General features: G+C 44.1%; 1 protein-coding gene across 6 annotated transcripts; it reads left to right on the top strand.

Annotated features, from left to right (window-relative positions):
* Positions 1–58833: 58833 nt before the first annotated feature.
* LOC141126955 (phosphatidylinositol-3,5-bisphosphate 3-phosphatase MTMR2-like) lies at positions 58834–136739 on the top strand. 6 transcript variants are annotated; one of them, XM_073613038.1, is made up of 16 exons: positions 58835–58998; positions 63337–63432; positions 65742–65944; positions 69265–69330; positions 78720–78814; positions 86412–86522; positions 86614–86715; positions 91630–91713; positions 94571–94720; positions 97451–97639; positions 102934–103119; positions 108672–108878; positions 111356–111448; positions 113925–114038; positions 120005–120181; positions 125722–136739. In XM_073613038.1, the coding sequence occupies exons 4-16, from the start codon at positions 69273–69275 to the stop codon at positions 125869–125871; spliced, it is 1716 nt and encodes a 571-aa protein (XP_073469139.1). In that variant the 5' UTR covers positions 58835–58998; positions 63337–63432; positions 65742–65944; positions 69265–69272; the 3' UTR covers positions 125872–136739. The 6 variants fall into 6 exon arrangements, with proteins under 6 accessions (XP_073469141.1, XP_073469139.1, XP_073469138.1 ...); XM_073613037.1 differs by having other exon boundaries at positions 65721–65944; XM_073613040.1 differs by lacking the exon at positions 63337–63432 and having other exon boundaries at positions 58834–58998; positions 65742–65913.
* The last annotated feature ends 1301 nt before the right edge of the window (positions 136740–138040 follow it).

Raw genomic sequence — 138040 nt, 5'->3', positions numbered from 1 at the left:
GGGTCGTTATCATGTTGGAATACTGCCCTGCGGCCCAGTCTCTGAAGGGAGGGGATCATGCTCTGCTTCAGTATGTCACAGTAAATGTTGGCATTCATGGTTCCCTCAGTGAACTGTAGCTCCCCAGTGCTGGCAGCACTCATGCAGCCCCAGACCATGACACTCCCACCACCATGATCGACTGCAGGTAAGACACACTTGTCTTTGTACTCCTGACCTGGTTGTCGCCACACACGCTTGACACCATCTGAACCAAATAAGTTTATCTTGGTCTCATCAGACCAGAGGACATGGTTCCAGTAATCCATGTCCTTAGTCTTGTCTTCAGCAGACTGTTTGCAGGCTTTCTTGTGCATCATCTTTAGAAGAGGCTTCCTTCTGGGACGACAACCATGCAGACCAATTTCATGCAGTGTGCGATGTATGGTCTGAGCACTGACAGGCTGACCCCCCACCTCTTCAACCTCTGCACCAATGCTGGCAGCACTCATACGTCTATTTCCCAAAGACAACCTCTGGATATGACGCTGACCTCTTTGGTCCACAATGGCGAGGCCTGTTCTGAGTGGAACCTGTCCTGTTAAACCGCTGTATGGGCTTGGCCACGGAGCTGCAGCTCAGTTTCAGGGTCTTGGCAATCTTCTTAAAGTCTAGGCCAGTGATGGCGAACCTTGGCACCCCAGATGTTTTGTAACTACATTTCCCATGATGCTCATGCACTCTGCAGTGTAGTTGAGCATAATTGGAAATGTAATTCCAAAACATCTGGGGTGCCATGGTTCGCCATCATTATGTAAAGCAACAATTCTTTTTTCCGATCCTCAGAGAGTTCTTTGCCATGAGGTGCCATGTTGAACTTCCAGTGACCAGTATGAGAGAGTGAGAGCGATAACACCAAATTTAACACACCTGCTCCCCATTCACACCTGAGACCTTGTAACACTAAAGAGTCATATGACACCGGGGAGGGAAAGTGGCTAATTGGGCCCAATTTGGACATTTACTTAGGGGTGTACTCACTTTTGTTGCCATCAGTTTAGACATTAATGGCTGTGTGTTGAGTTATTTTGAAGGGACAACAAATTTATACTGTTATACAAGCTGTACACTCAACACTTTACATTGTAGCAAAGTGTCATTTCTTCAGTGTTGTCACATGAAAAGATATAATTATTGACAAAAATGGGAGGGGTGTACTCACTTTTGTGAGGTACTGTGTGAATAGGGAACATAGAGAACAATTGTGTACTCTGTGTTTTTGTGTTAAGCCTGGGATGATCAATGAAGATCAGCACAGCACAACACATCTGGTGTTAATGAGCCCTCAAAGTGAAAAGGAGAAAATTCACCTAAATATCCTTAAAGTGATATTAAAGTCTGTTTGTTTTGTTTTTTACATTTCAAAATAACAAACATGTTATACTTACCTGCTCTGTGGAATGGATTTGCAGAGAGCAGCCCAGATCCTCCTCTTCTCAGGTCCCTCTTCTGTGCCCCGGGTCCCTCCCTCCTGCCGAGTGCCCTCACAGCAAACAGCTTGCTATGGGGACACCGGAGCTGAGCCACTGGTCTGTGTGTCCATTCAGACACAGAGCCACTGTTCGGCTTCGCCCCCCTCTCTCTCCTCTTTGGCTCACTGACTTTGATTGGCAGCAGTGGAAACCAATGGTGCCGGGTTGCTGTCTCAGCCAATGAGGAGGGGGACTCCCGGGCAGCTGAGTCTCCCCTGCAACATTGCTCGATCAAGATGAACCTGAGGTAAGTATTAGAGAGGTTGCTGCACACAGAAGGTTTTTTATCGTAATGCATTAAGATAAAAAAAAACCTCACTTTACAACGATTTTAATCCTAAGGGCTTGTTCAGACAAACTGCACAGAAAAGCACTGCTGTCTGCAGACATGTGAGGGTGTCATTAATTCCTTATGGCACTTCATGCATCTAGCAAAACGCAGATGCGTGTGCAGCCACCAGAAAGAAAAGTACCTTCAGTACTGTGGGGTTTGTGTGTTGAAGTTGTGGTGCAATTTTAAAATTTGTGCCTGCTGTACTCTCTTTGTGTTTGCCAGCCAATTGAAATTGGTGATCTGCTAAAAATACACAAAAAGATGCAAACTTGGATGCACCTATACAGTATATGGTATGAATCATGAGCCCTAAAATAGAATACATTGGGGTTGATTTACTAAACCCTGGAGAGTGCAAAATCTGGTGCAGCTCTGCATAGCAGCCAATCAGCTTCCAGGATTTATTATCAAAGCTTAATTGAACAAGCTGAAGTTAGAAGCTGATTGGCTACCATGTACAGCTGCACCAGATTCTGAGTGATACAGTTTAAATCTCCCCCATTGTGTGCAAATTTTGCTAAATATAGTAAGGAATGCATTACACATTAGTTTGTAGATGTTCAGATGTCACAATTTATCATGTCTTTACATGGTGCTCACTAATTCTAGCTGCCCTCACCTTTGCAGCTATCAGATGTTTGCACAAAACACATTTCCTTTAGACCCCTTTCACACTGAAAGCGCCAGCCGCTAGCGGTAAAGCGCTGCTTGTTTTAGCGGCGCTGTAGCACTGTTTAAGTGGCACATTTGCACCGCTTTTCGGCTGTTAGTGGGGTGCTTTTAACCCCAAAGAACGGGTTAAAAATGACAGTGTTCTCAGTCCGGGGATGTCTGGTCACCCTAACTTTAAGATTCAAACAAGGAAGACGCCGCTCCAGGCGAGCAGTCACTACAGTCCGAATGCGCTGGGTGCAAGCCACAGCCCGCCACCGATGATCAATAGAAAGAAATGAACGACTGCACACCACAGGAACGTTCAAACCAGAAGAAGCACTGAGGTCAGTGTGAAACGTACGCGTCACCTCCTGGGTTCGGACACTCTGTCTTTGTTGGCTGTTTATTGCTATTGTTTGGAATAAAATCATTGGAACATTCCTGTGGTGTGCAGCCGTTCTTTTCTTCCCACCCTAACTTTACGCCTCGTACACACCACTAGTTTTTTTTTTTTTTTTTTTTTTTTCAACCCGTTCGGGAACAAAAAAAAAAAAGACTGACAGCTCAGATTGGAGCCGCTGTACTAACAATCCAATGTTTGTACAGAGTTCTCCCCTGCTGAGCTATTGTACTCTGACAGGGGGACGGCCTTGAGAGCGCTGATCAGGAGCCGGTCAACACTTTTTTTTTTTTTTTTGGTCATGAGCCTTCAACAGAAGCTGACCCGTCTGCGACGCACACGGTCCAAATGTCGGCCAATGCCGCCCGTGTGTGTACTAGGCTTTAGATTAGCACCTTTGACCCCCCACCCAGCACAACAGTGCTCACTGGTCTTCTCCTTCAACTACTCTGGGCTTGAGTCACCAGGCGTTCTTATCAAATGAAGCTGCATGCATATCAGCTGAAAGGCCAATGTTGGACTGGAAACCCGTCAGAATACAATAGCTCAGCGGGGAGATCGCTGTACTAACATCGGATTGATGAAGCTGATGATAGAGTGCAGAAACAAAGGGGAGGATGTGCAAAGAAAGTGCATGGAGGAGTACACAAAGTGAATGGAGGGATACAAAGAGCAGAGGGAAGTGGAGCACAGAAAGGAGATGGAGAAGTACTCCATGAGATTTGAGGAGTGCAGAAAGAAGATCTCTTAGAGGACAGAAGGGAGTAGAAGATGAGGGAAGGGGGCTTAATTCTGGAACACACGGCAAATTATTTATCGTTCAACCCAGGGGAGCCGTGACCTGGTTCCAGCTTGTTGCAAGTCCATCCCCACCATCAGAGGCTCTGGTGAAGAAACAGGCTGGGGCTTAGACACCGCACCCTGGGGAACCCTGAGTTGGCAATCTACAAGGGCACACTACCACTGAAATCTGACATTCTGATCTAGAGTTGAGCAGTGGGGGGAAGTGAGGCAACAGCATCTAATGAGGGGGGTAGGAGGATACATTTTTGCTGATTTCCCCCATTACTTACCCCTATCAGATGCTTCTACTTCCCAATCCTTAGCTCCCTTTAAATAATTTTGTCCCTACCTCCCTCCCTCTGAAGCTAGGGCATGTTCTGGAGGAGGACACAAAGAATAAGGAGGAGGAACACAGAAAGAAGATGGAGGAGTACTCAGCGATAATAGAGAAGTGCAGAAAAATAAGAGGAGGTGGTGCAGAGAACGTGCATGGAGGAGAACACAAAGTGGATGGAGGAGTACATAAAGCAGAGAGAGGTTCAGCACAGAAAGGAGATGGACAAGTACTCCAAGAGGATTGAGGCATGCAGAAAGAAGTTCTGACCATCTTATCTAGAGTTGAGCCGTGGGGGGGGGGGGGGGGGGCAGCAGCATCTGCTGAGGGGGTTAGGAGAGCGGGGGGGAGTGGGCAGGAGAGGATACAATTTTGCTGTTTTCCCCATTCCTTACCCATATCAGATGCTTCTACCCCTCAATCCTGCAGTCTCTGATCATCTCCTGTACTATGTCTGCAGTCTCTGATCATCTCCTGTACTATGTCTGCAGTCTCTGATCATCTCCTGTACTATGTCTGCAGTCTCTGATTATCTCCTTTACTATGTCTGCAGTCTCTGATCATCTCCTGTACTATATCTGCAGTCTCTGATCATCTCCTGTACTATGTCTGCAGTCTCTGATCATCTCCTGTACTATGTCTGCAGTCTCTGATCATCTCCTGTACTATGTCTGGGGGCTCTTTCTAACAGACTCTCTAACAGATGCCCTCTCTGTGTGCATCAGAGATACTCCCCTCCAGGTCTCATTAGTGTGCTCTCTTCCTGTATTTTCTTTATTAAAAGATCACAGGAGGATCCCAGGGTAACAAAGACTTCTTAGGGGAGCATCTCTGTGTTTGAGTCGTTGCCATAGAAAACATTTGTAAAGGAGAGGAGTTGGTAAGATGACCACGCCCATGTAGGGCCGCCAGAAATATTTCTGCACCCAGGCGCCGGTGACCCTAGGATCGGCCCTGAGCGCTATAGTGAATACCGTTTTAGCGCTAATTAGCACCAATTTGCGGTTATAGCGCTAATTAGCGGCGCTATAGTAAATGACCCCCTATGTGCGGTGGAAAACTAACACTGCACATCACCCTGAATGTACCATCCCCACTGTGAAACATGGTGGCCGTAGCATCATGTTGTGGGGATGCTTTTCTTCAGCAGGGACAGGGAAGCTGGTCAGAGTTGATGGGAAGATGGATGGAGCCAAATACAGGGCAATCTTAGAAGAAAACCTGTTATGCCTTGTACACACGGTCGGATTTTCCGACGGAAAATGCGTGATAGGACCTTGTTGTCGGAAATTCCGACCGCGTGTAGGCTCCATCACACATTTTCCATCGGATTTTCCGACACACAAAGTTTGAGAGCAGGCTATAAAATTTTCCGACAACAAAATCCGTTGTCGGAATTTCCGATCGTGTGTACACAAATCCGACGCACAAAGTGCCATGCATGCTCAGAATAAATAAAGAGATGAAAGCTATTGGCTACTGCCCCGTTTATAGTCCCAACGTACGTGTTTTACGTCACCGCGTTCAGAATGATCGGATTTTCCGACAACTTTGTGTGACCGTGTGTATGCAAGACAAGTTTGAGCCAACATCCGTCGGAAAAAATCCATGGATTTTGATGTCGGAATGTCCGATCAATGTCCGGCCGTGTGTACGGGGCATTAGAGTCAGCAAAAGACTTGAGACTGGGGCGGAGGTTCACCTTCCAGCAGGACAACACCCCTAAACATACAGCCAGAGCTACAATGGAATGGTTTCGATCAAAGCATATTCATGTGTTAGAATGACCCAGTCAAAGTCCAGACCTAAATACAATTGAGAATCTGTGGCAAGACTTGAAAATTGCTGTTCACAGATGCTCTCCATCCAATCTGACAGAGCTTGAGCTATTTTGCAAAGAAGAATGTGCAAAAATGTCACTCTCTAGATGTGCAAAGCTGGTAGAGACATCCCCAAAAAGACTTGCAGCTGTATTTCAGCCAAATGGTGGTTCTACAAAATATTGACTTGAGGGGGGGGGGGCTGAATACAAATGCACGCCGTACTTTTCACATATTTATTTGTAAAAAAAAAAATTGAAAACCGTTTATCATTTTCTTTCCACTTCACAATTATGTGCCACTTTGTGTTGGCCTAACACATAAAATCCCAATAAAATATATTTACGTTTTTGGTTGTAACACGACAAAATGTGGGGTATGAATACTTTTTCAAGGCTCTGTAGGTGTGAATAGAGCCTGTGAGTCTTATGCACAGAATGCAGGGGACAGGAGTGTATAATGCATATTAGAAGTCATGAGTACAAAACAAAAAGAGTGTAGGAGTCAGGAGTGTGTAATGCACAGTGTAGGGCTAAGAAGAGTGCAAAATTCCCAATACTCTTCCCCACTTTACCCTTTCTTCAAAAAGCTCCACTCCCTCTCCTGCTAAAAAAAAATCCAGCATTATTCTTTATGCTCACCCTCCACCCCCCACCAGCAAATGTCAAGTCCCCCCTCCACTATCCCCTAAATCCCCAGTCCCAACACAATCCCCCCTTCTTCCACATCCCAGCGCTTATCCTCACCCCCTCCTATTACAAATCATCTTCTTCCCCTACCAGCACAAATCCTCCTTCCCACCAATACCGCCGACAGGGGGTACCACCAGGCCTCCTGTAGGGGGCCCCAGCACTCATGGGATCCGGAAAGCAGGGGGACAAACAGTATGGTGGGGCAGGGGATAATTACAGAGGAGACAAACTGGAAGGGAGAGAGAGACGCCAGAGAGACGCCAGGTAGCCGCTGGTGCAGTCGTTTTTCCTAAATTTCATGTTTAAAAACAATCTGTACTGCACTCACATATGTCAGTTTCCCACGGCTCTGTATCCTTATATCGGCTTCCTCCAGTGATTCAGCGATCAGAGCAGCGTGGATCGGAAGAATGCTGACAGCGGACTTCACAGACTGTGATATGCCGACCACTCTAACGTATGTGAGTGCAGTACAGATTGTTTTTAAACATTTAATTAAAGGAAAACTCCTGCACCAGCAGCTACCTGGCACCTCTCTTTCACTTCCAGTTTGTCTCCTCTGTAATTGTCCCCTGCCCCGCAAAACAATCCCCCTGCTGTCCGGGTCTCTCTGTGTGCTGGGGCCCCCTACAGGAGGCCAGGTGGTACCCCCTGTCGGCAGCACTGGTGTCCGGGTCTCAGGAAGAGGGAAACCTGGACACAGCATTTAAATCCCAAACTGTCCCAGTCAAAACCGGACAGGTGGCAACCCTATGTGGTGTATAACAAAAATGTTCAGGAAGCTACTGATGGATGGCACAGGGGCCCCCTGAGACTTCACTATGTGTCCACTGCACAGTGGCAGCCCGTCCATAGGGGGAGCACAGGCGCCGCCCCCCACCCAGCGGGCCACCACTGGGGCACAGTGAGGCTGCATTTGATGGGGCACAGTGAGGCTGCATATGATGGGCACAGTAGCTGTATTTGATGGGGCACAGTGGCAGCATTTGATGGCACAGTGGGAGCATTTGATATGGCACAATGGCTGCGTTTGATGGGCACAATGGCTGCGTTCGATGGCACAGTGGCTGTGTTTTTCATGGTACAGTGGCGGCAATTGATGGGCACAGTGGCAGCAATTGATGGGCACAGTGGCTGCGTTTGATGGGCACAGTGGCTGCGTTTGATGGGCACAGTGGCGGCAATTGATGGGCACAGTGGCTGCATTTGATGGCACAGTGGCGGCAATTGATGGGCACAGTGGCTGCGTTTGATGGGCACAGTGGCTGCGTTTGATGGCACAGTGGTGGCAATTGATGGGCACAGTGGCTGCGTTTGATGGGCACAGTGGCTGCGTTTGATGGCACAGTAGTGGCAATTGATGGGCACAGTGGCTGCGTTTGATGGCACAGTGGCTGTGATTGATGGTACGGTGAGGCTGCAATTGATGAGTTTTTTTTCAGAATTTTTCAGTTTGTTTGCTTCCTCCCAAAAATTTTGAGCACCAGCCGCCACTGCATAGGACAGTACAGATTTACCCAAACATTAAAACACATGATACGGGGCAGCGAGGGGGTGAACCTTTCCACTGGACAATAAAAGTTGGTGGAGTGTGGAGGGTGCAGCAAGGCAATGGGGTGCAGGCAAAGAGCCTGATGATTACACTGAGACATTGCAAGCTGGGTACTCCTATTGCATCATGGGGTTGACTTGACCTATAATGGAAATCAGGTGTAAATATTGAAGGTAGTAGAAAAAATTATTTTATTTTTAGTTGTACAGAAATTAAAATGCAAGAAAAGTGGCTGCACTTCTGTCCAAACTCTCCTGCGTCAGCTGTGATTATTTTCAGAATTACGTTTGTTTTAATATAATGAAATCAGAGCCAAGTACATTTGGAAGAAGACCTCGGATTACTAATGATGTTTATATACAGATTTAAAATATGCTCAGAATTGCCTACAAAAAAAAAGTACACGGCAGTCTTTAGAAGTTTCTCCAAGCAGGAACCAATTCTAATACAACTGGCACTACGTTTACCCTTTATCCTAATTTTATCAGCCTGTATTAACTATTTCAAAACCAGGCCAATTCTAACAATTCAGTCATATATGTAAAAATCAGCAAATGTTTGCTAGAAAATGTACCTAACACCCCCTAACATTAGATATTTTGTATGCCCTGGAGAATAAAATGGTTGTTTGTTCAATTTTTTTATGCCACATGATCTTGTGCAGCTGTTTATCAAATGCAAAAAAACACTTTAATGAATCTTAGTGCGCACAAAACACAATATAATCCCCAATCTTTTGGTAAATTGTGAAAGATGATGTTATGCCGATTAAATGGATACCAAACATACCGTAACAGGTCATCACCCTTTCAAGCCTGCAGTATCAGTCTCCCAGGTTTACACTCTGTATTCAGGTGTTGGCAGAGATAGAGTACATCTCGCTACAAAATACCTCTATGATTAAGCCTAAGGTGGGTGAAACATGTCAGAAGGGCATGACTGATGGGCTGGAATCTGAGCTGAAGCCGGTCTTATATTTAACTTACATTGGAGTTCAATGCAGTGTGCAGCGGTATCTGCATGTCATAGTACCTGTATTTTACCTTAATGCATAGCAGGCCCGGACTTGGACAAAAAATAGGCCTGGGCAATTTAGACTGAGCAGCCCATTTTTTTTTCTTAACCAAATTACAAATAAAGACAATTACCTATTTCTCTGTCTTTTAGTTATATTTAGCCCTCTATCTCTCTCTCTCCCACAGGGAAGCCATCAGGGGGGGACAGCCCATACACATGTAGGGGGCCCAGACGTCTCAGGGGCCCTGACGCCCAGGCCCCAACCAACAAGACCAAGGTAATGCTGCTGTAGTAACTAGAAATTGCTAAAGCAGGGCGCTGCAGAGTGAGCTGATGCAGATCACTTAGTTCAGGCTGCAGGGGGAAGTGGAGTGATATCATTTGCACTCTGCCTCACCCTGTAGACCGGATGCTGGTTTGGGTGCCACGCCAGTCGCAGCTCAGCCTTGTGGAAGAGCTGCGCTGAGTGTAACCTGCAGGACTGCTCAGTGCTCACTGTGGACTGGTCTGGAGACAAGTTGTTTGACATAAAATATGGGACAATCAGCGCAAACAAATAAAATGTAGGTAAATGCAAGCTGAACACTTTAAGTAATCACATATGCCTAAAACGTATAATGAAAAAATGGGGTAAGTGCAGCGCAATCAATTAGCTGCTTCACCCAAATATACAAAATTGTGCTTACCAGAATCTGTGGACCTCTGTGGAACAGAAAGTCATACTCACATGTGTCCCCGCAGGGATGATGGTAATTCCTGGTGTCGTCTCCAGTATCCTCAATGGAGCCTAATGAAAAGCCCTCAACCATCATGGCCACCGTCAGGCCTAAGGAGGAGTGCATGTTCCGCAAACGCGTCGCCTGCTACTGACCAACTCGTCCCACCGGAAGTGAGTCATCGACCGGCATCCCGGGCTTCTGAGAACCAGGAATCGTCGGCATCCACCGGCGTTACCCGTCCATGGTTCCCACATCTTTGCTTCTGACGGACTCACGGCTGGACATCCTGTTGGACTCTCCTATGGATTCCCCCCGGAGGGCTTACTTTGGTGAAATGCTTACCTGTCACATATTTTTGTGAGTACCATACATTCTGTGTTATAATAAATTGTATCTTATACTGCACTTAGAGTGGTGCTTTCTCCTCTAATAAATCAGCCATCCAGCAGGGAAATGCCAAAGAAATGGACGTCCTGGTCAGCAAAGATGAATGTGGGAGGAATGAAGACTGTTCCAATACATGTATGAGAATAAGGACACGATCTAAGTGCACTCCATAAATTTATTTAAAAAGTCACTGTACAAAGTAGAAATGAGGCGCTCACAAGCGCAAACTGTAAAAACTGAATGGGCAGAGACACGATTACTAATGAGATGCACATCAGGCAGGGTATGGCAGAGGGTGATGTCCGTGTGGAAGCTCCTCCCCCCGTACGTGGTGTTACGTCCTAAATGTGAGTTTGACCTTCTGTTCCACAGAGGTCCACAGATTCTGGTAAGCGCAATTTTGTATATTTGGGTGAAGCTGAATGGGACCGATTACATTATTGGAGCCATTACATCATTCTTTTGTCACAAAGATATCTGACAGTTTTACCTCTTGGATATACATTGGTCTTTTTAATATGTTTTAGTTTTCACATTATTGATTGCTCTGCAGTTAACCCATTTTTTTCATTATAAGTTGTTTGACATCACAATGGTAAATGTAAGATGTTGGCCTGTGCTGTGACTGTCTCTTTGCTGAATATATGGATTGGATTGCTCTCCAATCCTTTCTTTCCCTTTCCTCTCTCTCTCTCTCTCTCTCTCTCTCTCTCTCTCTCTCTCTCTCTCTTTTAGTCCATTACTTCTTCTCAACCCTTTTATTTATTCTCTCTTTTCCCCATTTTCTCACTCCTTCTCTCCTCTCTTTTTCTTTTTGTCACTTTTTTTCTGTTTGTTTCTCTCTCTCCTCTGTTTCACTTTCCTATTACTCTCTTGTTCTTTTTCTTTCTCTCTCTCTTTCTTTGTTTCTCTCTTCTTCCCCCTCTCTCTCATGTATTCTATCTTTTTTTTCTCCCTCTCACACTCTATCCCTCTTTTTTTGCTCTCTCTCACTCTTTTTTCTCTGTTCTCCTTTCTTTCCATTTTATCTCTCTCTATCCCTATTTTTTGTTTTTCCATCTCTCCTTCTATCCTTATCTGTTGTCTCTATCCGTCTTTCTTGTTCTTTCTATTTTTCCTCCAAAAGTTTTGACACAAGAATGACACAAATATTCATTTTCACAAAGTCTGTTGCCTCAGTTTTTAGGATGTCAATTTGCATATACTCCAGAATGTTATGGAGAGTGATCAGATTAATTGTAAAGTCCCTCATTGCCAAGAAAATGAACTCAATCCCATAAAAAACAATTCCACTGCATTTGTGAAGAAGGCTTCAGGGCGCCCAAGAAAGTCCAGCAAGCGCCGGGACCGTCTCCTACAGTTGATTCAGCTGCAGGATCGGTGCACCACCAGTGCAGAGCTTACCAGTGGTGTCTCTAACTTTCATATTTAGGGGGGGGGGGCACATGGGGGGACAAAGACAAAAGTAAGGGGGCCAAACATAAAACGCAAATTTATATATATATATATATATATATATATATATATATATATATACACACATTTAAAAAAAAATACATTCAAGAATAGAATGCACTCCCAGCAGGAATCACAGGAGGCCATGATGGGCAAGGTAGATGAGGTCAGGTGTATGGGGGGGGGGGGGATAGATCCTGTGGGGGGGTGTCTGTCTGGGTCTCTCACCTTGCTCGGCAGACTCAGAGCTCAGCACTGTCAGCAGGACAGGACGGGTCCTCCTCTCTCTTCCACCTTCTCCTTCCTCCTTGCATTGCTGCTTCCTCCAGTCGTGGCTCGTGGGGGTCAGTCACAGTCAGTGATGTTGCTCCTGGCTAGGGTCTCCACTCCACTCCACAGTACTCTTTACTGCAGCCACCAGGCGCGCCCAGACCAGCCACGTGATGTGGTGTGGTGTCCAGGCAGTATCCGATCGCGGCGATGGGAGTTGTAGCACGCAGGCTCAGGCAGGCTGCGCTGCTCTCCACTCCTTAGACTGACTCCACCGGGAGCAGGGAGCTTGAGCACGCAGCCACTGTCATGCCGCGGACTACACTACAACTCCCATAAACAACAGCGGCGGACAGCGACTGTCATGCGACGTCACCTGGGCTAATAGTTAGCCCCGCTTACTGGCTCAGAGACTGACAGTCATACTAATGAGTCATTCAAGCGGGCGGACTGTCTGCACTCGGACAGCCGCGGCGCCGGCCGGCGACTATTCGGTTATTATGGTAACTGACATTCAGACAGTACTTAACTTGGGGGGGCACACAGTAAAATTGGGGGGTTGTGGCCCCCTCAGGCCCCACCCTGGTGACGCCCATGCCATTGGGAGTCTTGTTTACATTCTGGCTTTTCTCTTCACACATGCATTTCATATTTCGGAGCGTGTCTCTGTACGATATCACCAGGTAACTATTTCTGATTTTCTCTCCATCACATAGACTGCACATTTTTTTGTTTCCTCTCACTCTTTTCCCCTCAGGGTATTGCATGATTTTCATGCGATTTTTTTTTTTTTTTTTTTTTACTTTTTTATTCTTTTTCTTATGATTTAGTTCATTTTCACGGACCTTCTTGCACTTAATTTTCCTATTTAGTTTATTCAATACTCATCACTCACCTTTATAATTCTATTTATTTTATTTTATTTTTATTTATTTCATGCCCCAGTTTGGTTTTTGTGATCACACATGCTTACTCACACATCAAAGCCTGATGCATATCCGTCCCTTGGAGGGTTGCCTGTTGGGCATGCTGTGGCTTAACATACCATCTCAGCTCCCGGAGGAGATGTTCCCCATCTGGGGATATTCGTGACCCTCAATACCGTACCAATTGTACATGGATGCCCTGTAAATATCATATAGGGTGTTTTACCCCTCATTTCTTTTTAGATTTTTCACACCTGTGATAATATTAGACCAACTAGAAATGCACAATATATAAGGTGGGGGCGGAGCCAGTGAGCGGCATGTGAGGAGCCTGAGAACGGAGCTCCGTCAGCAGACAGCAGATCCTGCAGTGATCCTGGGCTAAAGACACCCGCTTTCCTCTCAGGAGTGTGGGGGATGAGTTTGGGGACACCCCGGGAGTCTCCGGGGATGGTGAAGTACGGCCCCCCCCTGGCCGAAATCGACCGAATGGCTGGCGAAATATGTCTGGGGCTCTCAAAATGGCGCCGGCACACAGGAGGAGGAGGACGAATGGCCGCCACTTCACAGGCCTGAGGATCCTCTAAAGCAGGCGTCTCCTCAGCAGGACAGGGTGAGTCCTAAACCCCAGCGGGCTGATGTGCTGAGGAAGGGGAGTTCCTTAGACAGGCTGAGAGACTGTAGGGCCAGTGCTGACAGAACTGTGGAGGGGGGGGAGAGGAGCCATCCCTAGCACAGATCATGGATGCCATACAGGGATGTCAGAGCAAGTTAATAAACCACTTTGAGGAGCTGAAGGTAGAATTCTCCTTCATGAAGCATGACATGCAAAAACTAAGAGAGAAGGCACAGATCACAGATCGCCGCCTTACTTCATTGGAAGATGTATTCAGACCCTTAGATACTGCAGCACAAGTGACTAAGAAGACATTGTCTAAACATACATTAAAGATGGCTGATATGGAAGATCGTATGAGAAGGAATAATATTAGGCTGGTGGGGTTCCCGGAAGGGGTGGAAGGGAGGCATCCTGAAGAATTCCTTGAGAAGTGGTTGCTGGAACATATGCCTCCTAACACCTTTATAAGTATGTTTGCCATTGAAAGGGCACACCGCATTCCAGGACGGGCACCTCCGAAGGGAGCCCCACTAGATCAATGATTGCAAAAGTACTGCACTTCCGTGATCGGGAAAATATTCTGAGGGGAGCCCAAACGGGACCTGATTTAACCACTTGCCGCCCGCCATATAGCAGAATGACGTCGGCAAAGTGGTTTCAATATCCTGACTGGACGTCATATGACGTCCTCAGGATATTGATCCGCTGTGCGCCCCCGGGGGCGCGCATCGCGGCGATCGTTGTTGCGGGGTGTCAGTCTGACACCCCGCAACACCGATCTAGGTAAAGAGTCTCTGACGGAGACTCTTTACCACGTGATCAGCCGTGTCCAATCACGGCTGATCACGATGTAAATAGGAAGAGCCTGTGATCGGCTTTTCCTCACTCGTGTCTGACAGACGCGAGTAGAGGAGCGCCGAACGGCTGCTCTCCTGACAGGGGGGGTCTGTGCTGATTGTTTATCAGCACAGCCCCCCCTCGGATCCTACCCAGGACCACCAGGAAAGCCGCCCAGGACCGCCAGGGAAGCCGCCCAGGACCACCAGGGAAACCAGCCACACTGGACCACCAGGTATGCCCCCTAGACCCCCAGGGAAATACTGATCTGTACAAAGGCAGCTGCCAATCAATGCCAGGCAGCTGCCAATCAGTGCCCACTCTCATGCCTACCACTGCCAGTGCCACCAGGGATGCCCATCAGTGCCGCGTATCAGTGCCCATCAGTGCCGCGTATCAGTGCCCATCAGTGCCACGTATCAGTGCCCATCAGTGCCGCCTATCAGTGCCCAGCAGTGCCGCCTATCAGTGCCTATCAGTGCCACCCATAAGAACCCATCTGTGCAGCCTTTCAGTGCCCATAAGTGTCTCCAAACAGTGCCCATCAGTGCCACCCAGTGCCACCCATAAGTGCCCATCAGTGCCGCCTATCAATGCCCATCAGTGCTGCATATCAGTGCCACCCATCAGTGCCGCCTACCAGTGCCCATCAGTGCCGCATATCAGTGCCCATCGTCAGTGCCTGTCAGTGCCCGCTCATTGGTGCCACCTCATCGCTGCTGCCTTATCAGTGCCCGTCAGTGCCGCCTTATCAGTGCCCATCAGTGAAAGAGAAAACTTACTTATTTACAACATTTTTAAACAAAAGCAAAACTTTTATTTTTTTCAGAATTTTCGGTCTTTTTTTATCTGTTTCGCAAAAAATAAAAACCGCAGAGGTGATCAAATACCACCAAAAGAAAGCTCTATTTGTGGGAACAAAATGATAAAAATTTAGTTTGGGTACAGTGTTGGATGACCGCACAATTGTCATTCAAACTGCGACAGTGCTGAAAGCTGAAAATTGGTCTGGGCAGGAAGGTGTATAAGTGCCCTGTATTGAAGTGGTTAATGATCGACGGATGCCGTATATCAATATATCCTGATTTTTCTGCAACTACCCAGAAGCAGAGGGCCTCCTTTCATCCTGTAAAGAAGAGATTGAGGGACCTTAGCCTGATTTACAGCATGCTCTACCCTGCCAAATTGAGGGTGGTGGATAATGGGAAAGCATATTTCTTTAATAACCCTACTGAGGCCTCGGAGTGGTTGGATACACGTGGTCGCCAACGAAATAGAGTTTCTTCCAGCCGGCCATGAGTGAGTCTTATGGAGACACCACAGGATTGGGGGGCCCACAGAAGAAATGTCAGAACTTTTGATTTGGTTTTTTCCTTTTTTTTAATTTTTTTTTTTTTTGCTTGTTTCCTCTGAGACCAATAGGGGTGCAACGGATCGTCACCGATCCGTGATCCGAACGGGCCAGGCTGTTCGGATCGGCACACCTGCGATCCGTGGTGTGCTCCGCGGCCTCGGGTTTTAGGAAAGGCCGCGGCTTCGGCCTAGCTCTGGAGCCGCAGCCATCTTGGTATACCCGGCGGCGCTCAGCTGCGTGCCCTCAACTCATGGGTCCGGCGGCTGGCTTGGCGGCTTCTCTTAACACTAAGGTAAGACTAACAGCACTGTAATGTATACAGTGGGGGGTCTGTGGATATTACATTGAGGACATGTGGACTAGCTATATTACAGTGGGGGACATGTGGCTATATTACAGTGGGGGACATGTGGCTATATTACAGTGGGGGACATGTGGCTATATTACAGTGGGGGACATGTGGCTATATTACAGTGGGGGACATGTGGCTGTATTACAGTGGGGGACATGTGGCTGTATTACAGTGGGGGACATGTGGCTATATTACAGTGGGGGACATGTGGCTGTATTACAGTGGGGGACATGTGGCTGTATTACAGTGGGGGACATGTGGCTGTATTACAGTGGGGGACATGTGGACTGGCTATATTACAGTGGGGGACATGTGGCTGTATCACAGTGGGGGACATGTGGCTGTATTACAGTGGGGGACATGTGGCTATATTACAGTGGGGGACGTTAAATGTGAAAATCAGAGGTGTTCTGTCACATTAGCAACCATGTAAGGTCAGCAGGTTTGCTGTTGCTTTTAAAATCTAACATCTAAACAGTCTGTCTGATCTACAAATACTGTATTTATGCATATAAGCTCGTTTTTGTGTTGAAAATAGCTTTTAAATCTAAAACTCCGGTGGTTGTAACAAGATTTGTGTGTTTTTTTTTTTTTTTTTGTTTTTTTTTTTGCTGATCCGAAAATGATCCGATCCGTGACTCTGATCCGAGGATCGATCTGATCCGTGAGTTTTTTGATCCGTTGCACCCCTAGAGACCAATCTACAATGATGTTCTGGTTTCTCCTACAAACCGTTTTGCATACATTGGAGGAAGGCGAAGTGCATTTGCAGTAGTTTGAGATAAAAAAAAAAAATGTTTTTTTTGGTTTGTTTGTTCCATGCCTTATTTTCTCAGGGATGACATTGTGATGAGTTGTGCTTGATAATGCACAGTTATGGAAGATGCACTTACTTTGGCACGGATATACCAGTTTGATGATCCTCCCATGGGACACACAACCTGGGGAACTGAACGATTTTTTGTTTTATTTAATTTTCTACCATTATCTCTTAGTATTATTTTTTTTTTTGCTGATATTGGGACTGTTTATGTCAATTGCCAGCAATATATGCTAAGTCTGCAAGATGCTCTAGGCACTACATTTACCTATTATTGAACTTTGTCTATTGCTTTTACCTCTTTGTACAATAACAGGTGAACAGTTATTGAAATATACGGTTAGAGCCGGCCGCCCTTTTGGCGACTGGTCTCATGTGACAGTTTTTTGAGTCGCACCTCTGTTACCTACTCAAATTCAGGTTATGGGAATAAAGTGCTTGGCAAGTTGGGGCTGGGTGCGGGGAGGGGGGTGGGGTAAGTTGGGATGTTCTTTGGGGCAAGGGTTTTATGTTAGTGTACGGATGGGATTGTCTTTGGCTCTTTGGTTTTTGAGTATATTAAAAAATACAAACCTCACCTGATACTCCTCCAAGAGACTCATCTGCAGGGCTCCAGGCTTCTTTCCTTAAAACGGGCTCACATTGCTGGGGCTTATCATTCCAGCTATTCCTCGTATGCGAGGGGAGTCTCTACTTTGGTCACCAAGGCCATGCCCATATCCATTCAAACAGTACGAACAGATGTTAAAGGGTGGTATGTTATACTTGTTTTGAAAGTGATGAATAGGACATTAACATTCGTGAATCTGTATGTTCCTCCTCCCTTTGCGCTAACTCATCTGGATGATATGATGAAGGATACATATGAGGTAGCGGAGGGGAGGTATCTTCATATTGGGGGATTTTAATTCAGTCTCTGATTCAGTGTTGGACAGGTTGGGAGGGACGGTTGGAGCACCTGCCCCCTTGGCGGGGTGGATGTCTGCTCATGGTTTCAGAGATGTCTGGCATTTTCACCATCCTGATACTAGGGAATACTCCTGCTACTCGGAAACGCACAAGACGCTCTCCAGAATAGACGCTATCCTAACCGAGGGGGAGGGAATGACATTAGTTCAGAAGGTGTCTTACCTACCCAGAGCTCTCTCTGATCACTCCCCTATGCTGCTGGAGCTTAATCCGGGAACGAGGCCTGGGTTGCGACTCTGGCGGATGGAGGCTAGCTGGCTTCAGGAAGAATATGTTACAATTAAGTGCACAGAGGCTATGAAACATTACTGGGCTGACAATGCCGGTTCCGGGTCCTTTCTGCTTCAATGGGAAGCCTTTAAAGCCACGTTGAGGGGGGTGTTCATGGCGGAAGTAAAGGGATTTAAGAAACAGTTAGCTTCCACATTGCAGCATAAGGAAACAGAAGTATCTCTGGCGGAGGCAGAATATGTTAAGGATCCCACTGAGGATAGGCTGCTGACATTGCGGATGGCAACAAGGGAGTACAAGACAGCACTAACAGACCATACTACGAAGCTTGGCCTGGCTCAACGTAGGCGTCTGTTTGAATGTGGCGACAAGAATGGCAGATTGCTGGCATACTTGGCGAGGCCGGATTACGTTCTGGTCCATATCAAATCGGTTTTTGATGACTGTAAGCTGGAGGTCTATGACTCGGCGGATATTTTGAATACTTTTGTCATTTTTTATAAAGAATTATATAAGTCTTGTGCTCCGCTGGGGTCAGAAGCAGTGGAAACCTATGTAGCCGACATTGATCTCCCTAGATTGGCGGAGGATGACAGCACCGCTTTGGAGGCTGGCATTATGGTAGAGGAGGTGGAGGAGGCGATTGCCTCCTTCCCCCCTAGAAAATCCCCTGGGTTAGATGGTTTTCCATCAGAGTGGTATTGCACCTTTCGCTATGGATTAGCTCCCCGCTTGCTTAGAGTGTTTAATGCGGCCAGGGCGGACGGTGGGTTGCCCCCTTCTATAAGGGAAGCTTTGGTGGTCCTGATACCTAAGTGGGGGGAAGGATCCTCGGGAATGTGACTCTTACCGCCTGATCTCGCTGATGAATGTTGATACAAAGATATTGGCCAAAATAATTGCAGGTAGGCTGCAGTCAGTCATCCCTTAACTGGTGGATGCAGACCAAACAGTATTTATCCAGGGTAGGTGCACTCAAATGAATATCAGGAGGCTTTTTCTGAATCTTCAGACTGTTCGTGACAACTCCGGGATACAAAGAAGGCCTTGACTCGGTAGAGTGGCCGTATTTGTTTCAGTTGCTGAAGTCCTATGGCTTTGGCCCGGTATTCATTTCCTGGGTGCGGTTGCTGTATGCAGATCCACTGATCAGAATACGGGTCAATGGCATTATATCAGATCCCTTTCCTATATTTCGGGGCACCAGGCAGGGGTGCCCACTTTCACCCCTCCTGTTTGCCCTGGCTATAGAGCCTTTAGCGGTACAGCTGAGGTCTAGTTCACAGTTGACTGGTTTGAGGATAGGGGAATTCGAGGAGCGAGTGTCACTCTATGCAGATGACATGTTGCTCTATCTGCAGGACCCTGGACCCTCGCTCCTGGAGGCTTTCCGACTCATACAGAAGTTTGGAGATTACTCTGGATTCCATATAAATTGGAAAAAATCTTCCCTTTTCTCTATTGATGAGGGGGTGGATGTCCCACTGGGGTCCCCCATTCCACTGTCTACATCTTTTAGATATTTGGGAATTGAGATTCAACTTCCCATTTCTAAGTTCCTAGAGGCCAATTTGTCGCCGATTGTGGGGAAGTTTCGGGAAAAAGTTCAAAGGTGGCAGAATTTGCCGATCACCTTGATGGGAAGGATAAATCTGTTTAAGATGATTTTCCTGCCAAAGTTTCTATATATCCTCTCAAACTCCCCGGTTTTTGTGACATTGCAGGTCTTTTGTAGGTTTCTTGTGGGGATCCAAAGCTCCCAGGGTCTCTTTAACGATCTTGAAACTACCAGTTACGTTGGGAGGGCTCGCCCTTCCGCATTTGCGCTCCTATTTTTTGGCACAGCTCTCTTTTTTGCACTGGCGGCTGTCTCCACAGACACCCAATGCCACTATCTTGTTGGAGGCCGCAATTGCCACTTCACAGGAGACCCTTCAGAATGTGTTATATAGAAGGGGGATTCCGGGGGAGGAAGGTGGGTTCGGTAATGGCGTTAAAGTGGAAGGTTTTTCACCTGTGTTCTCAACGACGGGGGGATGACCCCTTGTGGCTATCTCCTAACAGTCCTTTATGGTACAACCGCTCATTGGGGGAGTTTATGAAACTTTCTGATGGTCCAAAGACATGGGCAAAATATGGTATTAAATATCTACATCAAATTTGCAGGGATGGCCGTTTGTGTATGTTTACCCAGTTGCGTGAGCAATTTGGAGTGCCGAGGTCTTGGCTCTTCCGATATGCAAAACTGAGGCATGCAGCATACATTCAGTTTGGAGGGTCAGAGATTCGGGTACAGAACACAGACCTAGAAAGGGTTCTGATTGACCCGGATGTATCAAAAAGGATCTCCAGATATTACGGGGCGGTGGGCCCGGGGCAGGTAACTTTGACCTCTAGAGCTAGGGGGAGATGGGAGATGATTGTCCCGGAGTTGTCGGAGGAACTGTGGCAGGAGGTATTGGACACATTTTTGGTGTCTGTTATTTCCTCCACGGACAGAATGATTCAGTATCGATATCTGCACCAACAGTATTATACACAGACCAGATTACATCGAATGCATGGGAGGGATTCTGCTACTTGCCATAAATGTGGGAAAAAGGAGGGCACTTTTGTGGGAATGTATAAAGGTGAGACCGCTATGGTCTCAGGTCACTGAATTTATATCAGATAAGTTTGCTTTACCAAATATTTGCTCTCCTATGCGGCGTTTGCTTGGGATTTTTGATCAAGAGGAGTTAAATGCCCACACTAAATTGTTCCTAAGGATCCTGTACTTTGGTGTAAAAAAGCTCATAGCAAGGAGATGGATACATGAGGAACAATTGACGCTGGGGATGTGGATTAAAATAATAAACGCAGATTTGATGATGTATAAAATGACTTACGAGGCTAGGGGGGCTACCAAGAAGTTTAGGAAGGTTTGGTTCCGGTGAATAGACTCTGAGAATACTCTGGATGAGGGAGAGCCCTAGTCTGTTGCATGAGTGGTAAATAAAACTCTGGAGAGCTAGATATTGATTGCTTTGCTTCTTTCTCCTAGATGGGCCAGGTATGTTAGTTTTGAGACTGGGCAGTAATACTGAAATGTTGACATCCCAGGGGAAGAGGGTGGGAGGGGAGGGGGGTTGGGAGGTTTACTGTTATTTGTTTTTTTTGTTTTTTTAAATGCACGTGTATGCTAACATGAGAAAGAATCGATGATGGGAATGGCATATTCTAAGCCTGCAATATGATTGTTATGTTTATGGAATTTGTATACTGATGGAACATATGTAATATGTGTAATATGTGCGGTATGTATACTTTTGTTGTGCATAATAAAAAACTTTTTCAAAAAAAAAAAAGAAATGAACAATATATCATTACAGAGATATCTTGCACGTGTACACGCTTGCTCCTGATGAGTGACATCAAGTCACGAAACGCGTTGAGCTAACAGATGTCATGTTCAAATCGCATACTTCATCCTACCACGTCATTGTGGACTCTGTTCATGCATTATGTATTTGACTATATTCCAATCATGTGCTATCCAATTTGGGCTTTTCTATATGTATTATGTGCCATCCATTTTTTGGATTATTTATGTATTATGTATTGCTGTATGAAATAAAGTCTTTCATTTAATATCTTACTCCATACAGGTATTTAATTATATGTGTAGTATATCAATTTTCTATCGAATATGAATTATGAGACAAATGTCCAATTCCTTTACATATATTATAGATATGTCAATTATAATGCCACACAACATTTGACACTCCGCGTACTTCTTTTAAAGTCCCGCCCCCCTGTTCTATTTTGTACATTAAGATAAAAAACCTTCTGCCTTTACAACCCCTTTATGCATGGTAGCTCATAGTAAAAAAAATACAAAATTCCCTGGCACACTTACCAGCTAGCCAGCAAAATAAAACAAGTCTAAACTGTTTCAACAATTTGTATTAGGTTTACATTGTATGTATATTTGCAAATATATGTAAAGCCACACTGCCACGTCAAGGCCCCTCTGCAAAGTGCAGTCCCTAACTCTACTCTAATGTCATTTCCAAATTGAGACATTTATAGCAATAAATACATTTAGCAGCTAAACTAGTGCAAAAATGTTGATACAACAGAGGTTTTTGTTGCATATATTTGCAAACATATGTGAACGTACACAGCTTTCCCACAGCAGAGCGCGTGGATCTACTTTATGGCTTGTACTTGATCACAGTGAGACCTCGCATAATCTATTCTAAGCCTTGGGTGCTTGTAGTGATACAACGGATGGTGTTAATAAAGTTTGGAAAGTCACTAGCACTTGAAAGGATTATTTTTACCATTTATTGTGAGAGTAACGTTATAATATTCCAGTCAATATATTATTGCTGGTTTGCACACATCTAGTGCCAAATGGCAAAAAGAAAAAAAAATACTGGCCTCCAACCTCCCCTTATAGCCAGTCAACACATGCCTAAAAAAAGTACCGTCCTCCAACCTCCCCCTATAGCTGGCCCATTAAGTGCTTGAAAAAAAGTACCAACCTCTAACCTCTCCTTTTAGCTGGTCCAACACACATCTGAAAAAAACACTAGCCTCCGACCTCCCCTTATACTGGCCTCCAACCTCCCCTTATAGCCAGTCCAACATACGCCTAAAAAAAGTACTGTCCTCCAACCTCCCCCTATAGCTGGCCCATTAAATGCTTTAAAAAAAGTACCAACCTCTAACCTCTCCTTTTAGCTGGTCCAACACACATCTGAAAAAAACACTAGCCTCCGACCTCCCCTTATACTGGCCTCCAACCTCCCCTTATAGCCAGTCCAACACACGCCTAAAAAAAGTACTGTCCTCCAACCTCTCCCTATAGCTGGTCCAAAACACGCCTGCAAAAAATATTACCTGTCTCCAACCTTCCTAGTTTAGCTGATCCAACACACGTTTGAAAAGAAAAAACTGGCCTTCGGCCTCCCCTATAGGTTGGTACTTTTTTTCAAGCATTTAATGGGCCAGCTATAGGGGGAGGTTGGAGGACAGCAGAGGCGGCTCTCTAATTAGGCGAAACAGGCGGTAGCCTCAGGCCTCACAGTCACAGGGGCCTCGCACAGATTGCTAGTTTACCTAATTATAGAGCCGCCTCTTCCAGCAGCAGAGATCTCCGCCATCACACAGTCCCGAGTCCCCTCGCTCTGCTACAGGGAGAGATACAGGCTGCGAGTGAGACGTGTGATCGGAGCTCACGTACATCTCCGGATCACAGACAGGGAGAGCCGCTCAGTAGAGCCTGCTCTGACAGATCTCCCCCCTCCCCCTGCTGCCAGCACAGCCAGACAGAAGAGGAGAGAGAGCTTCTGCTCCTCCTCCTCCCGCCCTCTCCTCCTGTGTCTGCCCCGCCCACTCTCCTCGGCAGTGTTCTCTGTTCTGCCTCAGAGAAGGGGATGTGTGGGCAAGAAGATTCAAGCTGAAGCCCAGCAAACAGAAAAGGACAAGGGGAGTCTGATCCATCTATCCAGTCCCTCCTGCCTCCCAGTGAGTACACTGATGTAGGGGATGCTCTTCCTTCCCTTCCTCCTCCACCCCCTAGCTTTCTTTCTATCTTTCCATTCTTTCTCTTTCTCCTTCCTTCCTTCTTTCTTTCTTTTTTTTCCTTTCATCTCTCCTTTCTTCTTTCTTTCCTTCCTTCTTTCTCCATCCCCCTCTCTTTCTTTTCTTTCTTTTCTTTCTTTTTTCCTTTCATCTCTCCTTTCTTCTTTCTTTCCTTCCTTCTTTCTCCATCCCCCTCTCTTTCTTTTCTTTCTTTTCTCTTTCTTTTTTTCCTTTCATCTCTCCTTTCTTCTTTCTTTCCTTCCTTCTTTCTCCATCCCCCTCTCTTTCTTTTCTTCCTTCTTTCTCCACCCCCTCTCTTTCTTTTCTTTTTCTCTTTCTTTTCTTCCTTCCTTCTTTCTCCATCCCCCTCTCTTTCTTTTCTTTCTTTTCTCTTTCTTTTCTTCCTTACTTCTTTCTCCATCCACCTCTCTTTCTTTTCTTTCTTTTCTCTTTCTTTTCTTCCTTCCTTCTTTCTCCACCCCCCTCTCTTTCTTTTCTTCCTTCCTTCCTTTCCAGAGAAAACAGAATAAGTGTAGCACTAAAACAATCTTAAATGTCCAATATAGAGACAATGTAGTCCAAGAGATGGTGAAAACATCTTAAGTGAGACTTAGAAGAAAGTCCTCCATGTTTATAAGACGCATAATAACTGATAGTCCATAGAAATTACGTGACTTTTTGTGAGGAACAAATCAATAAGTGCGTGACATCTGGAGTGAAGACAAAAGAAGCACACAACCGACAATAAGAAGGCTTACCGGATCTATTGGACCCAAAGAGACATACGCCCAATTGGTTCAAACAGGTTTGGGTGGTGGGTGGTTGTAGGTAATCCAGAGGGGTTTGTGAAGATGGAGGTCCTGGAATGAACCGTGGACTGGTGTGTCCCTCAGGATGATGTTAGGAAGCAGATGGTAATAGTATAAGGTGGAGAGGAAAAAAGGAAGGCCACATAGTGTAAATCCATAAAACAAGTATCAAATTTATTAAAAATGAGAGATACACTCACATGTAAATCTTTCAAAATCAGCGCTGTAAATGTGTGGCGGCAGTGGGGTCCTACCCGATGCGTTTCGTCCTCTTAGACGTTGACCCCCCAGACAACGTCTAAGAGGACGAAACGAGGACTTGTTTTATGGATTTACACTATGTGGCCTTCCTTTTTTCCTCTCCACCTTATACTATTACCATCTGTTTCCTAACATCATCCTGAGGGACACACCAGTCCACGGTTCATTCCAGGATCTCCATCTTCACAAACCCCTCTGGATTACCTACAACCACCCACCACCCAAGCCTGTTTTGACCCAATTGGGCGTATGTCTCTTTGGGTCCAATAGTAAGCCTTTTTATTGTCGGTGGTGGTGTGCTTCTTTTGTCTTCACTCCAGATGTCACACACTTATTGATTTGTTCCTCACATAAAGTCACGTAATTTCTATGGACTATCAGTTATTATGCGTCTTATAAACATGGAGGACTTTCTTCTAAGTCTCACTTAAGATGTTTTCACCATCTCTTGGACTACATTGTCTCTATGTTGGACATTTAAGATTGTTTTAGCGCTACACTTATTCTGTTTTCTTTCCATATGCATATATCCTATTGGCCGTGTTAGCTGTTTATTCGTTTTGTTTTTCTAGGCAGCGCAGAATTATTTGGCATATTTCCTTCCTTTCCATTCTTTTTGTCTTTCTTTCTCCATCCCCCTCTCTTTCTTTTCTTCCTTTATTCCTTTCCATTCTTTTTCTCTTTCTTTCTTTCTCCATCCCCCTTTCTTTCTTTTCTTCCTTCCTTCATTACCATTCTTTTTGTCGTTCTTTATTTCTCCATCCCCTTCTCTTTCTTTCCTTCTTTCTTTCTTTCTTGTCTTTGCAAAATCAGCGCTGTAAATGTGTGGCGGCAGTGGGGTCCTACATGACGTGTTTCGTCCTCTTAGACGTTGGCCCCCCAGACGACGTCTAAGAGGATGAAACGCGTCGGATAGGACCCCACTGCCGCCACACATTTACAGCGCTGATTTCCTTTCTTCCTTTCTTCCTATAAAAATCTACGTTGGAGCTGATGGCACCTATGGTCTTTGTATTTCTCCCCATCTGCTGCTGGTGAAAGAGAACCCATAATAAAGCTCTTGGTCCTCTTCTGATACTTCAGCATCCAGTTCTTCTTCGTTTTCCTCAATCATCAGCTCTGTGATCTGGTCCTGTGAAGAGAAGAAACATTATTACTGAAGAATATGTACAATGATAGCCTTTCTATTTGAAATGGCTATGCACACTCAGGTGCTGGGAGAATATAGAAGGACCAATGTGTGGTTTATATACTTACTGTCTCCATGTCGAATGGTGGGCTTACTTTCCCAGCCTTCAGTTTCTCCCAGTCTACGCCGCTAAAAAATGGGTGGCTTTGTAGATCTTTAACATGCATCTCTCTTGCGTTTGGACATTTGCATAGAAGCTGTAATAATATAAAAAAAAAACAAAGGTTAACATTGGTACAAAGGCAATAACTATGCCATTCTTCTTTAATAAATATTAATAAAATAGACATTTTCTGGCTGGCTACAGATGGTGTTTACTTACTTTGTCCGCTATGAGGTCCTTGAGATCTGTGTTGAAATCCTCAGGGAAACTTGGAAAATCGTTGCAGATTGAGTCTTTGAGCACCTGATCGATGTCTGAGTCAGTGCCCAAGTCGGTGGCCCAGTCGCTGTCCGAGTCGTTGTCTGAACTGGTCTCTGAGCAGGTGTCTGAAACGGTATCTGAGTTGGAGTAGGCGAATGGATATTTTCCAGTCGCCATCTCATAGACCATAACTCCCAGGGAGAAATAGTCAGCAGCAAATCCGTGTGGCATTTTCAAATGGACCTGTAGAAATATCAAAAAAGAGTAGAATAGTCATTACTGGTTGCTTTACTGACAAGAAGAAGGGAAAAGCAAAATGATCCAATACTCACTTCTGGTGCCATGTAGAACGGAGTGCCGACATAGGACGTCAGGGCCTGGGAGGAATGCACATCCGTTTCTGATACGCCAAAATCAGCGATTCTGACATGTCCACTGCTATCCAGCAGAATGTTTTCTGGTTTGATATCCTGATGTACAATTCCCTGGTTATGAAAGGACTGCAGGCCACAAATGATCTCGGCGGTGAGGAATCTAATGGAGAGATAGAAAAGGTTTATTTATTTATTTCAGGTACTTATATAGCGCCGTCAATTTACGCAGGGCTTTACATATATATTATACATTCACATCAGTCCCTATACCCTCAAGGAGCTTACAATCTAAGGTCCCTAACTCACATTCATACCTATACTAGGGCCAATTTAGACAGAATCCAATTAACCTACCAGCATGTCTTTGGAGTGTGGGAGGAAACCGGAGTACCCGGAGGAAACCCACGCAGACACAGGGAGAACATGCAAACTCCAGGCAGGTAGTGTCGTGGTCAGGATTCGAACCAGCGACCCTTCTTACTGCTAGGTTGATATAAAGCATTTTTTTTATGGTAACTTAAGCCAGAAAATAGGAAATCATTGATTCTAACGATCCAATTATCAGGCATAGTCATGCATACTTGCAATAACTAAATTGTGTTGAAAGAAAATATTATGATACTGGCCAGTGGCAGCTGGTGGTCACCACCCCCCCGGCGGGAGATGGATGGGAAGGCGGCGATCCCCCACACGTGGGAGATGGATATGCAGGTGGAGATCCCCCCCACAGTAGGCAGACGGGAAGGTGGTGATCAACCTCCCCCTCCGTGGTAGACGGATGGGAAGGAGGTGATCAGAGGCCTCCTTACCTTAGGAGGCAGATGAGGAGGATTCAGGGTAGGGCTGCTGTTCCTCGCTCCGGGGCCATTGTTTCTCCTCCCGGGCCGAACAGGAAGTGGGTCCTAAGACCCCCTATATGTATATAAAGAAGTAGGTGCCCTATATCTATACTATCCCTAAAAAGTAAATCACACTACTCTTTAGTGTGCTGAGTGTAGATGACAAAGTGAGAAAAATGTGTATAGGTGTATATCAAGGCGAAAATCAAGCTACTGTAGGTATTCAAAAAAACGCATCATAAACAAAACTCTATAGATGCAGTGTGCAATCAACATAAATAAAAAATTAAGTGTACCACACCTATTTGTGCACTGCAAGTGCAAATTAGTTCAAGTGTAAACCAATGTAATATGATAATGAACCTTGAATTATATATAGTGAAAACTTCAAAGTCCTTAAATGATTAAAACGTGCTAATGCTAAGTGTCCTTGTATGCAATATTCCAAAAGTGACTTGTGCAGATATCCAAAGTGACTGGTGCATACACTTTATCACAACTCCTGTGCAGAAAGTGAGGTGACACTCGTGCTCCCCTTCGGGTCCACGCTAACCAGATCTCTGCACCCCTGCAGGGTAAAGCACATGTAGTCAGGTCTGTTTTTGGTCTCGATATCCTGGTGGTCACATCCTCCGTGGTGTGTCAGAACGTGGGATATCCACATATGGACAATAAGAACAGGCACTCATATTGTGAATCCGAATGGGTAAATGTATTTAAAACGAATGCTAAAAACAGTGCATTCCATATGCTCAGTTAAAAATGTATGGGACCTATGGACTTGGTCCCATACATTTTTAACTGAGCATATGGAGTGCTCTGTTTTAAGCACTTGCAGTGCACCAATAGGTGTGGTACATATTAGTCATTGGGATTTTTTTGCACTTTATTTTTTATTTCTATTTATGTTGCTTGCACACTGCATCTATAGAATTTGGTTTATGATGCGGTTTTTTGAAGATCTATCTTGATTTTTGCCTTGATGCACCTATACACATTTTTTTTACTTTGTCATCTACACTCAGCACACTAAAGAGTAGTTTGATTCACTTTTTTAGGTCGGTTTAGATATAGGGCAGCGCCAACTACGTCTTTATATACATACTACTACATACTTCACTTTGTGGGGTTTTTTAGGGGAGGCAGCAGCCCTTTTCTCTCCTAAGCGCAGAATCTTAACCAATTATATACTCCTAAGACCCCCTGGCCAATTGGGTCTCAGGACCAGCTTCCTGATTGGCCAGGTGGAGAATCAGGAAGACAATAGCGAATATTCATTTGCTATTGTCACACAAATGGGTGGGCTCAGGGCGCAGTGCTCTGGACCCCGAGCCCACCCTTTTTGAAGCCAATTAGAGCCTCGGGCTCTAATCAGGTGCTTAAAAAATAAATAAATAAAAACCCACATTGAAATCCATGCGTCCGGCGCCCTGCATGTAAATTAGGGGCTGAGCACATGGATTGGGGGGATGGCGCCCTGCACCCCGTATGGATGGACCGCCACTGATAATGGCAGAATTTAGCACGATACATAGAAGTGTTTTATAGGGATATTTGACATCGCTGTAAATATTTAACAAATATGCTTTGTGAAATCTCATGAATTTTTTTTTTTTTACGATAGTAAAAGTGTTCAGATATGATTGAATGAAATTGTACAGTCTTTCCTAAAGTGTATGTAAGGCCTAAACAGAAAGCATTAAAAAAGCTTCCACGTTCCATCCAAAACTACAAAAAAAGTTTTACATTTACAAACTAACTTTATTGTCCGGAATCAGTCTCACTAGATGCTTGCTATATGTCTGGTGCCTGGGACGTCTGCTCAGTGTGTGATTGTACATGTATGGACAGAGCTTTGGTAGGACAGATGTACTGAAAATCAGACCTTCCTGCCACAATCTCGTATCTAAGACAAGCCTACACTTTAATGTCATCTATGTACAGTACTATGTTCTACCTCCATCCCTATTATGATGGTACACTATTGTCTTATCTATCTCATATCTAGAACAAGGCTACACATTGATGTGCTCTATATACAGCACTATGTTATACCCCCATTCCTATTATTTTAGTACCCCACTGCCTTACCTTATCATCTCAATAGTTAATGGTGCCCTTTTCTTTAAGAAGTTCTCCAGGTCTCCACCACTCAGGTATTCCATGACGAAGAATAAGAGATCCTGTGCAGAGGAAAGAAAGATCCAGGTTATAGAAATGATTCGCTATTTTAATCACTATGCAGCTTTGGGTAGATTGTGAGAAAGGTAGGTGTCACAGTTGTATTCTGAGAGGATAACCATTTAACAACAACCTCTTTCACAAAATAAATATAAGGTAGTCACTTACCTTTGTCTGGAAGGTACCGTATGCACGAACGCAGAATGGACTGGTACAAACTTCCTTCAGTATGCGGCTCTCCTTGAGGACTTCTTCGTAGTCTTCCCTGTTCTTAATCAGGATTTTGACAGCCAGCGGTTCATCAGTGGAGGTGTGTGATGCCAAAACCACCTGGAGGAAACAGAAGGAGAGAAATTATAGCTGACAATTAGAGATATTCATTGCCATTTAATACTTTATTTATGGGTCCACAATAATGGTAGAATTATTATAATGGCATTTTTATCATCACAGGGTCTACAATGGTGAAACAGCTGAAATTATGGGACATTCTCTCACTCCTGGCTGGAGATAAGTCAATGAAGAATCCACCAAGAAAGGTGAGATCGTCTCATTTCACTACAACTCATTCCTTCGTGAAGAAGTTGTTCTTGAAACTAAGTTTCAACACCCTGATTCCTTCTCTATGCTTAATTAAACATTGAGATGAAATCAGCTAAATACACTACAGATGCATCAAAACAAAATATGTTTAATATAAGTCTTACAATTTGTTTTAATTAAAAAGCAGCAGCAGCAACCTGAATGGAATAGAAAAGCCTGCCCCCTGTCCCCCTAAAGCAGTGACCTCTCTACAGAACTTTGGCACGTCTTTCTAAAGCAGAACCCAGAGCTCTCCAATCCGCTTGGAATGTGAGCTTTGATGATTGGAGAGCTCTAGCGCTGACTCATCAGGGGCCATGCTGAACCACTGTAGAGAGACCACTGCTTTCCAAGAGGCTCTGCTCTGTAAAATGCTGGCAAACAACAGGCTTTTATACTTAGCTGCTAAAGAAAAAAATAACTATAAACACATTTTATGTTAATGCACCTGGAATGGAATTATTTGAATAAAATGAAAGGTTTATTTTGGGCTTAAAAAGTGTATGTCCAGCTCTGCAACAGCCACACAGACAGAAATAAAAATATATTTTCTTTAGTAGAGTAGAGGGAGGGGATAGCTGTCTGTGTCCTTGTTGCAGATTTTCCATCACTTCCAGCCTGGTGAAACCATTGTCAGCAGGTCAGGAAGTGAGGGGAAATCCTTTCACACTATATCTGAACATTTTAAATCAGAGAAAATATCTGACCACTTACCTTTCCATAACTCCCCTTTCCGAGAAGGCTAAATAATCTGAAGCCATCCAATGACATTGGTATTATCTCCTTAGTGCTATGGCACTGACTGTCACTTTTTGTTGGCGTCTCAATGTGAATATCACTTTTAGGTGGAGCCTCAATGTGAACTTCACATGTTGGTGGAGTCTCCATGTGGACTTCACATGTTGGTGGAGTCTCAACGTGGACTTCACATGTTGGTGGAGTCTCAGCGTGGACTTCACATGTTGGTGGAGTCTCAGCGTGGACTTCACATGTTGGTGGAGTCTCAGCGTGGACTTCACATGTTGGTGGAGTCTCAACGTGGACTTCACATGTTGGTGGAGTCTCAGCGTGGACTTCACATGTTGGTGGAGTCTCAGCGTGGACTTCACATGTTGGTGGAGTCTCAGCGTGGACTTCACATGTTGGTGGAGTCTCAGCGTGGACTTCACATGTTGGTGGAGTCTCAGCGTGGTCTTCACATGTTGGTGGAGTCTCAGCGTGGTCTTCACATGTTGGTGGAGTCTCAGCGTGGTCTTCACATGTTGGTGGAGTCTCAGCGTGGTCTTCACATGTTGGTGGAGTCTCAGCGTGGTCTTCACATGTTGGTGGAGTCTCAGCGTGGACTTCACATGTTGGTCTTTGTATTTCTCCCCATCTGCTGCTGGTGAAAGAGAATCCACAATAAAGCTCCTGGTCCTCTTCTGATACTTCAGCATCCAGTTCTTCGTTTTCCTCAATCGTCAGCTCTGTGATCTGGTTCTGTGAAGAGAAGAAACATTATTACTGAAGAATATGTACAATGATAGCCTTTCTATTTGAAATGGTTATGCACACTCAGGTGCTGGGAGAATATAGAAGGACCAATGTGTGGTTTGTATACTTACTGTCTCCATGACGAATGGTGGGCTTACTTCCCCAGCCTTCAGTTTCACCCAGTCTACGCCGCTAAAAAATGGGTGGCTTTGTAGATCCTTAACATGCATCTCTCTTACGTTTGGACATTTGCATAGAAGCTGTAATAATATAAAAAAAACAAAGGTTAACATTGGTACAAAGGCAATAACTATGCCATTCTTCTTTAATAAATATTAATAAAATAGACATTTTCTGGCTGGCTACAGATGATGTTTACTTACTTTGTCCGCTATGAGGTCCTTGAGATCTGTGTTGAAATCCTCAGGGAAACTTGGAAAATCGTTGCAGATTGAGTCTTTGAGCACCTGATCGATGTCTGAGTCAGTGCCCAAGTCGGTGGCCCAGTCGCTGTCCGAGTCGTTGTCTGAACCGGTCTCTGAGCTGGTGTCCGAAACGGTGTCTGAGTTGGAGTAGGCGAATGGATATTTTCCAGTCGCCATCTCATAGACCATAACTCCCAGGGAGAAATAGTCAGCAGCAAATCCGTGTGGCATTTCCAAATGGACCTGTAGAAATATCAAAAAAGAGTAGAATAGTCATTACTGGTTGCTTTACTGACAAGAAGAAGGGAATAGCAAAATGATCCAATACTCACTTCTGGTGCCATGTAGAATGGAGTGCCGACATAGGACGTCAGGGCCTGGGAGGAATGCACATCCGTTTCTGACACGCCAAAATCAGCGATTCTAACATGTCCACTGCTTTCCAGCAGAATGTTTTCTGGTTTGATATCCCGATGTACAATTCCCTGGTTATGAAAGGACTGCAGGCCACAAATGATCTCGGCGGTGAGGAATCTAATGGAGAGATAGAAAAGGTTGATATAAAGCATTATTTTTATGGTAACTTAAGCCAGAAAATAGGAAATCATTGATTCTAACGATCCAATTATCAGGCATAGTCATGCATACTTGCAATAACTAAATTGTGTTGAAAGAAAATATTATGATACTGGCCAGTGGCGGCTGGTGGTCAAAATTTTGAAGGGGGCAGCAAACCAACACCACCATCCCCCCTCCCCGGCGGGAGATGGATAGGAAGGCGGCGATCCCCCACACGTGGGAGACGGATATGCAGGTGGAGATCCCCCCACAGTAGGCGGACGGGAAGACGGCGATCAACCTCCCCCTCCACGGGAGACAGATGGGAAGGAGGTGATCAGAGGCCTCATTACCTTAGGAGGCAGATGAGGAGGATTCGGGGTAGGGCTGCTGTTCCTCGCTCCGGGGCCATTGTTTCTCCTCCCGGGCCAAACAGGAAGTGGGTCCTAAGACCCCCGTATGTATATAAAGAAGTAGGTGGCGCTGCCCTATACCTATACCGTCCCTAAAAAGTGAATCACACTACTCTTTAGTGTGCTGAGTGTGGATGACAAAGTGAGAAAAATGTGTATAGGTGTATATCAAGGCGAAAATCAAGCTAGGTCTTCAAAAAAACGCATCATAAACAAAACTCTATAGATGCAGTGTGCAATCAACATAAATAAAAATAATAAAAAAATAAAGCGTACCACACCTATTTGTGCACTGCAAGTGCAAATTAGTTCAAGTGTAAATCAATGTAATATGATAATGAACCTTGAATTATATATAGTGAAAACTTAAAAGTCCTTAAATTAGTAAAACGTGCTAGTGCAAAGTGTCCTTGTATGCAATATTCCAAAAGTGACTTGTGCAGATATCCAAAGTGACTGGTGCATACACTTTATCACAACTCCTGTGCAGAAAGTGAGGTGACACTCGTGCTCCCCTTCAGGTCCACGCTAACCAGATCTCTGCACCCCTGCAGGGGTAAAGCACATGTAGTCAGGTCTGTCTTTGGTCTCGATATCGTGGTGTTCAAAGTGGTCACATCCTCTGTGGTGTGTCAGAACATGGGATATCCACATATGGACAATAAGAACAGGCACTCATAGTGTGAATCCGAATGGGTAAATGTATTTAAAACGAATGCTAAAAACAGTGCATTCCATATGCTCAGTTAAAAATGTATGGGACCTATGGACTTGGTCCCATACATTTTTAACTGAGCATATGGAGTGCTCTGTTTTAAGCACTTGCAGTGCACCAATAGGTGTGGTACATATTAGTCATTGGGATTTTTTGCACTTTATTTTTTATTTCTATTTATGTTGATTGCACACTGCATCTACAGAATTTGGTTTATGATGCGGTTTTTTGAAGATCTATCTTGATTTTTCGCCTTGATGCACCTATACACATTTTTTTTACTTTGCCATCTACACTCAGCACACTAAAGAGTGTGATTCACTTTTTTGGGTCGGTTTAGATATAGGGCAGGGCCACCTACCTCTTTATATACATATAAAGGGGAGGCAGCAGCCCTTTTCACTCCAAAGCGCAGAATCTTAACAAATTATATACTCCTAAGACCCCCTGGCCAATTGGGTCTCAGGACCAGCTTCCTGATTGGCCAGGAGGAGAATCAGGAAGATAATAGCGAATATTAATTTGCTATTGTCATACAACTGGGTGGGCTCAGGGTGCAGTGCTCTGGACCCCGAGCCCACCCTTTTTGAAGCCAATTAGAGCCTCGGGCTCTAATCAGGTGCTTAAAAAAAACAAAAAACCCCACATTAAAATCCATGCGTCCGGCGCCCTGCATGTAAATTAGGGGTTGAGCGCATGGATTGGGGGGACGGCGCCCTGTGCCCTGTATGGATGGACCGCCACTGGTAATGGCAGAATTTAGCACGATACATAGAAGTGTTTTATAGGGATATTTGACATCGCTGATAAATATTTAACAAATATGCTTTGTGAAATCTCATGAATTTTTTTTTTTATGATAGTAAAAGTGTTCAGATATGATTGAATGAAATTGTACAGTCTTTCCTAAAGTGTATGTAAGGCCTAAACAAAAAGCATTAAAAAAGCTTCCACGTTCCATCCAAAACTACAAAAAAAGTTTTACATTTACAAACTAACTTTATTGTCTGGAATCAGTCTCACTAGATGCTTGCTATGATATGTCTGGTGCCTGGGACGTCTGCTGAGTGTGTGATTGTACATGTATGGACAGAGCTTTGGTAGGACAGATGTACTGAAAATCAGACCTTCCTGCCACAATCTCGTATCTAAGACAAGCCTACACTTTAATGTCATCTATGTACAGTACTATGTTCTACCTCCATCCCTATTATGATGGTACACTATTGTCTTATCTATCTCATATCTAGAACAAGGCTACACATTGATGTGCTCTATATACAGCACTATGTTATACCCCCATTCCTATTATTTTAGTACCCCACTGCCTTACCTTATCATCTCAATAGTTAATGGTGCCCTTTTCTTTAAGAAGTTCTCCAGGTCTCCACCACTCAGGTATTCCATGACGAAGAATAAGAGATCCTGTGCAGAGGAAAGAAAGATCCAGGTTATAGAAATGATTCGCTATTTTAATCACTATGCAGCTTTGGGTAGATTGTGAGAAAGGTAGGTGTCACAGTTGTATTCTGAGAGGATAACCATTTAACAACAACCTCTTTCACAAAATAAATATAAGGTAGTCACTTACCTTTGTCTGGAAGGTACCGTATGCACGAACGCAGAATGGACTGGTACAAACTTCCTTCAGTATGCGGCTCTCCTTGAGGACTTCTTCGTAGTCTTCCCTGTTCTTAATCAGGATTTTGACAGCCAGCGGTTCATCAGTGGAGGTGTGTGATGCCAAAACCACCTGGAGGAAACAGAAGGAGAGAAATTATAGCTGACAATTAGAGATATTCATTGCCATTTAATACTTTATTTATGGGTCCACAATAATGGTAGAATTATTATAATGGCATTTTTATCATCACAGGGTCTACAATGGTGAAACAGCTGAAATTATGGGACATTCTCTCACTCCTGGCTGGAGATAAGTCAATGAAGAATCCACCAAGAAAGGTGAGATCGTCTCATTTCACTACAACTCATTCCTTCGTGAAGAAGTTGTTCTTGAAACTAAGTTTCACCACCCTGATTCCTTCTCTACGTCTAATTAAACATTGAGATGAAATCAGCTAAATACACTACAGATGCATCAAAACAAAATATGTTTAATATAAGTCTTACAATTTGTTTTAATTAAAAAGCAGCAGCAGCAACCTGGATAGAATAGAAAGCCTGCCCCCTGTCCCCCTGAAGCAGTGATCTCTCTACAGAACTTTGGCACGTCTTTCTGAAGCAGAACCCAGAGCTCTCCAATCCGCTTGGAATGTGAGCTTTGATGATTGGAGAGCTCTAGCGCTGACTCATCAGGGGCTATGCTGAACCACTGTAGAGAGACCACTGCTTTCCAAGAGGCTCTGCTCTGTAAAATGCTGGCAAACAACAGGCTTTTATACTTAGCCGCTAAAGAAAAAAATAACTATAAACACATTTTATGTTAATGCACCTGGAATGGAATTATCTGAATAAAATGAAAGGTTTATTTTGGGCTTTAAAGTGTATGCCCAGCTCTGCAACAGCCACACAGACAGAAATAAAAATATTTTCTTTAGTAGAGTAGAGGGAGGCGATAGCTGTCTGTGTCCTTGTTGCAGTTTTCCATCACTTCCAGCCTGGTGAAATCATTGTCAGCAGGTCAGGAAGTGAGGGGAAATCCTTTCACACTATATCTGAACATTTTAAACCAGAGAAAATATCTGACCACTTACCTTTCCATAACTCCCCTTTCCGAGAAGGCTAAAGAATCTGAAGCCATCCAATGACATTGGGATTATCTCCTTAGTGCTGGGGCACTGACTGTCACTTTTTGTTGGCGTCTCAATGTGAATATCACTTTTAGGTGGAGCCTCAATGTGAACTTCACATGTTGGTGGAGTCTCCATGTGGACTTCACATGTTGGTGGAGTCTCCATGTGGACTTCACATGGTGGAGTCTCCATGTGGACTTCACATGTTGGTGGAGTCTCAACGTGGACATCACATGTTGGTGGAGTCTCAGCGTGGACTTCACTTGTTGGTGGAGTCTCAGCGTGGACTTCACTTGGTGGAGTCTCAGCGTGGACTTCACATGTTGGTGGAGTCTCAGCGTGGACTTCACATGTTGGTGGAGTCTCAGCATGGACTTCACATGTTGGTGGAGTTTCAACGTGGACTTCACGTGGTGGAGCCTCAATGTGGACTTCACATGTTGGTGGAGCCTCAATGTGGACTTCACATGTTGGTGGAGTCTCAACGTGGACTTCACATGTTGGTGGAGTCTCAGCGTGGACTTCACATGTTGGTGGAGTCTCAGCGTGGACTTCACATGTTGGTGGAGTCTCAGCGTGGACTTCACATGTTGGTGGAGTCTCAGCGTGGACTTCACATGTTGGTGGAGTCTCAATGTGAACTTCACATGTTGGTGGAGTCTCCATGTGGACTTCACATGGTGGAGTCTCCATGTGGACTTCACATGTTGGTGGAGTCTCAATGTGGACTTCACATGTTGGTGGAGTCTCAACGTGGACTTCACATGTTGGTGGAGTCTCAGCATGGACTTCACACGTTGGTGGAGTCTCAGCGTGGACTTCACTTGTTGGTGGAGTCTCAGCATGGACTTCACATGTTGGTGGAGTCTCAGCGTGGACTTCACATGTTGGTGGAGCCTCAACGTGGTCTTCACATGTTGGTGGAGTCTCAATGTGGACTTCACTTGTTGGTGGCATCTCGATGTGGATTTCACGTTGGGTCTCGCTCACTAAGGCAGGCCTGCCGTGTGAGCTGCATCTGCGGTAAATACCGCGTACATCTGCAATAAAAAAAAATTGGATTTAAAACCTTCATCTACATTTGATACAGTTTTCTTTGTAGAACATACAATTATAGGAAGTAAAGGTCAAAACTCAATTGCCAGGGACAATTAATAAACCCACCATGACAGGGACTACTATTTTTCTTCTTCTTATAAAAATGCCGGTTGGCAAGTATCCCGGCCCACTAGATGTTATACTTTCTACAAGTCAGTGAGTCAAGAAGCCGCCAACAAGTATTTTGAGTGATGTGATAATTTAGAGTTAAATTAGAAGGCAGGTCACAAATGAAGTTGCGAAGCTGCATCAGGAAGTAGTTGTGTCACCTGCCTGGCTGTGCATTGTGGCAGGGGTTGGTAAATCATCGGACCAGCTATGAAAAATGACAAATGTGTTTTAAAAGAAAAGGAAAGGCTTTGTTAACTGATAATATTGCTCAGAAAGTGTGCATGTTATCCCTAAGATCAGACAGGAGATGGGTCACAGTAACTGTTTAAATACAGTGTGATGTGGAGTTTGGCTTCAATGTGTTGGTGTATCTAAATCTGAAAGTATATCTAACACTCCCCTCCCCCTAGACTGACAGTGCTGCTGTCTGCTGTGCCCCTGTGCTCCTTTTATCAGACTGGAGGCACTCTAGTACAGGAGATATATTACTGGCCAGATCACCATGTAAAAACAGTAGGAAGAAGGCTAAAAAAACGAATGCAGCTGCATTACATCACATTATTGGTTATGGGTGTAATACCGCTTTAATTATTTTTAAACATTGCATTGTATGTGGGGTTTCTTTCATGTCCAAGTTGCATGTTACTGGTGGCTGGTTGGCACCACCATCTTGTTGGTTGGCACTGAGGTCTTCAGCCCACCCCGTAGTAAGGGGCATGCAATGCTTGTTAAAAAATAAAGAGAGAGGTGGGGGTGAGTGGAGGGATTGAGACTTGGCTCCCTGTATACAGCTCTGATCGATGATACCCGGGACTCCAATGACACCCAACATCAGGAATTGAGTGTAATTCTCAGTGCCATATCAGACTGTCATCAGTGAGGATATAGAAATCATGGAAGACACAAATATCCACCAATGAGAGTCCAGTTACTGAGCCACCTAACTGACACCCCCCCTCCCCCACTGACAGTGACTGTTGATGTTCCGTGGTAGAGGCTTTCATTGTTAGAAATGAACAGAGACATCATTCTACAGTCCAAGGAGACCGGAGAGCTGCTAACAGTTCTAAACCTGTCCAAATGAAAAGGGCATGCTCTCATTGACTTCTATGTTTAAAAAAAGTGTTAAAAAGCTTAATATTTTAAAAAGTATAAATAGTAGAAAAAAAGTTGAAGAAGTCCCATGATAAGATGAAAGCGCTGAACATTTTAAAAGTTGAATGGTTTTAATAGCTGAAAGTATGCAGAAGTTACGCAGAGCCAAAAAACATACGGAATAAAATTAAAATGAAAAAAATGAATAAATAAAAACAAATAACAATAGTGGGACTGCTGAAGCAGTCCCACTAATGATCAGTAAGCTGCAATATAATACATTTTTGGATTTGCGTTTAATACTCATTTAAATGGATAGATTTCATCCTTTTTGTTTGAAAAAGTGGCAGTTTATTGTTAGCTGAGGCCACTGAGATTTGAAAAATAACTGCCACTTGTGCTCCAGCTTGGTGCAGTGCGCCTAATATGTGTTCATTTATAATCAGAGATTTGTGTATATAGGGGGGACTCTAATCCAGGTATAAAGCGCTGATCCCAGTATGTGTATAGGAATGACAGCACCCTTATATTATATATACACTATTGATCATTATGATTTCCTGATGGGTCTTCTGTTGCTTTTTCAACCACCATTTTGGGTTTGAAAAACCTTCTGATGTTGCGCCCAGCTGCCCTAATACCCCGCAAAATGCTGCTACCAATACCCCTTTGCCGGGCAGCTACATTGGGCTGTGTATCATGTTGTAAAGCAGGCTGGAGATCCTCGGGGGAGGAATTCCTTTTCTGCTCTGTAGATTCCTCTTTTATGACCAGAGGATGTATCTTATTTTGCTTACGAAATCACTTCATTATAATCTAATATTAAACGCTACAAATCGCAAGAGCTTCACAACTCGCTTCCTCTTTGTTCAAGAGTCAGTAGAGTTTTTTTAGGCGTTTTTCAGGCGCTTTAGCGTTAAAAAAAAGCGCCTGTAAAGCGCCTGAAAAGAAGCCTCATCTGCAATCGCAATGTGAAAGCCCGAGTGCTTTCACACTGAGACCCCTTTCACACTAGGGCATTTTTCAGGCACTTTAGCGTTAAAAAAAAGTGCCTGTAATGCTCCTGAAAGAAGCCTCATCTGCAATCCCAATGTGAAAGCCCGAGTGCTTTCACACTGGGGCGCTGCGCTGGCAGGGCATCAAAAAAAGTCCTGCAAGCAGCTTCTTTGCAGCGCTTTCCTGTTTTTGCCACCGGGCTGGGTGTGCCGATGGCCCGAGCCCTTTCACACTGCCAGCGCCCGAAATACGCCTGAAAAACGCCCCAGTGTGAAAAGGGTCTCAAGCGGCGCTTTACCAGCGTTTTTCGGGCGCTGGCAGTGTGAAAGGGCTCGGGCTTTCACATTGGGATTGCAGATGAGGCTTCTTTCAGGAGCTTTACAGGCTCTTTTTTTAATGCTAAAGCGCCTGAAAAACGCCCCAGTGTGAAAGGGGTCATGTAGTGCAGCTGGTGACATCACAGGGAAAAATGGTCGCCTAGCAACTGACCACCCAGGTGCAGCTGCACTGAGTGATGGTCACCTAGCAACTGACCACCCAGGTGCAGCTGCACTGAGTGATGGTCACCTAGCAACTGACCACCCAGGTGCAGCTGCCCTCTTTCAAGCGCAATTGTTTGGAAAATACACACTTTACTGAATTTAAAAAAAAAACTAAACAATAAAGTTAGCCCAATTTTTATGTATATTGTGAAAGATGATGTTGCGCAGAGTAAATAGATAGACAGAGCCATAGAGAACCTGCTGATCATCATAATGACCATGAGCACACAATGGGGAGTGTGGGGACTGAGCCTCGGCCTGTGTGATGTGTGATATATCAGTGTGGAGGGGGATTGCTTGTCTGTGGACCAGCGTCGGGATTACTCTCAGTGTCTCCTTCAGGCTGCAGCACGTCCCTTACTGAGGGAAGGGAGCCGCATTACAATTGAATCCATCCGCCGAGGAAAGCATACAGTGAGTACAAAGTCCCCTCACTGATACAGAGCAGGGATTGTATGCTTCCACCCGAAAATGGAGAAAAAGTCCCTCTTCTGCTCGCACCTCCTGGGCCCCCGTCAAGAAACACTGTACCCATTTGAAATTTTTACATTTCTTTCACACAAATAGCGCTTTCTTTTGGTGGTATTTAATCCACATTGCCCAACATTACCCAGCATGCACCTCCAGATCTCGCACATGCTCAGAGCAGCACGAGCAGTGTAATAGGTTGTAGGTTGGGTTTCCATAGCAACGGCAGTGTCAGAGGTCACCCCTTAGCTATGGAAACCTCTCCTCCCCCTCCAGAGACCAGGAAGTTTATCTACATTTACAAAGATTATAAATCTAGAAATATAAAAAGCTCCTGCAAAAGGTAATTACTTTTTTAAAAGATAATATTTGTAAATGGTATCCCTTGTTTTGTGCAGATTTTATATGTAAGACAGGGAGCCCACCTTGACATTGCTCCCGCTGAAACCAGGACTAAAGAGAAGGCAGTAACCCACACGAAGCTTATATATATATATATATATATATATATATATATATATATATATATATATATATAAAATCTCTTGTTATGTGTGTGTATATATCGTGGCAAAATCGCAGCAAAAAAGAGAGGGGGAATTGCCTTAATGGGGGTACATACAGCAATAAAAATTGACAGGGGCTCTAATTCCTTTCCACTCAATCCAAAACTAAAAAAAAAAAAAGTGTTGCCTTTAGTTATAATTTAATAAAAAAAAAAATCTGCAGATTGGTGTTTACAAGACACAACACAGCAACTCTAATGTGGACCAGGCTTGTCTTCTTCCCACCCCACCATGTGATTTACTCCCCACACTGCTTGTTCCAATGCATGTCTATCTAGGATCATGTATGCCAATCACTGTGCCCTGTCCATGGCCATCCCTATACATATATACACATGGGAATGTCACCTGTCATCAATGGGGAAAAGTAGAAAATGAATCTATCAATATTTACAGTACTCACCATTCCAATCCTTGATCTCCTGGGTTGGGCCATAGACTTTATAGCCGAGACCAAAGCATCCAGCTGCGGCTCTAAAGCAGCCGCGCATAAAATCTCGTGCCCGCTTCATTTTTGCGGGCTTCTTCATTGGGGTATCTGCAAGCTGTTCAATGATACCTCCTTCCATAGGTGGTCTTCCAGTGGTCTGTTTATCGTTGGTGTTAATATGATAAACAGCTTTTTTACACTGAAAAAATTTCATTCTGAAGAATAATCCAAGCACGCTCTAAGCGCGGGAGAATGAAATTAAAATACAATAGAATCAAACGAAATCAGTAGAATGAAATCGCAAGCAAAAGGTCGCCAGAAACAAAACAGCACGTCTGCACCGTTCAGCAATCACTCTGGGACTGGCAGGATCCTGCTGAGAGCTGTGTTATATGTTGGCAGTTGATGACATCATCATCCCTGGCACTGAGCCAAGACTAACTGACGTTCTATTTTTAGATCTCTGGCACTGAGCCAGGAATAACTGACGTTTCTCCTGGTGTGGTAGCTTTGTGAATTCAGCCTCTAGGCTCAGTATACAGATCTCACATACCAAATGATTATTTTTTTAAATTAAAGTGACAGCTATTTTGTTCGATATTTAAAATTTACAGTCCCATTTTTCTCTGTTAAAAAAAAAATTTACAGTCCCATGGCTTAAATAAAGATCTTTATTCCTATGTTAGCACTGTGCATTGAGTCTTATCACTTCATATAAAAGCTTTCCTGTAGGTCAGATATTTTAATTTCTGTCCTGCTTTTATTTATTTAATTTTTTAAAATCATCTTTTAACCCTTTCATGCCTAAACCTTTTTCTGACATTTGTTGTTTACACGTTAAAATCAGTATTCTTTGCTAAAAACTTACTTAGAACCCTCAAACATTATATATATTTTTTAAACAAAGACTCTGGAGAATAAAATGGTGGTAGTTGCAATATTTCATGTCACATGGTATTTGCGCAGCCCTCTTTCAAGCGCAATTGTTTGGAAAATAATACACTTTACTGAATTTAAAAAAAAAACTAAATAATAAAGTTAGCCCAATTTTTTTTTCATATATTGTGAAAGAAGATGTTGCGCAGAGTAAATAGATACCTAACATGTCATGCTTTAAAATTGCATGCACTCGTGGAATGGCGACAAACTACGGTACTTAAACATCTCCATAGGCGATGTTTTAAAAAAATGTAACAGTTACCTGTTTAGAGTTACAGAGGAGGTCTTTTGCTAGAATTATTGCTCTTGCTCTCTCACATGTGTGATTTTACAACTGTTTACATTTGTGGGCATGACCTATGTATGCGTTTTCTTTGGCACATGAGCCCGCGTGGATGAGGGCGCTTTAAAAAAAATTACATTTTCTTTTTTTTTTTTTCTTTTTTTTTTTTCTTTTACACTGTCCCTTAAAAAAAAATTCTGATCACTATTATCGCTGTCACAAGGGATCTAAACATCCCTTGTGACAGTAATAGGCAGTGACAGGTACTCTTTATGAAGGGATCTGGGGTCTAAAAGACTCCAAATCTTTCTCTGCAATTCGCTGTTTTTAAATAATCAGTTTTTTTTTTAAATTGGCGCCGTTGGCTGCAGAGTAAATTGGAAGTGACGTTGTGACATTGCTTCCGGGTTACTACCCTGTTTCCCCGAAAATAAGACCTAGCATGATTGTCGGTGATGACTGTAATATAAGCCCTACCCCCCAAATAAGCTCTAGTTAGAGTCCTTGTAGGTCTGATTTTCAGGGTAGGGCTTACTTTTGGGGAAACAGGGTAGGGCTTATTTGGGGGGGTAGGGCTTATATTGCAGCCATCACTGACAATCACGCTAGGTCTTATTTTCGGGGAAACAGGGTATATCGGAGACCCCATCAAAGCCAATTCCGGCTTTGTTCGGGTCTCCGGCCAGCTGGTGGACGCGCCTGCTAGTCGCTCGGGTCTCCCGGTGGGACGGGAGACACGGGCAGAGCGGTGGAATGCAGTGGCCGGGGGGAACGCCCCCTCCCACTGCTTGTGATAAAGGCCAAAAGGCTATTTAGCTGCATCAGTTGTTATCACAATTTATCATTATTACCCAAAATAAATTGTTTTTTTTCCTAATCCTTCCAGTAGTTCTTTAGTAGTCTCAAAACCCCGCCTCCCGACATCAGTCTGAGCTCTTTTTGAACTCTGTTAGCAGTCTAGGCCTACATTCGCACTGCGAAAACTAAACAATAAAGTTAGCCCAATTTTTATGTATATTGTGAAAGATGATGTTGCGCAGAGTAAATAGATAGAGCCATAGAGAACCTGCTGATCATCATAATGACCATGAGCACACAATGGGGAGTGTGGGGACTGAGCCCCGGCCTGTGTGATGTGTGATATATCAGTGTGGAGGGGGATTGCTTGTCTGTGGACCAACGTCGGGATTACTCTCAGTGTCTCCTTCAGGCTGCAGCACGTCCCTTACTGAGGGAAGGGAGCCGCATTACAATTGAATCCATCCGCCGAGGAAAGCATACAATGAGCACAAAGTCCCCTCACTGATACAGAGCAGGGATTGTATGCTTCCACCCAAAAATGGAGAAAAAGTTCCTCTTCTGCTCGCACCTCCTGGGCCCCTCTATTAACCTGATGGGCCCAGGAAGGTACTATATACTTTGCCAATCAAGTAGGTGCAGGTTAATAAAGTTCTTTAGCTAATTTGTTTGTTTTTTAGCTAGAAATCTGCTCCCCCCCCCCCCCCCCGGTGGCTGGGCCCGGTACAACAGGGCTGGCTGTACTGCCCTATCAGCGGCCCAGAGTCCCGCTGCTTGTGATAAAGGCCGAAAGGCTTTTTAGCTGCATCAGTTGTTATCACAATTTATCATTATTACCCAAAATAAATTGTTTTTTTTCTAATCCTTCCAGTAGTTCTTTAGTAGTCTCAAAACCCCGCCTCCTGACATCAGTCTGAGCTCTTTTTGAACTCTGTTAGCAGTCTAGGCCTACATTCACACTGCTCTGTAGCAACATTGTGTTTGTGCCACATTTCCAGTGCTTTTTTTGTTTGACTGCATTTATGAAAAATGGACATGTAACTCATGAAATGCACCAAAAATGCAAACGCAGTGCATTTTTAGTGCTTTTTTGCAGCAGTTTTCATTCAATTCAGTGGGAAGCTGCGGTTTTGAAAGCTGCACCAAAGATGCAGCATGCAGGACTTTTCAAAATGCACCGCACCCAGTGGTGTGAAGAGTCCCAAAGGGTTTAAAAGGAACCATTTTTATTGCGTTTTTCTTGCAAGGCAGAAATGCAGGAAATTTCATCAGTGTGAAAGGGCCCTAAACTTCAAACAAACCTGCAATAATTAACCAACAGTGTCTGTAATATGACACTATCAGAGCTGCAGACAGGAAAGGCTGATGATTTAATGTTGTATAAATAATTTTTCAATTTACAATTGCGCGGTCAAGAAACACTGTACCCATTTGTAATTTTTATATTTTTTTCACACAAATAGCGCTTTCTTTTGGTGGTATTTAATCCACATTGCCCAACATGGTGCACCTTGGACAGAGTCCTAGTGATAGATCAATCACCTTTTACCTCTATATCATGTCTGGTTTCAACATGACAGTAGATCCTTGCAATTTTTTTCTAGCGCCCACTGGGAGTGGTCACACCATCCCTTGTTATGGTAGCAGCTGTAGGTGGTGCCTGGGAGGTAACCACACTATTTCCACCTTCTCTGGTTGAAGGTTATCTTTCCAGCATTGAGCTTAAAGCGGAGTTCCGCCTGCAAATAAAACATTAAAAGTCAGCAGGTACAAATACTGCAGCTGCTGACTTTTAAAATAAGGACACCTATCTGTCCAGGGCGCCCGCAATGTCCTCACCCGAATCCGACCCGTCCCTCGGCTCTGGGTGGAGGCACCGGCATCTTAAGTAAGGGAATCAGGAAGTGAAGCCTTGCGGCTTCACAGCCTGTTTCCCTACTGTGCATACGCGAGTCGCTCTGCATGTTCTGACTGGTCCCTGTGTGTCTCCCAGGAGACAGCGGGTGGGACGGAGGAGGGGCCAGACATGGCGTAGATCGCAGCGGATTCTGCTGCGATCTTTCACTGGAATTGGGAACAAATACCTGTATTAGACAGGTATCTGCTCCCCCCCGAAGGGGTGCCAAATGTGACACCGGAGGGGTGGGGAGGAATGTACAAGGCTCTCTGGGGAGGATGGGCCCCTATGTACAAGGCCTGGGCCATCTTAATAGCATCATGGGCCCCTGGGCAAATGAATGCTCTGGGGCCACTACAATGGAGACATGGCAGGTAAACAGACATCAAGTAGGTAGGAGGCAGACAAGCGGAGCTTCCCCTTTTGGGTGGAGCTCCGCATTAACTACATGAACAATCATTCTGTACAGCAAAGAAACAGTGGGGAAATACTACATACATAAAGTAACAAAGCTGTCCTGTACATATAATATATCTGCTAAATTGATGCCTCCCCAGCACTATGGCCCCTCTACACCCTAAATATTCCCCCTGCACTCTGACCCCTCTACACCCCAGATATCCCCCCAGCATTGTGACCCCTCTACACCCCAGATATCCCCCACCACTGTGACCCCTCTACACCACAGAAATCCCCCCCCCACTCTTCTCTGGCCCCTCTACACCCCAGATATCCCCTCAACACTGTGACCCCTCTACACCCCAGATATCCCCCCACCACTGTGACCCCTCTACACCACAGAAACCCCCCCCCACTCTCTGACCCCTCTACACCCCAGATATCCCCTCAACACTGTGACCCCTCTACACCCCAGATATCCCCCCAACACTGTGACCCCTCTACACCACAGAACCCCCCCAACTCTCTGACCCCTCTACACCCCAGATATCCCCCTAGCACTCTGACCCCTCTACACCCCAGATATCCCCCTAGCATTCTGACCCCTCTACATCCCAGATATCCCCCTAGCACTCTGACCCCTCTACACCCCAGATATCCCCCCAGCACTGTGACCCCTCTACACCCCAGAAATCCCCCCCCCCACTCTCTGACCCCTCTACACCCCAGATATCCCCCCAGCACTCTGACCCCTTTTTACACCCCAGATATCCCCCCAACACTGTGACCACTCTACACCACAGATATCCCCCCAACACTCTGACCCCTCTAAATCCCAGATAACTCCCCAGCACTCTGACCCCTCTATATCCCAGAAATCCCCCCAGCACTCTGACCCCTCTACACCCCAGATATCCCCCCAGCACTCTGACCCCTCTACACCCCAGATATCCCCCCAGCACTCTGACCCCTCTACACACCAGATATCCCCCCCCCCCAGCACTCTGACCCCTCTACACCCTAGATATTTGCCCAGCACTGTTACCATATACCATAAGATACCCCTTGTATTGTGACCCCACTACATCCCTGATTCCCCCTACACTGTGGCCTCTCTACATCCCTGATACCTCTAGCACTATATCCACCCAAGCTACCCCAAACACTGCTACCCCCTATACACCCCAGATCCGCCCTCAGCATTTTTTTCCCCCATACACCCTTGATATCCCCCAGCACCATTATTCCATCCATGTAGTACCCCCTTTTCCAGTGGAGATACAGTGCATGTAAACTGTTGGCTATGTGCCAACCTCCAGCACTGGACTCACCTATGCCAATCAAGCAGGCAGAAGGAGGGGCGGAGGAGGGAGCATCCCTCCGGGCATTCCAAGCCCTTCGGTGAAAACAGTGCTGGACAGCTGGGCTCCCCATGACACCATCCACAATGCTACTTTGGCAGGTGGGCTCTCAGGGCTGCTGACTCAGCAGCTCCCACTCCAGCTTCTACCCCGCGGCCTCCAAGTCCCGAGCATTCAAGCTGCATGGGGTGGGGTCAGAGCATCACTGGCGCTCCGGCCCTGCTGGCTGTGAAATAATAGGTATCGTTTTGCACAGCACAGTGCACCGTTGCCAGCCTGCCCCCCCAGGTATCCATCACTCTCAGTGCCATCATGGGGCCCCCAATTTTGGGGCAGCGTGGGCTCAAGGACCAGCTGCTTTGGGGAAAGTGCAGGGGCCTCTATGCAGCTGGGGCCCCTGGGCAGTGCCCAGGTCTGCCCACTTAAAACAGCCCTGTACAAGGCTCTCTGGGGAGGACAGGTCCCTATGTACCGGACTCTCTGGGGAGGACAGGTCCCTATGTACAGGACTCTCTGGGAGGACAAGACCATATGTACAAGACTCTCTGGGAGGACAAGTCCATATGTACAAAGCTTTCTAGGGAGGACAAGTTCCTTATATACAGGACTCTCTGGGGGGGCAGGTCCCTATGTACAGGACTCTCTCAGTGGGCAGGTCCTTATGTACAGGATTTATACAGGACAGGTCCCTATTTACAAGGCTTTCTGGGGAGGACAGATTCCTGTGTACAAGGCTTTCTGGGGAGGACAGGCCCCTATGTACAGCCATGGCCAAAAGTTTTGAGAATGACACAAATATTAATTTTCACAAAGTCTGCTGTTTCAGTGTTTTTAGATCTTTTTGTTAGATCTTACTATGGTATACTAAGGTATAATTACAAGCATTTCATAATGGATTTTTTTGACAATTACATTAAGTTTATGCAAAGAGTCAATGTTTGCAGTGTTGACCCTTCTTTTTCAAGACCTCTGCAATTCTTCCTGGCATGCGGTCAATCAACTTCTGGGCCACATCCTGACTGATGGCAGCCCATTCTTGTATAATCAACGCTTGGAGTTTGTCACAATTTATGGGGGTTTTTTGTTCACCCGCCTCTTGAGGATTGACCACAAGTTCTCAATGGGATTAAGGGGATTACGTTTCCTGGCCATGGACCCAAAATTTTGATGTTTTGTTCCCTAGGCCACTTAGTTATCACTTTTGCCTTATGGCAAGGACAAGGTTTTTTCTGGATGCCCCAAACAATCGGAAACGGGATTCATCAGAGAAAATGACTTTACTCCAGTCCTCAGCAGTCCAATCCCTGTACCTTTTGCAGAATATCAGTCTGTCCTCCCTGTTTTTCCTGGAGAGAAGTGGCTTCTTTGCTGCCCTCCTTGATATCAGGCCATCCTCCAAAAGTCTTCTCCTCACTCTGCGTGCAGATGTACTCACACCTGCCTGCTGCCATTCCTGAGCAAGCTCTGCACTGGTGGTTCCCCCGATCCGGCAGCTGAATCAACTGTAAGAGACGGTCCTGGTGCTTACTGGACTTTTTTGGGTGGCCTGAAGCCTTTGCAAATGCAGTGTAATTTTTTTTTTTTTTTTACGGGATTAAGTTCATTTTCATGGCAAAGAGGGACTTTGCAATTAATTGCAATTTATCTGATCGCTCTTTATAACATTCTGGAGCATATTCAAATTGCATCATAAAAAAACTGAGGCAGCAGACTTTGTGAAAATTACTATTTGTGTCATTCTCAAAATGTTTGGCCATGGTTGTACAAGGCTCAATAGGGAGGACATGTCCCTATATACAAGGCTCTCTGGGGAGGACATGTCCCTATGTACAGGACTCTCTGAAGAGGACAGGTCCCTATGTACAGGACTCTCTGGGAAGAACATGTCCCTATATACAAGGCTGTCTGGGGAGGACAGGTCCCTATGTACAGGACTCTCCGGGCAGGACATGTCCCTATGTACAATGCTGTCTGGGGAGGACAGGTCCCTATGTACAGCACTCTCTGGGGTGGACATGTCCCTATGTACAAGGTTCTCTGGGGAGGACAGGTCCCTATGTACAAGGCTCTCTGGGGAGGACAGGTCCCTATGAACAAGGCTTTCTGGAGAGGACAGGTCCCTATGTACAGGGCCCTCTGGGGAGGAAAGGTCCCTATGTACAGGACTCTCTGGGGAGGACAGGTCTCTATGTACAGGGCCCTCTGGGGAGGACCGGTCTCTATGTACAGGACTCTCTGGGGAGGAAAGGTCCCTATGTACAGGACTCTCTGGGGAGGACAGGTCTCTATGTACAGGGCCCTCTGGGAAGGATCGGTCCCTATGTACAGGACTCTCTGGGGAGGACCGGTCCCTATGTACAGGACTCTCTGGGGAGGAAAGGTCCCTATGTACAAGACTCTCTAAGGAGGACAGGTTCCTATGTACAAGGCCCTCTGGGGAGGAAAGGTCCCTATGTACAGGACTCTCTAGGGAGGACAGGTTCCTATGTACAGGGCCCTCTGGGGAGGAAAGGTCCCTATGTATGAATGTATTTAATACAGTTGCCTTCTCCCTGTCAGTTGTTACCAACTTCCCATGATCATCTTTTATGGGGCCAATATGTTCTGACCTTACCATTTTACCATTAATATATTTAAAAAACTTTTGGTGATTTGTTTTACTCTCCTCCACAATGTGTGTTTTTATCATCTATTTTAGCTGCCCTGATGGCGCTCTTGCGTTTCTTATTGCGTTTTTTGTAGTTTTAGAATGCTGATGTTCACCCTTCAGTCTTATATTTTTAAAGGGAATTTTTTTCTCATTTACAGTGATATCTCGGTTCTTGAACGCTTCTGTTCATGAACAATATATATATATATATATATATATATATATATATGTTCAGAACGGATTAACCTGATGTACATTGATCCCTTTGGGAAAATTTGCTTCGGTTCACAACCAATTCGGCTTGTGACCAGAGTCGTTTCACAAAGTAAGTTCGTGAACCGAGGTACCACTGTATGTGCCTTTTTACGTTCATATTTTGCCACCCAGGTTTGACTTTTGTTCTTTTAAATTTGTTTCCAAATGTAATGCACTGACAAATGTCACCATTTAATATGTCCTTAAAGCACTCTCACTTCTCTTCAATGTTCTTTGTTTCAAGAATTTGATCCCATTTGATGTGATGTAGTATAGAGCACAGCTTAGTAAAGTTCACTCTTTTGAAATTTGGTGTTCTTATTCTTCCCCCGTGTCTCCCTTTCATAAAATTGATAACAAATGTATTTACTCGGTGATCACTTTTTTCTAAGTTATCCCTACTTCCACATTTGTAATCTGCTCTGTTTTGCTCCAGCAGAGGATTATTTTTAGTTGTGGCTTTCACCGTTTGACTTGTTAAATTGTCTTGCGTCATGTTCGAGAAAAAAATTTGCCTTAGATGAGTTTTCAGTTCCATCTGCCCAATCAATATTGAGATCAATATCGGGATAACTGATAAGTCCCCTATGATTATAACATTGCCCTGCCTCCCTGCTGACTCTAACTGTTAAAGGAGATGAGTCTCATCCTCATCCTTAAGGTTAGGGGTCCTATAGCATACCCCCACAATTAGTTTACCATTTGTCCCTTTTAAGTTCAAACCACAAGGACTCCATATCAACACCTGCCTACAATTCTGATCTACTGGCTTCAATACTTTGAATACCTCACTCAACCAAGTATGCAGATCAGGAGTACAGTTTTCATTCTGATTATACTTGCTACAAACTTGTCAAGGCCAGCGACAAGTAGGAGTAAAATAAGTCTCATTGATGGTTTCAGTGGGAGTAAAATAAGCCGCCCCCCCCGCCCGGTGTTGACAGTGTGCAGGAGACCTGCATGGCATTAACAATCTCCTGATCGCTGGTACAATGCTTTACATGCTCCTGATATAAAAAATAATAAATTCAAATTTTTTTACCTGTAAAAAGATGTGCATTTATTATTTTTTGTACAAATGTGAATTTATCCTTTAATCCCTATGTTTGCATTGTTCTTTAGTGCTTGTAAGTGTTAGGTGCCACCCTACTCCAGATTGGCTGGTTGGGGTGCCAATTAGAGGGAGGAGGTCTAGCATATAAGGGGGAATCTTTAAAAAGTGCCAGAAGGCTATATTAAAGTGGAGTTCCACCCAAAAGGGGAAACTCTGCTTGTCTGCCTCCTCCCCCTCCGCTGTCACAATTGGCACCTTTCGGGGGGATTGGGTATCTTTCGGGGGGAGAAGCGTGTGGCTCCTATGTACCTCTCACTCAGGAATGTTGCTGTAACAGAGATTCCCCTAGTATGGGCGATGCTTGAATACAAGGCCTCCATATTAATGGAGGCCAAAATTGTATTCATGGGGACCGATAGTCCCTCCAAGATAGTAAGTAGATGAATTGTATCTTTGAGATATGTCGAAAGGCTCTCCACGTGTGGTCGTAGATAATCAATGAGGGATTTGGCTTTGTATGTTAAACAGCCAATGCCTGAAATTATGGGTCTCTCGGGTTTATCTGAAAGGGATTTGTGGGTTTTTAGTAGGCCATAGAACGTGGGGGTTACTGGGTGATTTACTTTTAAAAATCCTCTGGTATTTTTGGTAATAGAGTAAATAAAGTAAGCCCTGTCTATGATATTGAAAAATTCCTTTCGATAGTCTACAATTGTGGAAGCTGGTATTTTCTGGTACCATGATGGATTTTTTTTAAATTCTGTGACACATTGTCATACAGTCATCAATTGTGTGTGACAAGGTTGCCACCCTTATCTGACGGTTTTATAATTATGTCTTGCCTGGCTTTCAATTGATTGAAGGCTACTCTTTGTGTGTGTGTTTAGTTATTTTGTGTTGCATGTACTTTCTGGATATCTTGGGTTACTCTTTCCACAAATAGTTTTACATTGGAGTTGGAGAAGGAAAGAAATTTACTTGATTTGTTTTTATATGGGGGGGGGGGGGTAAAATCAGACTCAGTTACATCCTCTGATTCAGTGAGGACTCAAAACATTTCTTGGGGGTTTTTCCAACTGATCTAGAATAGCAGTGGCCCCAAACTGTGGCCTGATGGACAGATGTGGCCCTTTGCTAGCCTTTATCCGACCGTTGGGGTACTATTCCTCCCACTGATATGGAGCACTATTCCTCCCACTGACACCAACAGGGAGGCACTATTTCTTCCACTGATACCAATGACTATACTATACAGTATAATACTATTCCTCATACTAATAGGGGCACTACTCCTCCTCCTACTGTCCATGAACCCTATGGCCATAAACTTGCTGTGGGGGCACCTGAGCCGAGTCACAGCTCCCTGTGTCCATTCAGACATGGAGACCCACCCCAGCCTGGACCCTCTCTCTCCTGATTGGCTAGCTGACTTTGATTGACAGCAGTGGCAGCCAATGTCTCAGCCAATCAGGGAGCGAGAATCTCGGATGGCTGAGACATTCGTGGACATCGCTGGACAGAGAGGAACCTCAGGTAAGTATTAGGGGGGTTGCTGCACACAGAAGACTTTTTATCTTAATGCATAGAATGCAGTCTAACCATCATGTTCCTGCTTTGTAATTATTTCATGCTGTATTTATATTTTTTATTCTTTTTTTATGATACCATCATTTAAAAAATGTATGGCCCTTTATATACACCAAAAACAATTTTTTAATCCCCCTTTCCCCTATAGGATCCTTCAGGGTTGTGTGTGCTTGGTGGCGGTCTTGATGTGGTCTATGCTGTCCCTGTCTTGGTTTTCCTCTGGTCCGGGAGCTGCGACGCGCACTGCGGGCGTTCCCTCCCTGTCTTCCTGCAGGGGGGGGGTGCACGCGTACTGCGTGTCGACATCACACTTTCTACGCCGGCGTCAGTTTCTGTGGCGCTGCATTTGCCGACGATTATTCTACCTACGAGCGCTATGGGACCCGGTTTGGTGTCAAACCACCAGGCGGCTCTTCCGCATTGGTGATGGCGTCTCCCCTTCCCTTTGCTCGCATATGTGTGACGTTGATGGGACTTTCGCGGCGATGCCCCTCTAGGCACCATCTTTGGATGGTTCTAGCATTTGGCTTCTGCTTCTTCCTTTAGACACTATACACAGCCTACCTCCCTTTTTGGTTGTAGGCTACCTTTCCCCCATATCATTCCTTCTGCATCCCACTTTTCACTTTCTGGTCCTGTTAGTCCACTTTTGTGGGTGCTCTTTTACCTCTCGCACACTCCCCTGCTTTTTATCACCCTTCTCTCTTTTTTGTGAAATTGCATGACCCTCATGCGATTTTTCACCTTTCTATTTTTTTTCCCTGTATGGTGTGTTTTCTTTCTCTTTGAACTCACCACCCCCTTTACTTTTCCAGGCAACAATTAGTGCTGGTTTCCTATCCATGATTATATATGGGAGGAGCCCAGGGAGTGTTGGGTGTTACTTATACCCCCACTGGGCAGTGGCATCTCTAGCTTTCATATTTAGGGGGGGGCACATGGGGGGACAAGGACAAAAGTAGGGGGGCCAACCATAAAAACGCAAATATATATATACACATATACACACATTTTTATTAAAAAATAAATTCAAGAATAGAATGCACCCCAGCAGAAATCACAGGAGGCCATGATGTGCAAGATAGTTGAGGTCAGGTGTATGGGGGGGAGATCGATCCTGTGGGGGGGTGTCTGTCAGGGTTTCCCACCTTGTTCGGCAGACTCAGAGCTCAGCACTGTCAGCAGGACAGGACGGGTCCTCCTCTCTCTTCCACCTTCTCCTTCCTCCTTGCATTGCTGCTTCCTCCAGTCGTGGCTCGTGGGGGTCGGTCATGGTCAGTGATGTTGCTCCTGGCTAGGGTCTCCACTCCACTCCACTCCACAGTACTCTTTACTGCAGCCACCAGGCGCGCCCAGGCCAGCCACGTGATGTGGTGTCCAGGCAATATCTGACCGCGATGAGAGTTGTTGTAGCACGCAGGCTCAGGTGGGCTGCGCTGCTCTCCTCTCCTTAGACTGACTCCACCCCCCCGGGAGCAGGAGCAGGGAGCTTGAGCACACAGCCGCCGCCTCGCTGCGGACTACACTACAACTCCCATAAACAACAGCAGCGGACAGAGGCTGTCGTGCGGCGTCACCTGGGCTAATAGCTAGCCCCGCTTACTGGCTCAGAGACTGACAGCCATACTAGTGAGTCATTCAAGCGGGCGGACTGTGTGCACTCGGACAGCCGCAGGCGGCTATTCGGTTATTATGGTAACTGACATTCAGACAGTACTTAACTTGGGGGAGGAACATGGGGGGGGGGACACAGTAAAATTGGGGGAGTCATGGCCTCCTCAGGCCCCACCCTGGTGACGCCCATGGAGCTTGCTCAGGAATGGCAGCAGGCAGGTATGATTAGATCTACAAGCACAGTGAGGAGAAGGCTTTGAGGATGGCCTGGTGTCAAGGACAGCAAAGAAGCCGGTTTTCTCCAGGAAAAACATCAGGGACAAACTGATATTCTGTAAAAGCTACAGAGGTTGGGTTACAAATAAAACATATTGTTCGATTTTCCATGACTTTGGATATAAGACTATGTATTTTTGTATACACCATGGAAGCTTCTTTTGTTTGTTATATATGTTAAACAAAATGTAAAAGCTGTATGTACAATCGCCTCAATAAAAACTTTTATGGAAAAAAAAAAAAAGCTACAGAGGTTGGACTGCTGAGGACTGGGGTAAAGAAATTTTCTCTGATGAATCCCCTTTCCGATTGTTTGGGGCATCCAGAAAAAACCTTGTTCGGAGAAGAAAAGGTGAGTGCTACCATCAGTCCTGTGTCATGCCAACAGTAGGGCATCCTGAGACCATTCATGTGTGAGGTTGCTTCTCAGCCAAGGGAGTGGGCTCACTCACCATTTTGTCTAAGAACACAGCCATGAATAAAAAATTGTACAAAAACATCCTCCGAAAGCAACTTCTCCCAACCATACAAGAACAGTTTGGTGATGAACAATGCCTTTTCCAGCATGATGGAGCAGCTTGCCATAAGGCAAAAGTGATAACCATGTGGCTTGGGGAACAAAACATTGACATTTTGGGTCCATGGCCAGGAAACTCCCCAGACCTTAATCCCATTGAGAACTTGTGGCCAATCTTTAAGAGGTAGATGAACAAAAAAAACAAATTCTGACAAACTTCAAGCATTGATTATACAAGAATAGGCTGCCATAAGTCAGGATGTGGCCCAGAAGTTGATTGACAACATGCCTAGGAGAATTGCAGAGGTCTTGAAAGAGATGGGTCAACACTGCAAATATTGACTCTTTGCATAAACCCTTACAGACCACTTTGACCTACAGGTAAGCCTAGATTAAGGCTTACCTGTAGGTCCAAGAAATATCTCCTAAACCTACACGGTTTAGGAGATATTTGCAAAAAGACAGGCACCGCTGTCTACGGTGCATGCGCCGTAGACAGCGGCGCGCAGGCGCACTGAGCATGCCGCTGCTGACGGCGATATGCCGTTAGTGGCGGCTCCTGTGCATATGCGCGGGAGTGACGTCATCGCGGCTCCGGCCAATCACAGCGCCGGAGCCACGATACCCGGAAAGAAGATGGACGCTCCGTAGCAGAGGGGACAGCGGTGACTTTGCAGGCTCCTGTGTCAGGTAAGTGACACTTAATGGGCTACTATGCGATGCATAGTAGCTCATTATGCTTTACCTTTGCAGGGAAACAAAGAGGAAGTAAACCCATCAGGGTTTTACTTCCTCTTTAATGTCATTGTCAATAAAGGCCTGACATTTATGAAATGTTTGTAATTATATTTTAGTATACCATAATAACATCTGACAAGAAGATCTTAAAACACCAAAGCAGCAGGCTTTGTGAAAAATAATATCTGTGTCATTCTCAAATCTTATGGCCACGGCTATACATATGTCCCCCCCCCCCCTTCTTCACTTATATCAAATTAAATTTTCGCTAAAAACACACTAAAATCATTATTAGTAGACACAAACACAACAAAACTCCAGCAAAAGCTCTGTATGTGAATGAGGTCTTGGGGCTGGTGCTGTGGCCTGTACAATGTGAGTCAATGTTTTTTTATGTGGCTGGAGCTGTGTGCAGGCAGCTTTTGTTACCCTATGGGGATGCAGTAGCTGTATGAACACAGCCGCAGGTCCTAATTTGACAGGTGTGTGTGTGTGTGCGGCTGTATAATCCCCAACACAGTGTGCATTCAGGGCCACCCCCACACCTGCCACCTGCTATGGTTGAGCTGCACGCACCAACCGCTACCCCCTTTAGCAACAGAGGCAGTGGCTTTGCAGCCATGGCAGAAATGATAGAGCGCAAAGGATATGTTAACGAGTCTCTAATTTTTTTTTTTATTATTATTTTTTAGAATTTAAATTTAAATTTTTTTTTTTTTTTAGAATTTAAGTTTTTTTTTATTTGTTTATTTTACATTTTTGTAACTGCCGTGTTAGTGGGGGGTTGGCAGCAGGGGGATGGGGGCACAAATTCTAGAACTGATCCCCTTGCTATGCAGCCAGAGGGAGAAAGAAGAAGATGATCCGGCAGCACTAATGGGGGAGGTACAAGAGGATCAGTGTCTGCAATAAGGCAGTACAGCCGGCCCTCCCACTCATAAGGTGCATGGGCCCCCTTTTGAACTGCTGGGGCATGGGCCTGGTACAGGAGGGCTGGCTGTACTGCCTTGTCAGCAGCCCTGCCCTTTTACCCCAACACTCTTCACCCCCTGCAACCCAAATACACCAACACTCTGCACCCCCAATACTTCAACATACTGCACCCTCTGCACCCCCACCTCTCTGCAACCCCAATACCCCACCTCTCTGCATCCCCAATACCCCACCTCTCTGCACCCCCAATACTTCAACATACTGCACCCTCTGCAACCCCACCTCTCTGCACCCCCAATACCCCAACATTCTGCACTCCCCAATACCCCACCTCTCTGCACCCCCAATACCCCACCTCTCTGCACCTCCAATACTTCAACATACTGCACCCTCTGCAACCCCACCTCTCTGCACCCCCAATACCCCACCTCTCTGCACCCCCAATACTTCAACATACTGCACCCTCTGCAACCCCACCTCTCTGCACCCCCAATACCCCACCTCTCTGCACCCCCAATACCCCACCTCTCTGCACCCCCAATACTTCAACATACTGCACCCTCTGCAACCCCACCTCTCTGCACCCCCAATACCCCACCTCTCTGCACCCCCAATACCCCAACATTCTGCACTCCCCAATACCCCACTTCTCTGCATCCCCAATACCCCAACATTATGCACCCCCAATTCCTGCCCCCCCATTTCCCCAACCTCTCTGCATCCCCAATAATCTGCACCCCCATTAACCAACCTTTCTGCACCCCAATACCCCAGCACTCTGTACCCCCATACCCAACTCTCTGCATCCCCAATACCCCAACTTCCTTCCCCCCAATTACTCCACCTCTCTGCATCCCCAATACCCTACACCCCCTATACCCAACTGTCTGCACCCCCTATACCCCAACTCTCTGAATCCCCAACACTCTGCATCCCCTATACCCTAAAACTCTGCAACCATCATACCCTAACACTCTGCACCTCCAATACCCCATCTCTGCACCCCCATACCCCAACACTCTACACCCCATATACCCAACTCTCTGCACCCCTATACCCCAACACTCTGCATTCCCAATACCCCTACTTTCTTTCCCCCTCCCAACACTCTGCACCCCCATTACCCCATCCCCCACCTCTCTGCATCCCCAATACCCCACCTCTCTGCATCCCCAATACCCCACCATTCTACACCCTGCCCCCCCATTTCCCCAACCTCTCTGCATCCCGGATACTCTGCACCCCCATTACCCAACTCTCTGCACCCTCAATACAACACTTTGCACACCCCACACCTCCTATTACACATCACTCCCAGAATTCCCCAATATGCTCTCTCTGTAGCCATCTGTATTACATCTCACCCTGTGTCCCTCCACCCTTACCCTGCACACCCCACACTGCACCCTCATTACAGCTCACTCTGCATCCCCAATACCCCCACCACACTTCATCCTCCCTGACATAAAGCGCCCCCTGCTGGTCACATCTGGGCTGTTCCCATTTCCAGGATTTGGGAGAAAACTTCAGAAACCAAAGCGGAGTGGTCACATGACCTAGTAAGAGCAATCCGTAGAAAAGTGTGATTTGTGACCAATGGAAATGCTGGAGCGCCCGGCGGGGTGTGGTTAGGAATACGTTGGAGAGGTGAACATGACTGTAATACAGGTGAAAACCTCAGTCCCTCCCCCTCCTCCTCCCAGATACTACTACGGCGTGCACGCGCTCCAGGAAGCGAGGCGCGTCTCCGTGCGTTGCCGCGCGCCCCCTACATTGAATCACTTGTGTGTGTGTGAGCGCGGGGGGGCGAGTTCTCGCGAGAAGTGTCGGAGGATTCCGGGAGAGGTGAGGAGGAAGTGTGGGGGGGTGGGGTGTCAGAACTACTCGGGTCCCTCTTATAGAACTTGTCCATGACGTCACTGATCACAGACACCACTCAGGGCTGGCAGCATTGCTGGGACTTGTAGTGCAGTAGGAGGTGACAGGTGCAGTGTGTGGGGGCGGAATAAACTGTATGGAGAGACAAACACTTGTATTTTGTAGATTCGGATGGAGTATTTAAGGGTTAAAGTTTCTGCCGGGGTGTTCTGTACTGTCTGTATACCATAGAGGGGTTTCCCTTCACTTCCTGTCCCAGGGACACCACAGGAAGTCCCCCAGAGTGTGGGGGGAGGGGGTCCCCTCTTAAACTGGTGGTGTCCCCATTGGAAGTGTTCTCACTCTCATGACAACATTAACCACGCCTATTTTTCAAACTTGTTCACAAGGTAAAATCTTTTTTTCTTTGCTAGAAAATTACTTAGAACCCCAAACATATTATATATATATATATATATATATATATATATATATATATATATATATATATATATATATTTATATTTATTTTTATTTTTTTTCAGACACCCTAGGACAGTGATGGCGAACCTTGGCACCCCAGATGCTTTTGAACTACATTTCCCATGATGCTCAACTACACTGCAGAGTGCATGAGCATGATGGGAAACGTAGTTCCAAAACATCTGGCGGTCGTTGTAATACTTTATGTCACACCGTATTTGCGCAGTGATCTCACAAGCGCAATTAACAAAAAAAATGCACTTTTTTTTTTTTCTTAAATTAACCACCTCCCGTCCGCGCTATAGCCGAAAGACGGCTGCAGCGCGGACCTACTTTGTCAGTAGGACGTCCATAGACGTCCTCCCGTGCTCAAGCAGGCCTGCGCGCCCCGCTCTGTGATCAGCGAGTCTATGAGACTCGGCTGATCGCAGATCGGAGTAAGGGGTCGATACCTTACCACCTGATCAGCGGATCATGTGATGTAAACAGAGCCGATAATCGATTATTTTTTCTCCTCACGCGAGAAAAAAAAAAAAAAGCCGATCACCGGCGGCTGTGAGAGGGACATCAGTCCTGATCATGGACAGCCTCTGCAGAGGCTTCTGTGCCCACCAGTGCTGCCTACCAGTGCCCACCAACACCACCCATCAGTGTCCACAGTGACACCTATAAATGTCACCCATCAGTGCCATCTGTCAGTGCCCTCAGTGTCGCCTTATCTGTGCCCCTCAGTGTCGCCTTATTTGTACCCCTCAGTGTCGCCTTATTTGTGCCCCTCAGTGTCGCCTTATTTGTGCCCATCAGTGTCGCCTTATCTGTGCCCATCAGTGTCGCCTTATCTGTGCCCATCAGTGTCGCCTTATCTGTACCAATCAGTGTCGCCTTATCTGTGCCCATCAGTGTCGCCTTATCTGTGCCCATCAGTGTCGCCTTATCTGTGCCCATCAGTGTCGCCTTATCTGTGCCCATCAGTGTCGCCTTATCTGTGCCCATCAGTGTCGCCTTATCTGTGCCCATCAGTGTCGCCTTATTTGTGCCCATCAGTGTCGCCTTTTCTGTGCCCATCAGTGTCGCCTTTTCTGTGCCCATCAGTGTCGCCTTATCTGTGCCCATCAGTGTCGCCTTATTTGTACCCCTCAGTGTCGCCTTATTTGTGCCCCTCAGTGTCGCCTTATTTGTGCCCCTCAGTGTCGCCTTATCTGTGCCCATCAGTGTCGCCTTATCTGTGCCCATCAGTGTCGCCTTATCTGTACCAATCAGTGTCGCCTTATCTGTGCCCATCAGTGTCGCCTTATCTGTGCCCATCAGTGTCGCCTTATCTGTGCCCATCAGTGTCGCCTTATCTGTGCCCATCAGTGTCGCCTTATCTGTGCCCATCAGTGTCGCCTTATTTGTGCCCATCAGTGTCGCCTTTTCTGTGCCCATCAGTGTCGCCTTTTCTGTGCCCATCAGTGTCGCCTTATCTGTGCCCATCAGTGTCGCCTTATCTGTGCCCATCAGTGTCGCCTTATTTGTGCCCATCAGTGTCGCCTTATTTGTGCCCATCAGTGTCGCCTTATTTGTGCCCATCAGTGTCGCCTTATTTGTGCCCATCAGTGTCGCCTTATCTGTGCCCATCAGTGTCGCCTTATCTGTGCCCATCTGTGCAGCCCCATCAGCGAATATCAATGAAGGAGAAAAATTACCTGTTTGCCAAATTTTATAACAAACTATGAAACTTTTTTTTTTTTTTTTTTTTTTAATTTCTGTTTTTTTTTTTGTTTGTTTTGCAAAAAATAAAAACCCAAGTGGTGATTAAATACCACTAAAAGAAAGCTCCATTTGTGTGAAAAAAATGATAAAAATTTCATCCAAGTACATTGAGCATGACCGCGCAATTGTCATTCAAAGTGTAGCAGCGCTGAAAGCTCAAAATTGGTCTGGGCAAGGAGGGGGGTTTAAGTGCCCAGTAAGTGGTTAAAAAATAAAGCAACAGTAAAGTTAGCCCAATTTTTTTTCTATGAAAGATAATGTTGTGAAACATTTTCTTGTGAAAGATAATTTAATAAATTGATGCCCAACATGTCACGCTTCAAAATTGCGCCCGCTCGCGGATGGCGACAAACTTTGATCCTTAAAAATCTCCATGGGCGACGTTTAAAATTTTCCACAGGTTACCAGTTTTGAGTTACAGAGGAGGTCTAGTACTAGTATTATTGCACTCGCTGTAACGATCGCGTTGATACCTCACATGTGTGGTTTTCATATGCAGGCGCGACTTACGTATGCCTTCGCTGCGGGACGGGGCGCTTTAAAAAAAAAATTTTTCTTATTTATTTTTTATTTGTACACTGTCTTTTTTTTTTTTTAAAAAATTTGGGTCACTTTTATTCCTATTACAAGGAATGTAAACATCCCTTGTAATAGAAATCAGCATGACAGGACCTCTTAAAGCGGAGTTCCACACAAAAATGGAACTTCCGCTTTTTGGAACCCTCCCCCCCTCCGGTGTCACATTTGGCACCTTTCAGGGGGGAGGGGGGTGCAGATACCTGTCTAAGACAGGTATTTGCACCCACTTCCGGCATAGACTTCCATGGGAGTCTATGCCTCTTCCTGTCCCTCCGCGCTGTCTGCTGGGAAACACACAGCTCCCAGGAGAGATAGCGGGGACCACTTGGGACGCGCAGCGCGACTCGCGCATGTGCAGTAGGGAACCGGGAAGTGAAGCCGCAACGCTTCACTTCCTGATTCCCTCACCTAGGATGGCGGCGGCGGCAGCTGCCGAGAACCGAGCGGGTTCTCGGCGTCCCCCGCCAACATCGCTGGACCCTGGGACAGGTAAGTGGCCATGTATTAAAAGTCAGCAGCTGCAGAATTTGTAGCTGCTGGCTTTTAATATTTTTTTTTTTTTAGATGATGTAGGTGGACCCCCGCTTTAAATATGAGATCTGGGGGGTCAAAAAGACCTCAGATCTCATATTTACACTTAAAAGCAAAAAAATAAATAAAAATTAGTTTTTTTTTTCCAATAAAAAAAATTTCCCCTTTGAGAGCATTGGGCGGAATTGACGTTTGACGTCGCTTCCGTCATCCAGTGTTATGGAGCGGAGTGGGGGTCATCTTTCCCTCCCTCGACTCTGTGTCTCTGAGGGGAAAGGACCCCTATCATCTCTGCCACTACCGACGGCTCCGGTAAGTGTCAGAAACCACCAGGGATGGGCGGGGCACCTGTCCCACCGCCGATAAAAGTGATCTTGTGGCGAATCCCCCGCAGAGACCACTTTTATCTGTTGACGGACCGCCCGCTGTTTAAAAATATACCGCGGTTATGGCAGCTATCAAACAGCCACCATATAATGATGGCGGGCGGTCCATAAGTGGTTAAACTAGAACTAAAGGTCAACTTTTTTTATATATCATTTTCGATAGCATAAGGGAGGGTTCTAACCCCTGTCAGGTTTCTTTTTGCCATTTGTATCCCATTGGGGGGAGGGGATTTACATTCACTTCCTGTCCCAAAACCAAAACAGGAAGTGAGAGGAAATCCCTGCACAGTGAAGGGAATCCCTGGTTGTCACTGGAACTAGTGTCTTCAGTTACCCTTTATTGTCCCTTTCAGATAGGTGGTGTGTTCACTGCCCTTTGAAAGCAATCCGGAGGACCGCAACTGTGAGCCCAGCGTCTGGTCACGGTTACGGTTTGGCCCCATTGGTCTCATGGGGTGAGTGTGGCGGGTGGTGCCACCTGTCAAACTCTTTAGCCCGAGTTTAACCACTTCTGGTATGTCGCTGGGCCTTTGCTGGTTATCCCGGGATGATGCCTGCAGGTACCATATGTTTTTGTTTTGTTTTTTGTTTTTAGAGCCGGCGTTCTATCAGAATACCGCTACCCATCAGAAACGGCAACGGAAGTGACGTTCTGTGGCAGCCATCTTGGAACACCCCGCACTTGTCCACAGTAAGCCTACAGTCAGAAGGCGGCAAAGCAGACATCTTTTTACACCCACCGAAGACTTGCATCTCACACTTGTCGCCTGACAAGTCGCCCCTGTGTAAACCGGCACTAAAAGCATCGGCAAGCCTGCTGATCTCACAGGTTTGCTGATCTGACAGAACACCGCTGCTTTTAAAATTAAACATCAAAACAGTGTCACAGACTTCCAAATACTGTATTTCACTAAATAAGCGGGATTTACTGGTAAAAATAAGTGTGAAATGCAAGTCTTCGGGGGGTGTAAAAATATGTCCGCTTGCTGCCATCGGACTGCGGAAGAGTGCAGGGTGTACCAAGATGACCATGAGGGAACGTCACTTCGGTTGCATTTTCTGATGGGTAGTGGTTTCAGATAGAACACCGGTGTTCTTTCAGATTGGCGAACCCTTTAGATAATGTAACGGAATGGACGTTCTGTCAGCTGCGCATGCGTTCCACTGCTACCAGGTTTGCTAATCTGACAGAACACCTGCATCAGAAGAAGGCAGCGGACATCTTACTACACCCAGCTACCGCTTGAATTTCACAGTAATTTTAGCAATAAAGTGAGCGTATATAAATAAATATAGTATAATGACATCTGTGATGCCGTTTGCATGTTTAATCTTGAAAGGCTAAAGGTTTAGCACTGAGCAGGGAGCAAAAGAGTAAGTAAAACCCATCAGGATTTACTTCCTCTTTAAGGTTTGGTGGCTGTCACTTGGCAACTCGAAGTTTCAGCTCCCTCTATAAATTTTCTATAGGATTAAGGCCTGGAGACTGACTAGGCCACTCCATGACCTTGATGTGCTTCTTCTTGAGCCACTCCTTTGTTGCCTTGGCGGTATGTTTTAGGTCATCCATGACCCATCTTCGGTGTTCTGGCTGAGGGAAGAAGGTTCTCATGCAATGTTTTACAATACATGGCCCCGTCCATTGGTCTCTCAATGTGGCAAAGTCAGCCGGTATCTTTAGCGGAGAAACAGCCCCAAAGTATAATGTTTCCACCTCTGTGCCTGACTGTAGGGATGGTGTTCTTGGGGTCATAGTCAGCATTTTAATTCCTCCAAACAGGTGAGTCGAGTTAATACCAAAGAGTTCAATTTTGGTGTCATCTGACCACAGCACCTTCTCCCAATCCTTCTCTGAATCATTTAGATGTTCATTGGCAAACGTCAGACGGGCCTGTACATGGTCCTTCTTGAGGGGGAACGACCTTGCGGGTGCTGCAGGATTTCAATCCATGGCGGCATATTGTGTCACCAATGGCTTGTTTGGTGACTGTGGTCCCAACTGCTTTGATATCATTCACAAGCTCCTCCCGTGTAGTTCTGGGCTGATCCCTCACTTTTTTTCTCATGATCCTCCTTACCCCATGAGGCGAAATCTTGCATGGAGCTCAAGATCAGGGGGGCAATTGATGGTTATTTTGTATTTCTTCAATTTGCGAATAATCGCTCCAACAGTTGTCTCCTCACCAAGCTTCTTGCTGAAGGTCTTGTAGCCCATTCCAGCCTTGTGCAGGTCTACAGTCTTCTCCCTGACGTCCTTTGACAGCTCTTTGGTCTTGCCCATGATGGTGAGGTTTGAATAGAAGAAGGAGATTCTGTCTACAGGTGTCTTTTATACACATAAGGAGCTGTTGTTAGCAGCACCTTCTTGATGAATTGACAGGACTGATCTGTGTACCACATGAGCAAATACTATAGACCAGTGATGGTGAACCTTGGCACCCCAGATGTTTTTGAACTACATTTCCCATGATGCTCAACTACACTTCAGAGTGCATGAGCATCATGGGAAATGTAGTTCCAAAACATCTGGGGTGCCAAGGTTCGCCATCACTGCTATAGACAGTCTGTGGGAGCCAGCATTATTGTTGGGCGGTAGGGGGATCAAATACTTATTTTACTCACTGGACTTCAATTTATAACATTTGTATCATGTGTGGTTTTTTTTTCTGGATTTTGGTTGATATTCTGTCTCTATCATTTAAAATACACCTATGATAACAATTATAGATCCTTCATTTCTTTGTAGGTGGGCAAACTTACCAAATCTGCAGGGGGATCAAATAATTATTTCCCCCACTGTATTAACAGACCAAAAGAGGTCTTATATAATTACTGGCTTCTTGTAAGTTCATTGATCAGGTAATCAAAAGTGTTTGATGCATATATAATTATTAAAAGAAGCTGGCAACACCCTTTTTAAATATAACTTTCCAGAGCAAATGTTGTCTTGTTCAGCATCTTCTGCTTTATGTAGAACAGTGTGATCTCTATTTGGTGCAGAGAGAGAAGACACTAGATGAACAGAAGAAATGCTGAGTGGAGGATTACAAGAGAGGAACTGAGCTGTCCTTGTTACTTCTGGAACTGCATCACCAGGACGGTCACGGTCTCCGCAGCTGTGATGATGTCATGATCATGTGACCACACCCCACGGGGACAATCTTCTGAGCAGGCAAGCAAAGCAACACACACACACTACCAAGGTATTTTATATTTCCGTATCATACAGTATGTTGTGGATAGACCACCCGTTATGAGAGAAATATTCCTTGCTGAGCTCTCCTACTGAAAATACTGGTGGCCTGGCCTTCATGCTAACCCTCTGACTTCCATATGTAAGGCGACTAACCAAAAATAAGTTTACAATTACTTTCACACAGCCAGCGCCCGGGCGTTGTCGGTAAAGTGCCTCTATTTTTATTTTATTTTATTTTTATTTTAAGTTTTTAAAGAGCTTTTTGGGCCGCCAGCAGGGGGGTTTTAACCCCCGCTAGCGGCCGAAAAAGGGTTGGGCGCTTTGGCGGCGCTGCCCATTGATTTCAATGGGCAGGGGCGCTTTTAGGATCGGTGTATTCACCGCTCCTACATCGCTGCAAAGAAGCTGCTTGCAGGACTTTTTTTGACATCCTGCCAGCTAGGGCTGGGAGATTTTCTTTAAAAAAAAAAATAAAAAAATCTGCGATTTTCCTAAAAAAAAAAAAAAACTCGATTCACGATTTAAATCGAGTTTTTTTTTTTTTTTTTTTGTCGACACAGCGTCTGTCCCGAGGAGCTGCAGGCAGAAGTTTTTAGGGGAGGCCGTGGTTTCGGCCTAGTCCACGGCGTCTGGCCTCGCGGACTAGGCCAAAGCCTCGGCCTCGTCTAAAAACTCCTGCCTGCAGCTCCTCGGGACCGGCGCGGTGAAAAAAAAAAAAATCGAAAAAAAAACGATTTGCTTAAATTTTGAATCGATTTGACCTCTCAACTTGATTCAAGATTTAAATCGATTTTTTTTTCCCCAGCCCTACTGCCAGCGCAGCGCCCCAGTGTGAAAGCACTCAGGCTTTCACACTGGGATTGCAGCTGAGGCCTTTTTCAGGCACTTTACAGGTGCTATTTTTAGCGCTAAAGCGCCTGAAAAATGCCTCCAGTGTGAAAGGGGTCTAAAGAGTAACTTTTTTTATATAATGAGTTTTATTAAATCCTAATTCCTATCACTTTAAATAGTTTGTTTGGGCCAAGCTTATGAGAAAATTTAAAATCGCTTTTTTTTTTTTTTTTTTTTTTTGTGAATTCTCTTCCAGAGCTCTTCTAAGTTTTTTTTTTTTTTTTATGGTTATTTGGAGACGCAATTAGTGTTCACCTGCCCGCCACCTGCTGTTGAAATCTTGTGTTATACCATAACCATAAAATACAATGGCATTGTAAACACTAGCCTTCTGTTCTTTACAATGGGCTGAGGGAGGTGAGGGGGGCTTTAAAACTGCAGCAATACAGAAATCCCTTTTAAAGCATATTTCCACCTCTGCAGCCAATTGTTAGAAACTCCACTTTGTTTGTTATGTGTTCTCATTCACACAGCACTACAAATGATAACTGCAAAAAATATTTCTTACCTTTTCTACTCTTTAGGCAGCTTCTGTTCTTCTGACTAACTTAAAATATGCTTATTTATAGACAGATTGGATTGAAAGTGCATTAACATACAATGTACCACCCGAGCCTTGACAACTTTAACCACTTGTTGACCGCCTTTATAGCACTTTTACTGCTACAGGGCAGCAGCTGTCCGCATGATCACGTGTGTGTATATATACGTGATCCTACACTTCCGCTTGCAGAAAACGCGCGCTGCCGGCGGGCCACTTCTGCTGTGATAATTTACAGCAGGAACTAATCTGCAGGTCCCGGGGGCCCAATGTCCTCCAGCATCCGGCGATCATTAGGCTTACTCAGTTCTCTGTGTTCTACTATGTAAACAAGGCTTATCTCAATTCTGACATAGGGGAAGGGACGATCCTGTGTTCCTGCGAAGTAGGGAATAGAATCGATCTCTTCCCCTAGTGAAAACAGCACACTGTGTACACAAAAACACTGGCTAGGCGCACAGTTAACCCTAGATGTTCTACCCATTCCCAGCCAGTGTCATTAGGACAGTGCATATTTTTAGCACTGATCACTGTATTAGTGTCACTGGTTCCCACAAAGTTTCAAAAGTGTCAGTTAGTGTCTGATAGATAGATCGACTTGGGTACAATCAGCCTGCCCATTTATGGATCGAAATTTGACCAGTCCCTGCTGAACCAGCCAAATTTCAATCCATGTATGGTTGGCTTAACACTTTTGTTAGGAAAGACACTGGAGGAGATTTACTAAACTGGAGCACTCAGAATCTGGTGCAGCTGTATATGGCAGCCAATTGGCTTCTAATGTCAGCTTTGACAATAAAACCTGAAAGCTGATTGGTTTCTATGCAGAGCTGCACCATATTTTACACTCTCCAGTTTGGCTCGGTTCACACTAGGACGACTTGTCAGGCAACCTAGTCGCCTGACAAGTAGCGTCCCGTTCTGTACAATGTAACCGTTCTAATCGGAGCAACGCAAGAAAAAGGTTCCTGTACTTCTTTTGGGGCGACTTGAGGCGACTTGCATAGACTTCTATACAGAAGTCGTTTTGCAAGTCGCCGTGGCAGTCATGTGCAGGTCGCCTCGGTGAGGCGACCTGCAAGTCGTGCCGCCCCTGTGTGAACCGAGCCTTTTAGTTAATTTTTTTTCCCCCAGTGTGTACATCTAGTGGTATAACAAATCGTGAAGATCTGGCAGCACAGTACAGACAGGGTTAATTATGGTATACTTAACTCCCCAGCCCCCTCCTTATTACATACAAGAGGAAAGATAGGTAGGATTTTGGAGTTTTCAGAAAACAGCAATTAAAAAGGTAAGCAGCAGTTTTTAAATATTTTTTTAAACGTTCTTATGCGAATAGGAACATGTAACCAGATATAACATAGGTGTTATCCCAAATTGGCTACAAAGGTGGAAGTACACTTTGAAGCTTATATAATTTTTTTTTTTTTTTCTGGGAACCTGTTACCTCTATTAATAATAGGCCTATACTTAGGAACTGTGCAGAAACTCAAAGGTTTCTGGAATGATTTAGGTGCCATACCAACCTAGACTCATAACTGCACAAAAATAATGTGACTTTTTGAGAATCTCTGGATTTGGATAGTTCTAGGACTTTGTGATTACATTTTTTATCTCTTGCTTTCAGTAGACTGATATTGCAGATGTCTTGTCCAATCTTGTTTAATGTGGAAACAGACCCACTTGCATTTACATATCATTTCTCTTGTATTGTGCAATGTGCCCTGAAAGCATTATGCAGAATTCTGCCAGAAAAACTTGTGATTGGTGAATGACTTGGTGCTCTGTTCATGTCCCAAGGATCTGCTCCTGAATAGCTGGGTTTTTATAGGCCAGGTGCGGCCCTGCATTCAGAAGGCTCCGTTATTGTGATTTTTACCTTTCTGCGGTTTTAGGTCCCAAAATGCTTGCTGGAATGGAAGAGCTGCTCCTGTTGCCTGGAGAGGTGGTAAAAGATATGGGTAAGCAAAATACCTTTCTATTTATAAATCGGGGCATGACATATGTGATGTTAAATAAAGTGCAAAATAAGTCAGTCAAAAAATGCGCAGGAATAGTACCTAAAAAGGATATGCAAAAATATTGCTTGCTGACATAAAATAAAACCTTAATGCATAATATGGATCATAAACATATCAAGTGAAAAAAAATCCTTGAAGTCACAAGACGGGTGACGAAACAGGGCGGGGCTTGGTGACGTCATTGCGCACGAACAGGAAATCACTAGCTTCACAGAGCCAAGACACGGCAATATCCAAGTGACAAATAAGGGGCTCACACACCCTGATTGTTTCAAGTGTAATGTTTTTTAAACAATTCAGCACTGTGTCAATTTGTCTGATTTTTTTATGAGCACCTTATATATGAGGAATACTGCATAACGGAACGAGTGTCCCTGGAACAGGATCCCAGCTGCCAGCCATTGGAATATATACCCCTTAAAGGGGAAGGCTTACAGTGACCTGTGGAAGGTCTGTATGTGAGGTGAGCGCATAGTTTGGATGGTGAAGAGGCACTGGAGGTGATTTGTGATAAACGCCACATGCGCAGAGGAGTTTTTTTTTATTCAATGAACTTTTGGTCACGGCTGATTTATTTATATATTATATATACCATATTTATCAACGTATAACAGGCGCCGGCGTATAACTTGCACCCCTAATTTAAGGGGGAGGTTTAAGGAAAAAAACTTACATTTAAATGCCCATCAATGCAGCCTTGTCAGTGTCCATCTGCAGCCTTGCCCCAGTGTCTTTGCAGCATTGCCCAGCCTCATTGCAAGCTGATTATTTAAAATTGGCGCCGATCTCCGCTGACTGTGAGCGGAGAGGAACGAGCGCAGCCGACATATACAAAGCCGAGTGTACTCGGCTAAGCTCGGCTCCTCTCGCAGTCCCGCCCCTATGATGGACATAACACAGGTCCAATGGCGGGGCTGGGGGTGACTGTGAGCGGAGCCGAGTACACTCGGCTATGTGTATATCGGTGGCGCTCCGCTTCGCTCACAATCAGCAGAGATCGGCGTATAACATGCACGATTTTCCCCGGATTTTATGTATATAATTTTTTATTTATTTTGATCACATAGACTGATATTATTAGATTTTGCTTTTATATTTGATGTTTTTTATTCACTACTGTATTTTTTCACGTTTCTATGTTTATAATCCATATTATGCATTAAGGTTTTATTCCTTGTCAGCAGGCAATATTTTTGCATATCCGATTCCCTTTTAGGTACTATTCCTGCACATTTTTTGACTTCTAAGGTTATTTGCTTATTTTGCACTTTATTTAACATGGCATATTAGAGGGGTAGCGCTTTACCATTTACTATTTGAGTTTGTGGGAACACATCTACGTGTACAGCAGCAAACCCCAACTTTGAGTTGTTTTTTATGTATTTTTTGCACATAGTAGCGGAGGGGATCAGGCACTAAATTAGATAATATATAACGTATAAGTCCCCTTCCACGTGGTGGGGGGACCCTGCCAGGAGTCTGCCTACTCAGCAGGGAATCTGTCTGCTGATCCCTGCTGAACAAGCAGATGGCTGGTTCATGCTTATGCAGAGCAGACACAGCCCGCTCTCCTCTATAGGCGGTCAGATGTAAACAGACTGCCTGTCCATTTACACCCGACTGCCATCCGATCTGTTAGACGAATAAGGAACAGATCCCTATCCATCTGTTTTTATCGGATCAGTTCGGATGTCGGCGGGTGTAAACAAGCACATGTCCACTTACATCCGCTGCTCCATAGAGGATAATGGAGAGACCGATTGGTCTGCCTGTGTGAAAGGGACCGAAAGTGATTAATCCTAATGATGGGCAAATGGGCGCTTCCACTGTCACCTGTAAAGCCTGTATACATAGTAGTTACTTCTTTTGTAAAGCACCCAGCTAATTATAAAAACTAAACGCTGCTTTACAGAAACAAAATGACCCGCTATTATCGTCTCTCTATCAGTCCCATCACATTCTGTAGATAATTGGGAGGCAAGTGGTTGCTTATGTTGTGAAGACGTCATGCTTATGCTGGCTTTACCAGCTAGTTAGACACCTTGTTTCAGCAAGAATGAACAGTCTACAAAGTTGTAGAGCTGCACGATTCTGGCTAAGATGAGAATCACAATTCTTTTGCTTAGAAAAAATAAAGATCACGATTCTCACGGCGTAACATCATCTTTCACATTATACAAAAAAATTGGGCTAACTTTCCTTTATTTTTTTTTATTCATTAAAGTGTATTTTTGCTCAAAAAATTGCATTTGAAAGACCGATGAGCAAATACAATGTGACATAAAATACTGAAACAACCACCATTTTATTCTCTAAGGTCTCTGCTAAAAAATATATATATATATAATGTTTAGGGGTTCTAAGTAATTTTCTACCAAAAAATGACTTTAACTTGTAATCAACAAGTGTCAGAAAAAGGTTTAGTCTTTAAGTGGTTTAAACTTCCCTCATTTACAGACCAAAGTTCATTCCTTGGATCTAAGAACGAAATGTTACTTTGTTTATAATTATCTCCGATGTTGAGATAAACTTGGCAGGCTGCCTGGATTTTTTATTTTTTTGTTAGTTGTCAGAAGTGAGAAGAGAACTCTGCACTAGTTAGAATCAGGGAAATGCTGTTTTAAGTTCAGGAGGGGGGTAGATTTGCGATTTAGATTCTCTAACGATTAATCGTGCAGTTCTACAAAGTTGTGATTCTTGTTCTGCATACTTGTTGAAGATCAGTGACTCGTTGGATCATGAAGCCAGAATCAACGTGGTGGCTTACACCCAGTTTCTTTAATAGCAAGTCCACAATGGCAAACTATATACTAATGGGTGTGCTGAGACTGCTCGAGCATGCTGTGTTCAGATATATTTAAGACCGAATTCCCCAGAGATGAAATGTAACTAGAACTTACACTTCTACTATAAGAGGAATAGGATAGAATTTTAAAGAAGAATTCTAGGTATAGATATGTTCACATAGTTACATTAGACCAGCTTGGATAAGTGTAACTTTGCACATACCATATCTGTGGGATCCCTTTAAAACGGCTATTCTCAACCAGGGGTTCTATGGAATCCTAGGGTACCTCCAGAGGTTACTAGTGGTTCCTTGAACTGTGGCTGATCGATTCTTTCTGATGGTACCTGCATAATTCCAAGTCCAACTCCACTTGGCAAGAGCCAGCAGCATGATGCAATTATATATTTAGCTGTCTGTATGGGTGGCATTCTGATCAGCACTGTAAGGGACATTCTTTCCTCTGACCCCAATTGTTTACATTTTATCTGGGGTCCCCCAAGCCCTAAAAAGGGTAAAAAGGTCAAGGAAGTCTACTCTAAAATTGGAAAATCACTGTAGTAGGAATCACTACTCCAGTGATCTCCACTTGCCCTTGCTTCACTTCAGGGTCCTCTGCTGAGCAGCTAACCTGCTGCATTCTCAAAGCCAGAGGTCACCCGCTCAGCACAGGTGCTATTCAGAGATCACTTTGCATTTCTCAGTGAATGCAAAGTGTGCTCTGATTGGGCAAGGTATAAAAGGCAGGGCAGTGACGTCACGCTCTCTGCCTCATCCAATCAGAGGATGCTTTGCATTTACTGAGAAGTTGCAAAGCATTCTCTGAATGGCACCCATGCCCAACAGCCAACCTTTTGTGTTCCCATTGCAAGGGAGCAGCCACTTAGCACGAGACCCAGAATCTAGTGGTAATCATTTGTAGTAGGGATGCCTACTACAGTGATTTCCAGCTTCTAGAGTGATTCCACAGGTATGGTACTGTATATGCATAATTGCAAGCTGGACCAATGCAATCATTTAAACATATTCATACCTAGAATTCTTCTTTAAAAATACTTGTAGCATAATTATCAGAAGTTTGACTCTATAATATCTTCCCATACTCTCCTGTACAACTGAAGATTGACTGCAAGCAGGAGATCCTGCACTGTAGGGCAGTCAGATGCTGTTGTACAATACTTCCAAATGAATATTGTTTTTAGGCACTGAGGGATACAAGGATAGATGTATAAAGGGAATGTAGAGTCAATATTTTTGGATATACTCAAAATGTATCGAATAATCAGTGAACAGTTGTAAACGGCACACTCCACTCCCAGCGCTTATGAACCAAAATACCAAAAGGAAAATACTAGAAACTACTATAATCAAAACAAAATCGTAAACAAATATGCTGAATAAATCCAACATTAGCAGCGCTCAAATTTAAATGTAATTGAAATGGATAAATCCATCCATTTCAATATAATTGTGTAAAGTCCATCCATATAATCACATATATTGGATTAATAAAATCAAAGTTAAAAGTCCATCCATATTATCCATGTGTGGTATATATCCTAAACGATTAGCCGTCACCACACCTCCTCAGATCTCTCCCCTATGGTAATGAACTTACCAGATAATCAATAGGAATGCCCTGCGAGGCCACACCTGATGAGGGAGAAGTAGCTAGGCAAGTGGTATACAGGTAGTGGCAAAGAACAGAAACAACCTTTGACAGGCCAGAGGAAGATAATGACGTCGGGATCTCTGAACCAAGTCATCCCCCATTCATCGAGAGTGACACTTAGATGGAACGGCCGGATCGCTATTCCTTGAATCGATTTTAACACAGGCGCATTCCTATTGTTTATCCGGTGAGTTCATCACCATGGGGGAGAGATCTCAGGAGGTGTGGTGACGGCTAATCGTTTAGGATTTATACCGCACATGGATAATATGGATGGACTTTTAACTTTGATTTTATTAATCCAATATATGTGAATATATGGATGGACTTTACACAATTATATTGAAATAGATGGATTTATACATTTCAATTACATTTAGAGTGCTGCTAATGTTGGATTTATTTAGCATAATTGTTTATGATTTTTGGATATACATTTAAAAAAGCTTTGGAAATGCAGGGTAAAGAAACACTGAGGTTGATTTACTAAAGGCAAATATACTGTGCACTGCAAGTGCACTTGCTCCAGAACCAGTAAATTAGATAAATGTTCACTTTGCAAAGAATACTCAATCACATGCAAGGGGGGAAAAAAAAAAGCGTTTTTGTTTGCACATGATTGGATTATGGAAATCAGCAGAGCATCCCTCCTGAGTCTAGATATAGAGCAACTACAATTGCAGTGCACAGTATCTCAACCTTATTGTCCGTTGTCCTAAATGGGTTAAGTGACATCGTCTGTGTTAAGCCCCTGGCGCCGCCACCTCCCTGGGTGTCCTGCCGAAAAAGGTCCCCCAGCGGATAATGCCCCCCTGTACTGCGCAGGTGCAGCACTTGCGCAGTACGAACCACAACGGAGCCGCCTAAAATAGCCGAAGATAAACAGCTGTGAGTCAGCTGTGCACGGCTCCTGCGCAATGACAACGACATTGTGCCAGACGCTGCCGCACGCTCCCGATGCTCTTGCTACTCTGCAAGGGGCGGGTGTATTACTGTTATATCGTGTAAGGGGCAGATGGCTACACAAGAGGGAGAATTTAAAATTGATGGGCAGAGCTGGTAACTTAGGGGTGCTTTTAACAATAAACCACACGTCTTTGCGGGGCGTGTTTAAACAAATGAAGGGCGGGTTTTGCAATGTTGATCCCAACTTATCAGCTCTGCCCATCAATTAAAATTTCACCCTCTTGTGTAGCCATCCGCCCCTTACACGATATAATAATAATACACCTGCCTCTTGCAGAGTAGCACGAGCATCGGGAGCGTGTGGCAGCGTCGTCGTCATTGTGCAGGCGCCGTGTACAGCTGACTCACAGCTGTTCATCTTTGGCTATTTTCGGTGGCTCCGTTGTGATTCGTACTGCACAAGCGCTGCACCTGCGCAGTACAGAGGGGGCATTATCCACTGGGGGACCTTTCTCGGCAGAACACCGGCCCTCTAAGGTGTTTTAGATGCCGGGAGGCGGGGTTTATGATTGCGTGACTTCACATGATTGGAAAGCTCCTGACTGCAAGCAGTGATCGGGAGCTTTCCCTTGGCGGCCAGTAACTGTGGCGGGAGCATGCAGGGAGTGCACTCTCGATTCACCTTGTTTTGCAATATTGCGCGCAATAATTCGGTCGCTTGGCACCAAGACGCTGCATATTTGCGTGCTGTAAGTGCCTAGGGGTTAAGCCCCCAACCAACTAACATGCATCTGGCGATTCCCACCCTGCTCCTTCCTGTGTCTCAGCTCGTGCAAAACACCAAGTATTTCTGGATATGGGGAGCATCCTACCTCCCATGATTTCAAACTACAAAATGTTCATAAAAATATCAGCATATATATTTACAACATTAAGGTCCTTGCTACAATTGCTGGAATGCATATATGAATATTCAATAAAGTCTTATGCAGTAGAAAAAGAAATAGATGCAGAACCAAAGTGGTGAAGGGATAGAAACACTCCTCAGTCCCAGTCAGGGTTCATAGGTGCACTCCACACATTTCAAAATCCCATGTGTTATCACCATGTGTCGCCATCCCCAAAAACAAAATGCCTGCTTACCAGATTATCAGACCTATAGAAAAGGTCAGCTGCACCTGTGGCTGATTACCCTGCCAGGGCCTTTGCACTGCAGTAACTTTGGTACACAGTAGTCCTATGAGTGCTCCCTCTTGTCCTCTCACCTCCACTGTCCACGGATGTCCCACTCAAAAGAGAAGGAGGCTCCACATAGTGTAAGATCCAACGATATTTTATTCCAAAAAGTTTAACATTTTAAAAAGGAGAGAACATCTCTCTATCACATAAAATATACCGGCCTGTACAAAAAGCATTCACCCGCCCTTCTGGGACTTTGTATGTCGCGATGAAGTCAGCACATCGTCCGCCCGACTAGTTTCGTCACAGATTGACGTCGTCCTGGGGCACGGGGGATGTGCTGCGTCATCGCCTTAAATATACAAGCAAACAAACCAAGCCTCGTTTTGCGTTCCGAGGACTCAGTACAGAAACCAAGCCTCTTATTGACCATACAAGGCAAACCTCCCTATGAGGGTAAACTGGACACCTCTTGTGTTGTATCTTTAGCTCAACTCAGCCCCATTAACACATAACGCTATTAATGGGTGTATATATAACACTAGAAATAGGCTAAACTAGGAAAAAAGGTGCAAAAAAAAAGCACCAAAAATGCAGACAGCATCGGAAATCAATCCACAGATACTCCGATGCTGCCCTCTATAGGCCACCCCACTGTTTGCACCCATAGACTACTTTGTCATTTCCACGTACAGGAAGAATTTACGTGGGAAACCGTAAGTTTCAGGCGAAGAAACAGGCAGGAGGCACTCTGATGCTGACTCCGCATGAAGACCCACCTGACACCAAGTCAGATGGTGTACAAACACAGTAAAATATACTACTCAACAATTTAAAATTATTAAAAAAGCTCTCTTATTCACAAAAATTTACTCTGAAAGATAAAAAATGTGGAATAAGGTATAAATATAAAAAAAATATATATGTAAAAAAAAATAAAAATATATAATATTTCTCAGGCAATGGTCAACCATGTAGGTGCACTCCACACATCTGGGGTGCCAAGGTTCGCCATCACTGGTCTAGGCTAATGACCACACAAGAAACAGGAAGTGGGCTGTATAAGGTATTTAGTGGAAGAAAAAAAATGTTTTACTACCCAAAGTTAAAACTACAAGGGCAGAGGATTTAATAAATGGAAAGATGAAAAAATGACTGAAGGTCCACCTTACGTTCCTTTTGGGATTACTTGTTCTCATTATAAATTAAGAGACAGGTTTTTTTTGTTTTGTTTTTTTGGCACTATTTTTGAACTTTTACTTGGCTCTTTACCATTACTTGCACAGTTTTTTGCATTTGCACTTTATTTTTATAAGAAAAATAAATAAAATTGCGTTTGGAATATAGTGGAAATAACAATGAAGAAAATTGAAATAAATTCGAATAGTGTAAATAAAATAAAATTATATAAATATAAAAAATAAATATTGAAATAAAGATATATCTATAAAGCTGCGGCTATAGGTGGGGCACACCAATACAAATATAAACCAAAAAAAAGCGCTAAAAATGTTAAACAATAATGAAAGTAGAAATCCAATTAAAAGTCCAAAATGAATAGCATAGACTCCTCAATGTGATAATGTTGAAAGGTGATGATTCACTTGAGATACATCTGTGTGGTGAAATGCTTACCAGAACGTAAGACAAATTCAGACAGGTGGCTTAAACCCAGCCCGGGCCTTTAGAGAGCGATTCCAATATGACAAGGTCAGTCGCACTCGTGCAGCGAATCAGGTCCGCATAGGGTTATCCAAAAAAATGTATGGCACAAACATAGCGTGATACTGATATAATAATAAACAATAAAACAAAAAAGAAAGAGTGCAACCTCAAAAAAACTAAATCATGAATATCATAAGGATATCCTGTGTGCACAATATACACAGGAATGTGAGATTGGTGACATGCAACATGCAATGAGTAGTGCTATTGAATAAAATTATGAACCACCAGGTATATCTGCTTACCAAAAATCAGAGATGGGTGAGCATACAACTACCACCAAATTGCAGAAAATCGCACCAAGTGCACAAACATATGAAGCAGCTTACCAGATGGCAAACTAGTGTACGCACACTCAACACAGCTGAAGGCTTGATAACTCAGCGTGACACAAGATTAACTTATGTGAGCCTATAGGGGTTCCTGCTTACCAGAAGGTCAATTGGAAGAAAACCACAAGCAGGAATCCTGGCGGAATTGGGGTGATCCCGTCCTGGCAGACTCGTCACGGGCTAATGTTTGCTTCCGGGAAGGACAGACGAGGATAAGCCGACTCTGTAGATAGCTGCGTAGCAACGCTCTGACGCGTTTCTGTCATCACTTTCATCAGAGGGCGCAGTTCACACCCATGCGATCCGATTCCTGTCTGAATTGACAGTTCACACTGCGATATGCAAACCGATCTGGGGGTGTCATTAACTTGACCCCTGCAGCGGTTCGCATAGGGCAGTGTGAACTGCCTGCGAGTTGTATGCGAAGCGGGAACCCGTACTAGATTTGCACGGGTTCTCACATCGCAGCAGTGTAAACCGAGCCTGACACTAATTTTTAAAAAAAAGTACAGATACGCAGATATGCGGCACCACGGCAAAAAGCCCAGTCCAGTGAGGTCACATTTGTGTTATGTCAGTGTGAAGGGGTTAATCTGTGTGCCATCATTGGTGGTCTGAGTTTTATGTAGTTCAGTCAGTTTCTTATGAAATGATGTTGCTCATTATAAAATGAGTTTATATTGAACATTATGTTTGTATCACAGAGGTAATTCTGTGTTTTCTTTTGTAGCTAAAGATGTCACATACATCTGTCCATTTACTGGGGCCATCCGGGGGAGCTTCACAGTTACCAACTACAGACTGTACTTTAAAAGTTTGGAGCGGGTAAGACCATTTAGTGATTTCTCTTTGATTTGTTTTTTTTTGTATTTGTGAATAGATTCCTCATTCAGCTGATATATTTAAATTGTTTGTTACCCCTACATTTCATACCTGATATGTGTCTGTTGTACCATGTATGTCTGTTAAGAAGCATTTTGTTCTCTTTTGTATTTCTTCCTTTATGTGAAATACCTGGTGATCCTAGGAGGTCCCCCTGCTTTCCTTTTGCATACTGACCACACTAGGCATGAGAGCACATCCATCTCAGCGTGGTCAGTTTATTGGCTTCGCTGGGAGAACAGCCTGCATGTCCTCCACTTGTGCTGAAACACCTCCCTGCACAGCTCTTCACTGACTGGGAAGATCAGTGTATTGCTGTTTCTCGGCCTCCTGCTGACATCCCCCTGCAGTCTCCACCACCACCTCTCTGTGCAGCTGAGAACAGAGGTGATGTAAATAGAAAAAGAGAATTTATAATAAGAATATAATATAATATAATAATATACACAACTAAGGCTAAAACAACTAATCTGCATAATCGATTACGAAAATAGTTGTTAAATATTTTCATAATCGATTAGATGGCCTGCATACAGAATGCATTATTTGTTTACATATCAGAAAATACAGTTGAAGCACACATACAGCTCAGTACATCATCCATAATACATGTCAGTATACACAGTGCATCACATATACACCTCCGTACTGGGGCTGGGGAAAAAATTGATTTAAATCTTGAATCGAGTTGAGAGGTCAAATCGATTCAAAATTTAAGCAAATCGATTTTTTTTTTTCACCCCTATTCAGGGGGCCTAAAACGCCTCACCATCTCACCCCTTCTATGCGTACCACTATGCGGGCATGGAAGGTGGGTGAGGCGCTGAGGGCACCCCAGCCGAACTCCTGGTCTCCCCACACCCCCCTGTGGCTGAACCCTAACCTATCACAATTCAATACCATCCCGGATCCACAGGCCTGGGCCAAATACAAAATACTGACCCTTGAGCTCAGTCTCAGCTCTACTGGTCCCTGCTGGTTGCTGCCGGCCCCGAGTTGTCCCCCCTCCGCAGGAAATGGGTGGGGGAAAAATTTAATAAAAAAGATTTTGCAAAAAAAAAAAAAAATATAAAAAAAGTACGGAAACTTTTTGAAGACCCCATATATCTTCTATCTGTTATTCTCAGAGTGGATTAGATATTTTGTTCTCTAACCATATACAGTGAGGGAAAAAAGTATTTGATCCCCTGCTGATATTGTACATTTGCCCACTGACAAAGAAATGATCAGTCGATAATTTTAATGGTAGGTTTATTTTAATAGTGAGAGACAGAATAACAACAAAAATATCCAGAAAACCGCATTTCAAAAAAGTTATAAATTGATTTGCATTTTAATGAGTGCAATAACTATTTGATCCCCTATCAATCAGCAAGATTTCTGGCTCTACACTTATTGCTCTGGAAAAATACATCCCCCACTGGCGAGGCAGTAATGGTAAAAGGAACATCTCATGGGCCGAGACCAGTTGGATCTTGTTTTTGGGAAATGGATTTGTTCCTAATGACAATGTTAAAGCGTAACTATGTCGTTTTAAGTGTAAGTGCACTACTATTTTTTTTTTTTTTAAATAAAAATTGTGAGTTATACAGTATTGCGCTATGTGGAGCTTTATGTTTTACATATACCTCGCCCATTGAGCATGCCCTTCCATGATTGTTGGTCCACCATATCTGCATACTGATTGTTTGGAGCCATGTTTGATGTCATCCGAGCTAAAGCGACTGGATCCAAAGCCTAAACCAAGCGCATATTGATCTCCCTGAGTAAGGGGGATCGCTGGCTCTCTGCTAGGTTACCAGTTTAGAGTTGCACAGGAGATCTGATGCTAGAATTATTGCTCTCGCTCTGATTTCGACAGTACCTCACGTGTGGTGGAAGCACTGTTTACATATGTGTGCGGGAGTACCGTATGGGTTTGCATTTGCTCGTAAGCACGGTGGGACAGGTGTTGTAATATGTTCACCGATTTATGTGGGACATTGTTGTGTGTATGTACACATGCAGTCAATGTTGACCGAATGGTTGATTTGTCCAACTGAATTTTAACATAGCAAGGGAACAAGCTGAAGACTCTTTGATGTGTTAATCATATGCAAGTCTATTTGAACATTTCAAAGGGTATTTAGGTGGTATGTTAATCTAATCTAATTACATATATCTAAAGAGGACTTGTTGATGTTGATATGCGGGAGTGCAAATTGGGGCGGTTTATAACTGCAACTGTTCACGGCTGGGAGTTGTTGTCTGTTTGAAAGACTAAAGTCCTGAATTGAAAGGCCAATCAAATTGCTCAGCCATTCAATGCCTGGTGAATATAACACGGCATTCAGTCTATAGGTTTGTAAGTGAGGCTTGTATGTGTATGAGTGGGGCTTGTCTGTGCATGGCTGGGAACGCACAGGTCTAGGAGATGGGTTTCTGAATTATATTTCCTCTGTCGGATTTCTTTGTCATCTGTGGACTTTGGACTTTGTTCTGTGTTGGAAGTCAATAAAGTGCATCTCTCTGGAAGAATTGGGTTGCTGCGGAAGAGTACTTACTAATTAATTATCATACCCACTCTACATCATATCACCCAATATATATTTATATATCCGATCACTACACTGGTGCCGTGACCCGGATCACTACAACAGGGGCACTTTAATTCTTTTTAGTATTTATTTTATACTAAAAAAAAAATTTTACTTTTTTTTTTTTTTGATTAACTTTATTGCTATCACAAGGGATGAACAACATTCCTTGTGACGGCATGGGCCATGACAGGTCCCCTTAATGGAGAGATCTGGGGTCTATTAGACCCCAAATTTCTCCTCTAGCCTCCCATGCAGCCAATCAGACACTGGTGGGCAGGTAAACTAAAAGGCGGAACTGGAAATGACAAACTACTCGTTGCTCCCGTTTCACGGGCTTACAGAGAGATTGAGGAACAACCTCAGTTCCTCTCTGTGTAGTGCAGCAATCGCCACCAGACGCATATCGCCTGGGCTCCGCCTGAGACAGTATAGCATGGAAAAGGTGGTGGCAGCTGTAGGAGAGGGGTGGGAAACCTTTCTGCCACCCACTGAAGTGATCAAGTGGCTAATTAGCCACTCGGATCACTTCTGCCTTACTGGGAATCGGCTGAAAAGATCTGTACTGGGATGATACCTGTAGGTGCAGACATCATCCCGGTATAACTACTGAAACCTGAGGACATCCTACGGACAGCAAGTAGTTAAGAAAAATGTATTGAAACAGGAAAAAATACAGTTAGCATGCCTTACTTTGTCTTGAGGGAATTGTTTTATCACTCACACTTTTGGGCCTCATGAACACTGGGGAGATTGCCCAGCTTCTCTAAACTGGATCATAACTAAAACGTGCCTAAAGTCGCTTTTTGCAAACGCGTTTAAGTGCATCAAGGGGTATTATTTCATTCCATTGGCCAGAATATAATTTTTTTTCTGGCCATTGAAATGAATGAATGATCAAGCACTAAAAATACCTAGCAAGTGATGCGTGTTTTTTTTTTTTCTGCCGCTAAATGCCTATGTGTGCACACCAGTCACTGGGTATTTATGCAGCAGCTGGTGTGAATAAGTATTAACATGAAGGGGCTTGTAGAGGCAGAATAAAAGTCAAGTGCCCATAAAAGAGGCTTTTGACACCCAGTGTGCATGAGGCTCTATTCAGTTTTCACCTATTGACCTGCCAGTAACAGACTTCCTGTCCTGGGGTGACAACACTGACAGAGTCTGTGCTTCTGCAGAAGCAGCATTGTCACTCTAAAGCCTCGTACACACGATCGGATTTTCGGCAGGGAATTTTGTGATGACAGACTGTTTTCCTAAAATCCGACCGTTAGTACGCTCCATCAGACAATTGTCCAACTTTCCCCCAACAAATGTTGGATGGCAGGCTAGTAAATTTTTGGCGGACAACGGTCTGTTGTCAGATTTTCGTATCGTGTGTACACAAGTCCGTCACACAAAAGTCCAAAGTACAAATACGCATGCTCGGAATCAATGCTCACCAAACACGACATTAGCAGAAGGTGCCCAAAGGGTGGCTCTCGAGAGCTGAAATCCCTCGTAGTACGTCACTACGTTCATGTTTGTTGGCCGACAATTGTGTGCCGTTACTTTGCAAGACAAGTTCCTGACAAAAGTCTGATGCTCTGTTGGCCAACAATCCGATCGTGTGTACAAGGCTTAAGACACAGACTGCTGATTGTGGATTTGTGCTGGCAAGTGTGTTCAGCCATCTATACTTTAACCAGTGCAGCTCTTTGTACGATGTACATCCAAAGAGTGAACTTTTAATCACAAGCTGATGGCTGCAGTAGCAGCCATCAGCTTGTGTGTGTTTTGTTCAGCTGCCTCTCAGCTTTAAAGTGAAAATGATACAGCAGCTCCAAAGCTGCCGATCATTTTTACAGAGCCATCAGCGCCTTTCCCCCTCCCGCCAGCGGCCCACCCTTCTCCCGTGGTTCGTGGGCTCTTCTGCGCTTACCAGTGCCCGGGAACACAACTGCCGGCTAGGGGAGAGAGATTGCTGTGAGACCAAGGCACATGCATGCCTTGAGCTCACATGCAATCGATGAACCGAAAGTGATGTCACTTCCAGTTTCAGATGCACCCTTTCCTGGCCAGCACAACCAGGAGACACATCTAACCAAGCCAATCTGTGCTTGGTTAGATGGTGTGAAGGGCAGGGGAGATACTGGGGTCTATTAGACCCCCAATGTCTCCCTAAAGAGTACCTGTCACCTGCCCAATGCTATCACATAGGGGTTTATTAACTCCTTGTGATAGCAATCAAGTTAAAAAAAAATAATAATAAAATATATTAAAATAAAAAAAAAATGCTGAAACCTTATTTATAATCTGAATATAGGGAAGTTGCAGCTGTATTTCTGGGTGTGTTTACTCATTATTTATAATGCAGATCAGTGGTCTCCAAACTGCGGTCCGGGGGGCCGAATGCCGCCCTTTGCTTGCTTTTATGTGGCTTTTTGGGCATTGTTCCCCCCACTGTCAGCAACAGTGGGGCATAGTTCCTGACGCTGACAACAGGACACTATTCCTCCCACTGACACCAATGATGGGACACTATTCCTCCCACTGATACCAATGATGGGACACTATTCCTCCCACTGACACCAATGATGGGGCACTATTCCTCCCGCTGACACCAATGATGGGACACATTCCTCCCATTGACACCAATGATGGGACACTATTCCTCCCACTGATACCAATGATGGGACACTATTCCTCCCACTGACACCAATGATGGGACACTATTCCTCCCACTGATACCAATGATGGGACACTATTCCTCCCACTGACACCAATGATGGGGCACTATTCCTCCCGCTGACACCAATGATGGGACACTATTCCTCCCGCTGACACCAATGATGGGACACTATTCCTGCCACTGATACCAATGATGGGACACTATTCCTCCCGCTGACACCAATGATGGGACACTATTCCTCCCACTGACACCAATGATGGGACACTATTCCTCCCACTGATACCAATGATGGGGCACTATTCCTCCCGCTGACACCAATGATGGGGCACTTTTCCTCCCACTGACGCTATGAGGCACCGTTTACGTCCACTAACACATGACGTTTTCTACATCTGCTGGCCACAGTCCGGCCCCCCTAAAGTTTGAAGAACAGTAAACTGGCCCTTTGTTTAAAAAGTTTGGAGACCCCTGATGTAGATGGTAGTTGACTTCCTGAAGGATAATTCTTAATTGGGATTAAGCACCCATATGCCTAATGTATAACAGCATCATGTACTACAAAAAAAACAAAAGCATGTAAAATCTTTTATTCACTATAGTGTGTATGATATTGTATAACCTTTTATGTTGCTGTTCAGGGAGGATCAAAGAGAAATACTATTGAGTCCACTGGCAGGGCTTTCAGAGTCTATACAAGGGAGGGGTTCGCAAGTAAATAACATGCATAAAATACATTAAATGTACAGCTATGGCCAAAAGTTTTGAGAGTGACCCAAATATTAATTTTCACAAAGTCTGCTGCCTCAGTTTTTATGATGGCAATTTGCATATACTTCAGAATGTTACAAAGAGTGATCAGATATATTGCAATTAATTGCAAAGTCCCTCTTTGCCATGAAAATTAACCTAATTCCATAAAAAAAAAAAAACATTTCCACTGCACTTGTGAAGAAGGCTTCAGGGCGCCCCAGAAAGTCCAGCAAGCGCCAGGATTGTCTCCTACAGTTGATTTAGCTGTGGGATCAGGGCACCATCAGTGCAGAGCTTGCTCAAGAATGGCAGCAGGCAGGTGTGAGTACATCTACAAGCACAGTGAGAAGACTTTTGGAGGATGGCCTGGTGTCAAGAAGGGCAGCAAAGAAGCCACTTCTCTTCAGAAAAAAATATCTGGAACAGACTGATATTCTGCAAAAGGTACAGGGATTGAACTGTTGAGGACTGGAGTAAAGTCATTTTCTCTCATGAATCCCCTTTCCGATTGTTTAGCGCATCCGGAAAAAACCTTGTCCGGAGAAGAAAAGGTGAGCGCTACTATCAGTCCTGTGTCATGCCAACAGTAAAGCATCCTGAGACCATTCATGTGTGGGGTTGCTTCTCAGCCAAGGGAGTGGGCTCACTCACAATTTTGCCTAAGAACACATCCATGAATAAAGAATGGTACAAATCATACTCCGCGAGCAACTTTTCCCAACCATCCAAGAACAGTTTGGTGACGAACAATGCCTTTTCCAGCATGATGGAGCACCTTGCCATAAGGCAAAAATGATAACTAAGTGGCTTGGGGAACAAAACATCAAAATTTTGGGTCCATGGCCAGGAAACTCCCCAGACCTTGATCCCATTGACAACTTGTGGTCAATGCTGAAGAGGCGGGTGAACAAAAAAAACCCCATAAATTCTGACAAACTCCAAGCATTGATTATGCAAGAATGGGCTACCATCAGTCAGGATGTGGCCCAAATGTTGACTGACAGGGCGAATTGCAGAGGTCTTGAAAAAGAAGGGTCAGCACTGCAAATATTGGCTCTTTCCATGAACTTCGTGTAGTTATGAAATGCTTGTAATTATACTTCAGTATACCATAGTAACATCTGCCAAAAAGATCTAAAAACACTGAGGGAGCAGACTTTGTGAAAATCTAATTTTTGTGTCATTCTCAAAACTTTTGGCCATGGCTATACATATAATCTTATGAAGAACTCTTTGTATAAATGCATGGGTCAACAGGGTCTCTTTAAGCAATAGGTCTCTTCCCCAATCCAAATTCTGTAGTCAAGTTACATCTGCTCTTTTCTGATTGCAGAGAAAAAGGAAAGACTGACTACATTAATTAGCCTGGAGCTGGGCCAGGTAATAAAGGAACTAAAGGCATCTTGAAACTGCCTCTCATTGTAGGACTCTGAGAATTGGAAGGTTGTGATCTGGGTAGATGTAGCCTTTAAGAACGGCTGTTACTTGTTTATAAATAATGATGGTTCTAGAGCCCAGAATGATCATATAATCTTTTTGGCAGGATCACCGCTTGATATTAGATGCTCCTCTGGGAATCATAAGTCGAATTGAAAGAATTGGAGGAGCTGCAAGTCGAGGAGATAATTCATATGGGATAGAAATTGTGTGCAAGGTAAAACGATGTGTGGTTTGGATGTACTACTTGCTTTGTGTTTTTCATGTTACTTCTCCAAATAATAATGGCATTACTGCTGATTTTCCAGGACATGAGAAACATGAGATTTGCCTACAAGCAAGATGGACACCCTCGCAAAACTGTGTTTGAGAGCCTCATGTCCTATGCCTTCCCATTGAATCACAATTTGGTATGACCTGTCCCGGGGCATTGCAAAGTGCTGTATACATATACAGTGGTGCTTTAAAGTTCCGGACCCTCTTGTACATTTAATAATTCTGCAAGAATATGACCGTGTGATTTGTTTTTCATGTTCTAAAACTAAATATTGAGAACCAATTTAAGGAGTCAAAAATGCAATGCTTGTTCATTTGCTGTATAGCCGTTTGCCGAACGCTCAATAGCAGATTTACTGCTAGAGGGTGGGTGCAGGGTGCAAGTTGTCACAGCAGAAGCCAATCAGTGGGTGCCGGGCGATGGATGTCTGCCGGCACCTGTCGATCGTTGAGAAAACGCACAGAATGGAGCTCTGCCTATGTAAATAAGGCAGAGTTCTGTCCTGACAGGGGTGAAATGATAGACTTTTTTTTCCCTGCTTTGCAGAGAAAGAAAATCTATCGCTTCCCTTAGTAAAAGCATCACACATAGAACACACAAACACTGGCTAGGCACACATTTAACCCTTTGATCGCCCTTGCTGTTTAACTTCTTCCCAGCCAGTGTCATTAGTACAGTGACAGTGCATATGTTTATGTATGTTGATCACTGTATTGGTGTCCCTGGTTCTCAAAAAGTGTCTGTTTTCGAATGTCCGCTGCAATATCAAAAGTCGTTGATCGCTGTTATTACTAGTATAAAAAAATAAAATCCTGTACATATCCCATAGTTTGTGGACGCTATAGCTTTTTCGCAAACCAATCAATATACGATTCTTGGGATTTTTTTTTTTACTAAAAATATGTAGCAGAATACATAAAGTAAAGTACATTTTTTTTTTTTTATTGTTGGTCTTTTTTTGTTTATAGTGCAAAAGATAGAAAATGCAGAGGTGATCGAATACCACAAAAAGAAAGCTCTATTTGTGGGGGAAAAAAAGTACATACGTTTTATTTGGGTACAGCATCGCATGCCTGCACAATTGTCAGTTAAAGTAACGCAGTGCCGTATAACCAAAAATGGCCTGGTCATGAAAGGGGGTTAAATCTTCCCGGAGGAAAAGTGGAAAACTACTGCTGTATACATTTGTATGTAAACCTTTGCTAACTGGTGTGCCCCTCTAGGGAAGTAGTAACTGCAACCATAGACGGTTCGAATCTTGGGTGCTTCAGCATGAACTGGCCGAGATTCGAGCCATGTATGGCCAGGATAAATGTGCCAAGTTGATCAACCGATCAACTTCGGTACATCCAACCTGCCAGATTTTACAGCGGAACCAAAGTGATTCGCACTGCGTGTGGCTGGCTTAAAGCTGACCACAGTGATGATAGAAGCATCCCCCGTTGTACCTGTTGTATTTTGACAGCTGATTATCAACTGAGAAATTTCCACCCAAATCCTTTGGTTTTTCAGTGTATGACCAGATTAGGGTAGAACATCCCACACTCCCTCCTGATTATCATCCTATTGAAGCACCTGACCCTAATTTATCCTTCTAATATTTGAACCTAGAGGTTCAAATACTTTTCCACACACAAACTTGTATCTTTGGATCATTTTCCCCTTATAAAAGAATAAGAAGTGTAATGTTTTTTACGCTGTTTTAGGTCATATTTGTGCACAATTATGAAAAATAAAAGGGTTCGCAAAACTGTAAGCACTCGTGTAACTGGTGTAAGGCCTCTTTCACATGGACGATCCGTATGTCCGTTTTTCATCCTTCCGTTTTCGGATGAAAAACGGACATACATTCATCCCTATGGAGCGTCGGATGTCAGCGGTGACATGTCCGCTGACATCCGACCCCGCTCCGATCCGAAAAGTGTAACGGAGGAAAAACCTACTTTTCCATCCGTTTTCGGATCGGATCGGGTGACGACGGACACTACGGTCCGTCGTCATCCGATCCCCGCATAGGGGAGAGCGGCGCTCTGACAGGTCCGTCGCTGCACAGTGTGCAGCGATGCACCTGTCATCTTCCTGCTCAGCGGGGATCGGCGGAGCGATCCCCGCTGAGCCAGCGGATGTTCACGGGGCGGATCATCACTGATCCGCCCCGTGAGAAAGAGGCCTAAGTCTTTCAAACATTTATTGATTGATTCTGAAATTACTAAATTTAATAAGTTTTAATAGCAAAGTAATTTTACTGCTGTTATGTATTTACAGCTTTAAAGAGCTTCAGTCAAATCTATGAAAATGAAAAGTCAGCAGCTACAAAACCTGTAGCTGCTGACTTTTAATAAACGGAGACTCTCCCAGGGACCCAGCGCTGTCCACACCCGAGCCAGCTTTTTCACCAGTCTTTAGTCCCCGGCGCTGGCATCTTAAAGTGTTTGATAAAAAACTTGATCCTGTTCCCTTAAAGCAAGAATAACAGCACAGTGCTTGTGCTGTGTCATTTGCCCCCCCCCCGTATCATGTAAAAAAACCTGGCTGATCCTGTTGGGTTTTGCCCCCCCCCCTGGAAACTGACCACGGTTTATCATGGCTGCTAAGCCCTGGCACCGTGGTCAGTTTACTTGCCTCCGTCATCCACAGCCCTCCTCTGTCCTCTCCCCCCCCCGCCTGTCACCCCCCCCCTGCAGAAATAACTGTTATTTTCAGGCACTCGCCTGTCTTTCTTAATGCTATGTACCCAGTGTATCTGTTTTATTTAAAAAATGCCGTATTTCCAATGCCTATACTGTATTTCCAAGCACTGCTCTGCGCTCACGTGACTGGCCGCCTCTCTCCTCCTCTCCTCTCTCTTCTCCTTCTCCTGGCTGACGCCAGCGGGGGATTCTCGGCCCCTCCCGCTGTAGCTGTCAGATCGGGAGAGAGGGAGCAGCAGATGGTCATGTGAGCACCGAGGGGCGTTCTGAAATACAGTATAGAACGGCATTTTTTAAATAAAACCGATATACTGGGCACATAGCATTAAGGAAGACAGGTGAGTGCCTGAAAATAAAACCGTGGGGTTACAACCACTTTTGACTGTGGGTAGCCAGCTGTTACTCCTTGCGGCTTCACAGCCGGTTGCCCACTGCGCATGCACAAGCTGTGCTACAGTTTGTGAATGGTCCCGTTGTCTTCTGGGACCTGTGATGTGTCTCAGAAGGCTGCGGGCAGGGAGGGGGGAGGCAACTTTGTTGGAATCGGGTACCTTTCAAAACCAGGCGCCCACTCCCTCCGCCCAAAGAATATAAAATGTGCCAAATTTTGCAGGGGGGGTGGAGGAGGTAGTAGAGCGGAACTTCCCCTTTTGGGTGAGGTTGCGCTTGAAAGGGTTAGTTCACCCTTGTCAAAAAAACTGCCTTTGCAAATAAGGGGTGTCTGTAAATGAAAACAAACTGTGCAGTTTTGACTAAAGTTTAATAATGCCCCTGCTATAGGTGTAGGCCATTTACATACCCTATGAAGCCTGACTGGAATACTCCCAGAACGTTACTAAGTGAGGCCTAGTCATTACTACTCACCTCCACCATCACAGGAGTGAACTCTCAAACACTGAGCTCAGAGCTACTGCATCAGGGAAGAGAAAGCCCATGTGAGGGGGTTTGAATCAGAGAAAGAGCTCACTCCTGTGATGCTGAAGGTGAGCGGTATTGACTAGGCCTCACTTAAACCAGCCATAGATGGTTCAATGATTTGAACCATCTATGAGCAAGCTGATTGTACCCAAGTCGATCCATTGATTGACTTGAGTACAATCAGCATGTCAGATTTTTACATGTGATTATTGCTAGTGACTATAGCCGCTAACAATAATCTTTATATTCTCCTGGCAGGGACGGCTCATCACTGGGAGAACACAATAGCTCTGTGGGAGGGATTCCACCATTAACACTGACTGTGTTGATTAGAGAATTGAACGATTTTCTTTCCTGAAAATTGCATCGTCTTTGGCCTGCCTTAGCAATGTCCTGGAAGTATTACAGTCAGGCTTCGGGAGATATGTAAATGGCCTACAACTACAGCAAGGGCATTATTCAACTTTAGTCAGGGCTGCACAGCTTGTTTTTATCTACAAACACCCCTTATCTTCATAGGTAGTTTTAAAAAAATTTTTTTTTTTTTTTTTTTGTAAAGGTGAACTCAGGCCAGCCTTAGACAGTTTGAGGCTGGGTTGACACTATTGCAAATTGAATGTGGCTTACACCGCATCCAATTCGCAGAACATTCAAAAAAAAAAGTTTTCAATGGGTATGGTTCACACATGTGCATTACATCCACATTGCATAAAATTTGTGTGCAATTTCTAGGTAGTGCAGTGCGACTTGCAGGCACATAATCTTCAATGGCAATGCATCTGATTTGCAGATGTGTTCTCTCCCCCTCCTCCTACACCTCCCCCCCTCTCCCAGGTCAGCTGATCCACAGCTACAACAGAGAGGAACCGATGAACAACTGCTTTTTATCTTTACAGGGAAATCTGAGCTGCAATTCACACCGGACTAGTGTGAACCCAGCCTGAATTTCGGCCGGTTCAGCAGGAACCGGCTGAGATTCGAAACCGTGTGTGGGCAGGCTGAATGTACCAAGTTGGTTGATCAACTTTGGTACAGCCAGCCTGCTGGATTCACTGGCGGTCATATCTAGCAGCTGCTATAGCCACTAGCAATAATCACTCTCTTCTCCCAGCTGGAACGGCTTCCTCCCCGCCCACTGGGAGAATACAGTGTCTCAGAAGGAGGGATTCCCCTCTCAGCACTGTCTGTGGCATTTTATTTGAGGTGTAAGCCTAGATACTTCTTATATAGCCCAGAAAAGCCCAGATTACTTAACATCTGTAAGGAAAGCTCTCTTAAGCTGACCAAAGGTGGTTCCATTTTTTTTTTCCACGGTTCCTGTTTAAACCATCTCAATTTCAATCCATGTATGGTCAGCTTTAGTGTAGTGTTCTTTTGTATTTTAGTATTTGTAGACTTGTTCAAATACATTAATTATAGTAACTGTTTGCCTTTCACAGCCTATGTTTGCCTTTGAATACAAGGAAGCCTTTGTGGAAAATGGCTGGAAGGTGTATGACCCCATACTAGAGTACAGAAGACAGGTACGTAGTATATTTAAAATTCACATTATTCTTGTCTAAAACACAAAAACAAAACAAAAAAAACTCCTAAACATGATTTGTGTCCAAAGTGGCAGCTCCAGTCATTTCTACACATTCTCCTTTCTCTTTCATGGAGCAGACTGATTATTCTGAAATTTTAAGGGGTTGATTTACTAAAACTGGAGAGTGCAAAATCTGGTACAGTTGTGCATAGTAGCCAATCAGCTTCTAACTTTCAAATGTTTCTCTTTCCAGTGTTAGTAAATTACCCCTAAGTGTCTTTGGCAGTCCTTTGCCTCCTTCTTGCCGGAGGCTGCCATTTTGCTGAAGCCCAGAGCCCCCTCGAACAGCAATAATACTTTAGGCTGTCAGCAGATCGTACTCTACAACTTCTGCACAGTGCCAAAAAATAGAGAGCAACTGAGTATGAGCAGAGCAAGACACAAGACAGTGCATTACTGGATTTAAAACAGTATAGGGACTTATTTTGATCGTTTTACATAGCTATACCTGTCTTTAGCAGGACTTTTCTGACTGAAGTTCCACTTTGAAAAAAAAAAGCTGCTGCTATAACTGCTTAAAATTTTTAGCTGGAGTTAAACTTTAATTTGTCTCTTACTTAACGTGCATTTGAAACTACATGGACCCACGTGCATCCTCCATCCATGCTGTCTCTGTGCAGCCGCTGCATTCCAATTGGCATCAATGGGACTGCCTGCACAGGAATACACAAAACATCTGTGCTTCCCTGTGTGGGTAAACACTGCTCTGCACAGGTGTACGCCATGTGTGGTAGAGGCCTAGGGCAACCCTGTGCACAGGGAGACAACACTTCTACATTTAGATCGGATGTTAATTGCAGTCTATGAACAGATTATAATTTAGGCTAGAATTTGTTGGTGGAAAAGGGAAATTGTCTTCTGAATTTAAGTGATACTCAGTGGCGGCCCGTCCATTAGTAGCGCCCGAGCGCCGCCCCCTCGCTCCAGGTCACCCCCTATATGCATTGGATAGATTCATGCATAGCATGAATCTATCCATGGTCGCCGCGGCCATCCCCTATTCATGCGTTCAACCCCTTTCAAGTGTAGTGCTTATGAGGATAATTTTCCTGCATGGTATTTATGATTAAGTAATTTTTAAACGATAATATTTTTAAGATACAGGATCAATCAAATATGACCGCAGTCTAAAAATATGAAATTCATTCACCAGACATGTAATCATACAAAATAGTTATATATTGGTTGACAAAAACAAACGTTACATAAAATTAAAATACTGATTGTGCTACACAAAATTAAGAGTGTTGTACCTTTTGAAAGGACACAGCAATGATAAACTTCCCAGACATATAACCATACAAAATAGTTGTATATAGATTGGTTGACAAAACAAATGTTACATAAAATTAAAATAATAATTGTGCTACATAAAATCTTGAATATCAATTGAAACACCCGCGAAATGGGAGTGTAGTACCCTTTGAAAGGACACAGTAATGATAAACTTCCCTGTAGAATTAATAACCTTATAAAAATGACAATAAGACAGAATGTCTGTTTTTCACAATTTCAACTGTTGCTATACTGCAGGTAAGTAAGCGGTTAACAACGTGAAATAAAATTAGACATTTGTTATGCCAATAAAACGGAAACTGTGCAAATGGAAAATATTGAAAATTGAATCTTTTAGTGAAAAATCTAAAAGGCGGTTACTGATTCGAGGGAAATAGTTATTCAACTGTGTAATAATCAATAAGTAAATATTTAAGGTAACACAAATGTATATAAGGTAAAAATCAACACAACATAATTACCCGTTCCGAAATAGCTACTGGTCTAAATTGCTGGTTACCAGAGGTTTTAGAATGGCTGCTGTGGCTTTCAAGATGGCTACTCTTAAAGAGGAATTGCTTCTTGCGACCTCTGAGTTTCAAAACATAAGGTGTCCAGGAATCTTCATGAATGTAGAGGTATGAGTTGATGAGTGGAGTGTGTGTGTCTGCATGTGTGATTGAGTGTCCTCTCATGGCATCTATCCTGCTTCTAAATACCATGTTTAGACAATAGGATCATAAAAATTATAATAGGCTCAACCTAAAAGGTATGACTTCTTTTCCATTGGTTGGAAAAAAATTAATGATTAACTTTTTTGTGAATTCAGGTTCACCTTCAGGTGAATTCACCTTCAACCACTAGGCATGTCTGAGGTCAGAAAAACGTGTTCTGAACTATCTGTTAAATAATATTTTCTATTTTTATAATGTGTATCTGTTTGTATATTGGTGTATTGATGCTGATGAATATATATATATTCAGGGACTTTGGTAACCGGTACAATATACAATACAGTATAATTTTGATTAATCAATATCACATAAAATGATTATCTATTTGGATAAACGTATAATTCTTGTATATCCTGTGAATACTTATTTATCTTGGAACAACACATACTATATGTACATTTTTATGCAGATGTCACGATTTATGTCTTTCATAACATTGATTGGTATCTTAAAACAATTCTTACTTCTAATTTGTTCTACATCAAAATGTTGTATTTTTACCTTATGACAGAATAATCATTAGGTCAGTATACACTAAAGTCATAATTGTATCTAAGCCCTGGAATATAATATATATTATTTGAATAACTTATAATCATATGTATTTTAAAATATCACTGAGTAGACAGAATTCTGTCTCTCAGAAATGTTTGAAATTAACTTTGCTTAGACTCAAAACACAAGTGCAGAATATCAGTTCAGGAGTTAAACATCACTATTGTTTCATTTCCTTTTTTTTTTTAATCAGTTTATAACAATGCCTCAATGTTTTTTTTTTTTTTTTAGGGGGTGCCTAATGAGAGTTGGAGAATTACAAGAGTAAACGACCGATATGATCTTTGTGACACCTACCCAGCCACTCTGGTCGTCCCAGTAACTATGTCTGATGATGAACTAAGGAGGATTGCCATATTCAGAGCAAATGGGCGTATACCAGTAAGACCAGTGTCTCTTCTGGTTAATTATACAGTACTGTTCAAATTCCCCCATAAACACAGTGTTGGGGGAATCCCTCCTGGCAGGGTTGGAGGGGGGGGGGGGGGAATGGGGAGCCGTTCCTGCTGGGAGAACACAGTGATTATTGGTAGCGGCTATAGCCACTGGCAATAAATTGCATCTTAACAATACGACATACTGGTTGTACCTAAGATGATTGATGGATCAGCCTGCCCTTGGTTCAAAGTCATCTATGGCCGGCTTAACATGTTCCAGAGGGTGGAACCTCCCCCTCCCTTATCATTTAAGTAGTGCATTGTGCATCAATTACTTTACTTCTCAGTCTTGATTTCAAACACCTCTGCCTAAAGCCTAGTACACACAGGCCGAATGTCAGGTGGTATCGGTGGGTTCAATGGAAATCGTCCAACATTTGGCCCGTGTGTACTAGAGTTGGTCTGTACTAACCCCGGATAGTTAGTACAGCGGCTTCTTCAGAGGTGTCCGTTTTTTTTCCGTTCAACCCTATTGGGTTAAATGAAAAAAAACTACTGGTGTGTACTAGGCTTAAGCCATCCTGCAATGTAATGGATCAAAGTCCCAGCTTCCCCTATGATCCAAACTAATTTCCTGCCCTGAGGACTAGACATTTTTCCCTGTTCATTATCTTCTTGGGCACTGGTCCCCTCACTGACCGTGTGAGTTTTCGTTCCTGCCTCTGGAGCCTATGAGAGTGGAACTGGTTGTAGCAAGTGTTACCTCTATCAATAGGAGATTTCCACATTGTGCAGGTAATGTGATGTGGACAACCCAGGAAATAAACAGAACAAGAGAGAAGGATCATTGCAAGACCGTGGCTTCAGATAGGTAAAATGGGCATCTGGTTAGGTTTTTTTTTTTTCATATATAATGTGAAGAACAGTGACGCTAATGATGAATTTATTAAGATAAAAAATTAAAATAAGAATTAACTCACAGGGTAAGGGTTAAAATGGCTAGTCACAAGGGGAGGCTCGCTCTGTAGTCCTGATAGCCGCCTGTGATGTTACTGGATGTGGGGAATGGGGCCAACAGGCACCCGGTCTGAGCATGCAGGCTCTTTCTTTAGCCTGAAGAAGGAGCACACATGCTCCGAACGCGCACCTGCTGGCCCTGTGCCCACATCCATTGACGGGGAGACGACTGCCACCTAGACTCGGAGCCTTGGAAACTCCTGCAGCTAGCGAGACAGCAGCAGCACCCCACACCACCGGCTATCTGGATCAAACTACACAGCGAGCCTCCCCTTGTGACTAGCTATTTTAACCCTTACCTTGTAAGTTAATTCTTATTTACATTTTTTTATCTTAATAAATTCATCATTAATCATTTTAATTTCCTGCACTCAGAAGAGCGCTGCTGTTCTCCACATTATATATCTACAGAGCTGCTTCCTCTTCCACAGCTGGCTGCACCTCTAGAGCTCTATATGCATCTTTAACCCATCGAACTTGTTCCTGACCCATTCTAGCCTGAACTTTCCACGGTCCAAGCTACCCCCAACCACTGGATTTTATTATCATAATCACCTTTACCTATAGTTTTGTTTCCCACACATCCATCTCTCTCCAAGCACCACTATCTCCCCCCCCTCCCTTTTTTTTTTTTTTTTCATACCAGCTGTTAGAGGGGATAGAAGGGGAGGTTGGGGGTCGCTAATATCTTGGAGCTGCACTTTAGTGACTCTGTCATGAGAGAGTCGGACTCGTTCCAGGAAACATACCTGAGACATACTGAAGTTGGACAAACTATCCTGTAAATGGGGGTTAGAAAAGTGTAATGCCCCGTACACACTATCGAACTTTCCGACAACAAAACCATGGAATTTTGTTCGAAGACTGTTGGCTCCAACTTGTCTTCCATACACACGGTCACACAAATGTTGGCCAACAATTACGAACGTAGTGACGTACTAGACGTACTACGTGGTTTTTCAGCTCTTCAGTTTGGTGAGTGTTGATTCGCACTTTTCTTTTTACGTTTTTCATTTCTATTATTATTATTATTCTTGATATCACTTGAAAAAAAAGCCTTTGAAAATTTGTTTGCAATAACTCCATCAGTATCACCAGCAAAGCAGCTTCATTATTATCCCATTAAAGAAGACGAGAATTGTGTGCTGCATTTGTCGATTTCCTAATTTGCCACATCACGAATGTTAAATCTCCATTACAAACGCTAGTTTACAAGACCGGCCGCATCTGCTTATGAGCATGCGTGGGCATTTGTCCGACGGACTTGTGTACACACGATTGGAAATTCCAACAACAAAAATTTGTTGGCGGAAAATTTGAGAACCTTCTAGCCAACATTTGTTGGCGGAAAGTCCGCCAACAAATGTTTGATGGAGCATACACACGGTCTGACTTTCCGCCAACAAGCTCACATCCAACATTTGTTGTTGGAAAATCTGATCGTGTGTACGGGGCATTAGACTTCATTCTATACTTGTTCTCTCATTCAGCCACTCTAGCAGAGTCAGAGCATCAGAATGACAGACAGTAAACTAGCATTCTCGCACTCCCTTTAAAAAAAAAAGGTTTTGTACTTTTGTCCCGGTGTAACTCTGGTGCTGCATTGTCCACAGTTCCTCGAGATATGAAGGGACCCCCAAATTAAATTCAATTCTAATGTGTTAGAGCTGTTTGTTATGATCTGGGTCACTAAACTGTTTTTTTGTTTTTTTTACAGGTCCTCTCTTGGATTCATCCGGAAACTCAGGCTACTATCATACGGTGCAGTCAGCCCACACCAGGGGTCACTGGGAAGAGGTGTAAAGAAGATGAGAAGTACCTCCAATCCATCATGGATGCCAATGCGCAATCCCACAAAATCTTCATTTTTGATGCTAGGGCTAGTGCCAATGCTGTGGCTAATAAGGTAGTATTATTTATTTACACACAAAGTTACCCTGCCCGAGATGCATGGCTAGGCACCCTTGGTTATATTACAAGTAAATCCCCATTTATTTATTTTTTTTATAAATTCTATTTATTTTAGATTTTCAATAAAGGAATACAAAACATAGTGACACTGTTATGACAGTGCCACCAAAGAGGTTGCACAGGGCCAACATAACACATACAAGATTGCTATCTAACAAAGACCTTCTAACACAACAACCCAATAGTCTCACCCCCCCCCCCCCCCCCCCCTCTTCCAGACACTAGCTCAACTGACAACCCAAGACGTGAGTGGTAGGATGAGGAGTGCTTCACCTATCCTTGTTTAATGTGATAACCTTTCTTATAATATGGTACAACCATTGGGACTAACGCAGGGAGATTGAGACATAAAACCTTCATATTCAGAGGAGCAATATACCTAGACCCGAAACTTGCTCAGGAGCATAGATATATATTCCTGAACATGTGGATCACCCAATATCATGCCACACTAATTCATCCTGCATTGGAAGTTGTTGATAATCAGGTATGCCAGACATTATAAAAAAAAAATTCACACCCTTGGTAAATATAGGTTGCTCTGTAAATTGGGACCATTCAGTTGACAAGATTAGAATGCAGAGTCTCTACCACCATATTACGAAATTGAACCTGAAAGGCATGGCGAAGTTGAGGGAAACGCAAGAAATGGTGTCTTGCTTTAAAGTGGAGGTCCGCCTGAAGAAAAACATTAAATATCAGCAGCTACAAAAACTGCAGCTGCTGACTTTTAATATAAGGACACTTACCTGTCCAGGGCGTCCGCGATGTCCTCACCCAAAGCCGACCTGTCCCCGACCCCTCCCTCGGCTCCAGGTGGAGGCGCCGGCATCTTCAGTAAAGAAATCAGGAAGTGAAGCCTTGCGGCTTCACAGCCTGGTACCCTACTGCGAATGCACGAGTCGCGCTGTGCATTCTGAGTGGTCCCTGCTGTCTTCTGGGACCTGTGTGTCTCCCAGAAGACAGCGTGGGGGAAGGGGGAGGGGACGGACATGCCATAGATTACCACGGATTCTGCGGCGATCTTTCGCCTGAAGCGGGAGTAAATACTTGGATTAGACAGGTATCTGCTCCCCCCCCCCCCCTGAAAGGTGCCAAATGTGACACCAGAGGGGAGAAGGAACCAGATAAGCAGAAGTTCCATTTATGGGTGGAACTCCACTTTAAGTTGGTCAAAGGTTAAAAGCTCTCCCTCTCTGGTTATGTTTCCAATAACTTGATACCCCTTGTAGACCAAAGTGCGGCATCTGGTATGTGATAAAATTGGGAGAGGACGAGGGTTCATCAATATAGAAGACGACGGGAAAACACCCACATGACTCTGAAAAGCCAGCTTCAATGCTGCATCCCACGCCTTTATAGTGGCCTTATTTTTGGTAAAAAAAAAAAAAAATGTAAAAGAATATATATCGACCTAAACTGATGAATCAATTAGTTTTTTTTATATATTTTTTTTTATATGTATTATAGCAAAAAGTAAAAAAAAAGTGTTGCTCTATGTTTATAGTGCAAAAAATAAAAACCGCAGAGGTGATCAAATACCACCAAAAGAAAGCTCTATTAGTGGGAAAAAAGAACGCCAATTTTGTTTGGGTACAGCATCGCGCAATTGTCAGTTAAAGTAACGCAGTGCCGTATCGCAAAAAATGGCCTGGTCATTAAGGGGGTAAATCCTTCTGGGGATGATGTGGTTAATAAAGCAATTGGACGATAAGAGGAGCACTCCATGGGATCCTTGCCCGGCTTGAGAGGGAGGATCACATAAGCCTCGAGCATAGAATTTGGGAGGGTCTGTTGATTTAAGCAATACTCGAACAAGGCACAAAGTCTAAGGGCCAATAGCTCAGCATAAGACCTATAAAAATCTGCGAAAAAGCCATCAGGCCCAGGGACCTTATGGGGGGAGGAGGCAAAAATAGCTGCTTCATTCTCCAGACATGTGATTCTAGCATCTAAGGTTTCCCTCTCCTCATCTGAGAGGAACTGATCCAAACCTGCTGTATCGTAGGGCTAGATAGGTGCATAGAGTAGGGAAAAATACTGGATAAATTCTGCCATTATAGCTGAAGGATCTGTAACCAAGTCACCCCCTAACCTTCTAATAGTAGGAATATTTGGAGGAGGTGCATGATCCACCACTAACATGGCCAAAAGCTTGCCATTTTTATCTCCTTGGGAAAATAAAGACTCTGCCCTATGTCCAGATTCAGTATGGGCCAGATCAGAGTAGTGTAAAGAGTGAAGACGCTGCTCCTCCAATAAAGATGTAAATTACTAATTCGAGGGAGTCGCAGCGTGTTGCTCTGCACTAGCCTCTCCCTAGCTTGTAGTGTAGTCATCTCGGCATTATGGTCCTTACGGCCGATTTGATTGAAGAAATTCATTCCCCCCTGACAACTGCCTTGAACGCATCCGACACCACAGGAGGCTCGGTAGAGTCTTTGTTAGTTGACCAATATGAGGCTATAGACATTTGGAGGTGGGAGAATATCTGGTCTACTTGCAGCCAGCCTGGAGACGATCTCCAGGATCCTCTCTTTGTTCCTAAGGAGAAAGCTAATGTAATGGCCAACGGGTTGTGATCAGACATACCCCCGGCTAAGTATTCAGCCTTTTGCAATAATGTTAATAGAGGAGCGTTACCAAAAGCAAGATCAATTCTGGCCGCTGAGTGGTGCACTCTAGAGAGATGGGAGTAACTTTTAGTCATTTTCTTTATTCTTTATAGTCAGTATTAAAATCCCCCATCAAAACCATAGGAAGATGTACAAAAAGGAGCCAGTTTAACTGGCAGATCAAACATTAGTTGGGGGTGAAATGGTGGAGGTAGGTATACGTTGACAACAAGTAATGTACTTTGACAGATATCCAACACTACAGCCACCATACAGACCCTCCGGATCGGAAATTACCCGATAAACGGAGCATGGGACATTGTTACTTATAAGGGTTGAGACCCCTCTGGCAAAAGTAGAGTGGGTAACATGCAGAGCCCTCTGCACCCAAGGCCTGCATAACGCCAACACCCTGCTACCATCCAAGTGTGTTTCCTGCAGGAGGACGATATGTGGCTTGAGCGGCTTGAGATACTGAAATACAGCAGCCCTCTTATATTTGTCATTCTTCCCCCATACATTCTATGAAACTATTCTCGCTGCGTTAGCTATTGTATAATCCCATTGAAAAATACCCAACAGGAGACAGTATACAGTCCAGAATTGATTCGGAAACCTCACATTTTACTCGGAAGATATGGATATGGAAGATGATGCAATAATCATGAGAGTCTATGAGCTAGTGGCACAAATAACCCTGCCATTATACCAGAACCTAGAACAAAAAAAAAAGTCCAGCAGCTTATTCCCAAACCAAAAAGTAAAACCTGTGAGGTCCAACCACTGATCACAAAATTTCAGCATCTCAAGTTGACTTTTCTGTGTCACTGCGAGAAACTCCGCAAAGCAGGAGTAACAGCAGTGCGGTTCCGTACCGATCAACCCACCAATGAACCAATGAGTCATGCGATCATCAAAATTTATCATAACTGATGTGAAAAGCCAAGATAGGGCAAAATGTGGCAGATTCAAAACATTTCTATTGGGCCCCATAGCAGTCAAAAAGGCACTTCAGATGTAACCATACACGTAACAGAGTGGGAGGCACCTTGTAAATGGCTTGTAGATGCAGTGGAGAAGCCTTCAGGGATCTCTATCCAGCCAATCACAGGCCTCCTGTGGTGTGTCAAAGAACTTGACCAATCCGTTGTGTTGAACCCGAAGCCTGCTGGGGTACAGCATGCTGTACTGGATATCTTTTGGCCCTGAGCCTCTTTCTGATATCGTTAAAGGAACAGCATCTTATCTGAGTTTCACTCGAAATATCGGAATAGCATTATTTTAGCATTTTCATTACGAAGGTCTTTGGTGTTTCCTTGCTTCAGCCAGGATCATATTCCTGTCTTTATAGTTTAGAAACCAGACAAGAAAGGGCCTGGTTGGAGCACCTGGAGGGCAATTCCCTGCGGGGACATGGTGAGCTCTCTCAACCACATGAGTTAGGGGCAAATTTTTAAGCCATAAGAGCTGTTTAAAACATTGCTCTGCAAAGCGAACAGGTTTGGTGCCTTCAGATCCCTCCAGCAGCCCCAACATCTGCTCATTATTCTGCCACTGTCTATCCTCTGCGTAATCAGCTCTATTTTGGAGCGACCTTACCAGATACTGCAGTTCAGAGAGCTGGGAGTCATGAGTGTGAGCAGCATCCTCCACCTCAGATATACGATCCTCAGCCTTTGTAAATCTGCCCCAGGTTTTATCCAAGTCATGCCTGATGAGGGTGCACTCACTTGTGAGGTGACCTATGTGGACCAGCATTTCGGTTTTGCAGGCAGCTAGCTCCTCCAGAATGGGTTTAGTGATAGCTCCCACATTCTTTTCATTCACCCCAGGATCCACGGATGGCACTCCAGGGCTCTTTGCCGCCGCTGCCACCTCACTCTCCGTCTCTGCAGCTGATGCCTTGGTGCACGGAGAGGATGTCACAGGAAGCAAGATGGCGGAGTCAGAGCCTAAACTTAGGGGATAGCTGGACTGGCACTGATCTAACTGCGCTTTCTCCCTCTGCTTGAAATAACTAGTGGGCATCTCTAGGGTGTCAGGAGCACAGATCACTGCTTAGGAGATGAAATGGGCGAAGATACCCACACTAGGAATGGATATTTTACAGGAGTCAGACAGAACTCTAGGAAGACACATCCAGCCTCGATCACATCTGGTCACGCCCCTCAATCCCCAATTATTATGAGCAACATTTAACAATATTATGCTAAATTTTTCTTTAAAAAAAAGCATGCTGTCCATACACAGATCAATTTATCCACACAATGAACTGTTTGATCCATTCCTAATCAATTTTTTTAAATGATCATTCTGTGTACCACACATGGCAATTAGGCAGTATCAATATATTAACGTTTTTAGTATCAAATGTTTATTGGCAAAATAATGGATTTTTAAACCCATACAATCACTTTCATCTTCAGTTTGGTCATAGAAAATTAGCTTGTAGTAGTCTGTAGTTTGGCTTCTCTATACATTACCTGCCATTCAGATATGGGAATGAGCAATGTCCTGTGTGAACTCAGAGTGGTGTTTGTCACACGGATGGCTTCTGTCTTTGCATCATCCACTATCACCGATTTTAAAAGCCATTTCCTTTTTGGTGTTACAGTCTAAAGGAGGAGGATTTGAAAGTGAGGATGCATACCAAAACGCGGAGCTGATCTTTCTGGACATCCACAATATTCATGTGATGAGGGAATCTCTAAGAAAATTGAAGGAGATCTCCTATCCTATCATTCAGGAATCACACTGGCTGTCTAATCTGGAGTCCACACACTGGCTGGAGCACATTAAGGTCAGTTTTATATGCTAGACATGGTTTGTGAAAATGTCAGAATGCATGTAAGTGTATATCACCTTCACCCTGTTTTTCAGTCCGCCTAAAGCCCAATTCTAGGTTTACCTTTTTTAGAGTTGTCTTCAGTCCCATCATGTGATGTTCTGGAGTCCTCTTCTTCTTTCTGCATCGGCTGTGGACAGTCCTGAACAATGAAGAGACTGATGCTTATATAGTAATGTGAACACTGTGCTAAGCATCACTCTTGTGAGTCGAAGCTGTATTCTTGATGCTCTGGGCTCACAGGAAATGGAGAGGTGGCCAGAGTTTGAGCTCTGCTTAAAGATCTTCTCTTTTTTTTTTTTGGACTCACTGGTGTTAGGTGGCTTGTGTTTACAGTGTATGTAGTCAGAATTAAAACTGAGCTGTTGAAAGCCATACGGTAGGCAGGGTTCAGGCAGTAGACCAAGGGTGTCAAACTCAATGTCATTATGGGCCGCATCAGAATTATGGTTGCCCTTTAAGTGGTTGTAAACCTAGTTACACCACTTGTGTACCTACAGTTAAGCCTATAATTATGCCCTGTACACACGGTCGGATTTTCCGACGGAAAATGTGTGATAGAACCTTGTTGTCGGAAATTCCGACCGTGTGTAGGCTTCATCACACATTTTCCATCGGAATTTCCGACACGCAAAGTTTGAGAGCTTGCTATATAAAATTCCGATCGTGTGTACACAAATCCGACGCACAAAGTGCCACGCATGCTCAGAATAAAGAGATGAAAGCTATTGGCTACTGCCCCGTTTATAGTCCCGACGTACGTGTTTTACGTCACCCGCGTTCAGAACGATCGGATTGTGTGTATGCAAGACAAGTTTGAGCCAACATCCGTCGGAAAAAATCCATGGATTTTGTTGTCGGAATGTCCGATCAATGTCTGACCGTGTGTACAGGGCATAAGGCTTAAGGCTTACCTGTAGGTACTGTAAATATCTCTTAAACCTGCATGGTTTAGGAGATATTTACCATATATACGCTTGCGCCGACGTCATTGGCGCATGCACAGTGAAGAAACGGCCCTCCTGTGCCATTTCTTTACTAGGAAGTGCCGTGACTGACAGCTCCTGCGCACATGAGCGGGCGTGATGTCACGCGACTCCAGCCAGTCACAGAGCCAGAGTCCGCGGCCCCCGGAAGGAAAAGGGGCGATAGGTAGATGGATGTGGCCACCAGCGGAGACATTGCGGGCTTCGCTTGCAGGTAAGTGCAACATAATGGACTAGTATGCGATGCATACTAGCCCATTATGCTTTTACTTTGCAGGGGAAAAAAGAGGAAGTAAACCCCATCAGGGTTTACTTCCTCTTTAAAGGGCTGGTTGTAACTGTAAGATTGATGTCCAAAGCACACCCCCTCCCCTTACATCAGATGTCAATAGCCTCCCCACTATCCGAAGTCAAGAGTCCCCGACCGTCCCTTACATCACAGTGCTCTTACTTTGTGCTGCTGCTGGGAAGAAGCTGGGGGCATAGCTGGGAAACAGAAAGCGCGGGGTCTGGAGGAGGGCTGGAGTCTGCTAAATGCTAAGACTAGGGGGGGGGGGTCGGGGCAGAGACAAGGGGGTGCTACAGCTGCACAGATTGCAGAAAGGCGCAGGATCTGTAGGAGTTTTGTCGTCCTTTCTGCTGAGATGGGGGGAGTAGAGACGAGCCTCTCCACGGCTGCATGGAAAAGCGCAGGATCTGGTGGAGGAGTTCTGTCCTCTTGCTGCTAACTGCTGAGACAAGGCAGCTGCAGGAGAGATGTGAGGGCCACATGAAATGGCCTGCAAGCCTTGTGTTTGACACATGTGCAGTAGAAAAAACCCTTACTACACATGTGAGTAGCTTGATGAAATCTTGCTTCAGTAGATTCCGGTAAAGTTATGTTAAGGTAAGGTGAGTGGCCTTTTAGATTGTAGCAAAGTTGCAAAATTTCCTGAATGCTCTTAGTAGCTTTCTGATTTATTTTTCATCTTTCCAGGAACTGCAGCAAAGGGGTGGGGAGAGTTTAACCCCTTCCGGACCACCTCACGCATATATACTGCAGCAGGGTGGCCCTTCTGGGCGAAATCACATACCTGTACATGATTTCAATTTGAGGGTCTGGGACGTGCACGCATGCCACCAGCGACCCACTTCTGCTGAGATTGGACACAGCGGGAGTCAATCAGCGGGTCTGGCGGACGCGATGTTCACTGGCACCCCGCGATCGTTCCCGAGAGATACAGAACGGTGGATTGCCTGTGTAAACAAGACAGATGGCCGTTCTGTGACAGGGGAAGATGGAGATCTTGTGTTTCTGCTAAGCAGGCACACGGATCTCTGTCTTTCCCCAGTCAAAGCATCCCTACTACAGTTAGAAAGCACTCCTTAGGAGCACATTTAACCCTTTGATCTCCCCTGATGTTAACACATTACCTGCCAGTGTAATCAAAACGTTGTCCCCAAAACGTGTCACTTAGTGTCCAATTTGTCTGCCGCAATGTCGCAGTCCTGCTAAAAGTCGCTGATCGCCACCATTACTAGTAAAAATAACTTAAAAAAAATTAAAATTCCATAAATCTATACTATAGTTTGTAGACGCTATAACTTTTGCACAAACCAATCAATATACGCTTATTGGGATTTTTTTTTACCAAAAACATGTAGCAGAATACATATTGGCCTAAATTGATGAAGAAATTTGATCTTTTAATTTTTTTTTATTGGATATGTTTTATAACAGAAAGTAAAAAAATCTTTTTTTTTTTTTTTAATTGTCGCTCTTTTTTTGTTTATAGCACAAAAAATAAAAACCGCAGAGGTGATCAAATACCACCAAAAGAAAGCTCCATTTGTGGGATTTGTGCGATTATTTATTTTTATTATTATTATTTGAGCACAGCCTCACATGACCTCGCAATTTCGCAATTGTCAGTTAAAGTAACATAGTGTCCATGTACTTGGGGGTACGCGTCTCGAGAGACGCATCCAGCTTTATCCCCCTTAACCTAGACCTGGTGGTCCAAGTAGTCAAGGCCAAACTCAACGCTTGGGAGAACCTTCCTCTATCCCTATTAGGCCGCATTAACTTAATTAAAATGAAAATCATACCTAAATTTACATACCTATTTCGTAATTCCCCACAATGGATACCTTGCTCATTTTTCAAGAAATTGAACCAAATTTTCTCCTCCTTCCTCTGGGGTCCAAATCCCCCTAGATTTAAACTCTCCACACTAATGCGTCTGGTGTCGCAGGGAGGGCTGGCATTTCCAGACTGCCAGAAATATTTTCTGGCAGCCCAGCTGGTCACGGCAGTTTGGTGGCTAGTACCGGATGCATCCAACCCCGCTGCGGTTCTGGGGGCTGCGGTGGTTCGCTCTGTGGAAGCCCTTACACATTTACCCCTTCGAGGTCCCAAGGCTCCATATGATTTGACCACCTCCATGCACACGACTCTAAGGGCCTGGAGGGCAGGACTGGAACTTGAGAAGTTCCCACGAAATGCAGTCTCCCCGCACACCCCGCTTTGGAACAACCCTACCTACCCCATCTCTACTCATTACCAGACCCTAAAATATGGGCCAAATGCGGTCTTAAACTGATATCTGACCTCACCACCGGCACCGCCATACACCCCTTCAATCACCTGGTATCCCAATACAATGTGCCTCCCTCGCATCTATTTCGCTATATGCAACTGTCTCATGCGTTCAAAGGCCAAATAATACCCAACGACACGCAAATAGTGCAATCAGATCTGGAGAGGGTCACAAGATATGAATGTACCAAGAAACCGACCTCAGTCCTTTATGCACATCTCCTAAGAGTTTCCTCTCCAGATCTGTCAAAGCTCCGGCAGCGATGGACACAGGATATCCCGACACTGGACTCCGAGGATTGGGAGGACATGTGGGATTTCCCCTTCAAAATCCTGGTCTCGCTTCGAGACCGTCTCATACAATACAAAATACTACATCGGGCATATCTCACCCCATATAGATTGCATAAGATGAGAACCTCCCTGTCCTCGGAGTGTTGGAGATGTACTGGGGATCCAGGTGATTTTATACACATTTTCTGGTCCTGTCCAGCAATTAAAAACTACTGGTCAGAAGTACTATCTGTAATACAAGAAGTGGTGAGAACAGATAAAGCCCCAACCCCGCAGATCTGCCTTCTAGGTTTAGTGGAAGAATTAGCCCCCAAGATAGCAGAGAGAACCCTCATAGGGCTCCTGCTCTTTTATGCAAGAAAAATGATCACTCTCTGCTGGAAAAAACGTGCCCCGCCATCCATATTGTTATGGAAAACACATGTCAATAAAGTACTACCACTCTATAAGGAAACCTATCAAAATAGGGGATGCCCCAAAAAATATGATAGAGTGTGGGCCAATTGGCTAGCTGAGGCCTCCACGGCAACCGCAGACTGATTGAACGGGTACATAATACCAGTCTACGGGAGAAAGTGATACTGATACATTGGTTGATTTTATGGTAATGTAATCTCTGAAATGGGTTTAATTGATATATAATATTGTCCCTTGGGTCTCAGCTGATAAATCTAATCATGAAATACTTTAATTGAGCAGGAGCCAATACCGCACTAGGTTTGTTTGTTATTGTTCTTTTCTTTCGGACATGCTACAGATGTATGATATTAATGCTGGATGCAGCCCAATGGCCGGCTGGCACTGACTCCTGCGTGGGTCTAGTCCCAATGCTGTGGCAGGTTTAATGTTGTTAATTGTTGTATGTCTTATACTCAATAAAAAGATTTTCAAAAAAAAAAAAACTAACATAGTGTCCTATCGCAAAAAATGGCCTGGTCATGAAGGGGGTAAAAGCTTCCGGGTCTGAAGAAGTTAAACCTGTTTCAGGAGGTAGTGCTGAGACTCCATACAGTAAAAATTGTAGCTTCAAGGAGCAAAAGTATCAGACTGCCTTAGATCTCACGTCGCAATTATACAGCTATAAGACTTTAGGCACAGGAATGCCTAGCCACCCTCACATACCGGGAAATTTACTGCTATTTTTCAGGAGAAATTCTAGACAAAAGGCTCAGTCGCCCTTTTATACCACCCCTCCAAACTGCTTGTCTTAAGGAGACCTATTTCATGACCTATTTCGTCAGTGAGAGAAAGCTGTGTATGATGTCATAAGCCTAGGCTAATGACCAGACAGGAAATGGGAAGTGTGCTGTATAAGGTATTTACTGGCAGAAAATAAAAATGTTTTACTATTCAAAGTTAAAACGACAAGGGCAAAAGATTTAATAGACTGAAAGTTGAAAAAATGACTGAAGGTCCGCTTTAAGTTCAGCCCTCCACAACAGTCCCAGTTTCTCACCCGGTCCCTTGGGAAAATTAGTTGTCCACCCCTGCCCTTATAACATGACAAATCTTGACTTTTTGATTTGAGGTTGACTTTAAATTCCTATCTCTTCTTTTAGAGAGTAAACTAAATAGAGGATAGCAGCATGTTTCAAACAGGCATCTGTACCAATCCTAAATTATCATTACACTCTTTCTTTTTCCTGTAGTCCATTCTGGCTGGTGCCTTGCGGATTGCTGACAAAGTGGAATCTGGAAAGACCTCAGCGGTTGTTCATTGCAGCGATGGCTGGGACCGCACTGCGCAGCTCACCTCTCTTGCCATGCTGATGCTGGATGGTTACTACCGCACCATTCACGGCTTCGAAGTGCTTGTAGAAAAAGAATGGCTCAGCTTTGGGCACAGGTTCTATCTTGTAAGTTTATGTTATTGCCCAGGGTAACATACATTGCACTAAGTACATGGCAAATTTAGAAACCAGCTTGTCAAGCAAAGCTCAGTAATGCCAGTAATCCTAGCCATTATGTTATTTTTTTATAACAGTTTGGCAAATGATATTTGTAAATATGTTCAATAGTCCCCCCCATACCTTGGCATAAAATGTGAATAATGTAAGTGCTTTGTCATTTTCCAGCTTAGGACAATGAAGGTTTAATCCTTTCACTGCCAGACATGTTTGTGGCTTTTTTTACACACGTTTAAAAAAATCATTTTAGGCCTGAAGATTAGCTAAAACCCCAAAACAATAATTTTCTGAAAGCTGAGACCCTGGAGAATAAAATAGTGGTAGGTGGGTGGTGCACTTCCAGGTGTTCGTGAAAATGATAGGGCTGCTTAGTTGCTGTCATCTGAAAGATAAGAGATATACACACACTCCAGGCTGCCACAGCACCTCTTTTACCACATGTTGGTGGCAGTAAAAGTGTTCATTTTAATCTATAGTTTGTTAAAGCCTGACGCCACCTTTTTGCTACAGTTAAAAAAATAAAATGTAATAATAAAAATAATAAAAGCAGCTTTCACTGCAAATCTCATCCTTCTCCGGGAAGCTTCAATGCTACAGGTGTCAGGGCGAATCCTCTACTAGGTTGAATGACACCCAGCAGGGGCGGACTGACAACTCATCGGGCCCTCAGGTAATAGGAGATCATAGGGCCCCTCTGTGTCCCTGCCACACTCAAGCCTCACTGCCCACATTACATACGTTCACCCCTACCCCCTTTAGCTGCAGAGGCAGCAGCTCAGGATGTACACTTGCTGCAGCAGGAATTATATTCCCTGTTGCTTTTGGTGGGTGATCGCGATCCATTCAAGTAGGAGAGGGGGGTCCCCTGGGATGAGGACAGATGGGGGTCCCCTGGGATGAGGACAGATGGGGGTCCCCTGGGATGAGGACAGATGAGGGGGACCCCTGGGATGAGGACAGATGAGGGGGACCCCTGGGATGAGGACAGATGAGGGGGACCCCTGGGATGAGGAGGGGGGGGGGGGCCTGGAATATCCATTAACTATGCACAGACCTCAGAGAGCAGAGAGATCAGCGTGGCTCTTGCAGTGTGTGATCTCTCCTCCCTGGCTCCTCCTCCTCCTGTCTGTGTACATCAGAGCCGAGGAGGAGGATCCTCAGTGAGATCTGTGTGCTGTGCAGGCTCATGTGGGAGAGAGAAGCCAGTGTGTCGGCTGCCACAGAGGGGCAATCGATACGTGAGGCAGCCCAGACACCCCGTAGGAGATGCGGGGAAGGTGTTTTGAGTGTCCGGCACTAGCGTGCCCCTATCTGGCCAGTTACCGGAGCTCAGTGCTGGAACCAGCACTGGGCTCTGGGATAAACACAGATGCCTTGGAACGGAGGTACTCTCATAGGGCCCCCTACTGGCCTCGGGCAGTGCCCGAGTGCCCTAATGGTGAGTCCGCCCCTGACACCCAGCATTGTTTAACCTACTTTCTGAGAGCCAAGGTCGTTAAGGACTTACCCACTTAGGCTTACAATGGTTGGTTTTTCTTCACATACATAAAATCTTAATTGAAAAAAAGAAATGTTCTGTAACTGCTTAAAGAGTATTAGGTGGAGTTGGGCTTTAGTATGTTAGTCACTTATGTACCATATATCTAAATCTACAAGTCCATCTAACGCTACCTTTTCCACAGCTTGCCAGTGCGGCTATGTTTCTCTTCCATAGATACAGTGAAGGAGTTAGTGTAGCCACCTTAGGAAAGGAGGTGTGTTACTGGACTGATTACAAGGTGAAAATAAAGAGAAAAAAGCTTAAAAAAAATAAAACTAATGCAGCCACCACATCTAAGGATTTGTAAGCTGCATTATGTTGAAGTTTCTGTTTTTGGGTTTAAATATGCTTTAAATGGTGTGCACAAACCTAATGGTACGTGGAAGGAAGTCCTAGACAAAACAGAGCAAACTGGGAGAGCTCCCAAAGGCATGAATGAGAAGTGAGTAAAGTGGAAGGAAGATGTTTCAGGCTGCAATTACATCTGAATAAAGCATTTATGCCTTTCCTTGCTGAAGAGGCTCCACATTTTGGAGATTTTTATATGTTAAAGGTAAAAGTAGGATTTAGATTAGGAACAGACCTGCAGGAGTTGGAAGAGAGCTGTATTAGTTCTGTGGCAGTATCCACAGCTGATTGGAGTGGTGAGAATTTTCGTGGGAAGCTGTTTTTGTTTTCAGTACAGGTATGGACTTAGTACAGTATTCATATTATTGATCAGATCAGAATACTGTGTAGATTTATGATTTTTTTTTTTTTCACTGTGGGTCATTTAAGATTAATTTCAGAGAGATTCAGTACAGCGCCCATTCCTTTTTTTTTATTTAGTATTGATAATAGTTACATCACAATCCTAAATCCCTTTTTTTTTCTTTTCCCACTGAAGAGAGTTGGCCATGGTAACAAGAACCACGCAGACGCTGACAGGTCCCCGGTGTTCCTGCAGTTTATTGACTGTGTTTGGCAAATGACGAAGCAGGTAAGTTGTTCTGCTCATACAGAAGACTCAAGTTTTAGGGTTACATGTTGAGTACCACCTGTAATGTTGGGCAATGTATACAGGGGTACCTTTTGTAGCAGTGTGGGAACAGGAAACTGACTCAGCCAAAGAATGGCAGTGTGTACATTCATCTGAATGAATGAGATATAATAAAAAAGACTTAGCTGTGATTGAAATAAGTTTCAAGAAGTGTCAAGAAGTCCTTCCCATTTACTTACCCGTACAAAGAATTAAATGAGCTTAGAACAATATATCACAAGCAATTTAACTTTTTCCTTTTTTTTTTACTGTGGCAGAAAGATTGATTTCTATATGTTGTTTTCATTTTTATATAGGGAATGAATGCATTTTTTTGTTTTTTTTGCCCTGTCCCGGTCCCTAATCTACATACAGGGCGCCGGACGCATGGATTTCAATGGGTTTTGTTTTTTTTTTTTAACATGATTGGAGCCTGAGGCTCTAATTGGCTTAAAAAAAGGGTGGGCTCGGGGCGCAGGGCACTGCACCCCGAGCCCACCCACTTGTGTGACATTAGCAAAATAATATTCGCTAATGTCTTCCTGCTTCTCCTCCTGGCCAATCAGGAAATGGGCTGGGAAGAGAAGCAACGCCTGTTGGAGCGGGTCCTCCCAGTCAGAAGCCCAGCAAGTGGCATCTCTGGTGGTGGTGCGAGTGAGGGAGGGGCAGGTTTGTTTGCCCCCCCCCCCCCTCCTAAATATCCAGCACCAGCCACCACTGGGACATTCCCTCTTTTATTTTGTGCAGTAGACACAGCAGGAAGTGAAAGGAAATCTCTCAAAATAGGGGAAAATTCCTTAAAGTGGGAGTAAACTCCCATGCATGACTTTTACCTATAGGTAAGCCTATAGTAAGCCTTACGTATAGGTACAGTAAATATCTCCTAAATGTGCACTGTTTAAGAGATATGTACTTTGGATTTAGCCGGTGACGTCACCCACACATGCGCTTTTGAAGGAACTGCATACTGTGCTATTCCTTCAGAGTCCTGTGCCATGAACAGCAGCTCCCATGCGCATGCACAGTAGTGACGTAATCGCGGCTTCGGCCACCCACAGAGCCGAAGTCCGCGATCCCAGAATGAAGACCGGGTGAAGATGGAAGCAGTGACAGCGCGCCTTTAGCTGACTGGCTTCGTTCTAAGGTAAGTTTCACATAATATGCTAATATGCAATGCATATTGGCACATTATGTTTTTACCTTGCAGGATTAAAAAAAAAAAAAAAAAAAAAAGTTTTGTTTTTAATTACATTCTAGAGCTTCAGTAATATGTAATGTTAGTAGTGTTCTGACTTTTTATTCTGGAGAGAGATCCAAAACTATGCTTTGTTGTATGGCTTTAGGGTCCATTTGATAAAACCTGAGAGACTCTAGGTCAGTGTAGCAACCTGTGAGAGATCTACATAAACAACATTAAAGAGGTCAAAGAGGGTTCAGTACTTTTTAAATTTATTTGTTTATTTAGGAAATTGGCATAGCCTAACTAAATAGTAAGGAAAATTTAGAAAAACTTAATAAAACAAATGTCACTGTAATAATATAAACTTGGCCTAGCTTAAGAGTGGACAGTGTCAGTCACTAAAGCAATGGACAGTGTGTCAGTATGGCAGTGGACTGTGTGTGGATGGTGTCAGTAGGGCAGAGGATCGTGTCAGTAACCGTTACCGACCATTTACTATGTTCATTCAGAAAAGGAGGGGCCAGTAATGGCCCCTTTCCTCGCTCTTCATCTGAAACGATCCCCTGCAGCAGCTGACGGGAGAGAAAAGAGGGAAAACTGGTAGTGCTATGAGAGGAGGGGATCTGGGTAGCACTTGGGGTAGGGATCCTGGACAGGAGGGGAGGTGGGGGTGGCATTTATTGGAACCAATTCCCTGTATTTTCCTCCTGCAGCAGCTGAATGCTGGCGGGAGATAGAGAAGGAGAAGCCGCCTTTCTGCAGGAGGCAATTACAGGGAATCTGTTCCAGTAAATGCCAAACCTGCTCCTGTCTAGGTCCCAGGGGTCGGCAAGGAAGGGACTTGATCTGTCCTTCATGTGCCCCACGGTCAAAGGGTTAGCACCCCTGGTATGTATGCTTGTTCTGGGTTAGAAACTCAAAATACATTAGTGTTAGAATATGCTATACTGTATATTGTTCAGTATTTCTTATATGGCATAATGACAACACATCCCCAATATTATTTTTGAAAAAAAACTCCCATGATGGATGAGGCTCTTTCTGCATTCTGCTGTATATCAGCCTGATTTAGTAGAAAGAGGCAAACAACTTTTTTTTTTTTTTCTATTTTAGGTGTTAGGTCTTGGTCTGCTCAATAACAGCTCTCTTATTGTAGGAAAAACGTTAAAACGTATTCCTCTGTTTCCTCTAGATTGTTGCACTTTGGTCTTTTTCTTTGTGAAGTTTATAAGTAATTTGTGCCGATATTCTCCACAGTTTCCTCATGCATTTGAATTCAATGAACATTTTCTGCTGACTATTCTGGATCACCTTTACAGCTGCTTGTTTGGAACATTCCTGTGTGACAGTGAGCAGCAAAGACTACAAGAGGTAAGTCCCCTAAGACGGTCCTCTCTGACTATAGTCATATTGATGGAATTGTTTCCTAACTTTATTAAAGTAGGTATTCGTTTATGATGGCTAAAGTTTATGTACCCACTGCTGTGATTTACTGTATCTTATGTACCTCTTCTTTAAAACGGGTATTTACATAGCCCTGACAATTTACTCAGTGCTGTACTTACTGTACATTCACATCAGTCCCTGCCCTCGAGGAGCTTACAATCTATAGTCCCTATCTCCTATACATAATAGAGACAAATTAGACAGGAGTCATTTAACTTACCAGCATATCTTTAAAGTGTAGAAGGAAACCGGCATACCCAGAGGAAACTCGCGCAGGTACAGAAACGACTTGAAAACTACATGCAGATAGTGTCCTGGCTGGGATATTATTATTTTCTAGGAAATACATTGTGCTTATAGGTAGTTAAAGTGTATCTAAACCCAAAAACAAAAACGTTCTATATTGCAGCTTAGCAGTCCTTAGATGTGGTGGCTGCAATAGTGTCCTATTCAGACCTTTTTTAAATTTTTTTTTCACCTGATGATCTTGGCAGTAACCCCCTCCCTGTCCTAGCAAGCCAACATTCAGCTCAAAAAATTTATGGCAGGATCAACAGATTCTTTTAAACTTCTCAAACAGATATAACAAAACATTTTCAATTGCATATTTAACGGGCCAAATGATAGCAAATATCAAATTTCTGGTTTTGGGTTAAGATACTGTATGCTTAAGACATTACTTCACATTACTTCCTCTGGTTGGTTTTATGTATGATTTATTGGTGAAATTATATACTCACATAATGGGGGGGGGCTATAGTGCCCAATTAGTTTCTATCTTTTTTTTACACACAGCTTGTAAAATGAACATTTAATAGATGATTGGTTGTGCTCCAGTGGAGATAAAGTTTTTCTCAGAAATTTCCCCCAGCACAGTACTGTGCAAAAGTCTTAGGCAGGTGTGAAAAAATGTTTGACATTTTTCTGCACCCCAGTTGCTATGTTTTCATGCATAGGACATGAAAACAAGGCTAAGTGACTCAACTATGCATGAAAACATAGCAACTGGGGTGCAGAAAAATGGCAGCAGTTGCTCTGGACTGATGAGTCAAAATTTGAAATATTTGACTGTAACAGGAGGCAGTTTGTTTACCAAAGGACTGTAAAGCGGTACAATAATGAGTGTGTGTGCAGGCAACAGTCAAGCATGGTGGAGGTTCCTGGTAAGTTTGAGGCTGCATTTCTGCAAATGGACTTGGAGATTTGGTCAGGATCAATGATGTCCTCAACGATGAGAAACACAGGCAGATACTTATCCATCATGCCATACCATCAGGGAGGCGTGCAATTGGGGCAGATGTATTCTGCAACAGGACAATGACCCTAAACATACAGCCAATGTCATTAAGAACTATCTTCAGTGTAAAGAAGAACAAGGAGTCCTGGAAGTGATGGTTTGACCCCCACAGAGCCCTGATTTCAACATTAACGAGTCTGTCTGAAATTACATGAAGAGACAGAAGGATCTGAGGCAGCCTACATGCACAGAAGATCTGTGGTTAGTTCTCCAAGATGTTTAGAACAACCTACCTGCCGAGTTCCTTCAAAAACTGTGTGTATGTGTACCTAGAAGTAAAGGTGCACCGAAATGAAAATTCAAGATTTACTTGGCCGAGACCGAAACTGAAAATGACAGTTTTAAAATTATATATATATATTTTTATATATGATTGTATTATATTCGACTTTTTTAAAATAATATAATGAATTTAAATGAATATGAATTTAGTGACGGTCATTATCTGCACCTTTAGCGCAAGAAAAGTTCAAGAAAAATGCATCCCTTTAAATTCTATGTATGTCTTCACACTGGTCCGCGTTGCACTTCCGTTTTGGTGTTAAAAATCTTGCTTGCTGCATTTTTGGCCAGTTAAAAACGCACCAAAAATGCACCTCCTCGTTAAAATGCATTAAAAATGCAGCAAGAGGGCATCAATAACGCACCTGTGTTAGATTTGTTGCCGTTTTTGAGTCACGTGACCTATAAAAACCACACTGTAAGCACGGTAAAATCGCGTGTGTTTTCGGAGCTATTATCGGCACCTTTTTCTCTATCGGCTAAATGCCAATAACTATTTTTTCGGCTGATAATTTTCAGCGGCCGAAATTTCGGTGCATTTTTACCTAGAAGAATTGCTGCTGTTTTGAAGGCAAAGGGTGGTCACACCAAATATTGATTTGATTTGGATTTCTTTTGTGTTCATTTACTTTCCATTTTGTTAATTCATAAACATAAACTATTTCCACTTCTATTTCTGAAAGCGTTCTTAATTTATAGCATTTTTTCACACCTTCCCTAAAACGTTTGCACAGTACTGTATGTACATTGGCAAATTTAAGTACCTCTTGGGTGGATTTGATTTAAATCACTAGTAAAAAGGCTTGATTTAGATCATAATTTTTAAAGAGCAACTGTCATCTCTGTCCCGCAGTGGCTCCTCCTCTGACCCGCTGTTGACTTACCGACAGTCCCATTCACTTTAATGGGACGGCTGGTGATGTGGCAGTGACACAACAAGGTGAGGGACGTGGCGGCAGCAGGTGAGTGAATGCCCGCTAACAGGCGCTGCCATGATGGATCTGAAATGACAGGTGCTCTTTAAATGCGAGGACTCGTTCTTGCTGGTAGTTTGAATCCTTAATATTTGCCAACAAAATGAAGGTTTCCTATTTAGAATAATAAGCTGTCAGGTCAGTAAAACAGCGATATAAGAACCGATTCAATTATACAGTTTGTAGTGTACATAGATTTGCAAAACAATGGGATAAAGGAATATTCCTGAACTTTGGTTTATCTCATTGTTACTGTGAAACTGTACATCAATGCAGTGCATGTTATCTCAGCTTGCAGAGCTTGGATTCATTGAATGAGTTTACCAAAAATGTAAATATTGCAGCATATACAGCCTCATGCTACACAACAAAGCTCCATTTCAATGCCTGAATAAACTAAATTATTAATGTATCTTAAATAGAAAATGAGATTTTTAGTTTTTTACTCCAAAAGCATTTTATTAAAATAAATTTGATACAGATCAAAAAAATTGGTCCAAATCAAAAAAATCTGATTTTTTTTTTAAATCATTGATTTATATCCACCCTGAGTGTACAGCTTGTATAACAGTGTAAATGTGCTGTCCCCTCAAAATAACTCAACACGCAGCCATTAACCACTTTACATCCCGGTTATAGTCAAATTACCTCCGCAGATGGGATCTCCCATCCTGGGCGGGCGTCATATGACGTCCTCAGCTTCTCACCAGTATAGGGGGTGCGCGTGCGCCGCCGCATCACTGAGGAGACGATGAGCGTGCCCGGCGGCCGAAATACCCACCGGCCACCCACGAACGCTCATGACAGAGCAGGAACGGGGATCTGTGTGTGTAAACACACAGATGCACATCCTGTCAGGGGAGAGGAGACAGATCATGTGTTCCTAGTGTATAGGAACACTGATCAGTCTCCTCCCCCAGTCAGTCCCATCCCCGCACAGTTAGAACACATAGTGAGGGAACACAATCCCTTGAGCGCCCCCTAGTGTTAACCCCTTCCCTGCCAGTGACATTTATACAGTAATCAATGGCTATTTATAGCTCTGATCGCTGTATAAATGTCAATGGTTTTAAAAAAAGTGTCCGATCTGTCCGCCGCAATGTCGCAGTCACGATAAAAATCGCAGATCGCCGCTATTACTAGTAAAAAAAAATAATTAAAAAAATAATTAAAATAAATATAAATCAATAACCTATTTGGTGGGCGCTATAACTTTTGCGCAAACCAATCATTATGCGCTTATTGCAATATTTGTTTTTTGTTTACCAAAAATATATAAAAGAATACATATCGGCCTAAACTGAGGAAAAAAATTAGTTTTTTTTTTAAATTGGGATATTTATTATAGCAAAAAGTAAAAAATATTGTTTTTTTTTTTTTTCTCAAACTTTATCGCTCTTTTTTTGTTTACAGCGCAAAAAATAAAAACCGCAGAGGTGATCAAATATCACCAAAAGAAAGCTCTATTTGTGGGGGAAAAAAGGACGTCAGTTTTGTTTGGGTACAATGTCACACGACTGTGCAATTGTCAGTTAAAGCGACGCAGTGACGTATCGCAAAAAATGGCCCGGACAGGAAGGGGGTAAATTCTTTCGGGGCTGAAGTGGTTAATGTCTAAACCGCTAGCAACGAAAATGAGTACACCCCTAGGTTAAAATGTCCAAATTGGGCCCAAAGTGTCAATATTTTGTGTCGCCACCATTATTTTCCAGCACTGTCTTAACCTCTTTGGGCATGGAGGTTCACCAGAGCTTCACAGGTTGCCATTGGAGTCCTCTTCCATTCCTCCATGATGACATCATGGAGCTGGTGGATGTTAGAGACCTTGCGCTCCTCCACCTTCCATTTGAGGATGCCCACAGATGCTCAATAGGGTTTAGGTCTGGAGACATGCTTGGCCAGTCTATCACCTTTACCCTCAGCTTCTTTAGTAAGGCAGTGGTCGTCTTGGAGATGTGTTTGGGGTGGTTATCATGTTGGAATACTGCCCTGCGAGCCAGTCTCCGAAGGGAGGGGGATCATGCTCTGCTTCAGTATGTCCCAGTACATGTTGGCATTCATGGTTCCCTCAATGAACTGTAGCTCCCCCAGTGCCGGCAGCACTCATGCAGCCCCAACCCATGACACTCCCACCACCATTTTTGACTGTAGGCTCCTTACCTGGTTGCTGCCACACATGCTTGACACCATCTGAACCAAATAAGTTCATTTTTGTCTCAGACCACAGGACATGGTTCCAGTAATCCATGTCCTTAGTCTGCTTGTCTTCAGCAAACTGCAGGCCTTCTTGTGCATCATCTTTAAAAGAGGCTTCCTTATGGGACAACAGCCATGCAGTGTGCGGTGTATGATCTGAGAACTTACAGGCTGACCCCCCACCCCTTTAAGGTCTGCAGCAATGCTGGCAGCACTCATACATCTATTTCCCAAAGACAACCTCTGGATATAATGCTGAGCATGTGCACTCAACTTCTTTGGTCGACCATGGCGAGGCCTGTTCTGAGTGGAATCTGTCCTGTTAAACCGCTGTATGGTCTTGGCCACCATGCTGCAGCTCAGTTTCAGCGTCTTGACAATCTTCTTATAGCCTAGGCCATCTTTATGTAGAGCAACAGTTCTTTTTTTCAGATCCTCAGAGAGTTCTTTGCCATAAGGTGCCATGTTGAACTTCCAGTGACCAGTGTGAAAGAGTGAGAGCGATAACACCAAATTTAACACACCTGCTCCCCATTCACACCAGAGACCTTGTAACACATGACATCGGGAAGGGAAAATGGTTAATTGGGGCCCAATTTGGACATTTTCACTTAGGGGTGTACTCACTTTTGTTGCCAGCGGATTAGACATTAATGGCTGTGTGTTGAGTTATTTTGAGGGGACAGAAAATTTACACTGTTATACAAGCTGTCCACTCACTACTTTACATTGTAGCAAAGTGTAATTTCTTCAGTGTTGTCACATAAAAAGATATAATAAAATATTTAGGGGTGTACTCACTTTTGTAAGATACTGTACATACACATACTAGGGCCAATTTAGACAGGAGCCAATAAACTGGAGTACCCGGAGGAAACCCATGCAGGCACAGGGAAAACATGCAAACTCCAGGCAGGTAGTGACATGGTTGGGATTCGAACTGACAACCCTAGCACTACTAGGTAGAAGTGCTAACCACTTAGCCACTGTGCTTGCCTGTACAAATCCTTTGCCAACTGAAACCATTAAACTGTATGTATTTCAGCTATGTATTTAGCTGCTTGCCTAGAGTTCAGGATTAAGTTAAAATGTGGACCTCACAGTTATTCATCTTAATTTTCTTTTGTTGTGTCTGAATTTAGTCCGTTCTGGAAGAGTCTGTCTCCTTGTGGTCATACATTAACAGCCAACTTGAAGACTTTACTAATCCACTGTTTGTGGATTACTCTGACCACGTCTTGTACCCAGTGACCAGCACTAGGCAGCTGCAGCTCTGGGCAGAATATTACATAAGGTGGAACCCAAGGACTAAGCCGCATGTACGTATGTACTATTTTTTTTGGTCTTATGCAAAGTTTAGAAAACGCCTGTCAAATTGCATGTTTAGGTGGTTTTGTTATAATTGAAACTATTTAACAAACAATCTAACAAAACATTTGCAGTGTTTCTTGATAAGATTAGCACAGTGTATACTGTTTCCTTATCATACATCACAGGACACCGAGTTAGGCTAATATTCATTACCTACTGGGTTATACGCCATCTCTATGTGAATGGACACTGGTAGACAAAGTCTTAGACAGGAAGTCTGCCCCTATATAACCCCTCCCATACAGGAAGTACTTCAGTTTTTTTTACCAGTGTCTGCAAGGTGGATGGACACGTTTGTTGAACTGTCGGAGCTCCAAGACTTTAGTGCCAAAAACGGTTCTTAAATGAATCAAGGGATTGACCGATCGGATCCATTTGAAGAAAAGCTTTTATGCCTAAATGGTACCTGAGCCTTGCAAAGAAGACGCAAGGATCCTGCGAGGTTTTGCCTGTAATGCGACCCTCGGGCGCTCGACACTGTGTAGGGGAATCCTGGACACCACAGAGCTAAGGCATTCCTGCAGGGTGCTGTACAGATCCAAGGGAGTGGACCTTAAAACATGAAAGGGTACCCAGTCCTTGAAGGAACCCAAGTGACGGAACCCGCTGTGGTGGGTGAAGATTGGGCTCTTCATTTCTAAGGCTGCCCTGCGCCCGGTTGGGTAAGTGAAACTCCCTTATTTACTTATGGTGGGGTGCCCCAGTGATTGTAACAATGTCAAGCTAGGTAGAGGCTGGACACATGTGTGTGGTGACCACAGGGGGAGAGTTTGGGCTAGCTGTGGGTGTTTGCTAAGAGAACCTTTTTTCCTGTTGTCTTGGCTGTTTTCTCTTATGGCTGGTCCACGCATGAGCGTGTGCCATTGCGCATCTTGGTTCACCAAAGTGCACGAGTGTTCGTGGCTGTTTGGCGGCCATGGCGCACGCAGCTTTGCCACAGGCATTGTGCGCACATGAAGCTGCGCATGCGCCATAGCCTAATATTGGTGCGCAGATTTGCGTCATATGCCAATACTGCCACGCCAATTTGCTGGGACCACGCATGTATGCGCAGAACGTCCCAGCGCACAGCCAGCTTACTTAAGCTGAGTATTGCAGACATGCGGTGCTTCCAGGGGACAGCTGTGGGACACAGAGCAGGCTCTGAACCAGTCATTTTTCAGTGGTTCATTTCTCCTTACCCGGGTCATGTGAGTGACCAGGAGTTGCTTGGCAGGCTAAGGTGATTAGCAGGATTGTTGCATAGGGGCTTGTTGAGCTCTATTAAAGGGTCTCCCTTCTGGGGTGTGTAAATACTAAACCCAGGTACTCCCTTTTTTGTGGCTTGCAATGTCTTCAAAAAAGAGGAGCAGGACTAACACTACAGGGAAGGGCACATCTATGTCGTCAGTAGCTCCTGAGGAGCCTAGTTGAAACCCTGGTGTTGTATCCCCTGAAAGACCAGAGGCTTTCGGGCAATCTGAGCCGCTGCGCCTGTCTGGCATGGTATGGTGCCTACATTCAATGCTGCTGCTTCAGCCTTTATCACCAGGGATGATCTGTCCTCAGCCCTAGCTGGGTTAGAGGACAGGATTGCTGACATAATTGTCTCTATCTCGCAGGATGGTAAGAACCATGACAGATCCCCCTCCTCTGAGCCTCCTATCTTGGAGAAGGAATGGGTTAAGGATGGGGAAGAGCTAAAGGCCAAGGATTCTGTGAAGGGCCTGGCAGATGAGTCTGCTTCTGAGCAATCTGGGCCAGATGATGTCTAGTTGGTATCAGCCTCTCAGTCGCAAAGGCTTTTGATCCAGACTCTTACCGAGATGGTTCATTTTGCCTTTAAGTTGCCTCCTGCAGAGGTTTCTGAGCCCCCTTGGTTCTCTTTGGGGTCCCTGAGGCCTCCTCAGGCCGCACAGGCTTTCCCCTTACACCCACTATTGGAACAGGTGGTGTATGCTGATTGGGGACATCCTGACAGGATTTTCGTTCTTCCTAAGAGGTTTTCCCTTTTATATCCCATGGAGGAATCAGGTCAGACGGCCTGACAGGCCTAACCAGGAGGATGGTCCTGCTGAAAGCAGAGAATATATACCTCAAATGTTTTGTTTTGATGTTGATGCCTTGAAGGATTCAATGCAGCAGGTTTCTCGTTTGGCTCTCCTGTCTGTACACATATGCAGACTTTTGTGGCTTAAGAACTGGTCAGCCAAGCTTCCTTGCAAGAAGTTATTGGCAGGGTTCCCCTTTCATGAGGAACGTTTGGTGATGATTTGGACAAATATGTCCAAAAGATTTCCAGAGGGATGCGCTCTCTACTTCCTGTGAAGAGAAGGACCAGACCTCCCTCGTTTAAAACCTCAGGGACCGCTTCTTCAGGTGTCTCAGTGCCAAGGCAGTTCCACTGTCAACAGGGCGCTAGAGCCGGGGGGCAAGTCACAGGGCCAGAAGAAACCCTGGGTCCAAAACTCTTCTAAACCTGGCACCAAGCCCTCCTTTTGAGGAAACGCCCCCACTCTATCGGGTGGGGGGGAAGGCTACTGCACTTTGCGGACATTTGGAGAACAATGGTTCACGACGAGTGGGTCACCTCGACAGTATCCCGCGGTTACAAGCTCCCCCTCAGAGGTTTCTGAGACCCAGCGTTCCCGCGGATCCTCCAAAGAGAAATTTATTGTTTCAGGCACTAGATCATAATGAGAGTGATTTATATAGGTTCCTGTATCCAAAAGGGACGCAGGGTTTTATTTGAACCCGTCGGCGGTTCATATCCCGGAGGTAGAGAACTGGAAGGCAGATTATCTCAGCCGCCAGCAGATCTGCAAGGGGGAATGGTCCCTACACCCGAGGGTGTTCCAGGAAATTTGCCAGCATTGGGGATGGCCAGATGTCAATCTTTTGGCATCCAGGTTCAACAACAAACTAGTTTGTGTCCCGAACAAGGGATCCCCTGGCAATCGGACCAGATGATCTGGTAGCTCCATGGAGCCATTACTCCCTGGTTTATGCTTTACCCCGATCCCTCTCCTTCCACATTTTGTTGCTCAGGATTCGGTGAGAGGGGGTTCCAGTCGTTCCTGGAGATTGTGAGATTGGCAACAGCCGGGCCATGGATGCTTCCACGCTGCCTCGATCTACTATCTCAAGGTCCTATATTCCACCCCAATTTACAGTCTCTAAATTTGATGGCATGGTTATTGAAGCCAGGGTGCTGAAGGATCGTGACATCTCGGGACTAGTGGTGTCTACCCTAGTGAATGCTAGGAAAGTGGTCACTAAGAACATCTATTATCTATTATAAGGTCTGGGAGGCTTAGTGTGAAGCCAGAAAATGGCATCCTCGGAAATACGTGATTGGGAGAATTCTCACTCTTTTCTACAGTCTGCTGTAGAAATCAGATTGGCTTTGAGTACAATCAGAGGTCAGATTTCGGCCGTCCAAAGGCCTTTAGCATCCCATTCACTGGTCCCAACCTTTATGCATGGGGCAACTCATTTGCTACCCCCTATTAGGTCACCTATGTGTCTTTGGGACTTGAACTTGGTGCTGTCTGTGTTACAGAAACAACCATTTGAGCCTATCAAGTAAATTCCATTAGCCTTGCTGTCACACAAGCTAGCCTTCCTGATGGCCATCACCTCAGCTAGAAGAGTGTTGGAATTGGTGGCCCTTTCATGTAGGGAACCATACCTAATTCTTCACCACGACAAGGTGGTGTTGCGTCCTATTTCATCCTTCTTGCCAAAGGTGGTGTCGGCCTTTCATTTAAATCAGGACATTGTTTTGCCTGGCTTTATTCTCTCATACTTGTTTGCCGGAAGAGAGACAACTGCATTCCTTGGACCTCGTTCGGGCACTCAGAGTTTATTTGTCTAGATCTGTGGAAATTCGAGGATCAGACTCCTTTTTTGTTTTACCAGAAGCGGCAGGCAACTTCCAAAGCTTCCATTGCCAATTGGGTCTGCCATTTGGTCATTCAGGCCTTTGGTCTGAAACGTAAGGCTCCTCCCTTTAGGGTGAGAGTGCATTCTACCAGGGGTGTAGGAACCTCCTGGGCTTTTTTCGGCATCAGGTATCTGTGGCTCAGATTTGTAAGGCTGCTACCTGGTCTTCAGTGCATACGTTCACACGATTTTATCAGGTAGATGTTAGAGCAGCCGAAGATTCGCTTTTGGCTGTAGTGTACTACTGGCTGCCGTTTAAAGTCTGATGGCTATTTTTGTTTGGCAGGGTGTCTCACTCCCCTCAAGGCTATTGCTCTGGGATGTCCCAGTAGGTAATGAATATTAGCCTAACTCTGTGTCCCGTGATGTATGATAAAGAAAATAGTATTTTTTTCGTCATGCTTGCCAGTAAAATCCCATACATCACAGGACACAGAGGTCCCTCCCCTCTTTTGAGGCTTCAGTGTTGCTACAAAACTGAAGTACTTCCTGTATGGGAGGGGTTATATAGGGGCGGACTTCCTGTCTACCAGCGTCCATTCACCTAGAGATGGCGCATAACCCAGTAGGTAATGAATATTAGCCTAACGGTGTGTATTCAAAGAAAAGGATTTTACAGGTAAGTATGACGAAAAAAAAATATCATATTTTCCCTAAAAGTTTGTGAATGCCTGGCCCTATGAACTTATTAAACATCCCATTCCAAAGCCACAGACATTAATATGGAGTTGGCCTCCTTTTGTACCTACAATAGCTTCCACTTTTTTGCAAATGTATTCCAGAAGATTTTGGAGTGTGTTGGCGGTCAGCAAAAAAAATATTTGTGAGGTTTGGTACTGATGAAGACCTAACTCACAATAGGCATTCCAATGCATCCCAAAGATGTTCAGTAAGGTTGAGGTTTGGAATCTGTGTAGGCCACTCGAGTTTCTCCACACCAAACCATGTCTTTATGAACCCGACTTTGTGCATTGGGGAAGTCATGCTGGAAATGAAAAAAGCTTATAGATATAGATATATCTATATGTGTGTGAGTATGTATGTATATATATATGTATGTGTGTGTGTGTGTGTGTATATATATATATATATATATATATATATATATATATATATATATATATATATATATATATATATATATATATATATATATATATATATATTTAATTTTTAATATATACTTTTTTTTAACACGTGTAGGAAGCTGTCAGAAATTTAGTGTTTGCTAGATATCCTGAGCCTATTTCTGAACTAGGAACATTCTGCAAAGGAAAATATTTTTAGAGCCAGAATAGAAAGACTGGTTGCCGACTTTAGGAAACATTTGGATCTTGTGCTTTCTACAATGAGGTCACTGCTAAATATGGACAGGGTGCCCTCACTACAGTATTACACATGCTTCATTATATGGCTTATTTTTTCCATTATATTAAATACACCAAATAATAGTGCATTAGCCTTTGTTTTGGTTGGTTTACTGCATGTATATATAGGTTTTGTTATCTCCTTGTACTATATTTCTTGGAAACCCAGCCACTGAGCACCTGGTTATTTCTTGTAGGATGCTGTCAAAAGTCAGTGTAAGGACTTGCTTGTCAAGCGAGCGGAGCTACAGAAGAAATTGGAAGAGCTCAAGCAGGAGATGAGTAACCGCTCTCTGTCCTCTGACCGGGGAGGGTCTGTGCATTCTGTCACCCAGACCGTCGTTTAACCTGTTCTATTCATCTGGAACTAATAATAACCTTATGTCTTAAGAGTACCTCATGCATTTGGTGGTTAGGTTGCTCACCATTGTCTGTAGGGTCCTGTGCTCCAAAATAGTTCTATATGCACTGATTAGACTTCATGTCTGGAATTGCAGTGGACTTTATCTTCTCAGTTTAACATGAAGGGTAGCAATTCAGATCTTGAAGTGATCACCCCATTATTACTGTGTGTACACTAATCATCAGCTATTGACTTTAATGGAAATAACTTGTTCTGTTGGCTTTAAATATGAATTACCTGGTAATCCTTAAGCTTAACTCCAGGTATAGAGTTTATTGCATAGTTATATTGGTCCAGCTTTGACTAATGTAGGTATCCATATACCATACCCGTGGGACCACTGTGAAAGCAGAAAATCACTAGTAGCCGTTTTACAGTGATCACCGCTGTTTTCCAGGTCCTGTGCTGAGTGGCTGCATAGTAAACACAGGTGGTCGCTCGCTTGTTCACAGAATGCCTTGCATTTTTCCCAATTAGTACAATGTCTTCTCTGTTGCAAATGGAGACTGTGCCAAGCAAGTGACCCGCTGTGGTTATTACACATCAGGGCAGCCGCTCAGCATGGGACCTGGAAGACAGTAGCAACCACTACAGTGATTCCCCACTTCCACAGCAACAGTAGTCCCACAGGTATAGACTATGTATGCTTACATTAGTCCGTGCTTGACCAATATAACTATACAATAAAATCCATACCTGGGGTTCTGCTTTTTATTCCCATACATGTTACTATCTGACTGCACAGTTTCCTTTAGATTTACCTAAAGCATGTTATATGAGCACCTACCTAAACTATTCTATTTGTATCAGTCAGGCAGGCCCTTACACTACAGAGTTGTTGGTAGGTTTAAAGGAGGTTGTACAGTCAGATTGTAACATGTGTTGTGAGCTTTACAGTCTACAGCTCCAGCAGTCTTTCACTAAATGATATTTCAAGATGTGCTGAAATACTTAAGTATGTCTAAAGCACTGACTTATTTTTAATTGGATAGAGGGGTTAGAACTCTGTCAAATTTGTACTGCTGTCTGTGTCCCTACTGGGGATTCTCACCCTCCCAATTTTTCCCTATAGCCACTGTTATTGAGACCTAAAGTGAGGGAAAATTCTAAATTTTATGTTGTCAACCGAACAGGAAGGGGATGAGTCTTTCAATTGGGACATTGTGCCCATTTCCTGTATGTTCTGCACTGGGCATCCTGCAGACCAGCAACTGAAATGCCCACCGTGGCTTCTGTTGCAATCCCCATGTCAGAATACAAAAACTCAGCAGGAAGATTGCTGAACTACTATCGGATTATTAGTAGAGCAAGCTCCTCAGGTTTTTTTTTTTTTTTTTTTTTCGTTCAACCCAGCAGGCTGAAAAAAAAAAAACGGACCCATGTGCTGGGCTTGAGACAGGGAATCAGTTAATCAGTGCTGAAAGAGAGATTTTGCAGCTTCTTCCCACTGCCTACTGATTATTCTTTTTCAGACAGTGTGCCCATCAGCATCAGGTAAGAAGGAGAACCTGAGCTGCTTAAAGCTCAGCTCCATTATTTGTATTGCATACTTACTTTGGTCCATCTTGGCACATTGTAAAAATGCAAATCTTATAACTGATGGACAGTTGGGGCAGCTGGAAATTATTTGTACTAGTAGGTGCTACTACAGTGATAGCTGTGGTCTTCCAGATCCTCAGGTTCTCTGCAAATGGCTTGCCTCTTCCTACTGACCAGAGGATGTCATTCACTCAACACCAATGCTTTTAATAGAATGCCTAAAGGTAGCAGTTACTGTTATTTCTAGAACAGAGACACAAAGACCGCTGCCACATGCAACTACACTATTTTGATTGCCGACTCTCCAGTTTTGCAAGGCCTTTTGACTAAGTGCAACAGCATGAAACACGTCTAGGTATTAGGTTGCTGCTGTATGTACTGTTTAGAATGGAGCCTCCCTTTGCTCTACTCTTTTTGAAGACGTGTATACATGTACTGTTATTTCTACATGAATCACTCTATATAACACTTAACCACTTTCTTCCCAAAGCACTGTTGGTATGCAACCATTTTTTTTTTCTCGTCCATTGAAGGACATAAGAAGTCTTAACCTTTGAATTATGCTGCCGCCTACAGAAGGGTTGGACACTGACAAACAAAAAAATTGTAGTTTAGCGCAGAGTATTACCCCTTCAATTACCAGCTCACCTCAGTTTTTTGCTAGTGTCTTAGGAGGATCGGCATCCTTTCATACGCTCTGTTGTATTAAATACTTTTTTTTTTCTTCTCTACACTGCTGCTGGAGGTTTTACCTCCAAATTTCAGCTATCCAACATGGTTGTCCTCAGCCTGGCTTTTGGACCATACTGTATACAGAGCACATTGGACTGTATGTTGTGGGGCTAGCCTAGAAATGACTTTCCGGCACTGGGTTCCATGTGGGGTGTTTTCCAGACTGGGTAAATTAAAGAAGAACTGCAGTCTGCTCACATAATTTGTAATAAAAACATCTTTACCATTCTGAAGCTTCCCTCCAACCACTTTGCATATTATTTTATATATACTGTGATTCTGTACTTGCTAAATATGCTGCAGAAATCTCCCTCCACTAAGTCTGGCTGCAACCTATCCTTCTGTTAAAAAAAAAAAAAAAAAAAAGTCTGGCTGCACCCATTTTAACTGTGGGCAGCTGAAGCTGCTGCCTGTTCACTTCCTGGATTTACACAGACACACCTCCAGATCTGCAGCCATCTCTCATTGCACCCTTTATGACTCATCCCTCCTCCATTCATGGCAAACTCTCAGAGAGTGAGAGCTGTGCATGATGTCATAAGCCAAGACTTTTTACCCGACAAGAAACAGGAAGTGGGCTGTATAAGGTTTTTACTGACAGAAAAAAATGTTTTACCTTTCTAAAGTTAAAACAACAAGGGCAGAAGATTTAATAGATGGAAAGTTGAAAAAATGACTGAAGGTCCGCTTTGACTGTGGACTGCTTTCCAGACACAGAGCTGCTGGCTTTGCCTCAGGGCTTGCCCTGTGTGAGTACACTGGTTGGGCTCAGCATCAGGAGTTTCTTCATTTTCTTTGGTTGCTGGATCCTCTGCTCGTTCAACGCATGGAGCAGATTGCTGTGGAGTTAATTTCAGTTGTGATGGCTTACTGAAAGCCTCCTGGCTTATTTCTTGCATATGTCTCATGTCAGTACATATGCGTAGGGCACTTTGGCTAAAGTTCTGGACTGTGGAACTGCCTTGTAAGAAGTGTTTGAATCGTATGGCCTTCAAGGACAGTACCTCTAGTTGTAGATGTTCTCATTAAATATGTTACTGGTGGGATAAGCACTCATCTTCCCCAGTGGAGGAAGCCTCAGGAGTAGACTGTCAAATCATCTTTCTCTCATCAAGAAGCATCCCTTTACTTTCGCCACTCCTTTAACGTGGCGAAGCCGTCCAATCACCTGCAAATATAGCATTCCAAGTTGGCCAAATCTTCAGACAAGCCTTCCTCACAATTCTCTGCTTTTGTATGAGAAACTGTGGGCTGATAGTAGCCTTCTTCAAGGCTTTTCTCTTTGCCTAATTTCACTCTAGACATCTGCAACACCATCTTCAGCCATTGTGAAGAAATTTAGTCTGGTCCTGGACAAGCTACCCCTGGTTTCATGGCTCTGTAATCCAGCTGTGGATTCAGGGAAGTCCTTTTTTGCATCTTTTGAAAGATTCTTATGATGGATGGATGCCAGCTTTTTGGGCTGGGATGGGAGTCCTGGGCATCTCGTTGGTACATGGGACTTGGTAGTCAGAGGAATCTCGTCACCAGATTAAAAATCTTGGAGCTTTGGGCTATTTGGCTGTCCCTTCAGCTTTGGACCAACCTTTTGGAGGGCCATCCATTGGTTTCTTCCAGACAGTGCTTCTACGTGGGGACAAGGTGGTGTTGCAGGCCAGGACTTCCTTCTTGTCATGGTAAGTCTCTGCCTTTCACCTTAACCAGGACATTGTTGATCAGTCCTTTTGTCAGGCTCCAGTTTATCAATAGGAAATTCTGTTGTCTGGATGTGGTTCAGGCTATGCAAATCTATCTGTCAGCCACTGCTTCTTTCCGATAGACTGATTCTCATTTGTCGTTCCACATGAGCCTGGAAGGGTGCTTCTTGTTCCACCATCTCCAGGTGGCAGACAGACCATCGTTATGGTCTCAAGGATTAGTTACTGTAAAGGCTTACTTCACTAGAGCTATGAGCACCTTTTGGACTTTTCAAGCCTCTGTTTCCCAGACCTGCAAGGCTGCCACCTGGTCTTCTGTTCACACGTTCCATAAGTTCAACCAGGTGGGCCTTTCTGCCTCATGATTTACCGACTTCAGGCATTAGGTCCTTTTAGGCAGCTGTTTGAGTTGCAGCTAGGCCCTAGTTCTTATCATTACGTTGGGCCTGTTACAGATTGTTTGTCATTGCTCAGCCCACACATGTGGGCTGAGCAACATGTGGACTGCTTTCGGACATCACAAAAGTTTAAAACTTTCTGTGTAAAATCCATTTCTTCAAGTCCATTAAGGGACACAGGTTCCATCCCTCCAAGATTTAAGATCATGTACTGCTTTCCTACAAAACTAAGGCATGTCAGTAGTAAAAGAGACAATACCCTGGGCTGGCCTACAGTTTTTTGTTTTTTTTTAGCTAATCTTCATTTGGGTGGAAGTATAACCCAAAGATTTAAGACTTTCTCTGTCCCTCAGTGGACTCTTAAGGAAAGTATTTTATGTTGAGTACTTCTATTATTTCATCCTTAAGCCTGGGTTCACACATATACAAACACAGACATCACATGCGATTCTCACCCACATTTCTGTGCCGATCACATGCGATGTCTGTGCAATTGGAGTTCAGCCATACAGTTTGTATGGCTGAACTCGCATTGGATTTGCAAAAAAAGGTACAGGGACTTTTTTTTTCCTGCACTGGAATTGGATTGCATGGGTGTTCACACCCATGCGATCTGATTCTTGTCCGAATCCACAGTTCGCACTGCGATCTGTGAATCGATCTGGGGGAGTCATTAACTTTGTATTGGCACCCGCAGCGGTTCACGGACGGCAGTGTGAACTGCTTGCGGTAGAGATGCGATGCGGGAACCCCGCACCGGAATCACGCTGGTTCCTGCATCAATGTGCTGAGGCTGTCATTGCATTGACATGTATATCAAGCTAGACTGTTTCATAGTAGCACTAAGGTCTTAATGTTCAAAGGTGCTTTGTCAGTCACCTTGCATGGGATCACTTACCAGTAACATTGAGAGAAGCCTTAATTTTAGCACTAGCACAAGAGCAATAATTGTTTAGCACTGCTGCTCCTTACATATTGTGTTTTGGTTATTGGTTTAATTGCTTTGCCTCAAATGAGTGATTTTTTTTTTATTACTACAAGGTTTGAACTACTTGAAGTTACTAGTTTAAAGTTACCAAAATGTTTGCTAATTTTCTGTGTGTTTTAAATTATTTTCTTTGTAATTGTAAAGGGTAACACTTAAAAAAACAACTTTCACAAAACATATGTTTCAGTTCTAAATGATTGCTAGCAAGTTGAATCATAGGCTGGCTCCCTATGTGGCCACAAATTTGGGAACACCTTACTATTACACTTAAAGTGATACTAAAGTCTTGTTTATTATTTTTAAATGGAAAAAAGATTATTTTTTTTTATACCTGCCTGCTCTGTGCAGTGGTTTTGCACAGAGCAGCCCAGATCCTCTTCTTCTTGGGTCCCTCTTTGGCGCATCTGGCACTTCCCCCCTGCTGAGCGCCCCCACAGCAAGCAGCTTGCTATGGGGGAATCCGAGCTGAGCCGCTGCTCTGTGTCCTTTTAGACACAGAACTGCGGCCCGGCTCCCTCTTTCCTCATTGGCTCACTGACCGTGCTCCGCTGCTGTCTCAGCCAATCAGGAGGGAGAGTGCCAGTCAGCCAAGTCTCTTGTGTAACATCGCTGGATTGGAGGAGGCTCAGGTTAGTATTAGGGGGGCTGTGGGGGGGTGCTGCATACATAAGGTTTTTTTATTTTAATGCATAGAATGCATTAAGATTTAAAAAAACTTCTGCTTTTAGAACCACTTTAATGACCTTGTTAAACCCCAACACTGACAAAACTCTAACCATAGGCATTAATATGAAGATACCGCACTTTACCTTTGTGGCTGTAACAGCCTCCACTCCATGCTTTTATTGTGTGTCTGTGTGAATTTGTTCTCAATTTGGTACTAATTTCCTCAGAATTTTTGTCTCACAGTTGGTGTTCCTGTTCATTAGGACTGAGGTCAGGGCTCTGCTTTAGGCCACTTAAGTGCCTTCACACCAAGCTCCTCAAACCATGTCTTTATGGATCTGGCTTTGTGCAGAGGGGCACAGTCATGCTGGAACAGAAAATGACCTCCTCCCGATTGTTACCACAAGGTTGGAAATGCACGATTGTCTAAAATCTATTTGTATGCTGTATCAGTACTGTTCACGTTAAACACCTGGACTCAATAATTTTGAAAAGGTGTCCACATACTTTTGACATTCTAGTGCATCTTTCATGGACTCTTATGATTAGACAATCCTAACCTCAACACAACCAACACTATAACAAAGTGAAATGAGGGTGTTACTGTCCTCTGAAGGATTCTCGCTAGTGTGTACATAGAATAAAGCGGTTGGGAAATCCAGCTGCAGAAGAGATTCCTGCCTTTTGCAAAGATGCATAGCTTTAAACTACTGAGGTGCAATAGCAAAGGATATTAAATTGAACCTACCAGTGCCTTCTAAGACCTGAAATAACGGGTTTTAGTGAACTCTAAATTTTGTTTTCCTGGGCCTTCACTTCTTGTAGTGGGAGCAGTGAAACCATCTGTGAGACTAAAAATAATCTCAGACACATTAAGCATTTAACAGTGAATTTTCACAAGAGAGGATGAGCATCCAATTAGACACAGTCTCGTGGGGTAAAGAGAGGCAGGTGCAGGACAAAGGATGGTGCAAAAATAGAAACCTCATACACTAAGATCCTTAAATCACAGTTCATAGGATATTCCAGTTATTCCAAGTCCCATATAACATCAACACCGCATGCGACCATCACCCAAGGAAGGATGTCTGCTTACCGCTTACCAGATAGATCTGACCTGCAAAAGGTCAAAAACGCCTGTGACTGTTTTACCCCGCCAAGGCCTTTGGGATGCTCGGTAAACCAGAATCCTGCAGACACTCTCTCTCGTTTTCATAGACTCACAGATCTCCCACTCGGAAAAAAGATGCTCCACATAGTGTAAGATCCAACACATTTATTCATGGTTCAATCATTTAAAAATGGAAGAGCGTCTTCCTTACATATAATTTTTTTCAATATTATGTTGATATGTGTATGAATAGTATGCTTCACTAAATGTCTAAGCGCGACTCTGTTTTTATACTTATCGATCCTTTTAGTGATATCACACATGAGAGTTGCTGCTCTTTTTTGATCTATTGGATTTTATTTATCATATCATTTTTAATAAGCGCGTTTTTTCCCCCCTATACATTAAGCATTTACCTGAACCACTTCAGCCCCCCAGAAGGTTTACCCCAACAACCCCCCCCCCCCCCCTTCGTGACCAGGCCATTTTTTGCGATACGGCAGCACTGTGTTTCTTTAACTGACAATTGCGCAGTCGTGCGACGGTGTACCCAAATAAAATTGATGTCCTTTTTTTCCCCTGAAATAGAGATTTCTTTTGGTGGTATTTGATCAGTTTTTCTTTTTTGGGCTATAAACAAAAAAAGAGCGACAATTTTGGGGAAAAAAACTAGATTTTTTACTTTCTGCTATAAAACATATCCAATTAAAAAAATGTAAAAAAATCTAATTTCTTCATTAGTTTAGGCCAATATGTATTCTGCTAGATATTTTTTGGTAAAAAAAAAAAAAAATGCAATAAGCGTATATTGATTAGTTTGCGCAAAAGTTATAGCGTCTACAAACTAGAGGATATTTTTATGGAATTTGTATTTATTTATTACTAGTAATGGCGGTGATCATCGATTTTTAGCGGGATTGTGGCGGACAGATCAGACACCTGACACTTTTTGGGGACCAGTGACACTAATGCAGTGATCAGTGCTAAATAACATACACTGTAACTGTACTAATGACACTGGCAGTGAAGGGGTTAACATTGGGGGCCATCAAAGGGTTAAGTGTGCTCCTAGATAATGCTTTCTAACTGGGGGGGGGGGATCCTGTGACTGAAGGAACACAGAGATCCGTGTTTTTGCTTAGCAGAAACACAAGATCTCCATCTTTCTCCCTCACAAACGGCGGTCTGCCTTGTTTAAATAGGCAGAACTCTGTTCTGCCTCTTCTGTGAACGATCGCGGGTGGCCTGCTGATTGCCACCCACTGCGTCCAATCACAGCGGGAGCGTGTCGCTGGCGGTGTGCGCCCCAGACCCACTGCACAAAATCCTGAACCTGTACGTGATTTCGTGCAGGAGGGCCGCCCCGCCTCAGTATATCTGGGTGGGGCGGTCCTTAAGTGGTTAAAGTGGTTGTAAAGGCTAAAGGTATTTTACCTTAATGCATTCTCTGCATTTAAAACCTTTCACGTGCATCTCCCCCCTCCCTCCCCTTCCTCTTTGCCCTGATGTAAACTAACCCATCTTCATACTCGGATCTGACAGCCGTGGTTGCTGGTGTTTGTTTACATCCTGGCCACATCTGTGCATTACAGCCCCATAGACTTCTTCAGGGCTGGTTCCTTCCATCTCCCTTCATCTCCAGCCTCACAGTCCTATAGAAGTCAATGGGGCTGTAATGCGAGGCCAGGACACTGAAGACTTGTGCGACGGTTGTAAACAAACAGCGGAATTATCACTGTCAGGTTAGTAGAGTTGGTTGTTTTTGGTCAGGGCAAAAAGGATAAATGCACTTTGTATTAAATTGCACTTATCCTTTAATGTTAGATGTCTTATAATTGCCAGTATGTACAGCGGTATGGTATGTTTGATAAAAGAATGAATATGCAAGGAGGTACCCATTATAGGCCTTATTTATTGGTGTATGAAAGAACAACTGTCAGTGCTGGACTAATCAACAAATTGGATTCCATTCACATTTGTTGGAAGCTGATTTGTTGTTAAGGACTTAGACAGTTCTTTCAGAATGTTAATGCCTGATAGGAAGTATGAGCTTTGTTCAGTTAGGGTCCTTTCACACGGGCGATCCGTCCAGCGGATTCTGCTTGCTCAGCGGGGGATAACTCCACTGATCCCCCTCTGAGCAGGCAGATGACAGGTCCGTCTCCACTCACTGTGCAGAGACGGACCTGTCAGAGCGCCGCTCTTCTCTATGGGGAGATGAGATGAATATGGACCACCTGTCCGTTTTCATCCGATCTGACAGGCGGATGGAAAATAGGGTCTCCATCCGTCTGGATTTCACAGACAGGATCAGATAGCAGCGGGTGTCAGCGGACATGTCACCGCTGACATCCAGCGCTCCATAGGAGTGAAAGGAGGCTCCGATCAGAAAAACTGACAGGCGGTCCTGATCGGAAAGCCATTGTGAAAAGGGGCCTTACTGCTCATACTTAACTGCCAGAGGGTGATGGCAAGTTTTTCATATCTGATTAAAAGAAGATACAGAAAGCTGCATGCTTTGTTTTTTTTCCCAAGGTGCCTTACACTGCAAGAAAAATAATAATTATTTAGAGACAACTTTTTTATATATATATAGTGATGGAATAGGGAAGTGTTAGACCCTCTGTCAGGTCTTTTGAGTTGTCACGTAATGAAAATAAAGCGGAAAACTTCCAATGTGGACCTTTGCTTTGGGTACAACTGGTGACATTTGTTGCCAAAATACAGAAAAAATGAGGTTTACAACCCTTCCCTACTCCATCCAAAACTTTAAAATATTTGGCCATATGTACACTGTAAATCTCTATTGAATGCCCACAATTTGTTACTGTAAGTTAGACAAGCTGCATATACAGTAATTATTATTTTTTACATTTTTTTTTTACTCTTTAATTGGAAAGTGCCGATATTTCAATTGTCAGACCCCGACTCTCTAACACAAAGCATCAGCCCTGCGTTCGTGCAATCCAACAGAAGCCCCATAGCAAACCCCTCTTACTACCTGAGCAGTGTTGTTAAATAATGCACCGTTCAGGGGGGGAGTGGGGAACAATGGATAGCAGGAGATTACTGCAGCATTTATGGCCTCATTAACATGGGCATACTACAGTGTACACCCGTGTGAGGGCTGTGTTTTCCCACACCTAGATGCATGCAGGCAGTCCCATTCATATCAGTTGGGGTGCAGGCACTGCATAGACACATCCGCTGCTTCCAATTTAAAATCTGTGCAAATGCATGGTCCCAAAACGCAGATGTGTGTTTGGAGCCATGCACCTGAACCCACATGGCTGTCATATTGTAAGCAGCGGCTGTGTTCGTCCTGCAGCTGCGTCCTAATTGACCTGAATGGGATTGCCTACACTGCGTTGCATGCAACACCTGTGCATCCGCTTGTGAGTAAATACAGCCTTCACATAGGGCTACCAGAGTAAAAAAAACAGGTAAATTACAGTAATAAAAATGTTCAATTGGACTTTAAGGTAATTGTTCGGTATTTATAAAAGCACTAAAGTGAATGTTTATGAAATAGCACTGTACAATGTACTGTAGTAATTACATTAACTAAAAATACTGTAATTACTTTTATAATGTACGAATGATGATCTATTTTTAATATAGCAGAAATGTTGATTTTCTAAAATGGAAAAAACAACCAGAATAAAACCATTTACAACTGATTATTCCTAAAAAGTATATTCTTTCTGTGTTGACCGAATTATTTTTGTATGTATGTATGCGTGTACAATATGTATGCATATAGGTTTACATATATGATGATCATGAAACTAGCTGTTCCTTGGGAAGCACTGGGCTGCGGTTTATCCAGCCGTCCTTGATGGCGATCTATAGTGGGCAGTGTTCAGTGGATGAAAGGTGAATGGTGTCAGTAGTGTGGTGCTGGCCATACACTGTTCATGTTACTGAATGCAGAGGAAAAAAAAAAACTAACTGGTTCCATCCAGACAAATGAGGTGGGTGGAGGAATTCCCCCCCCCCCCCCCCCAGTTCTTTAGTTTTAAGAATACAGCAATCAGCGGCTGCAGCTGCTGATCAATGAAAGTTTTCCAGAATGTCCATTCAACAGGAGTTGCTCAAACTATCGACTTCTGTTGAGCAGGGATGGCCACACTGATAGAAATAGAGCCAGTCTCTGCTGAACTGGTCGAATTTTGATCAGCGAATGGCCAACTTTGGACTGACCCAAATCTACATCTTGGCCTGTGATTGTCTAAATGTCCCCTTTCAGGCTGCTGATTGTTCATGCACGTCATGTTAAAGCTTTCTTGGCCTATAGGGAATCTGCATGAGCGAGAAACTACACATTGTGGACCAGAGCCATGGTGGTGAATTAAAATGTTACTAAACCCAGGACCCTGCATTCACTATATCTTCTCTCCCACGGTACACAGAACATAGAAATGCAACAGTTTTAGTAAATATAAACTGCAAAATACCTTTTCTCTTCGTCAGTTAGAGCAGTCTTGTGACTTCTATCAGTGTCTGGTTAACCACTTGCCGACCGCCGCACGACTATATACGTCGACAGAGCGGCACGGGCAGGCAAAAGGACGTGTATGTACGTCCTTGCCTGCCCGCGGGTGGGGGGTCCGATCGGACCCCCCCCCGGTGCCTGCGGCGGTCGGCAAATCTCCCCCGGCGATCGGAGGTGAGGGGGAGGCCATCCATTCGTGGCCCCCCCCTCGCGATCGCTCTCAGCCAATGGGATCATTTCCCTGCCTCTGTATTGTACACAGAGGCAGAGGAAATGATGTCATCTCTCCTCGGCTCGGTATTTTCCGTTCCGGGCCGAGGAGAGAAGACTGCAATGTAAGTGCACCAACACACTACACACAGTAGAACATGCCAGGCACACTAAACACCCCGATCCCCCCCCCCGATCGCCCCCCGATCCCCCCCCAATCACCCCCCCCCCTGTCACAAACTGACACCAAGCAGGTTTTTTTTTTTTTTTTTTTTTT

Source organism: Aquarana catesbeiana, linkage group LG02, assembly GCF_042186555.1.
Source record: "Aquarana catesbeiana isolate 2022-GZ linkage group LG02, ASM4218655v1, whole genome shotgun sequence".
NCBI classification, from domain to species: Eukaryota; Metazoa; Chordata; class Amphibia; order Anura; family Ranidae; genus Aquarana; species Aquarana catesbeiana.
The sequence above is the reverse complement of the archived record's forward strand: the minus strand, read 5'-3'. Positions and strand labels throughout refer to the sequence as shown.

Coding starts and splice junctions, on each gene's coding strand:
- LOC141126955 (XM_073613040.1), top strand. CDS start 69,273: ATGCTTGCTGGAATGGAAGAGCTGCTCCTGTTGCCTGGAGAGGTGGTA. Junction 108,879..111,355: donor TTGGGCACAGGTTCTATCTT/GTAAGTTTATGT, acceptor TTCCCACTGAAG/AGAGTTGGCCATGGTAACAA. Junction 114,039..120,004: donor AGCAGCAAAGACTACAAGAG/GTAAGTCCCCTA, acceptor GTCTGAATTTAG/TCCGTTCTGGAAGAGTCTGT.